The sequence below is a fragment of the Hyaena hyaena genome, unplaced genomic scaffold, assembly GCF_003009895.1.
Source record: "Hyaena hyaena isolate Hyena2069 unplaced genomic scaffold, ASM300989v1 scaffold_527, whole genome shotgun sequence".
Classification (NCBI taxonomy): domain Eukaryota; kingdom Metazoa; phylum Chordata; class Mammalia; order Carnivora; family Hyaenidae; genus Hyaena; species Hyaena hyaena.
The window spans coordinates 1,175,736-1,319,914 of NW_024081159.1; the positions used below are offsets into that span (position 1 = coordinate 1,175,736).

Below are 144,179 nucleotides of genomic sequence, written 5' to 3' on the forward strand. Positions count from 1 at the left end.
TTGCCTTTTGGACACCCAGCTCTCAAATTAAATTAATATCCATCTTCTGGAAAATTATATGCAAAGGTCATTTACTGAAGGAAAAGAATCAGAATTTCAATCTTGTTAGTGTTATCTGTTTTAAAGTTGCAACTTTTAACATACCTACTGTGATATTGTCCTACAACTTATGTTGGAAATAAAATCTCTCTTCATTGGTTGAAGACATAGGCATATAATCAAGCTAAGTCAAATAGCTTCTCTATCCCTATTATTCATGTCTTGAACAGAGAAGCTCAGAGTGGATGGTTGTTATTATGTCATTGGAATGAAGGAGCATTCAATAGAAAAGGTTCAGGAAGGAACAAATATTGGCTGCTATAATTTTTAGAGGTGTCTTGTTTTTCTTGCATGGGAGGCTTGCTGTTTAAGCAGTTTCTGATGCAATGAGTTACCTTAATTTTGTTTTTTAAAAAATCTCCTTTTATATATATAAATCAACTATGACTATTAGTTGAATGGATGATGGACCGAAAGTTAAGTCTGTGTCATAAGAAGAGTATATGTTGATAGAAATTATAAGCCTCAGTGTGTGTTGGGGTTTGTAACAGTTAGAGTTTGTATAACTAACCAACTCAAACTAAGCACCACCTAGTGGCTTAAAAGCATTTATTATTTCTCATCATTCTGTGAGTTGCAACTCACATTATGAGCATGTTACCATGATAATTGCCATGCATAAGACCACCAAAAAGCAATAAATGACAATTTAAAAAATGTATTATCTTATTATTCCCATTTCAGAAATGAAGAATCTAGGTGCAAAAAGCTTAAGTAACTTGCTCCAAATAAGCCAAGGCATCATCATTCAGACTCTGGTGGCCTGACTACAACTCAGGCTCTTGTTGGCCATACTACCTACCCACTGCCCCTAGTAGGGACAAACATAGGGTCAAAGGGAACAGGTCACTCTTAGGTTAAGTTAATCAGTTCATACAACTAATCCACAAGCACCCTCTATAGAAAAAAAAAAAAAGATAATTTCATTTTCAGAATGTGCAGTTAAGGGCTGATTAGCTGCTGTCACCACTTTTCCCTGAAGCTGTTAAGAATCTGAATGCCATAACCAAAATTGACACAGATTGTCACTTGTCCAGAATCTGCAAAGATCTTTCTGTGGTCACAGCTCCTGATGAGAGCACCTGTCATTAGTTAAATAAGCAAATCACTAGATTGTAACAAAAAGGTCAATACAAATATATCTGCTAACTGGTTGATGCACTCATGTTCCGACAAACCTGATTGAAGCTCCATCACCAAAGGGGAATCAGCATTTCAGTCCTTAGCTTTTTGGACTATCTCTTACTGTCCAGGGAGTAACACTGGCTGAGGATACTGTTTTAAACCAATGTATCCCAACGACGCATACAAACAGGGAAGGTCTGATGCAGAAAGGGGCAGGAATGGATGAAACTCTGCCAAGTCCCCTTCTCTTGGTCCCAGCACTGCCTTTTCTCTCTCAACTACTAGCTCTCCAGACATTTGACTGCCTGCTCTGTTTGGGATGTTCTGTTCTTCCACAAGCTAAAAGGTTTCAGACTCCTTGAGGTCACGTGGCAGAAAAGGCTCTGAAATTAGGCAAACTGGGTTGAAATTTTGGCTGTACTACCTTCCACTGTGCGACATGCCCAAATCCCTGGAGTCTTCTCTGCCTCGGTTTTCTCATCTCACAGTTGGGAAATGAATAGTATCTACCTTATTGGGATTGATGTGAAGAGTAAATAAATGCATATCAGCTCCCAGAACCCCATAAATAAAATCTCTTATTCAGATAGCCGGATTGATTGAAGATGATAACATATGTTTTCTTTAATTTACAAGGACATAGACATTCAAATGGGCCTTATGCTCTGCAAGGCAATTGCCTTAAGAATATCTCTAAGCAGTATTTTTCCCCTAAAAGTCTCTTTGCTTAACACATTCCTTGAACTTTTCTTTTGAAGTTGTCTCCAGCATGAATATCTTTATTGACAAACTTCCTTCCTTTGGGGATGCATGATGACCATAATGGTAGATCAGGGCCAAGTGCGGTATTAAGAGGGGTATTCTCTTAGTTAAGTGAGGGGGCAACTGTAAAGTCCTAATCTGGTCCCGATACATGTGTCCAGCTCTATCAGCTGCCACAACTCCTCACCCAAGGCACTCTGAATTCCTCAAACCTCACCATTTCCTGAACAAGCAAGGCCTTCCTGCTCCCAGGGCTCTGTACCAGCTATTCCTCCTGAATAAAATGGCACAACCTTCCCTCTCTGATCCATCCAGAAGTATCCTGCTTAAAAATGTCATGCTCCAGCCCACATTCAACCCTTTTGGGAAGCTTCTCCTCTACCAATGAGGCAGAACAGCACAGCGGTTAAGTAAAAAGATGTGAGAGCCCAAGAATAGGGCTCAACAGAAGCAGCAAAGTGGTGATGTGCATGGCCCATGGAGCCAAGTGGCCTGGGTCTGAATCCTACCTCTACAAAGTGGTCACAAGCTCTATGATCTTAGATGAGCTACTTTACTTCCCTATGAATCAGTTTCCTCCACAGTGAAATAGGATAAACAGTGGTAGCTACTTCAAAGGACTGTTTTGGAGATTAGCTAAGCACCTAGAATAGTTCCCAGCAAATATTTGTCTAATAAAGTCCTAGATCTATCATATCTGAGCTAGGTGACCCTGAATGGGCTATTTAACCATTTTGTATCTAAGTGTCTTGACTTTCAAATGAGGATAAGAAAAATAATTTCAATTTCATAGGAGTTTTGAGGATTAAATAAAATAATGTATGTAACTTGCCTAGTGCATTATCATATATAGAGCTTTGCATAGGGCAAGATTTCAACAAAATGGTAGGTTAAAAAAAAAGCTGGTTGTTTTTCTGAACTCCATAATGCTTTATTCGTATCTCTATTATATCAAGTTATATTACAATAGCCTAGACTGGGAACTCCTTTGGAGGACAGGAGCTCTGTCATTATTCTTTGGATAAAGGGAAAAACTAATTCAGCTGGCAATTAGGTTGCAAAAAGGGAACTGAAAGTTGAAACAGAAACCACAACTTGCAAAACCGTATTATCACTCATAAAATAGAAAAACTGTACAAACCCATGACATGCAACACAAACTATCTTCAGACCCTTAACACCAACTCATCAGACCCATGGTAATCTGAATAAGACCACTGGCAAACAAATTAACCTAACAACTCCACATAAAGTCATGTGTCCTAAAGATAAGACCACTGATTATTCTCAAAACTTTCTAGCTTGCAAATTCTGAACAATTCCTGACAAGACCATCCTGACTATTTTTGGTCCTACTAACTCTATAGGTATTCTTTCGTAACCGCCACCTGTTGAAATGTTGAACTCTTCATGGTATACGCCCTCCCTTACCAGCAGCCAACTAGTAAACTTGAGTTTGAAGAGAAAGAAAGGAAAGGAGAGGAAGAAAGGAAAGCAAAAAAGAAAGAAAAACACTGTCTATTGTATATAAGATACTTGGAATAAAACAGTGAATGGTAAAAAAGCTTTTGCCTTTAAGGAACATAATCTTTTAATGTGGTAGACAACCATTAACGATACAGGGTGATATAATTAAAATAGGAATAAACATTGTGAACATTCAGCCCAGTCAGAAAAGGTATCCCAGAAGCAGTGATTTTTAAGATAAATCCTAAAGTGTGATTAGGAGCTACATACAGAATAGGGTTGGGCATGGTAAATGTTCTAAGCAGCAGGGGCTCATTGTGCACAGGACAGAATAAGGGGCAGTGTGTTTTGGAATAGATGGACTAAACAACAGCTAGGAATAGATCAAGGATTTTATAGACCCAATGTGTCAAAAATATTATAATGTTTTGCCATTTGAAATGCAAAATAAAAATAATGCTAATGATAAATACATGCAGGAAATTCCTTCTGTCTGGTTTTTCTTATCATGTTCGGTTTAATACTTTAAAAGAAATCCCTTGGGGGCGCCTGGGTGGCTTAGTCGGTTAAGCGTCTGACTTTCACTTAGGTCATGATCTCGCGGTTCGTGGGTTCGAGCCCCGCGTCGGGCTCTGTGCTGACTGCCAGCTCAGAGCCTGGAGCCTATTTCAGAGTCTGTGTCTCCCTCTCTCTCTGACCCTCCCCTGCTCACGCTGTCGCTCTCTCTCTCTCTCTCCTAGAAATAAATAAAAATATTTAAAAAAAAAAAAAAAAAGAAATCCCTTGGATGCTGGGGTGGCTCAGTTGGTTGAGCATCTGACTCTTGATTTCAGCCCAAGTCATGATCATCGGTTCGTGGGTTGGAGCCCTGCATCAGGCTCTGTGCTGACAGTGCGGAGCCTGCTTGAGATTTTGTCTCTCCCTCTCTCTCTTTGCTCCTCTCCTGTGCTTGCTCACTTGTGCTCTCTCTCTCAAAATAAACATTAAAAGAAAGAAAAGAAATCCCAAATTCTCTAAAAAATATATTCATGTTCCTGTTTTGATGTTTTTTTTTCAGCATATACCAGTTCATTTATTGCAGAATGCAGTATTGTTTATGTTTATTTGGGGAACTACAAATACTTTGGTAAGGCAGCACTGTAGAGTGTGAAAGGTGAGTGAAAAGTGAGATGAAGCTGGAGATCTAGACAGAGACCAATTAATGAAAGATTTAGTAAAACGTGGTTAAAGATGTGGTCTTTGTTGTTTAGTGATCTGAGTTCAAGCTCTACCATGCTTGAGCACTAACTGAATATATTTAGGCAACTCAAGACTTTAATTTCATCAGTTATAAAATGGAAATGCTCAATTGTGAGGATTAACATTCTCTCTCCCTTTCCCTCTCTTTCTCTCCCTCTGATTCTCTCTCTCCCTCTCTCTCTATATATATACGTATAGCACTTAACGTAGTGTTTAATACCACAAAACACGCTAAATTCCAATTAGGTATTATTATGAATACATTTGTACTTCAGCCTGGTAAATGAGGAGTCAATAAAACATTTTAAATAGTGACATGAGTAGCATGGACCTTTATGGATTTCTTTGGCTGCAGTGTATAGCTTAGGTTGAATGCCAATGGGTAGATTCTAAGTGTACTTATGAGGAAGACTCAATAAACACTAATGATTGATTGGATGGAGGGTGAAGAGATATACACATACATGCATGTATAGGTACATTACATATTCATACACACATATGCACGCATTTACAAATTCCCTTGTACAAACTGCTATAGATGATGACAGGTATAAATCTCAGTATCCAGGAAGGAACAATGTGAACAAATACAGCCAACCGTCAAGGAAATAATATGATGTTTACACTGTCAAAATAATTTGAAATGGAGTAAAATGAGAGGATGGAGTATCAATGAAATAAGATTGATCATGAGTTGACTATTGTTGAAATTGGATGATAATAAAGATTATACTCTTTTCTGCTTCTGTATATGTTTAAATTTTTCCAAAATAAAAAGCATTAAAAAAATCTGTTGGGGCAGGGACCTTGCTTGTCTTGTTGATATCTATATTTCCAGGACCTAGAAAACTTCATAGAAGATAGTAGTCTCTCGATATTTATTTGTTGAATGAATGAACACTGGATAATAATTTCTATAACCTCAGTGAGAGTCTGACAGCTTGGGCTGAGAGCCAAGACTCCTGGGGTTCCCTTTATCTTTCATGCTACATATAACATTCCATTAGCTATTGTAAAGATGAATACCTCAAAAAAAAAAAAAAAACAATCCAAAGAGAAAGCAAAGCAGATTGACAGACTTCACTTTGGAATTCCATAAAGAAGTAGGTATTTTTAGATGCTTATATGCATATGATCCCCAGAAAGCTTCCGTGGGGACTCTACGATATCATTTCATTTCATTGCTTTTTGTCCAACAAATATTTACTATGGAGATGTGTCTGTCCAAGCCAAGAATCAGAAGAAAATTGTATATACTCTATTGCCCCTTCCCTTCTCATTCTCCACCTGAAATGAGGGGAGGAACAAAGTCTTTTGGAGAAAGTTCACCTAGACACTTAGTTCTTGTTTCCATAGTGGACCTAGGACAAAATGTTGTATTATAAAAGTAATGATGTAGAACCTTAATTAGGGCTTTTGAAATTCAAGCCCACTTTTATTGAAGGCCAGTACCTGAGTAGAGGAAAACGACCAATGATCCTGAAACAACAGACATCAGCCACAATTAAATACCCACATGGGACACTCTAAAGTTTTAAAGCAGCACTGTCCAACAGAGAGCCACTAGCAACGTGGCTATTGGGCACTTGTGATGTGGCTTGAAATATGTGGTAAGGGTAGAGTATACACGAGATAGCAAAGACTTAGTAAACAAAAGAAGTTAAATATCAATAAATTTTATATTAATCACATATTGAAGTGACAGTATTTGAGATACTATAGGTAAAATAATATATATTAAAATTAATTTCGCCATTCTTTTAACTTTAAAAAATATGGCAACAGGAAATGTAAAATTACAGGTGTAGCTCCTATTATTTTTTATTGGATAATGCTTTTCCAAGATGGAAGATCTTTTCCTCTTCATATTAAAAAGAATTTTTTTTAATGTTTATTCATTTTTGAGAGAGAGACAGACAAAGTGCAAGCAGGGAGAGGAGGAGAGAGAGGGAGACACAGAATCTGAAGCAGGCTTCAGGCTCTGAGATGTTAGCACATAGCCCAGGGCAGGGCTTGAACTCACAAGCTGTGAGCTCATGACCTGAGCTGAAGTCAGATGCTCAACCAACTGAGCCACTCAGGCATACCTGTTTTTTGTTTTTTTTTTTAAGTGGAGAGAGGAGGTAGAGAAAAAGAATTATAAACAGAGTAAAGAACCTGAGCAATGGTAAGAAGGTGAGAGGAAACAATATATGTTAAAACTCAAGGAATTTCGACGCGGGGCTCTAACCCACGAATCACAACATCATGACCTGAGCTGAAGTTGGACGCTTAACCAACTGAGCCACCCAGGGTTCCTCCTCTTCTTATAAAGAATTCAGTGTATTAATAGCACAACTTCTAGTCCTCTTACTCTGTACTGTTATGCTAGGCTTTAGATCCCTTCCATTAAAGTACTGCTATAGGAAGTCATTATAATCAATTATGGATATAAATGGAGTGGCCACTGAAGAATTGGTGATTGTCCTTCAAATTCTTTTATTGCAATCGGAAGTACCTTGATCTTATTAAGGGGGAAATGATAGTATGTCCTCTGATCACAGTTTACACTATTAGCAACTGCTGAAGGGTTTCCTCTTGAATTACCTAAAGACATATTTCACAACAGCAAAGCATTATTTCGATTTCCAAGTTATTGGCTTCTAGTCTCAGATGAGAAAACTATATTCCCTTTATTAACATGATCTTGATTCTACTTCTAAGGAAATAAAAATACTAGAATCATGTTAAAAGCGATTTGCCTCCTTTTTGTTTTTATTTAAAAACTCCGAAGTTTGAAAGGGCAACCCTCTTACGCTGTTGGTGGGAATGCAAACCATACATCCACTCTGGAAAACAGTGTGGAGGTTCCTCAAAAAATTAAAAATAGAACTACCCTATGACCTACCAATAGCACTACTGGGAATTTATCCATAGGATACAGGAGTGCTGATTTGTAGGGGCACATGTACCCCAGTGTTTATAGCAGCGCTTTCAACAATAGTCAAATTCTGTAAAGAGCCTAAATGTCCATCAACTGATGAGTGGATAAAGATGTGGTTTATATATACAATATAATACTACTTGGCAATGAGAAAGAATGAAATCCTGCCATTTGCAGCAATGTGGATGGAACTGAAGGGTATTATGCTAAGTGAAATAAGTCAGTCAAAGACAGATATCATATGTTTTCACTCATTATGTGGAACTTGAGAAACTTAACAGAAGACCATGGGGGAAGTGAAGGGAAAAAACTAGTTACAAACAGAGAGGGAGGCAAACCATAAGAAACTCTTAAATACAGGGAACAAACTGAAGGTTGATGGTGGGGGATGGGAGAGAGGGGAAAATGGGTGATGGGCATTGAGGAGGGCACTTGTTGGGATGAGCACTGAGTGTTGTATGTAAGCGATGAATCATGGAAATCCTTCCCCAAACCCAAAAGCACACTGTATACACTGTATGTTAGCCAATTTGGCAATAAATTATATAAAAAAAATAAGATAAATTTTAAAAAGCTCCAAAATTTAATTAAGCTTTCTTTTATAAGAGGTGTATGTGTATGTTCAATGTTTTCAATTCATGCTGCCACACTGAAAACTTCTCAATGGCTGCACATCATATTTTAAATGAAATCTTGTTCAAAAATCTTATTTACCTAATTTGGTAAATGGCCCTTATTTACCTAATTTGATTTACAGCTATGGTTCCTCCTCACTCAACATACTTTCACCTCTCTGGCCTTTAAGATCCTAGCCCTTCCTTACCTCGGGAACATACCACAAGCTAACATGTAGGCCTGGAATGTTCTTGTCTCTCTTTTGTTTCACATGGCTAACTTGTACTCATTATTCACTTTTCTTAACTATTTAAATAACATATCCTTAGAGAAGCAATGTTAGAGCATTTCCAGTCTAAATTGTTCAAATGGTTCATATTTCCCTCCTTATAAATACCTAATATAACTTGTAATTATAAATGTTTTCCCATATGATTATTTGTTAGAAGTCTGCCTTCTTTATTTTTTTTTTTATGTTTTATTTATTTCTAGGAGAGAGAGAGACAGCATGAGCAGGGGAGGGTCAGAGAGAGAGGGAGTCACAGACTCTGAAACAGGCTCCAGTCTCTGAGCTGGCAGTCAGCAAACGGCCCGACGCGGGGCTCGAACCCACGAACCGCGAGATCATGACCTAAGCGAAAGTCGGACGCTTAACCAACTAAGCCACCCAGGCACCCCCAAATCTCTTCTTAATTTTTTTTTAAAATGTTTTATTTATTTCTAGGAGAGAGAGAGAGAGGGACAGCGTGAGCAGGGGAGGGTCAGAGAGAGAGGGAGTCACAGACTGAAACAGGCTCCAGGCTCTGAGCTGGCAGTCAGCACAGGCCTGACACGGGGCCCGAACCCACGAACCACGAGATCATGACCTAAGCGAAAGTCGGACGCTTAGCCGACTAAGCCACCCAGGCGCCCCATATGCCTTCTTTTTTAACCTGTAAGCTCCTTAGGGCAGATACATTGTCTTTTTTATCCACCATGATATTCTCAGCAAGTAGAGGTGTGATATTGCCACTACTGTGGTACAGTGATAAGGTATTCTCAGCAAGTAGAGCAGACCTTCAGGAAATATTTGTTGAACATTGCCATTAGAAAGGCCCAGTAGAGTACAAGGGTTGAAACACAGGAGATAAGGAAGTAACTGATCAAAGTACTCTAGGAGGCCACAAGACATTACATTCAGAGCATTAGATGGAGGATAAAGTATATGTACACTAAAAAGTAAAATGACAATTACTAATTCACTGAGGGCCAGAGCAAGTCAAAGCTTGTTAGAATGTATGTTTTGGGAGAGACTGTATTAAATTGAATTGGATAGGGATGGTTTCAAAGAAGTAATTGGGCCAGAAAGTATGGTTAGATTTTGTTATTAACTATGACTTTTCTTAATTTCTGAAAACAGAATTAATCAGATGACTTCAGTTGTATCATAAGTTGGGCTCTCTGGGAAGATGTTGAGATGCAGTTAGAAGTACAAAAGGTTTACTGCAGAGAAGCACTTGTGAAAGAGAGAGGAAGCAGGGCTGGGCAGGGCAGCCATGTGACTGCCATGCAGGTCTGACAAAGCTGCTGTCTTCCTAACATTAAATAGGTCTTTTTTTTTTTTTAATTAAAAAAAATTTTTTTTAATGTTTTATTTATTTCTAGGAGAGAGAGAGAGACAGCGTGAGCAGGGGAGGGTCAGAGAGAGAGGGAGATACAGACTCTGAAACAGGCTCCAGGCTCTGAGCTGGCAGTCAGCAAACAGCCCAACACGGGGCTTGAACCCACAAACCGCGAGATCATGACCCAAGCGAAAGTCGGACGCTTAACCGACTAAGCCACCCAGGCGCCCCAAGTAGGTCTTTATACTAGGCTTAACTCAGTCTTTGGCTGACGATGGGCACGCGGGAAGGGGCTTCCCTGAGAATACTGTAACTTCAGCTTGAAATCTGAGGTGAACCCAGAGTTAACAGCCAGAGGCTATTAGCTAAGTACATGCCTTCAGTTGGGCAGTGAGTCCTTTCTCAAGGGAGAGCTGAAGTGTACCTAGGACTGCCATACATTCTAGGATGCCAATTCAACCCAAATTAATCTATAAATTCAATAAAGGATTTTTTGACAAACTCAATAATCTTGTTCTAGAAAGTATTTGGAAAAACAAAGGTTTGTGTTTAGCTAAGTAAAATTTGAGGGAAAAAAGAGAAAAAAGGAGGAATTTGCTCTGTTAAATATTAAGATAGCCTATAAGATGAAGGTAAATAAAAACAACATGGTACTGGTGTTGTCATAGACAAAGAGACCAATTGAGTTCAGAACCAGAGACGTATATAAATAGAAATATAATAAAAGTGGCATCAAAAATCAATGAGGAAGGGATAGACTATTGTGTATAATTAGAGAAAAATTGGCTTGCCATCTGGAGAAAAATAAGCTAGATCCCCACCTTACACCAAATAAAGGAATATATTCCAGAGAGAATAATGATCTAAATGTGACTCTCTGGAGAGTAATGAACTATAAAGGAAATAGAAAATGTACGATATTTTTGTGAAGTCAAAATGCAGGCTGAGTCTTTAAACAAGAGCCCAAAGGCTCCATTGAGAGTAGTATGATTATATCCATCAGCTGGGAGAGAGAACTGGAAGAATCTAAGGAAGAATTACATATACTATACAGAATATTCCTAGGATAAGGGCAGCTAAGTAAACCACAAGGAGATATAAGTCTGTTAGGAAACGTCATTATGATTGGCTGTCCAAAATATTTCTCTCCGCCTCTACCTCCTTCCTATTTAAAATTAAGCACATATCCTTTAATAGACATTTTTGAGTTCCAGACACTATGCTAAGTATAGGAAATACAAAGATGAATACGCTTGAGCTCTAGTCCTTAAAAAGTTCATGATCTAGTCAGGGAGACAGAGCAGAAAACTAAGTAAGATGTTTGAACTCCTATCCTACAGGTAGAAACCAAGAGGCATTTACCTTTGCCCTAGGACATCAGTGAGAAGACGGTTTTTGAACAATGAGGAAAGTCTTTCCAGGCAAAAGGAGCATCACTGACAAAGTCACAGGGCTTTGGAAGAGCATGGTTTATTGGAACATGTTAAGTAGGTAACCTAATAAGGAACATTCTGAAATGCTTGTTATTGAATTCAGAAAGTATTTTATGGAGATTCAGTCTTCTCTCAGCAGTACTGATAATCACAACAGCTCATGATCACTTTTGACTGGCAAAGCCAAAGATGAAGTACTGAAGTGATAAGGGGTGAGAAAGAGAAGCATGATGCAAAGCACTGATGGGGAAATGTGGAGTAGTACAACTGCATAATGGACTTAGAGGAGGAAGAGGTTGCTGTCAGCTTCACTGGTCAGCGAAGATTTCATGGAAGTGGCAGAGCTTCACTTAATCACTCAAAAAAGTGAGAACTGACTGTATATATCAGGGGCTGTGCTTGAAGCAGGAACTTCAAGACTATAGTTACTAAGGGACAGATAATCAGATACTTGCAAACAATAAAGCAATGAGTGCAATGACAGAGGCAAGCTGGAGCAGAGGGCCACTTATGGAACGGTTCGTAATGAAGTTGCAAACATTGTTCCGGTCAGCCTGTGACAAACCTATTACACAGGTTAAGCAGTTAGGATTTACTTTTCCCATAGCAATATTAAATTAAAAAATCAATTTTATTGTGGTAAAGTATGCATAAAATTTACCATTTTAATCCTTTTTAAATGTACAATTCAATCACATTCAGTACATTCACACTGTTGTGCAACAGTGAACTATCAACACTGTTCATCTCCAGAACTTTTTCCACATCCCAAACTGAATCCCTTCACTCATTCTAGAATAACTGCCTGTCCTCCCCTGCCCTCCTAGCATTGGCAGCTACCATTCTACTTTCAGTCTCTGGGAGTTTGGTTACTCTAAGTACCTCATGAGTGGAATCATACAATATTTGTTCTTTTGTTTCTGGCTTCTTTTTTTTTTTTTATTTCTAGGAGAGAGAGAGACAGCGTGAGCAGGGGAGGGTCAGAGAGAGGGAGTCACAGAGCGAAACAGGCTCCAGGCTCTGAGCTGGCTGTCAGCACAGAGCCCGACGCGGGGCTCGAACCCACAAACCGTGAGATCATGACCTAAGCGAAAGTCAGACGCTTAACCGACTAAGCCACCCAGGCGCCCCCGTTTCTGGCTTATTTCACTTAGCGAAGTCACTTTAATCAACACTCTGGTTATTCAGTGGCTGAATTCTAATTTCATTCTACTCTACATGCTATATTTTACAACAAATGTCTCCCTTTCTTGATAATCTTTCCCACTTGTTGCTCAAGGACACTTCAGTTTAGCAAATTATAAACTCAGAGTTCTTAAGGGCAATTTAGTCTACCACTGTCTGTCATTAAAGAGATTTTCATCTCTTACTCTGTGTCTTTATACTGCGAATTATTTTCATTTCACTATAGTTTTACAGGCACTAGACCTTCTGCAAAATCCCACCTAGTCTCTTTTTAAAAAAAAAAAAAAAATTATTTTGGGGCGCCTGGGTGGCTTAGTCGGTTAAGCGTCCGACTTTCGCTTGGGTCATGATCTCGCGGTTCGTGGGTTCGAGCCCCGCGTCGGGCTCTGTGCTGACTGCCAGCTCAGAGCCTGGAGCCTGTTTCAGTCTGTGACTCCCTCTCTCTCTGACCCTCCCCTGCTCACGCTGTCTCTCTCTCTCTCCTAGAAATAAATAAAACATTAAAAAAAATTATTTTGAGAGAGACAAAAAGTGCGCGCGAGCAGGGAAGGGGCAGACACACAGACACACCTACACAGACCCCACCCCCCACCCTCCCACACCTGAACTCAAACCTGGAGATCATGACCTAAGCCAAAATCGAAGGCTCAATAGACTGAGCCACCCAGGCGCACCACCCCCACCCTCGCCTTCACCTAGCACCTTAATGACAGTGAATAATAGCAAATAGAACAACTCAGGCAGCAAACTTCCTGGGAAGGGAAGTTAATTTAGGCTGCTGATATGGAGGCTCTCTCTTTTGATACTATTTATTTTCCTTATCTGTGGCTGAATCGGCTGTACGCGAAGGGAATTAAAAACACACTGTTCTTATCTTTAGCTGGGAAAGTCTGAAGTTACAGATGCTTGAAAACGGTTTGAGAACTGACAGGGTTATCTCACCTTTGTTTAGGGGCATCCCTAAATCATTACGGCTCTACCATCAAGTTGAGTATTTTTTTTTTTGATGTTTTATTTCTGAGAGAGAGAGAGAGAGAGAGAGAGAGAGAGAGAGGGAGACAGCGTAAGCAGGGGAGGGTCAGAGAGAGAGACACACACACAGAATCCGAAGACAGGCCCCAGGCTCTGAGATAGCTGTCAGCACAGAGCCCGACACGGGGCTCGAACCCACGAACCGAGAGATGATGACCTGAGACGAACTCGGACGCTTCACCGACTGGGCCACCCAGGCGCCCCCAAGTTGAGTACTTTTGGACAAGCCACTAAACCTCTGGAAGTTTCAGAGGGTTAGATTACACCAGCCTGTGCTTCCCAACCTTGTCCACACCACAGCACACACTATACGGTAATGCAGGACACTGAGATAAACGGCGGAGGCAGGACAGCACACCTGGAAACCACTGGCCGCCGTGCGATCTCGCACAGCGTGTAGACGCTCTCAAGGAGCGCTCCAGTCCGCAGGTTCGTTCCAGCTGATGCGCCACGGCCGTGTATACATAGGACGAAGTGGGGCTCCCGCTGTTTCTGAAGTCAGAGACCTCTCCCTCTGTGTATAAAAATAAAGTTTTTATTCGATAAGAGGACCAAAGCGTGAAAAGGAACAAAGGCCTCAAACGACGCAAATACGCAAAATACCGAAGTACCGCACTCGCCCAACGAGCTCTAAGACGAGCTTACGTCTCTTCCCAGCAGGCTCCGGGAACCACCGCGAGACTTCATCAATTCTCGCGAGATTTATCGGCAGCCATCTTCTTGGGGGTGCTGGGAGCCGGGAAGACCCCCCGAATCGTTCCCATTGAGCTGCCCTTCGTCTTCGCTTTCTTCACTTTTGCCTGTTCTGCATTGCCAACACCACCTGGTTGCGAGGCTGAGAGAAAGCCCGATCTAGGCGCGTGTCGACCTCCCGATCCAAGAAGATTTGCTTGGGTGGAGGGAAGGGGGAGGGCCCGGGCAAACCGTTGCTGCTTCAGCCCGGGCCGGGGTCCGGGGACGGGGAGCTCCTGGCGCCCCGTGGATTCGCGGCCTGCGACGGTACCCGCAGAGCTGTTCGCCGATCCGGGCTCGCGGGAACCTGCCACCGGCGCCTCCCACCGCGGCCCACGCGGGTGGCGCGCGGAGGAGGGGGCGGGGGCAGCGGCTGCTGTAGCGGCCGAGACCTGGGCGGGCGGAGGAGTGTGACGGGCCTCGGGGCCGCTGTGGATGGTGTCTAAAATGATCATTGAAAACTTCGAGGCACTCAAGTCCTGGCTCAGCAAGACTCTCGAGCCCATGTGAGTATCCGGGGGCTATCTCCTTGCAGGGATGGAAGTGGGAGATAGGCGGACACCTAGATCTGTGCAGTTTCCCCCAGGTGCTTACGATGGAGGAGGCCAAAGCGGTGAACGGAGGTCCTAGGGTTTTTTGTTTCTCCTTCTTTTCCGTCCTCGCTCCCACGTTTAGGAGAGCCTGAGCCGACCTTTATATTATCACTGAGTTGGTCCTTGAACTGGTATCTTCTTCGCTTGTTTTCCCGTTATATGTAGATCGACTCCAAGCTACACACACATTTGACGAGGGGCCCTCAAATCGGTTTCTTTTCCTTTAGTGAATCCAATCATAACGTCTTGCCCACAAACTAATATACCTTGTTTCTTTAAGTGAAGTGAATGGCCCTTATTAGGGATTAGAAGAGTTGTAGTGCTAGCCACTCACGTTTTAAATAAATGTAGTCCCTGAAAGAAAGGCCACGTTTCCCATGTGCTATCTGGCTCCTCCGCACCTCTTCTAACTGATTGAAGATGGAACAGGTGCTAAGGTACCCAATAAGATTCCCTTTTGTCACCTACACGTTTGTTAGCTTGGCGAGGAGGAACAAAATGTTATCTATCCATATGGAATATTTAGCAGTTTTAAGTGGGTTGCCGTAGATGGAGTGTGAGTGTGTGTGTGTGTTAAGAGTGCCGGAATGTTTTAGATTGGAAAAAATGAGTGTTTTAAGGATTTGTCTTTTAGTACATAGAAAGTACAGGTTGGGCCAGGTGCCTTATCAAAAGTGGTTGATTTACAGTAAACAACTTAAAATGAAATAGGGAAAACTACTCATTTAATAAGTTTATTAAGTGCCCACTGTGTACTGTGGGAGGCTTTGGTGATAGAGCTTTTAAATTCCAAAGTTGACAAGACAATAATAAAGGAATATTAAATAAAATAACTTCAGATAAAAATAGGAATGATGGTTGTAATAATAGGGGATCTTATAAAAGGGTGGTTAGAAGGCTTCTCACAGGAGGTAGCGTTTGAGCAGCATTTAGGAGAAGGAACCATCTGTGTCAGTCTGGAGAAAGACTTTTCCTTGCAGAAGGAACAGCAGGTGCAAAGACCCCATAGCAGATGTGATCACAGTGTGTTCCAGGAAGAGAAGGAAGGAAATGTGGCTGCAAGGAACCTTGTGATGGGGATGGGGAGAAAATGGAGAGACATGAAATTAGAGAAGTTGGCAGGGGCCAAATTATGTAGGATTTTCTAGGCCATGGTCAAGAGCTAGGATTTCATTTATGAGGAGAAGACTTTAGATAATTTAAAGCAGGCAGGGACTGTTTTGGTCTTTTTTGTTTATTTTTGAGAGAGAGAGAGAAAGAGTGTGCGCATGCAAGGAGGGACAGAGAGAGGGAAATGCAGAATATGAAGTAAGCTCCAGGCTCTGAACTGTCAGCACAGAGCCCAACTGGGGGCTTGAACCTACCAACCACCATGAAATCATGACCTGAGCCAAGGTCGGATGCTTAGCCAATTGAGCCACCCGTGCATCCCTGATTTGATGTTGTTTTAATTCTGCCTGCTTTGTGGAGGTTAAGGGGGGCAAGTGTCAAAGTAAGGAGGCTGTTCTGAAGGGCATTGTAGCAGAAATGTAAGTAGTTTGTTTTAGAATGGTAGCGGAAACAACAAAATATGTTTTATAAATGGATATGACAGAACTAGCTGATACGGATTGGATGTGGGAGACAAGGGAAAGGGAAATCAAGAATAATGACTAAGAAGTTAGCAACTGGATAGGTGATGATAGAGTAGGATGGGAGACCACATTGGGGGGAGGAGGAAAGATGATTGGTTTTGATCTCTAAGTATAAGGTGTTAGACATCTAAGTTGGATGTCAAATAGGTTGTTGGGTTATGAGTCTAGAACTCAGGTGAGGACTGGAGAAATTTGGGGTAGTCAGGTAGTATTTGAAAACTATGGAGTTGTGGGAGATTTCCTCATTAAGAATGTGTTGGTAGGGAAGAAAGGAGGGCCCAGGTTTGAGGTAGAAAGTTGAGGTTTATGTTACTAAAGAAGTGAATGACAGAAGAGGTGAGTTGTCAACTTGATGGAATGTTGCAGAATGGACGAAAAGATGAATTTAAAGGTAAGTGGCCCTTTAGTTTGGAAAGGTAGAAGTCATTGGTAACCTTAGCAAAATAGTTTCGTTGAAGTGGGGTGGTCTAGATAGAAGCCTGATTTCAGTAGATGAAGAAGAGACAGTGTGCAACAATGTCGTGTAGTGAGTTTGAGAGGACAAACTCTGGAACCAGAATGGCTGGCTTTGAATATTACGTCTGCCACTTTACCAGCTGTTTAAAATTGGGTAAGTTACTTAACTCAGTGCCTCCCGTTTCCTCATCTGTATGGGGGAAATAACGAGTATATATTAAGATCTTTCCTTGAACACTGCCTGGTTTGTAATTAGCGCTCAATAGGTAGTAGGTGGATAGAAAACTTAAAATGTTTTAAGTTGAAATAGCATTCCTTTTTTAAAAAAACTTTTTAAAAAATATAGTTACATACAATGTTACATTAGCTTTAGGTATACAACTTAGTGACTTAGTATCTCTATATTTTATGTTATAACCTAAAGGTTACTTATAGTTACTTAGTGTATATGCTTGTGATTTTCATTCAGTTTTAATAAAGCATGTGTCAGGTATTGTATAGCCTACTCAGATGCCTGTAGCACTGTAGTCATTACTGGTAGAATAAATAAGGCACTGCTAGCTAGTACAGCTTAAACAGTGGTAGGAATTGGAATTGGTCCTTTCATAACATACTTGCTGTGGTAAAATTGAGCCCTTATCCAAGCTCCTGTCCCTTTAATTGCATTTCAGATGAGTTCTTGGTAACTTTTAAAGCTAATTCCAATTATTTAAGACTTGTGGTTTCTAACCTTGGTTTTGTGAAACTTTTAGATGTTTGTTATCTGAAAGGATTTTTTTTTGTTTTACTTTAAAATTATGATTGTCAAATAGCACCTGTTTGAAGGAGAACATTTGAAGGACCAAGGGTAAGATGTAACTCAGAACTTGTATGGAACTTTCTAGGTACTTGTGCTAGCAAAGTATCTCATGGTTTTGGACTTCCTCTGCATTTTGAATGTTAATTCAGCAAACATTGGGTACTTAATCTACTTTGTGTACCCACCGGTGTGTTAGATATATTAGGGATAGTGGGAAATGAGCTGAAATGACCGTCTTCATATTGTTCACCACTTAGCAGGGAAGACATGTTGAACAAATAATTACACGACCAGCTAGTATTACGAAGTCCAGAGTGCTGTCAAAATATACGTCTGGGAGGTCAGGAAAGGCTTTGCTGATATGGGAACATTTGATCTTAGCTTGCAAGGATGAAGAGCAGTTTACGGGGGCAAAAACAGGGGAATGGAGAACTGTGAAAGCATTGCAGGTTTTGAAAAACAGATTGTATGAAAACGCAAAAATGGAAGAAAAAAAGGGTCCTGGGGGGGTTGAAAAAAACTGGGGGGTTGGGGGGAGCAAAGGGAAGAATAGCAGTGGATAGCTCAGAGAGAGGAGCCAGAACGTTCAGGACTTTGTTGAGTCATGTTAAGGAATTTGGATGTTAATTGAAGGATAGCGGGAATCCAGTAAGGGTTTTAGAATCCGGAGAGTTTTCAGATTGACATAAAACAAACACAAAACTCAGCCTGGTTGCACTGTTTTGGCATGAAATGAAAGTTGGCAAACCTACATTTAATATGATTGTAAGGTCTGTAGATATGTCAGAGTTTTGAGTTTTGTGGGGGTTTTTTTAACATAATTTATTGAAAATGTAGGTGTTAAAATTGGCACCTTAAAATACTTAAGATTGATATTTTTCTCTTAAACATTTGCTTAGTCATCTTGCTAATAATAAAATAAAATTTGATGTTAGTCTTTTCTCTAACATTCATTTCATTTTGCTAATGTGAAGTCCTGGGGGAAAAAAATGAAGGCTTTTTTTTTGTTTGTTTAATTTTTCTGTTTGTTTTCTAAACAGAAAAGATTTTCTGTATTTTAAGACTCTTTACGAGTTTACTCATCATCAAGTATGGTTATTTAATAAAATCATGGACTTTTTTAGCTGGAAGGAAGCCTTAAAATCAAGTCAAAATAAAAAACTGCTTAATTTAAAATTTTTTTTCCAAAAAGTGGAGAGGCAGATAGACTTAACGATGCACCCCAATTTTGTGAGGCTAACAGAATGCCTAGTTTTGTGCTCCTGCTGCTGTGTAGTGCCGTGGAGGTAATGCATAGTGGAAAGAAGCCAAGCTTTGATCCACGTGGACTAGTGTTCACGTCTCAGTCTGCCACTTACTGGGTAATTTAGCAAATGAACTTCCTCCTTTCTTACTGGAATAATGGGGAGAATTATACTTCTTTCCTTCTGTAGTGGAAAGCATTTGAGACACATTTTTACGAGTTTACCCTTTCCAACCTTCCTTACATACTGCTTGATTAAACACAAATAGGTTACATTACTTGCTACTGTTACTATTATCACTGCCACTACCCAACTGTGTTTGCACACATTGTTGAAAGGTTTCGTATTACTTCCAAGTTCTATGAGGTAAGCACTGCTGTTACCTCCATTTTGCAAGTGATGACACTGGGGCACTGAAACAGGAAGTTAAGGTACTTGTCCAGAGTCACACAGCTAGCTATACCATGTTACTGAACAGTAATTTAAACTCCGGCTTTTTTGACTGTAAAGCTATGTTCTTAATTTACTACCAGACAGTGTATTCTTTCCTGCTACTGTATGTACTTTTCACTGTTACATTTTCATAATACTGGCTGCAGTGATAAAGGAATAAAGTTCTAAAGCATCATGGTTACCAGTGCTTTTACAGTGTAAGAAAACTCTTTGGGAGTTTTTGTAGTCTTTCCCTTTCACTCACACTTGTTACTTATACCTTTCTCACCACATTGAAATTACTTTTGTTTCTTTTACAGGAAGAACTGAAAGGTGGTCTTTTCACCCCTGAACTTTATTCCTGTTTCCCTACTTTGATCTTTCTCTTTTTACAGACACTTCTGGACATAGAAAGTCCATATCCTAGACTTTAAGGAAGAATAACTCAGCAACAGTAGCAGCAAAAACAAAATAAAAAATAAAATCATGTTTCTAGTCACTTTCATGCTAGCTTGCTTTTCTTTTTACTAGTAAATCTAGAAATAGTAATCATTATTTTTTCATTCCTTTGCCCCAACTATTTACTTCTTAATACCTTGTCATATAGTTTCTATTTATATTCAGACAAAATTGCTTACCTCAGTGTTACCAATTTATGCTTATTAAATGTAGAGACTTTATATAAATTTTATATTCTTTGTCCTGTATGTGTGACATTAAACAATGTTGATGCTGCCTTTTTAATTTCACATATCTTGAATCTCCCTAATACTTTGCTTCTCTTTATTTACAAATAAACTCTATCCTTTTTAATTCTTTTTCTTGCCTTTTAATTGTATTTTTTCAGGTTCTGTTTCCATGCCTTTTTTCCCTCAACTATTTCAACTCCTATCATCTCATTCACATTCATTTCCATGGATATTTCTATTAAATTTGTGCCAGTGGTTCTTAAAACTGTGTGTGTGTGTGTGTGTGTGTGTGTGTGTGTGTAAGAGTCCAAACGTTTGATTAAAGACTTTCTTAGGATATTTCGTGTGCTGTATACACATTTGCATTGAATTTCAGAGTTTTTCCAAGAGAACTTCTAGTTTTTGCATTACTTTTTCACATATTTACATTTATTTTTAAAAATTTTTTTATATGTTTTATTTATTTCTGAGAGAGAGAGACACACACAGAATCCGAAACCGGCTCCAGGCTCTGAGCTAGCTTTCAGCACACAGCCTGATGTGGGGCTTGAACCCACGAACTGTGAGATCATGACCTGAGCCGAAGTCAGACGCTTAACCGACTGAACCACCCAGGCGCCCCACATATTTACATTTAGACATGAACACTCTTCAGACCTTAACCTCTTATTCCAGTTGCTAACTAAATATCCACCTGGTTCTCCCATCTGAACTTCAAACTACATTTCTGAAAATAAATGTTGTCTGAATTCACTAATTTCCATTTCATTTCCTCAGATTTTCCAGGGTTGGGATTTTATTTTTTGGCTTTTCCTTAATTCATTCCTTTCCCCCGTCAGTTAATTATTAGGCTCTCTCTTTTTTTATATATATATTTTTCAATGTTTATTCATTTAAAAAATTTTTTAATGTTTTATTTCTGAGAGAGAGACAGCATGAACAGGGGAGGGTCAGAGAGAGAGATACAGATCTAAAGCAGGCTCCAGGCTCTGAGCTAGCTGTCAGCACAGAGCCTGACACAGGGCTCTACCCACGAACCATGAGATCATGACCTGAGCTGAAATTGGATGCTTCACCAACTGAGCCACCCAGGTGCCCCCAGTGTTTATTCATTTTTGACAGACAGAGTGCAAGTGGGAGAGGGGCAGAGGAAAAGAGAGAGAGAGAGAGAGAGACAGAATCCGAAGTGGCTCCAGGCTCTGAGCTGTCAGCATTCAGCCCAACGCGGGGCTTGAACTCAGGGACCATGAAACTGTGAGATCATGATCTGAGCTAAAGTCAGCCACTCAGCTCAACTGACTGAACCACCTAGGCGCCCTTTCTCTTTTTTAAAATAATTCTTACTAATGACATTGCTCAGTAGGATGTCTCGCACTCTGTATCTAATCCTTTGGGTTTTTTCTCCCCTCTAGTTCCATCCTTTATGCCCAACCTTGTTTATATTCTTTTGTCTGATCAAAATCTTTAGCACTCCTAAGTAAATGGCATACATTTTGACTTGGCTTTCAAGCATATACAGTAATCTGCTTATCTTTCAAGTTTGTATCTTCCTATTTTTTTTTTGAGAGTCTTAATTTCAGCAAGGTAGAACTTTTCATTGTGATTCTGTATCACATTGTTTATATTGTCCCCTTTTCTGAACTTTTAGAATGTAACTTTCATTGAGTGCTTGTCATACGCTAATCATTGTGTATTCCTTGAGTGTGAGCTAGATTCTGTTACTCAGTTTTAAATATAAGGAAATCGAGTCTTAGGAAGATTAAGTAATATGCTTCATTCATAGCTAATAAATGATGGAGATAGGCTTCAAAACCAGATAGTCTGATTTCAGAGCCTTGTTGTAGATTATGATATACTGCCTTTCTCCATTTCACTTATATATGTTGAAATCAAAGGTCAGGGGTGATCCTAGTTGTTCCAGAAAGAGCTATTTATAGTTCTTAGAGTTATTATTTATATTATCCATTCATTTGGAAAGAGTGACATGACTCTCCTCCTAGCACTAGTTTGCATGAATTATGACAGTCGTCACTTACACACTTGTTTAGTAATTATTACTTATTTTAGCTTCATTATTGGAATCTCAGGTTCTTGAAAGTAAACTCCAAGTCTTACAATTTAAATGTCTTCCTGCTGTGTACTGCACCCAGTACAGTGCCTTGTGTGTGGTATGTTAAATGCACTGGTTGAGATTTGTAGTGTATATAATCATAACCTAAGCAGAAAGAAGTGTAAACTATAAAATCTGCCATACTTTAGGGGCGCCTGGGTTGCTCAATCTGTTAAGGTTTTGATTTAGGCTGATGTCGTGATCTCACAGTTTGTCAATTCAAGCCCTGTATCAGGCTCTGTGCTGACATTGTGGAGCCTCCTTGGGATTCTCTATCGCCCTCTCTCTCTGCCCCTCCCCCCACTTATTCTCATTCTCTCTGTCTCAAAATAATAAGCTTAAAAAAAGAGAATGTACTGTACTTTAACTAGAATTTTACTTCAGAGCAGCAGATATGTGAGCAGTTCGAAAAGTTACTAATCTCTGGGTCTATTTCTCTTTAGAGAAATAGAAGTTTTACTTCATAGCATCTTCAGATTATGTAAAGCTTAAGTGATTTTTTCTTTTGGGGGAAAGGATACTGTAGAGTATTAATGACATTTACTCAGTATTTTTGAATACTGTTATGTACAAGCTGCTGGCCTCCATGGAGCTGCTTGGAGAAGAATTAATAAATGGTAATTCTAGTCTAATGAATTTTACAGCTTGTATAAGAGTTTTTCTATAATTAATTATTGGCTAAAATATTTTTCATTGTCTTCATTCCTTTAACATTTGTTGAGTTGACTCTCATTACCACATTTCATTGCTGCAAAGCTACTTGGCTTTTCCATCTGAATGCTGATAGTTAAAATGGACGTAGCATTTTCTGTATGTTTTAGCACTTTCTTATCTTGGGCTTATAATTATTTTTCTCAAATAAAATTATTCTATATGCATAAATCAGGAGACTGGGATAGTATTATAAGCAAAACAGAAAATAAGATATTCCAGCGTTTGGTGTCTACATATCAATAATGACTAATTCAGGCGTAAGCTAAATGGTTTCTAGGAATTTTTTGACTTCTCCTGCTTCCTTAGCTTCAGAAACTAGAGAATGAGAGAAATGAGTAGATGGTATAAGGCCTCCCCTACCAGACTTACTCACTCACTTACTCCCACTACCTCATCTCCGTGGAAAAATCCTTTTCAGTTTACAAATAGTATCTTCTCAGACCAGTAAAAGTTTATTTTTAACTGGCGGTCATATTTAGTATTGTGTGTGTATATGAAATAATGGAATTCACTTGAGATCTGTTACTCAGTGATTCTTCTTGAGCTATTTTACCAACATACAAGCAAATATGTTTATTATTCTTTCTTCTTCTTTCATAATTGGTATCATACTTGAATGTCATTCTGTGTAATACATAATAGTGTTGTCTTGTTTTTATTTTTAAGGCTGCATAGTATTTCAGTGTAATGGATATCCCATAATTGAACCATCTGTATTGGTGAACTGGACAAATACTATTATAGTGTGTATATTTACCGCATGACACACCCACATATACCCATCAGTTACATTCTCCCGTTAACATTTTTTTTTTTTTTAATTTATTTCTAGGAGAGAGAGAGACAGCGTGAGCAGGGGAGGGTCAGAGAGAGAGGGAGTCACAGACTGAAACAGGCTCCAGGCTCTGAGCTGGCAGTCAGCACAGAGCCCGACACGGGGCTCGAACCCACGAACCGCGAGATCATGACCTAAGCGAAAGTCAGACGCTTAACCGACTAAGCCACCCAGGTGCCCCTCTCCCGTTAACATTTTAGTGTACTTGCCACTATCCTTTGATTTATTTCAAAGTAAATTGCAAATGTCAGTGAATTTACCCCTAAATACTTACCATGTATATCATAAGAGTTCAGTATTTGTAATTTTAAAAAACTTTGATATAAACTGTATACAGATCTTAAAGTGTACTGTTTTATAACTTTGACAATGCATACGTCTTTGTAACTCAATTCCCTGTCAGAATAAAGAACATTAGCCTCATTTGAAAAGTTTCCTCATTCACCTCCCCGTGCTCCCATCTACCCATAGAAACCATCACTGTTCTGATTTTTCCCCTACTATATATTAGTTTTGCCTGTTACGGAACTTCATATAAATGGAATTTTAGTATAGGTACTCTTGAACAAGACTTCTTTTTACTACTCAGTGTTGAAATTTATCCATATTGTTGCATATATCTGTAGTTTTTATTGCTGAGTAGTATTCCATTGTCAAATGCATGCTGTGTAGTTATAATAATGCCCATGCTATTTTTAGTCCTGACTAGTTAATTTAACACAATTTTTCTTTTTAATTAAAAATAATACATACTTGTAATAAAATTCAAACAGTATAGAAATATAAACTAAAAATGAGTCTTCCTATCCCCTTCTTGATCCCTATATGTATAAACACATAATTGTATATTTATAAAAATATACATGTATTATGTTTATGTAAGTATATACAGTTGACCCTTGAACAACCCTGGTTTACATTGCATGGTCCATTTATACATGGATGTTTTACAACATTGTGAATGTATTTTCCTAATAACTCTCTTCATAATTTCTTTTATCTAGCTTTATTGTAAGAATACAGTATATAATCATAGATAACATACAGCATATAATCATAGATAACAGATGTGCGTTAAATGACTGTTTCAGCTCAGGTCATGATCTCATGGTTTGTTGGATCCATGGGTGGCTCATTTACTTAAGTGTCCAACTCAGGTCAGGGCTTGAACTCAGTTGTCGTGAGTTCAAGCCCCACATTGGGCTTTTGCTGTGCATGGGGCCTACTTTAAGAAAAAAGAAGGAACAGAGATTGGTGGGAGTCAAAAGTTATACACAGATTTTCAACTATGTGGATGTTGGTACTCTTAACCCTTGTTGGTTCATGGGTCAACTGTAATTTTTTAATATAGGATAATTTTATTCATACATTACTATAACTGATATTACAGGTAACAGATACTGCATATCCTCCCATATGAGTATATTTTTAACTAGTTTCCTCATTTTTTCCCCAGTGGCTCCATAGTGTTACATTATGTGAATATACTATAATTTGCTTTTGAAAAAATTTTTAATGTTAGTTTTTGAGAGAGAGAGACAGAATGTAAGAGGGGAAGGGGCAGAGAGAGGGAGACAAAGAGTCTCAAGCAGGCTTCAGGTTCTGATCTGTCAGCACAGAGCCTGATGTGGGCCTTGAACTCACGAACCATGAGATCATGACCTGAGCTGAAGTCAGATGCTTAACTGACTGAGCCACCTAGGAGCCCATATGATTTGTTTTTATAGTGCTTTATGTAAGCAGGGCCATTACTTTTTAGGAAAAAAAAAAACTTTAATGAGGCACCCAGGTGACTCAGTTGGTTCAGTGTCCGACTTTGCCTCAGATCATGATCTCATGGTTTGTGAGTTTGAACCCCTGCTTGGGGTTCTTACTCTCCTCTCTCTCTCTCCCTTCCCCACTAGCACTTTCTCTCTCTCAAAATGAATAAATAAACTTAAAAAAATTAACTTATTTTCTTAAAGTATTAAATTCCTGTACATAGTTACAAGAAAGAAAACTTGCCTGAGGGCTTTGAAATGAAAAGTTTAAGCCCTCTTCATACTTCTTACCCTAGCACTTTTAATATTAATATGTAGTCTTTATACTTTTAAAACAACTGATTCCAGTTTTATTGAGTAGTTCTTCCATAGTTTACTTAACCATAATCTTGTTTGTCATTTAGTTCATTTCCTAGGGTTTTTTTTCTTTATAAATAACTCTGCAATGAACATTTTCCCGTATGTAGTTTCTTTTTCTCTCCCTTATTCTTTCCTTCCTTTCTCTCCCTCCCTCTCATTCTATCTCTCCTTCTTCCCTCCCTTCTCTTTTTTCTTTGTCCCCTCCCCCCTCCCATCCTCATTAGAGAAGAATTCTTTTCCAGATGTCACCTAATACTGCCGCTGGAGGCCTTTTTTTTTTTTTTTTTTTTAACATTAAGAGATGTGTATTTGAAAGCTTCACCAGGTGTGCTTTTGGTGGTACTGGTTTAAATCCAGTAGTTCAGATAAACTTGTTTTATGAAGTTGTGTACTACATTGTGGCAAGTAATTTCTCTAGTTTTCTTGCCTCAGCCGATTACAAAGTGACACAAGGACAGATGATAGTTCAGTATAAATTCTGGTCTGTTTTTGACTTTGTAGCTTACTGTGTCCTGCTATTCCTACACTCCCTGCTGCTGTGCCCACGTTCTCTAATTATTACTTTTCCATTGATTATGCAACTTCCATTGTTGGCAATTTAAAAGTTGTTATGAAAAAGCATTTATACAAATCTTTAAAAGTTACTATAAATGAAAAATAATTGAAGAGTTACAAATTCCGCATATAAGCATTAAAATATGCAATTCAGCAGGTCATTTTTTGCTCTTTGTAATACAGTTTCTTTTAATTGAATGAATTTGCTGAGTAACCTTGTGTAAGTTTAAGGTATAAAGTGAGTTATTTTGGTACATTTATGTATTTTAATATGTATGATTCCCAGTATAGTGGTATTTATCATGTAATTACAGTACAATATTGTTGTCAGTGTTCATTATGTTGTAAATTAGGTCTCCAGGGCCTGTTTACTATTCATTACGAGTTGTACCCTTAAACACCATCGCTTTTATTTCCCTCTCCCACCACCCTTAGTCCCTGGTAAACATCATTTTACTCTGTCTTTTATGGAGTTAACTTTTTTAGATTCCAGTGTAGTGTGCTGAAGGTCCATCCATATTGTCCTCAAAAAAAGGGAAGATATCTTCCTTTTTTTTGTGGCTGAATAATCCATTGTGTATATGTATCCATTTATTTGTTGATGGACATATGGGGCTCTATCCCGTGAACCATGAGATCATGACATGAGCTGTAATTGAGTTGATGCTTAACCAGCTGAGCCACCCAGGTACCCCTCCCAACACCATTTATTGAATGGTGTTCAGTAGACTATAGACTATCCTTACCCCATTGTGAATTCTTGGCTTCTTTATTATAAATTAATTGACTATACGTGCATGCGTTTATTTCTGGGTTCTATTCTGTTTATCTGTGTGTGTTTTTATGCCAATACCACACTGTTTTAGTTACTACAGCTCATAGTATAGTTTGAAATCAGGGAGTATGGTGTCTCTAGCTTTCTTCTTTTTTTTTACAAGATTGCTTTGACTATTCAGGGTCTTTTGTGGTTCCATACAAATTTTAGGCTTCTTTTTTCTATTTCTGTGAAAAATTGCCATTGGAATTTTTATCAGGATTGCACGAGCTATAGATTGCTTTGGGCAATAATGGACATTTTCACTATATTAATCCTTCTACCATGAACATGGGATGTCTTTCCATTTATTTCTTTGACTTCTTATAGTTTTTTTTTGTTGTACAAATATTTCACTTCCTGGGTTAAATATATTCCTATGTATTTTATTATTCTTGGTGCTGTTGTGAAAGGGATGGTTTTCTTTTTCAGATAATTCATCATTAGTATAAAGGAATGCCACTGTTTTCTGTATGTTGATTTTGTATTCTGCAACTTTACTGAAATCAGTGATTAGTTCCAGAAGTTTTTTGGTTGAGTCTTTGGAGTTTTGTTAAGTAGATAAAATCATGTTACCAGAAAATAGTAACAGTTTTACTTTTTACTTTCCAGTTTGGATGCTTTTTATTCTTTTGTCTAGCTAAATTACTTTAGCAAGGACGTTCAGTACTATACTGAATAGGAGTGGTGAGAGTGGGCATTCTTGTGTTATTTCTGATCTTGGTTGTCCTATATGATAGTATTTATTTATTGTGTTGAGTTCTGGCCCTTCTCTACTCATTCTGTTAAGATTTTTTATCATGAAGGGATGTTGTATTTTGTCAAATGCTTTTTCTACATCTATTGAGATGATCATGTAATTTTTATTTTTCATTTTATTGATGTATTACATTTGTCGATTTGGATATGTTGAACCATTCTTCCATCCCCCAGATAAATCCCATTTGATCATGATGTATGATCCCTTTAATATGTTCTTGAATTTGGTTTGCTAATATTTTGCTGAGTAATTTTGCATTTGTATTCATTAGGAATATTAGTCTGTAGTTTTTTTGTGTGTGTATGTGTGATATTGTTTTCAAGTTTGGGTATTGGTAATGCTAGCCTCATAAGATGAGTTTGGAAGTGTTTCCTCATTCTTGTTATTTTGGAAGAGTATGAGGAAGATTGGTGTTAATTCTTTAAATGCTTCGTAGAATTCTCCAGTGAAACTGCCTGGTCCTGGAGTTATCTGTGTTGGGAGTTTTTGATTACTGATTCAATCTCTTTACTGATTATTTGTTCAGATTTTCTGTTTTTTTCCTGTTCAGTTTTGGTAAGTTGTATGTTTCTAGGGAACATATACATTTCTTCTGGGTTCTGTAATTTGTTGACATATAATTGTTCACAGTAGTATTATAAGTTTTATGTATTTCTGTAATATGAATTGTAATGCCTACTTTTTCATTTCTAATTTTATTTTTGTGTTTTGAGCCTTCACTTCTTTTCCTCTTAGTCTAGCTAAAGGTTTCTCTGTTTTGTTTATCTTTTCAAAGAACCAGGTCTTAGTTTCATTGATGCTTTCTAATGTTTTTCTGGTCTCTCTTCCATTTATTTCTACTCTGATCCTTATCATTCTCTTCTTTCTGCTAACTTGGGCTTAGTTTATTCTTGTTCCTTGAGGTGTCAGTTTAGGTTGTTTATATGAGATATTTCTAATTTTTTAATATATGAATTTACTGCTATAAGTTTTCCTCTCAGAACTGCTTTTGCTGCATCCCACAATATTTGACATATTGTGTTTTTATTTCATTTACTTTGAGATACTTTTTTATTTCCTATTTGGTTTCTTCTGGTGGTTTGGAAGTGTGTTGCTTAGTTTCCACGTATTTGTACATCTTACTTTTCTCTTGTTGACTTCTAGTTTCATGCCATCATGGTCAGAAAAGATAGTTGGTATGATTTCATAAATTTGCCAGGATTTGTTTTCTGGCCTACCATATTCTCTGTGTTAGAGAATGTTCCGTGTGCACTTGAGAAGAATATTTGTTTTACTGCTGTTGGATGGAATGTTTTATATATCTGTTAAGTACACTTGGTTCTGAAATGTAGTTCATTCTAGTGTTTTCTTGTTGATGTTCTGCCTTGATAATCTATCCTTCACATAGAGGGATATTGAAGTTCATTATATTTACTTACTGTATTTTTGTCTTAAGATCTGTTTTAATTAATATATTTCAGTGCTTAGAACTTGGGAGTGTATATATTTATTACTATTGTTATATCTTCTTACTATATTGAGCCCTTTATCATTATATAATGACCTTCTTTGACTCTTGTTACCCTTTTTGGCTTGAAGTCTGTTTTGTTTAATGTATTATAGCTCTGCCGACCTTTGTTTTGTTTTGTTTTATTTTGTTTTCTTAGAATATCGTCTTCTGTACTTTCACTTTTCAGCCTGTATGTCATTGGAGTGGAATGAGTCTCTTATTGGCACCATGTAGTTGGGTCTTGTTTTTGTTTATATATCCAGCCACTTTGTGTTTTGTTTTGTTAAGTTTATTTGTTTATTTATGTTGAGAGAGAGTGAGACACCCATGCCAGGGGAGGGGCAGAGGGCGAGAATGGGAATTCCAGACAGGCTTTGTGTAGGTCTTGATTCCACAAACCATGAGATCATGACCTAATCATGAGTCCCTCAAATGACTTGAGCCCCCTGGGTGCCACCACTTTATGTTTTGATTGGTGAGTTAATGCATTTATTCTTAGGGTAATTATTGATATGGAGGGATTTACTACTGCCACTTCTGGTTATTTTGTTTCTCCCTTGATTGTTTTTCCTTTTGTTTCTGTCTGTAAGTTGGTTTTCATGGTGATTTGCTCTTTCTCCTGTTTTTTTATGTTTCGTGTCTCTTCTGTAGATTTTTGCTTTATGGTTACCATGAGGTTACACAAAACATTTCCAAGGTAGAAACTTGTTTCTTCTTCATAGCTCAAAGATAACTTTGCCAATGGAGTATTCTTGGGTGATTGTTTTTATCTTTCAGTGTTCTGAATGTGTCATTCCATTCTCTTCTGGCCTATGGAGTTTCTGCTGAGAAACCTGCTGATAGCCTTATGAGGGGTGTACCTTTGTTGGTTGCTGTCTTTTTTACCCTGGGCTGCCTTTATAATTCTTTATTGTTGACTTTTGACAGTTTTCATGTAATGTGTTTTAGAGAAGGTCTTTTTGTATTGGTAAAATAGTGTGTTTTGTCAGCATTGTGGACTTGTATCCAGTTCTTTCCCTGGGTTTAGAAAGTTCTCAACTATTATTTAAGTACACTCTGTGCTTCCTTCTCCCTCTCTTTTTTTGAGATACCCCATATTGTGGGTCTTGAACTCATGACCCTGAGATCAGGAGTCTACTGACTGAGTCAGCCAGGAACTCCAGGGTTTTTTTACCATTTAAAAATCGTAGTTCTGGGGCACCTGGATGGCTCAGTTGGTTGAGTGTCAGGCTTTGGCACCAGTATGATATCACGGTTCAGGAGTTCAAGTCCTGCATTGGGCTCTGTGCTGACAGTGCAGAGCTGGCCTCAGAGCCTCTCTCTGCCCCTCGCCCACTGTCTGTCTGTCTATGTCTCTCTTTCTAAAATGAACATTAAAAAAATTATTCTTTCTCCCCTTCTACCTGGATAATTTCTATATTTCTACTCTTGAGTGTGCTAATTCTCTCTTCCATATGATCTGCTCTATTTCCAATGCATTCTGATTCATTCTTCATATATTCAGTTCTTTACCCCAGAATTTTTTTTTTTTTTAGAATTTTAAACTTTCTGGCAAAATACCTTTGTTTGGTAATTTTGTTCCTGTGATCATTTATTGCCTTTCAGAGTTTTTTAGTGGTTTATTGAATTTCTTCAAAATGCCTATTTTATATTCTTTATCTGTTAGATTACGGTATTTCATGTCTTTGAGTTCAGAAAATTGTCATTTTCTTTTTGTGATATCATGTTACTGTGACAGGAAATGCCTCTGCTTCTCCATTTGAAGTAGTGAACACTTTTCTATTTTAGGCAAGGTTTTGTTTACTTTGATTCTTAAAATTCAACAGATTTGTAATTAGGAGACTTCATTTGTTTTCCAGAAGGTGGCACTATAGCACAGGTCTTTGGTTTCTCTTACCAGAACTGACTCACATTAGGATGGTAAACATTAAAAGGAAAAAGAAAAAGGAGCAAAGGTGGCTGCAGAGCTTGGGGAGAGATGTAGATTTAGCACTTGGGTTTCGGGTATGCCAGGGGCCTGCTGGGGAAATCCTCCAGGTGGGGGTGGGTACCAGAGGCCCATGGGTTATAGTCTTACTCCCCCCTCTCTCCTCCCCTGGGCAGATAGCAGGAGACACTTCAGTTCTCTTTGCCTAGTTCCCTTTCCTTCCCCTGTTCCCGGTCACTGTGCTCTCTCTCCAGAGCAGCTGGTTTCTGCAGCTACAGCCTGCATGGTCAGGCAGACCCCCATTCTCCTGCCTTTACCTTCCACCTCCTCTGCCAGAAAGGCTGTTCTGGCTTGCTGCTGGACCAGCTGCCACCACCTCTGCTGTTGTTGCAGCCTCTCTGGTTCAGTCCACTCACTTTCAGATGCGCAGATGGATAGGTCTCTCAGGTGTCCTGGTATCCTGTGCAGAGGCACTTTTTTTTCCTCCTTTGGTTATGGATGTCCAATTAGTTGTAAAGCGAAGAGGGGAGAAAAAGTGAATGACTCATGCCACTATAATGCTGATGTTTGTAATATAGTTTTAAATGTGAAAAGTACTTTGAGATATGGAATTTAGGACTTCTTTGGGGCATTGTATAAGAAGTTGTCAATGTGGCTGTTATATGTTTGTATTATTTTTTATAATGATATCTCCAATTCTTATTTTACTTTTTATAAAGTTTAATTCTTTATCACAGGAGACAGTGAAAGAGACAGATCCGATTTTGAAAACTGTTCATAAACTTGAAGTGACCGGTCTATGAAGTTTTTCATGCACCTTTTCAAATGGGATTGTGTTAAAGTTTTGACATTCTGGTGACATTAAATAGCCAAAACTGGAAAAACCGTTCTCTGAGGAATTAAGACTATTCATTTTGGTTAGGAAGAGTCTTTTGAATCTAGCTAGCCTTTGTTGGTTTCAGAGTAAGAATAGATTTTACTGCCATGCTGAAATGTTTGGACGTTTGGGGACTAGGTTATGGAATACTGGGGAAGAGAAAGCTGGGAAGTAACTTAATTAGATCTTTTTTTTAAAAGAATGATACTGTGGTGTGTAGAGATTTGATTAGATTGTAACATTTTGGAGACAAATATTAGTTAGTTTTTTTCTTACAGCTTACGAGTGAGTTGTGAAATGCCTGAATTTGGACTTTGGTAGGAGGTACAAAGAGATGGTGACATTCTTGGAATTTGTGTACTGAATGTATATGAGGGCCCTGCCAGCGGTGAGGGTGTAGGGGCCAAAGGCACGAGGAGGGACTTGGCAGGGTGTTAGAAGATGTTTTATTGACTTTTGTTTCTGTGACAGATCTTTGAACTTATTAGTACACCTTTATATGGGTCGTAATTGGTTTTGACTTAAACTGAGAGCTGTTTTTTGTTTGAGTTTTTGTTGGTAATGCTCTCGATTTAGTATACCCTTACATGATGTCGTAATTAGTAGATACTTCTTAACACATTGTGGTTGGGTCTGGGGAAAAGGTGGACATAGTTCTCTAGAATCCCTACAGGGAAAACAGTTAAGCATACCAAGAGTAACAATTTAATAGTCATAGAAATATGTATAGATCTTAAGTTATGGCAATTTAGGAGGAATTTATAAAATGTTTCTACCTGGCTGAATTTCATTATTATCTCTCTCTCCGAAGGGGTTAAAATTTGCTCATAAGTGTTCAGAAAAGAGGATTCTATAGCTATTGAAAAATAGGGAGAAAAATTTTTAATTTTCAGATTTACATATTGAATTACTTTAAAGTTCAGTTAACTAGGTTTTTCTGACTTCTAGTCTTAGTGCTATTCCTTTTGGATAATTCTGCCTCTCGGTCATGAGAGAAAATATTTCCTAGCTTCTTTTTTCTTAGTAACTGAAGGAATGAAGAACCTCACATTTGGGTTATAAGTAGGTAGAATGTGAACAAGTAATTGAAGGGGAGGCCTTTGGAGGCCAGAGTCCTTTTCCAGAAAACTCAATTCTTCCATGAGTTGGAATGTAAAACGTACTAAAATGTGGAATTTTGTTGTGGGCTGCTGTATCAGCATCTCAGCTCCAGTCCTACTTTTCTTTTAAGAAAGAATTCTGTGACAAGATGCAGTAACCATTCCTGTCTGTGCTCAGTTTGCCATTTGAGCTATTGCTCTTTGCACTGACATCATTTGGTGACATCATTTGAACTCCTGGCTCCAGCTATGCCTAAAGTTAGCTTTACCATTATACTTCCCATTTATTAAATTCCTCCTTTTGATTACCCCCCATAGGGCTGTTTATGTACAATTGTAGATTTGTTATTTTATTTTTTGATTTATATTTATATAAATGTATTTGTTACACTTATTTTTTTGATGTTTTAAATCTATAATATGTTTAACCCTTTTATTTTTTTAAGTTTTTTATTTATTTTGAGAGAGCGAGCACGTGAGTATGTGCACACAAGCAGGGAAGGAGGGGCAGAGAGGGAGGGAGAAAGAGCCAACGCAGGCTCATGCACTGTCAGCGCAGAGCCTGATGTGGGGGTTGAACCCACAACCATAAGATGTGAAATCAAGAGTTAGATACTCATCCAACTAAGCCACCTGGGTGCCCCAGATGGCTGTACCCCTTTTAAATAAAAGCTCTTTGGAGTTGTGTATAGTTTTTAACATGTAAAATAATCCTGAGACCAAAATGTTTGAAAACTACTGTTGTTAAGGTATTGCTGCTATTTCTTGGGGGTAATATAGGAAATGAAAGAGCTGACTGAATAGTTTTCAGTGTTGTAATTATATATAGTGTGATAAGTGATTTGTATGATCTCATGGATAGATCATGTTTAGATATGCTTATTTTGCGATTGTGATTTTATATTGTAGAATGAAGGTGTGATAATTCTTAACCTTTCTTTAAAGGTTTTTGCTGTAGCTAATTACTACATACACTCTATTTTTGCCTCCTTATTTGAATTGAATGAAGCTGTATAATAAACTATGGCAATTGAGTATTTCAGTGTATGTATTATATTTGTTGCAATGGGATTTGGATTTTTAAATGATAATCCTAGGTACAGAATTATAGAACTATGACTTTGATGCAAATTAGATATTTTTCTTGAATATAAAGTGAAAATTTGGTAGGAACAGACGTGGGTGTATATCCGTCTTCTGAAGTTACTGAGTTAACATATTTAAATTTAATTTTTAATTTCCACTGCCACCTCCAACTACACCTTCTCAAGATTACCGAAAATGGAAGCTTGGGTTCAGTTCTTTCAGTTATCTTCCTCTGAATTTCTAAAGCCTTGCTCAAGAAACTTGAGCAAACAAAACAAACTTCTTATTGATAGAATGTACTAGAAAGGTAGTTTTTTTAATTTTAATATGTCATTACTATTTTGAAACTCCTAAATTAAAAAGTAAAAACTAATATGAAAAGTGTGTTACGAGGATTAATTACAATCATTGTATCTGGGGCAATTTGATTCATGTTATTTAAACTATTACTTAATAAAAATCTGTTCCTCTGGGATATTTTATTATTATTTTTAATGTTTATTTTGAGAGAAAGAGAGTGGGCCTGCACTCGCAGGGGAGGGGCAGAGAGAGAGAGAGAGGGAGAGAGAGAGAATCTCAAGCAGTTCTCCACGCCCAGTGCACAGCCTGATGCGGGGCTCCATTCCACGAACCATGAGATCACCACCTGAGCCAAAGCGAAGAGTCTGGGCACTCAACCGAGCCACCCCTGGGAGATTTTATTTTAACATTTGGCTTTCTGTATTGCTTTAACTTCTCCAACTTATTTAGTGTATGTACTTCCCTCCCCAGATACTGTTGGAAGAGAATGACTTTCGATGGTTATTCATGCTAATGCTTTTCATTATTACTATATCCTTAACACAGATTCAAAGACTGTTAAAATTTTACTTTTATGTCTTTAAAATCTTTGGTTTAAATGACTTCATAGTGATCTGGACTTTTAATTTGTCAAAGCTCGCTGAAGCAGTTAATTTTTAATCTTTACAGAAGTGAGAGATTAGAAATCCAGTTGTTCATGAATGCTCTCTTTGCTCCATTCCACTGGCCTCCTGTGCCTCAAATGTCAAATAAGCATCCACTCCAGGCCTTTTCTCTTGGGTTCCCTCGGCCTCGGCTGTCTTTTTCCAGATGGCGCAAAGCTTGTTTGTACTGCATTTTGATCCCTGTTTAGATTCAGATCCTTGCTTAATGTTACTTTATCAGGGTCCTTTCCTGATGATCTTAATATGTATTCATTCATTCCGCTTTCTTTCCTGTTTCTTCCTCCTCCTTCCCTTCATTCCTTTTACTCTATATTTTATCCCCATGCTTTTACATTTTTTTCCTAAGAGCACTTGTCTACATGACAATATGTTGTGTATATCTGTGTATGTATTGTGTTTCCTCCCTGTACCCTCAGTGTAACTTCTGTGAGAACAGAAACTTAAGTTTTTTCAAAGTTGTATCCTCAGGACCTAGAATAGTGCCTTACATAGTAGGTGCTTAAATATTTTTGAAAGATGAATGTGATATTTGGAAGATAATCAGTAAATCATGTTATTCTCAGTACTTTATGAAGATGAAAAAGAAAGGATCCCTGATAGGAAGCAAGCTGTTGATTTAATGAGATATAGATTTGAACATATTCCCTTTCTCTGTCTATTTTGTCTTAGATGCTGTGTTAGGCCCAGAGGCTGTATATGTGAATAAGAAGTTCTATATATGGATTGTTGTATGTTTTTGATAAAATTCTCTTATATAATAGCATGTATTTTATCTGTAATGCCAGGTAACTTAGTTTTTCTTATTAACATTTATAAGTCCATAATTGAAAACAATACTGTATTGTCTTGTATTTCGTATATCTGCACAATATTCCATGAACAAAAACCTAATAATTAAACTCTTACAGTTTTGTGAGGGATTTACTGTCCATTCCACTGCTTATCTGGCAGGAGCTGTTCAGCCTGAGCTCAAAACCATTCTGATGATGGAAAACTCCCTTTCTTCTAAGCAGTTTATTCTGCCTTTGGGAGGCCTCTGGTTATTAAAAAAAAAAAAAAAAAAAAGTTTGTCTCTTTTTTAAGCCAAAATCTGTTGCTTCCACTTAACTGGTTCTAATTATATCCCATGGAGGATGTATTGAATAAGTGTAATCTTTCTTGTGATAGGCCTTCAATTTTTTGAAAACCCACCAGGTTCTCTCTGACATTTCAGTTTTCCAGGCTGAGAATCCCTAGTAAGCTATCTGATAATGATACCCATTTACCATTCTAGTCATTTCCCAAGAATCCATTTGAGTTTGCTTATGTATTTGTAAGAGGTGGTACCTAGAAATGAAAGCTGTGGCTCTCTTTACTGCATAGGAGAGCTGCACTGTCCTCTTTAGTACTTGATTTCTTATTTTATTGCATCTTTATGATTTTAAGTTTTTCCCTAACCACTTCACACTTTATCTCATTTGACTTAGTAACGAAAATACCTAGTTGCTCCTCTTCCATTCCACCGTCCACCATTCCACCTTCCACAAGTGGTATTGGCAAATCATATCTCATGCCTGCTTTATTTTGTAGTTTATGTTTTCTTGGTGTTTTGCCCACCCAATCCTCTTCAACCCCCAACACACACAGACACAAGGGTAATTGGAGTTGGGGCGCTCTGTGGTTAACTTGATGTTTTATTGGCAGATTATGTACTTGCTGGGTTGAGAAGTACTTATGGAACATAGAATCGGGGAATTTGACCTGTTTTCTAAGATGGGGATGAAGTCTGTCACTAACTCTTCTTTGTACTTAAACATTTTCAAAATCTGTTCTTTCTTTGTCTTGTGTTTCTGTTCTGAAAGGAGATTTCAGTCTCACTTTTCTTTCATTGTTGTTGGAATGCTAGTTACATAGCACAGGGTAAAGTCTAGCTCTGACAAGATACATTCATTCAGACTGCAAACCTGTCATCAGCAGTGGCAACTGGTGCAGTAAAGTACCGCATAGACAATCTTGCTTGCCATGGAGACTTTTTTTGTTTTTAAATAACTCCTTACTATGTTAATATGATTTTCTTTTGATTAGGCAATTTAAACATTTTTACTGCATTAATTTTGCATAGCAGGTTATTGCAAGGTGTTCTGGTGACGTAGCATTGGCACATTTAATTAAAACAGAAAAGAGAACACATATTTTGCCTTTTCTTCTTGATTTTCTCCTTGTGGCATATTACTAAACCTCTGTAGTTCAGCTATTTTTTTTTACTGAGCTGTAATTTACAAGTACATACCTTTTTTTATTTTTTTTTTATTTTTTATTTTATTTTTTTTACAAATAGTTTATTGTCAAATTAGTTTCTACATAACACTCAGTGCTCATCCCCAAAGTGCCCTCCTTCATGCCCATCCCCCCCTTCCCCCCACATCCATCAGTCCTCAGTTTTTGTCAGCATTCAAGAGTCTCTCATGGTTTGCCTCTCTCCCTTTCCCCCACCATTTCCGCCCTTCTTCTCCCCCTTGTTCCTCCGTCAAGTTCCTCCTAATCCTCCTATACGTGCACACATATGGTATTTGTCCTTCTCTGCCTGACTTATTTCGCTCAGCATAACACCCTCAAGGTCCATCCATGTTGCTACACATGGCCAGATTTCATTGTTTCTCATTGCCATGTAGTATTCCATGGTATAGATAAACCACATCTTCTTGATCCATTCATCTGTTGATGGACACTTAGGCTCTTTCCATGTTTTAGCTATTGTGGAGAGTGCTGCTATGAACATTGGGGTACATGTGCTCCTATGCCTCAGCATTTCTGTATCCCTTGGGTAAATTCCTAGCAGTGCTATTGCTGGGTCATAAGGGAGTTCTATTGTTAGTTTCCTGAGGAACCTCCACACTGTTTTCCAGAGGGGCTGTACCCGTTTACATTCCCACCAACAGTGTAGGAGGGTGCCCGTTTCTCCACATCCTCGCCAGCACCTAGAGTTCTCTGATTTGCTCATTTTAGCCACTCTGACTGGCGTGAGGTGGTATCTCAGTGTGGTTTTGATTTGTATTTCCCTGATGAGGAGGGATGCTGAGCATCGTTTCATGTGTCTGTTGGCCATCTGGATGTCCTCTTTGGAGAAGTGTCTGTTCATGTCTTCTGCCCATTTCTTCACTGGGTTGTTTGTTTTTCGGGCGTGGAGTTTGGTGAGTTCCTTATAGATTCTGGTTATTAACCCTTTATCTGATATGTCATTTGCAACTATCTTTTCCCATTCCGTTGGTTGCCTATTAATTTTCTGGGTTGTTTCCTTGGCTGTGCAGAAGCTTTTAATCTTGATGAGGTCCCAACAGTTTATTTTTGCTCTCGATTCCCTTGCTTTTGGGGATGTGTCAAGTAAGAAGTTGCTGCGGTGGAGGTCAAGGAGGTTGTTTCCTGCTTTCTCCTCTAGGGTGTTGATAGTTTCCTGTCTCACGTTCAGGTCCTTTATCCATTTTGAGTTTATTTTTGTGCATGGTGTGAGAAAATGATCTAGTTTCATTCTTCTGCATGTTGCTGTCCAGTTCTCCCAACACCATCTGTTAAAAAGGCTTTTTTCCATTGGACCTTTTTTTATTTTTAAAAATATTTAAATATGAAATGACTTAGAGGATTTAAGAAAAATTGCCTCTCAAGTATAAATTTACCCATTTTGCTGTTAAATGTGAAATTATAAACCTTGCTTCTACTGTAATGTACAACTTAACAGATTTTAGAAAGTAATTTGCCCTTTCAGACTATTTCAAACATTTAGAATTTTGTGTATGGTAGTTGATTTGCTGTGGTTGTTGTGATCTTTATTGACATTTGATTTGACTCACTTGCTTCCTATAGAAGATGTTGAGTAATGACTATTTAGAAATGATTCTGTCATGCTGTTTTATAAAATTATAGCCTGTAAACCATAATACAGAAATCCCAAGGGTCTTTTTCTAGATTTTTAGCTGCTAAAATTTTAATTGACTTAAAATGTCCTAGAAAAATAATTCAGTGACAATGAGATAGATTTGGTGTTTAGTTAAGAAAAATATAAAGTCACAGTTAAGTCATTAGAAAGGCCATTATTAAGTTGAACATTCACCACAATCTAACCAGTGTTGAATTAAATTATAGCATTTGGACTCAGTGTAGAGAGTCTGAATTGGTTTATTAACCAGAGTTGCAATAAAACAGTATAGCACAGTGGTAGTATTATGTATCACAGTGATTTCCAACAAATCAATGTTTGTTTAGCTTGATGTCTGGTTAAGTAAGTGTTTAGTTGACAGTACTTATTCAGGTTACTTAACATGAATAGGTATTGTTTCAGGGTCTCTCATGCAGTATTACCAGATTGCTGGATCTAAGTGTATCCATAGGTACATCATGAGATTATATTTGTCCTATTTCTTTGTGCTTATTTTATCACAGAGATAAATATTTCTATGTTTATTATGATAAAACATGAAAAAAAAACTGCCATAAGTCATTTTGTCTAATTTTTTAAAGAGTTTAAGTAGTCTAAGTAAATTTCAAAGGAAAAGTCTTTAAAAAATCATGTACCGTTGAAACTTTTTTATTCTTGTTTAGGTAATAGTCCATTTCAAGTCTTTGTAAATAAATGGCATTATAGATCTATGAGAAATGTTGACTTATAGTTACTAACAGATTGCCCTGAAACTTAATTTAGTAGCACAGCAGACATTTATCAGCTCATGACATTTATCATTCCCGTGTCAGGAAATTAGGAGCAGCTGAGTCGAGTATTTCTGCCTCAGAATCATGAGATTGCAGTTAAGCTGTAGATCAGTTCTATAGTCTTCTGAAGGTTCACCTGAGACTGTAGAATCAGCTCCCAAGCTCACTCGCATGTGGTTACTGGCAAGAGACCCAGTCCTCTGGCTGTTGACTGGAGCTCTTGTTTCATTGCCACATCATACTCTCCTTAAGGCTGCTTGAGTGTCCTTGGAACATGGCGGCTGATTTCTCCAGAGGTGAATCCAGAAAGAAAACAAGGAGGATGTCACAGTACCTTGTATGTCCTAGTCTCAGAAGGTATACGGTCACTTCTGCTGTTCTGTTTAGTGCTTAAATTTAGTTAAGCACCTAAATTGAGCCCACTCCCCAAAGGGTGGGGAATCAGGCTGTACCTTCTGAAGGGAAGAGTGAAGAATTTGAAGATGTACTTAATTATCACAGCAGTGTAGAACAGGAAGTCTTACAGCATATGGTAAAATGCTGTACTATTTTCTTAATAGAGTAGTTGTCAATTCTGACACTGTATTTAGACTTAACCTGTTCAGCCTTTATGAAACAATGAAGTAAAACATAGGTGGTTGAATTAGGCCTCCTGTTGATTGACCTGCATTCCGGTTTTTCCATAGGTGTTTCTGTTGTACAACCAGAGCTGTTCACTGTCAGTTTTTAAGATGTACTTTTTGATTCAGTGATATAGGTTATTGCTATACTTTTGCAGAACTGAACAGAATAGAGCTAAATACAGTATCTACAGTTCATAGCACAAACTAGGTTAGTAGATAATAGTGCTTGGCTATTGCTAGTATTTTATTGTTATTCACCCTAACTTGTAAAATGATCATTAGTTAAATAGGTAATAAGCTTAGTTGGAAAACAGTTATCTGGCTTTTTGTGAGAGTGGGCATGGCTCAGACATCAAAAACTTTCTCCCCTCACTCTATTCTTCCTTCACTTAATCCCCACTACCTCCTCCCCCAACTCCAAAAAAAAAAAAACCAATAATCATATTTGTTTATACTTCCACATGTTTATTATTCAAACATAAGCCAATCCAAATATATAATTTTTTCTCTTTTCCCCACACAAATGATAACGTGATACCCAGTTTTTTCTACCTTTTTAAACTTGCCTTATAAACTTAACAAATTGATAGGGAAAATTTCTCTGCTGTAGGAAAACGTCTTCATTCTCTTTTGCATCTTTTTGGTGTATCCCGTTTCCTTGTGTAGATTTAGTATACTGTAGTTTCTTTTTCTAGTCCTCCATAAATGGACATTTGCATTTTTATTTGCAGTCAGTGTGACAGTGAATGACTTGTCCATGTGTCATGTTGAATATGTAAGTATGTCTGTAAAGTACCTTCAGAGAAGGAGACTTGCTGTCATTTGCACTTGTGATTGTAAAGCTGCCACACCTGAGGGACTACCACTGTCTTCACAGCAGCCAGGGTTTGAAAAAACTGCTTGCATGCTCATATTCTTATCTCCAGACTATATTTTCATATTTTTAGATTTTGCCAACTTTATAACCAAAAATAGTATTTCAGTATAGCTTAAGTTTGAATTTCTCTTATGGATGAGGGTGTATTTTTACTCATATTTAGACTTACTTTTTTTTCTGTTTAGGATCTATTTGTATTCTTTGTATTGTCTTCTTTTATGGTTTGGTTTTACTAATAGAAACTCTGCATATTAGTAGAATTCACCGTTTGCAGTGAGTTAAACAATTTGAGCTTTTTAAATTTGTCTTTTGATTCTTTTCATTATGAAGTTTTTGCCCTTTTTCGTATAATTAAATTATTCTTGTTATGATAACTTGCCATAACTCAGAAAGTCTTCACTAGTCCAGAGTTATAAAATAACTGTCTTGTTTTTTACCTAATGCTTTAGTGCCCTTTATAAAATCTAAAGTCATATATTTCTAGACTTTTCTATTATTAAAGTAATATACTATGTAGTGTGTTTTCAGGTTTTACTTTTAGTGCCCTCTTTGTCTGGGTTTTCCTAGCTAATTTAGTTCTTGGGTTGGAGGGGAAGCCTTTTTGCATTTTTATTGGTGCCACATTAATGTTAGTTTTTGATGTTTCAATACTATTTTTACTTTGTTATAACTTCTCTTTTTAATGATAGTAAAACCTACTGAGTTTTTAATACATATGTTAGTGTATATGTGGAAGGATACTGAGTAATGGCTACATATATCATGAAAAATATATTACTGTAAGGGAGAACTTCTATTTCTTCATTGCCTTATGGGCTAGATGCTTTTTACATATATTAACTCACTTAACTATCATACTGACTGAAGTCAGTTTTATAACTGGAGTTTTTAGAGTGTCCAATTGTGTATGGCTAAATTTCCTTCAACATTGCTTTTTTTTTTGTTTCAGCTGTGATGCAGATCCATCAGCCCTAGCAAAATATGTTCTTGCTTTGGTAAAGAAAGACAAAAGTGAAAAAGAGTTAAAGGCATTATGTATTGATCAACTGGATGTATTTCTTCAAAAAGGTAAAATCTTCAGTTAAAAAATACTAATTTATTTTAATAAATCATTTAAAGCAAAATTTTCCACAATATTAAAGAAACTCAGTAAGAGAATAGGCTCTAATTGTCATAAACCATATCATTACTGATGATGGCTGTATATGGAAACTTTTTTTTCATTAACATCTTTATTCTCTTAAAGCATGCCGATAATTTTCCTTAAGAGATTAGATAAATGACTGAATGCTTGTTTATTTAAAAATAGCATTGCTTAAGAAACTGCTTTGAATGTTGTCTAGATAGTGTTTCTAACTTTTTTCACTTTGCCACCATTTAGGTAATGGTAATATTTATGTTTGGCACACAGGGCACGGGGTACATGGAGACTAGTCATGGCTGGAAGCAACTGGCCTAGAAGCTCTGGCTATCATGTCCCACTTCCTGAAATTGAATGGATTAGTATTACTATAGGATTTGTGCCATGGCACACTTGTTGGAAAGCTCTTGGTCTTAGTATTCTAGAGTTATAAAAGTCAGTGTATATTTCATCATATTGGACACTGATGTGTAGAGGGGGAAAATTGATATCTTAGCAAATCTCTTTAATCTGTGGTTTTTTGGTTTTATATTTAGAGACACAAATATTTGTGGAAAAACTTTTTGATGCTGTGAATACAAAGAGTTATCTACCTCCTCCAGAGCAGCCATCATCAGGAAGCTTAAAGGTAGAATTTTTTCAGCACCAAGAAAAAGATATAAAAAAAGAAGAGGTAAGGATTTGTGTTAAACCTTAGATGTTCTTTAAAAGCATGTTAGGAATGGGGCACATGGGTGGCTCCATTGATTAAATGTCTGACTTCGGCTCAGGTCATGATCTTGTAGTTCATGAACAAGTTCGAGCCTCACATCCAGTTCTGTGCTGACAGCTCAGAAGCCGGAGCCTGCTTTAGATTCTTCGTCTCCCTTTCTCTCTCTGCCCCTCTCCCACTCATGGTCTGTCTGTCTCTCTCCCTCTCTTAAAAATAAACATTAAAAAGTTTTTTGAAAAACGTATAAGGAATAATTAAGCTGAATTTTATTTTTTTGTACTTGTGTCAAGATTCCTCAAGAACATCCCTTGGAGCAGTCATAGGATTTAGCCTGTAGTCATACTCATGGCTGTGATTTCTTACAGCAAAATCAGCACAGGGAGAAAGTGGGTGTTGCAGAATCTGGGGGAAAACAGGCACAAGCTTCCATTAGCTTCTCCCAGTGGAGTCACTGAAGATCTTAACAAGTAGTTCAACACATATGAACCAGGAAGCTCTTAGCAACTCAGTGCCCAGGGTTTCTATTTAGGGCTGGTCACAAATGTGCCTTCTGCCTGCTGTGTACCAGCATTCCAAATTCCCAGAGGAAAGAGTGTGTTCAGCCTAAAACCATATTATTTCCACAAACAATCAGGCATTCAGTGAGCTGCTATTGTCAGGGAATGATGGGAACCCTCCAGAAATCAAAGTTCACAGATACCAGCCAAGAGCTTATCTTATAATAAGGAGGCCTTTCTGAGACTAATTGTCTCAGGCTTACTTTTAACTCTTTTATGCATAGTATCTTAAAGCTACGGACTTGCATAAAAGAAGGCTTTTGAACAGTGTTTCTCAAAGTTTGGCCTGTTGATAGGGTCTCCATTTGTCATCCAACGTAGGACACTTTTGACAGTGAGAGGCCCTTCCCCAGAGGAGTATTGGAACAACTGGCATAAACTGAGACACAGTTACATTATCCTGCAGACTGCCTGCATCAGAATGTCTTAGAGTGCTTGCTAAAAATGGAAAACCTTGAGCCCTGTTATATTTACAGAAGCCACATGTTCAATATTTCCTCTATTTGTTTATCCTCTAAATCTTTTTTTCTAGGAACACCTGTTAAGGTCTTATGTAACCTGTGTTGTAGACAGTACAGCATGGAAAATTCTGGCTTCAGAAGAATAGCATTGATAAAAGGAATATTTTCCAGTGGTGCTTTCTGTTAATAAAGTAATATGAATAGAGGTCCCTTGTAGGAAGAAGGAATATATAGCTGCCATACTGCTATGAGAAACTTGAAGAACGGTTTCACCTTATTTATTGTTTTCTCATATGTCTCTTTTTCTGACTTGGTTAGCTCTTTTTTTTTTTTTTTTTTTTTTAATTTTTAAAATGTTTATTTACTTTTGAGAGAAAGAGACAGAGCACAAGTGGGGGAAGAGACAGAAAGAGAGAGGCAGACACACAGAATCCGAAGTAGGCGCCAGCCTCTGTGCTGTCAGCACAGAGCCCGATGCAGGGCTTGAAATCACAGACACTGAGATCATGACCTGAGCCAGAGTTTGACGCTTAACCAACTGAGCCACCCAGGCGCCTCTTGACTTGGTTAGTTCTAATGCATTTTCCTATATTTCCTAATGTGTTTGGTGCCAGACCAAATTCATGAAACCGAAACATGAATGTATGTTGGAATTTTGAAAGAAGAATAAAAATGGCTTTAGACTAATAATGTTAAAATGAGGACACTTGTCTAAGTGTTTTTTCACAACTGTTATTATCTAAGATAAACATTTTTGAGTCTGTTTTGAATTTAGCCTTCAGCAAGCCTTTTTTCTTTCGTTAAATAAAATGGTAATACTTAGAAATTTATTTTAATGCTTTTAGAAGAAAACCGTTTCACTTTTGTGTTTTAATATCAGTTAAATTACTGAAATAGCAATATGGCAAGGAATAACTTGCTAAACTTATGCAAATTTCTCTTTGTATATCAGATCACAAAGGAGGAAGAGCGAGAGAAGAAGTTTTCCAGAAGGCTAAATCATAGTCCTCCCCAGTCAAGTTCCCGATACAGAGAAAATAGGTGATCAATTTATTGAACCATGTTCACTGTTTAGACATTGGATACCTTTTATATGAATGCTTAGACTGATTATCTTTTGCTTATCTTCTACTGGTCTAGGACAGTGCAGCTCAGTCCTTTCTTACCAAGAATATTTGTGTCAGATTTGTAGGTCCTGGAAGTGAGGTTTAGAAAAATGCTTGGCATACATTAATTATTGCTGTTGTTTTATTTCCAATTTCAAATTCCAGTGAAATCTTAATGTGAGAACTTTTTTTGCATGAAGTTTTCCTTTAGTGTGAATAAATTATTTTTCCCCACTAAGTCTTCAAAAACATCTAGAGGGCAATATATGTGATACATGCCTGTAAGTATGAGGTTAAAATGACAAGACAATATGTTCTATATGACATGATGTATAGATGCTAAATGTAAAAATGTCTTTGTGTATAAGACTAAGGACTGAGTTATTTGAGAAGGGTTTTTTTTTTTTTTCCCATTAAATAGGTTTTAGAGTTCTTGAGCAGATCATGTTCAGTTTTTCAGTTTGAGTTTCCTATATTTGTGGTGGGATAAAGAATCATAATGTAAGAGTTAAATATTGCTTTTTCTTTAATGATTTTTTTCCTGTATTCACTTAAAAATTATTTCCCTAAAAGTGATCATTTATTTCTTTAGAAGTCGTGATGAGAGGAAAAAAGATGATCGTTCTCGGAAAAGAGATTATGACCGAAACCCTCCTCGAAGAGACTCCTACAGAGACCGGTACAATCGAAGGCGAGGCCGAAGTCGCAGTTACAGCAGGAGTCGGAGTCGAAGTTGGAGTAAAGAGAGGCTTCGTGACAGGGACAGGGATAGAAGCAGGACCAGAAGCAGAAGCAGGACACGAAGCCGGGGTAAGTAACTCATAAATATGTATGTTCTGATCAGCATTCTTCTGTTGTGAAAAGCTGTATTTGAGTGGTTTAAAAATGGTTTTAATTTTTGTCAGTGTAGTCTTCATTTTTTCCATTTTGATGTATTTTGTGGTCCAAGTAAATGCTTTTTTAAAAATTTCTTCAAAAAATTTTACTTCCTGCAAACTATAACCATAGTGAATCACCATTGCGTGCCTATCAGAATGACTGAAAGTGAAAAGGCTGACTATCTAGTCTTAGTAAAGTAAGGGTAGAGATAAATTAAACTCTTTGGAAAATACTTTCATATTATCTTAAAAATTCAATTTACATGTACTGAATGACCCAGCCAGCCCCACTCCTGAGGATTTAAGTAAGAGAAACAAAAGTGTATTTCTACACAGAGACTACATGAGGACATCATGCACAGTACATGTGCATCATGGTACGTTCCTTTGTAATAGCCAAAAACTAGAAACAACTCAGATATCATGTGAATGGGCAAACATGTGATGTATCTGTACAGCAGATGAAAAGAACAGAACTTTGGATAATGTGTATGACACAGGATGGATCTCAAAATAATACTGCTGAGTGAAAGAAGCTAGACAAGAAAGAAAATATAAAATTTTAGAAAATGCAAATTAATCTATGGCGATAGGAAACAAATCTGTTATCACCTGTCATGGAGTAAAGGACAGATGACTTATTAAGGAGCACTTATTAAGATGACTTATTACGAGTATGTATTAGTGCATATATTATTTTGGTTACGGTGTTTGGTCTCACAGGTGTATATATAGATAAAGTTCATTAAATTGTATAAGTATATTGTTTATACCTTAAAATTAAGAAAATAGTTAAAATTCTCATTTCAGATGTATGTATTTGCAAGAATGTCATTTCCAACATAAATAGTTTTTCTTCCAGTGTGTATTGAAAGGAAGACACTGTAGGAGATAAAACAACTAAAACACCTTCAAATAAAATACCTTTACTCAAGCTTAGATTTTTTGCTACTGTTTCAGCCTCTATTGTACAGTCACCTTTAGTCATTGGGAGATAATATTTCTATTATACAAAGTCTGCATATAGTTTATACTTCTCTACTTTTTCTTAGTGTTTTCCCCTTCTGTGATCTAGGTGTACTAGGCCTTTCTGTATGTCGCTTTAGGTAACTAATCTCCTTAATCCTTTTCTCTCTCCTTGGGACCATAGACAGACAGCCCAGTTAATGTTTTTGTTCATGTTTAATATGAACTTTTATCCTTCCTCTTTGCTCATCCATTTCTATCTTCAAACCATAGCTTTCACTACTAATAGTATTAATAGTGTATATAGTATTTATTAAAAAGGCATGCTAGGAACTTTAGGTAGGTGACAATTAAATGTTCATCACAGAAAAAATAAGCATACTTTAGTTGTATGTTTTGCGGGCTGAAATTATGCATACTGAGATTGTAGTGAAGAAAATAAATCTCTTTTCTGTAAACAGAAAAAAATGCTCATTAAGTATAGCAACGTGATGTATATAGTTTCGGTCATATTGAAAAGAAACTGCTTATCTTGGAACATTGTGTATTCATTTAGTTGCTTTTAAAAGAAAGGAGGATTGTGTAAAATTTGAACTTTTTTTCTCTTTAGCAAAAATACCACTGTTTTGTAGATTTGGGACTTACTTTTAATAGAGTAGAGTTTTATAAGTCATTTCTATTTTGTTGCAGAACGGGATCTAGTAAAACCTAAATACGACCTGGATAGAACAGATCCACTAGAAAACAATTATACTCCAGTCTCTTCGGTACCCAGTATATCATCTGGTCACTACCCTGTACCTACTTTGAGCAGCACTATTACAGTAATTGCTCCTACTCATCATGGTAATAACACTACCGAAAGTTGGTCTGAATTTCATGAAGACCAAGTGGACCATAACTCGTATGTAAGACCACCAATGCCAAAGAAACGGTGTAGAGACTATGATGGTGAGTCTTTCTGCTGTTTCATGATGTATTGAATCAGTATTTCCAGTTGACTGAATTCTGTGAGTCTAGGTTTTATAGTTATTCAAAGATGGTTAACCTGTTGGAAATGGTGGTAAATTAGTCTGAGGCGCTTCTTGAATTCGTCAGTATTGTTTAAATAAATCTTCGCTAGTCACCACTGACTGTTGTATGTCAGTTTAAAGATATTGCTTATTTACACATAAATCAATACATTTTTGAAGTTTACCGAACAAAAATAATATCTACTGAGTTATTTGAGAATCTGCTACTGAAACATTCTTGACAGAACTTACTTCTTTAGAAGTAAATGCTCATTGGCATGTAAGCAGAACCTAAAAATGTGACTCTCACCTGCATAAGAATTTTATTAATGAAGACTTTTAAAGTTTTACTGTAAAAGTTTGTAATTTATATTAAAGCTGTAGTTGCAAAATTCTTAAAGTTTTAAGTAAGATTTAAATGAAATATTTCTAATGACAAAAAGTATGTAAAAGTTTCACATCGTGAAGGGTTTATATTATGTCTTGCTAGCTAAGTAGACTCATTTTAATTTGGTGATATATTTTTTAATGTGTGTGTTAGCTATATTATCTATTTTTTTTAAATGTTTGTTTATTTTTGAGAGAGAGAGCATGAGCAGGGGAGGGGCAGAGAGAGGAGGAGACACAGAATCAGAAGCAGGCTCCAAGCTGTCAGCACAGTCACAGGGCTCAAACTCACAAACTGCGAGATCATGACTTGAGCCAAAGTCAGATGCTTAACTGACTGAGCCACCCAGGTGCCCCTGTATTATCTACTTTATAATTATTTTATATCACTGGAAATTAGCTCGTGTTATATTGAGTTATACTGGCCCAGCATTAAATTTTTAAAATTTTTGAATATCTAACCTTTGTTAACTTATAGAAAATGTATATGTATATATCCACCACTTGCCATATTTCTAATTATTCTTCCTTACAGAAAAAGGTTTCTGTATGAGAGGAGACATGTGCCCTTTTGACCACGGAAGTGACCCTGTAGTTGTAGAAGATGTGAATCTTCCTGGCATGCTGCCTTTCCCAGCACAACCTCCAGTTGTTGAAGGACCACCTCCTCCTGGACTCCCCCCACCTCCACCAATTCTTACACCCCCACCTGTGAATCTGAGACCCCCAGTGCCACCACCAGGCCCATTACCACCCAGCCTTCCACCTGTCACAGGTAATTAAATATATTTGCTTGCTGGTGCCTAATATCTGTCTATTCATAATCTTTTTAAAACATTAATGGTTTGGTGATTACTTTTGTTAAAAATATCTAAAGTAATCCTATAGATGCTTGCTAAACACTGAGAGCAAGATACTCTTATTTAGAATATACTCCCACTTTACAGGCTTTGCCAGACCTATGGTTTACCATGGTTTGGAGTGGCCTTGACTTAATGCACATCCCTGATGAATCCCAGCTGCCAGTAGTCCTGTATAGCTTATAAGACAGACCCGTTTTGGAATTCATTAACAGGATATTTTACATTGGAAAATTAATATAGTTGTAAGACTCTGGAGTTTGTAGATATTATAATTTTGCTGATAAATGAGAATATCATGTTTGGATATACAGTAACTTATTTTATTTGTTTGCTTTCAGATGATATTTCTTATTCTTTGGTTTTGACAGGACCACCACCTCCACTTCCTCCTTTGCAGCCATCTGGCATGGATGCTCCCCCAAACTCCGCAACCAGTTCTGTTCCTACCGTAGTAACGACTGGCATCCATCACCAGCCTCCTCCTGCTCCACCCTCTCTTTTTACTGCAGGTGCAGTTTTGCCCCTCTTTGTATTCATAATGTAATGAAGTTTTAGAGCAGAGTTTTAGGGAGGAATTTAAAGATGTCCAGACTAGCTCTTTTTCTCACTAAAATCATATAGAACAAGATGTAGACATAGTGAATGTATGTTAAATGCAAGTCCTTATTTGTTATTTTTTTTTAAAAAAACTAAGTTATATTTTCTGTTTAATAATATTTTCATTAAAAAAAATTTTTTTTTAATGTTTTATTTCTGAGAGAGAGACAGTGTGAGCAAGGGAGGGTCAGAGAGAGAGGGAGACACAGAATCTGAAACAAGCTCCAAGCTCTGAGCTTGCTGTCAGCACAGAGCCCGCGGTGGGGCTTGAACCTTGAGATCATGACCTGAGCCAAAGTCGGACGCTTAAACGACTGCGCCACCCCGGCGCCCCACATTTTCATTTTTATAAAACTAAAATTTCTTTTTAATACATATAGCATGTTAGCTATAAATTAAAATAGAATATGTTGTGTAATGTACTTTTTTACATCAATGTGAAAAAAAAATTACCAAATGGCGTTTTATAATTGTTTTTTAATTACAGTTTTTGTATTACCAGATACATATGACACAGACGGCTACAATCCCGAAGCCCCAAGCATAACAAACACTTCCAGACCTATGTATAGACACAGAGTGCACGCACAGAGGCCTAACTTGATAGGACTGACGTCAGGGGATATGGATTTGCCACCCAGAGGTATTCTGGCTCATCTTCTCTTCTTATCCTTTTCATATCACAAGTGGCAAGACATTTGTAAAGAATATGGTCCTGCATTTACTGGGGTCGAGTAAGGGATGGTGTTTAAGCTCTTTCCTCTGATGCTTTGCCCTCTTTTAAGAGAAAAAGTAATGTGTGACTCTTTGTTTGTAATCCTGGTGACACTTTATTCTGCCACCAACAGGGAAAGGAATTTCCCAAAAGTACGTATTTTTTGAGGTAGTTTTCTGGGGTATTTTAAATCATTTGCAGTCTTAATTGCTTCATTTAAACTCTTGAAAATAATGCTTTAATTCCTGAAAATAGATTGTTTTCCGCAGATTGGGTAATGAAATTAGCTTTACAAACTTGTGCTTGCTAAGCATTTTATATGTAAGAATTTGAAATTAAGCAGAAGGAATTATTTTTTAGGAAGTGACTCATTTGCTTTTAAAATTCTCTTAGACTTTATGATAAAATTTCTAAATGAGAGAAGAAGATAAGAATTTTGATGATAAAGTCAGAAACCGGGGGCCCTATATACAGACTGCTGGGAGCAAAACTGCTGCTGAGGGTGCAGAGGAGGGAGAGCGCTCACATTAGTTTGAAAGAGGGAGTGTTTGCTCCAGTTAGTATTTGATACCAGGGGGTGAGGGATTGTCAGACATAATGGATAATATTATGTAGGCCAATAAAAAAGATCTTTTCCCCTAACTACTACTACAACTAACTTTTAAATCCCATTTTCTTTCTATTCTAGTCTTGCCTTCCTGTCTTTTTTTCCTAGTCAAACAAACAAACAAACAAAAAATGCCTCATTAATCACAAAATAACCCAACTTGTTAAATGACATTTAATACCTAATGTGGTTTCATAAACTTGTGATTACTATTCTTTGCATTTCTTGATTTGTTTGTTGAAACTATCAAATTCTGAGCATCTCACTTGAGTGTTCAAACGACTTTTTGTAATAGAGATGTGAGGAACATTATATCCGGTTTAATTTATATCATCTTTGACATTAGAGGAAAGCATTGCATGTGGATGCCACCTTTCCATCACACCTTTTAAATTCTCATGGAGGAATTCTAATAGCTATCATTAACAACAATAACTTTAGAAAAAAAGATTTTTTTTTTAACAGTTCTTTGTAAGGGACATAAGATTTCTCATAAATGAAAATTATAAGCCACTTAAGATTGTGGCTCTTTATCCCTGAAATCCCTTATTTGACTAGTTCAGAGATAACCCTCTCCTTTTGGTCACTAATTAGCACATATTTTCTTTTCATCATATCAGTACTCCTTGCTCTTTCTGTAATCTCCCACATGAAGTCATCTCTTATCTTGCTGCTTTAGAGTGGCATAAATATATGCTACTACAGATTAATCTTTATTAGACCCATTCCAATGCCAGGCAAACTTTCCTGTTGGTGATCACGAGAAGGAAGAGGGATCACACTCCCTGCATATAAATCTTACCGTGTACAAGTTGCACTTATGGTAATTTCACCTCCCCATGTGTGTAGTTACAAGTTTCAGGAAGTGGCCCTATTGAGAGAGAAATATCTAGTATATATGGTTAGAAATGTGAACACCTTTTCCTATACAATTATTGTATTTAGGGATTATTTTAGTGCTGTTCTTCAGATACATCCCTTACTATTTTTGTGACCTGGTTTAGGAATGTATTTTCCACTAATAACATTGTTTCTCTGTACCACAGAAGTGATTTAGCAGCCCATTTAAATTGGGTAGTGCTTCTACTTCTATTTTCTCAACATTTTTATTCTTTCTCCCCCCAGAATGTTTTCATCTTTTGCCCATTTGGTTTGAAATTTGTTTTCCTGGATGCATAATTAACAGCTTTTTAATATTGTTTATTATATAATACTCTACATTTCTTATAGTCTATAGATGACCTAAATTTAAATTTGCCTCGGACTATTATGTGATACTTATATCATTATGTTTCGTATTTTAAACTTGACGAGGAATTATCATTATTAAACAAATGAAAACCTATTGACCTATTGATGCCTTAGAACTCCTAGTATAAAAGTGACCAAGAGACTCTGAGAATTGTTCTTTTCAGATTTCTAAGGAAGTAGAGAATTTGATGGATGTTCTCTTGACTGGATATAGGTAGGAATAAGGGCTAAGTGGCTTTTCATTTGCTCTTAATAAAACCAGTGCTGAAAAAAATTTTTTTTTTACATTTATTTAATTTTGAGAGACAGAGTGAGACAGTGGGTGAGTAGGAGAAGGGGCAGAGAGAGAGGGAGACACAGAATCTGAAGCAGACTCCAGGCTCTGAGCAAGCTGTCAGCATAGAGCCCTACGTGGGCCTTGAACTCATGAACTGTGAGATCATGAGCTGAAGTCAGATGCTCAACTGACTGAGCCACATAGGCACCCGTCCCCTCCCCGTGCTGAAAATTTTAAGCAGGAAAACAATTCATTAAAAGGATATTGGGGGAAAAAGTGTCTATATAACTAATAGACATGTTTGCTAATTATATAAAAGAAGAACTTGCTTTTGTTTTTAACATTGTCTTAAATAAATAACCATGAAAGAGAATCTGATAGAGAACATAGATGAGTGGGAACGAACACATCACAGTGACTGGGGGATGGGAACTTGTCATGGTCTCATTTAGTGAACCTTCAAGTAAAGAACATATTCAAGTAAAAAAAGGATACTTGATAGCTCAGAGACTTCAAAAAAATCCAGTGACCCAGGCTTGGGAGACAGGAATAAGGTAAAAAACCCTGTTGCAGACCTGTTCTATGAAGATAACAGTGGGCAAAGAAACTGAAGGCTTGCACCTTGAGCATCACCAGTGTTAGATACTGTGTGTTTCCACCTGATCTGCTGTGGAGATGTAGGGTAAGTCAGAGTTAGCAAGGGAAAGGGGTTAGATAAAGCACATGCACCCCATAGTACTTTTGAGAAACTGAACAAACTTTGTGACTGGAACAGAGAGAGTAAGATATGTGGAAGGAGATAAGAGGCTGGTTAAAAGCATTTGAAGAATTTAGAAAAAGAGATATATATGTATAGTATATATATATGTATGTATGTGTGTGTGTGTGTGTATATATATATATATATGTATATATAGTAGCTGAGGTAGGCCACTGAGAGGGAAATGAAAGATTTAAACCAGTGACAAGAATTGACAACACTTAAAGTTATTGGACTGTGGTACTTAGAGTGGGGGAAATTGAGGGCATGAAATTAAAGACACCAGGTTTCTGCTTTGGATAACTGGGCAGCTTATAATATTTATTGAGAGGAAGAACAGATTTTGTAGGAAAATAAATTTAGTTTTGGAAATACTTAATTTGTGTTACTGGGGCACGTGAAGAGAAATGTCCAGTTGGAGATAGGATCTGGAAGTCTGAGATCTGTAAGAGACAGATGGCATAGAAAATAAAGATTTTTGATTTATGAGCATATGGTTCTTAATCTTTTCTTCTGTGCCGTTAGTACTTGCGAGAGGTAAAGGTATATGGAAATAAGCGTACCCAGATCTGCAAGCCTTGACTGATGTAGGTTCTGAAAACCCTTCTTATGTATTTCTGATATCACTAAAAATGATGAATGAAGCCATGGCAATGGATAGATAAGATGTCTTAGGGAGATTATGTAGAGTGAGATTGGAAACTCCAAATAAATAACCTGAAGAATGTTGGTATTTGAAGCAGTGGGCAGAGACAGGGGAGCTTTCTCTGGGGAGAGAAAATAGAGCCAGAAAGGCACAGACAAAAGTGAGGAGTGGGGAGTCCTGCATATCAAGAGAAGATGGGAGAAAAAGGTGATGGACAGCATTTAATGTTCTTGAGAGGTCAAGTAAGAGAAGGACTGGGATGTATCTATAAGCTTGAGCAACAAGTTAGGACATCAGGGAATTTAGGATGAGCATGTTAAGTGCTTTAATGAAAGCAGCAGCCAATTTCCAGAGGAAATTGGTGGTAGGGAAGCAAGTTAGCAAATGTAGACATCTCTTAGGAAATAGCTGTGAGTGTGGGGGGAAAGGGAGAGGGTTGTATCTGGAGGGGAAGTAGTTTTATGAGGTTTCTTTTAAAAATGGAATAATTTGAGCTTGCTTCAATGTTGATGAAAGTGCCAGCGTAGAAGAAGAGGCTGAAGATGGAGGAAAGCAGCAAAGCTGTGAGGCACTGATTTTGCCGGTTCTTTATATGGGATAAATTGCTGGAAGGAGAATCCAGAAGCCAAAATCCAGTTAGTACAGTAGACTAGGTGAAAAGTAATGCAGCTTTGTACCAAGATTGTCTCAGTGAGAAATGAGAGGAAATTATATGCAAGATGAAATTGAAGGGATATGGGCAGTTTCAGAAATCAGTATGACTGGGAGAATGGTAGTTTCATTGATAGAAATGTTTAAGAAAGATTTTTAAAAGTACATTTGATGTGAAGATAATTTGTATGTTGTATGTACTGTAGTGAGTTTTGAGAAACCTATAGATTTCCAGAAGAAGATGGCCAGAGAAAAGCAACAAATTAAAAATTTAGGACTTATTCTTAGAGCAGAGCTCACATGTGGTAGAAAGATTGCTGTGATCTCCTACGTGGAGATGATAGTTGTGGTCGTCCGTGAGAGCCGTTGTGCTGGGACTGTGTGTTCAGAAACACTAATAGGATAGATGCAGTCTGTGTATCCGTTGTGTTTTTCTGTGTGGATTAAGGTTTGCATGTTTTAAGCTGTAGAGTCATTTGCCAATAATAGGCAAAAGGTACTGTGTTTGTCAGATTCCAACAAACTGAATGTAAAGTGTTGAATATATGCTGTGTGTGTGTGTGTGTGTGTGTGTATCTTTTCCACTGCATTTCAATGTTAATGTTTACTTTTTAAAATCAAGTATACTTTAATTATGGTACTATGTTGATATTTAAATAGGCAACTTAGTTCAGTCACAACTTTGAGTTATCAGTTCTTAAAAAACAAGTTATTGGATTAATGTTAAATTTGGAATCTTTTAGGTTGTGTATTTGATTTCAAAACTATGGGCTCAAAGCCTCAAGATGATTTATTTGTTATTTATTTGTAAATTTATTTATTTATGGTGATGTTGGCAAATGGAAGTAGTGACAGATTTTACCTCCCACCCCCCAAAAAAGGGGCTTACAAAGTCATATTTTAATTTGATATGTAAGAATTACTGAGTCGTCTTTAGTTATGTATGAAATGAATTCAGAACAAGTTAAAATCTCTTTAATTACTATATGTGAATGTACATGTACTTCTATTTCTTCTTCTAAGAATGTATGTTTGGACAAAAGCCAGAACTTTGTTTTTACTGTGTATTTAAGGAAATAGCTATGATAAACCAAATACTAATCTGTACTCTCTTTCTTTTCTAATAGAAAAGCCTCCTAATAAAAGCAGCATGAGGATAGTAGTGGATTCAGAATCAAGGAAGAGAACCATTGGTTCCGGGGAGCCTGGAGCTCCTACAAAGAAGACCTGGTTTGATAAGTAAGCTGGCAGGGAACATTGAGAAATTTTACTGTGCAGTGATTTTTAGAATACTGGAGTATTATTATGACAGTATAGTATTCTATATAAAATGAACTCTATATAACTCGTCTGTAGGCACTCCCACACTAGAGTGTCATTGATTTCTAAAAATTTTTAAGTTATTTGACACTTGGGAAGCATTTTCATATAGAATTAATGTGGTAGTTGAGGACACAGTTTTTCCTCTGTCATCCCCCTCTCCCCAAAAAATACCCCTTAACTTAGAGATGCCACTGAAAACTACCTATATAAAGGATAGTCATGAGCCCATTATGTAGGGAAGAAGGTTAGGTCAGGTTTGGGAGGAGGCTTTAACATGTAGGCAGGTCCTGTTAAGAGCTAAAAAGTGATCTTTTGAGGAGCGGGGGAGGCTGGATAGACACAAATTGTCAGGGAAGAGCCTCAGAGAAAGATAAGGAATCTGAATTTTGGGGTGCATGTGATGATTCTCTTATAAATGTGCAAGTTACGAGAGAGGATCCCACTTTCAGAGTTCAACATCATTTAATAATCACTAATACCTAGTTCTGACTCTGCCCGTAATTCTGTGATTTAAGGCAAGCAGTTTAACTTGTCGAGGCCACAGTTTTGTCTTTTATTCAAGAGTCAAATGTATGGTTAATAGTTTTGACATTTTTTTCTGAGCTGGAAAGTGGTTGAGACAGTCATTCCTTGTTTTTAGTCAGTGTTTTAGGATAGAATACATTTCAGTAAGCTAACTTTGACAGAAGTGCAACAAAAATATATGCAAATTTACTGAAAGAGGGTGCTGGACCTTTCCTGCTAAGAATTTTAAGTAGGAGTGGATTTAAAGTCGAATGTAATAAATAAATGACAAGAACCCATCACATTTGGCTTCTATGAAAGATATGTACACTACTGATTTGGAAATTTAAGTTTTTGGAAGAAAATTTAAATTTTCTTTATCATCCAATAATTTCAATTTTGAAAGAAAAATTTAGCTTAAGTTGTAAAACTTCGTTAATTTGAACTTGATAGGGGTCAGGATTTACAAATGAATGTATTAATCAGCTTAATTTTTGTTACAGGCCAAATTTTAATAGAACAAACAGCCCAGGCTTCCAGAAAAAGGTTCAGTTTGGAAATGAAAATACCAAACTTGAACTTAGAAAAGTTCCTCCCGAATTAAATAATATCAGCAAACTTAATGAACATTTTAGTCGATTTGGAACCTTGGTTAACTTACAGGTAAGAGCTATGAAGTAATTTTGTTGTCTTTATTATTTTAGGAGGGAACTTAATGCAGTAGAAGAGTACTTTTATAAAGGAATATGAAAAATTTGGTTATATTCTAAATTTAGAAAATGGGAAATGGAATGAAACTATATTTTTGAAACAATTGTGATTTTGAGTAAGTGTTTTACTTTCAAAAAAGCAGGAGTTTGATCATATTTTATATACTGTTTACCTAATAGAAGTTATCATAGAATTATAACAAACTTTAAATCATCACAGTAGGAAAATCTAATCTTTTTAGTAGTGTTCATTTCCTCAGTTTCTCCAAATTATTACTGCAGAATGCTTCAGTCCAATTATTTTTTGCTCTCTGTATGTGTTGGGAAACACCTAACAGTGCTTTGGGGCCCAAATATTGTGTACTTCATAATTAGTTTACACATTTACTTTTTCCCCAGTCACTTTTGAACGTCCTTCAAGATTAAACATCAATGTAATTTGTATTTGACTTCATCCAAAATCAGACCTTGGCTGGAGTGTATATAACTTGTGAGGTTATTTAGATTTGAGTTTACATTATTGGGTATAAAGAATGTATTAAATAATGTAGGACCTTTTTTCCAGGATTTTCAGCTAAAATAATTCTTTCCATTAACCTGATAAAAATAAGAATACATTTTAGAGAGTACAGCTGAAGTTATTTGGAAAGTTTTGCTTTCATAACATTTACATTTTTCTTAATGTATATGCATTTTTGAGAGAGAGACCGAACATGAGTGGGGGAGGAGCAGAGAGAGGGAGACACAGAATCCGAAGCAGGCTCCAGGCTCTGAGTAGTCAGCACAAAGTCTGATGTGGGGCCTGAACCCACGAACCTTGAGATCATGACTTGAGTTGAAGTTGGACGCTTAACTAACTGAGCCACCTAGGCATGCCTCTTGACATTTAATAAATAATACAAAAGTAACATAAAAAAAATGCTTGCTTTCTTAGTATGAGGCAATAGAGATTTATATAGAATTTAAAGGAAGTGCTTCCCCTTCAATTCTATGTCCTTCTCAATTCCTCTCCCTATAGATCCTCATAATTACATTATTAACAATTTGTCATGTATTATTTTAGATTTTTTATATTTCTGTGTCTGTCTACTTTCAGTCAGTACACCAAAAACATATATATAGTAAAAAATACATGATCTCAGCTGGTGAGTTCAAGTCCCTTGTCAGTGCTCACAGCTCAGAGGAGCCTGCTTCGGATTCTGTGTCTCCCTTTCTCTGTGCCCTGCTCTCTCTGTGCTGTACTTTGTCTCTCCAATATAAATAAATGTTAAAAAAAAGTTTCTTTAATAAAAAAATACATGGGCCCATGGCATACATATTACCTTGTGATTACCTAATCTTGAATATCTCTGAATATCTTTTTAGAAGAATACAATTTTATCTCCCAGGTTTAGATCTAGATACAAAAAGTTTTCACGGTATTTTTTTTCTTGTGCAATTTAACTGTCCTGGTAAAATTAAATTTAAGAAATTTTTCAAACCCGAGGAACAAAACGTGGTAACTCATTGTTGTTTCAATTTGCATTTCCTCAAGTACTAGTGAGGTTAATATCTCATCTCTTTACTAGGCCTCTTGCTGTATCTGCATACAACCTATATTATTATTTATAAAACATATGTTTTTAGTAATCAGTTAAAAATTAACTTTATCCTGATTAAACCTATGGGTAAAATTGATGCTTTAAATTCCGGTAAATGTATGATTATTAACGTGCTACCTAAAATCACTCTTATAAGTATTTATTGAATATTTACTATATATTCTATGTTCTATACGAATTATTATTTAATTCTTAATACTACAGAGTGGGTATTGTTATCCCATTTTTGAAGATGAAAACAGAGTCACAGGTTAAATAACTTGTTCGTGGTCTCCCATGAACATAGCAGTCAAGGTTTGAGTCATGCCTTTTGACTCACAGTCTGTGCTTTTAGTCCCTATTTTGTATTAACTTCCCACCAATGACTTATATACCACACTTTAGAAAACATTGCTATTGAGCGAACAAGAAATTTGAAGTGAAAAGCCTTGGATCTGCTATCTATTATTGGTGTGGATGTGCAGACTCACATACCCTGAATCTCATTTTCTTTATGTGTAAAGTGTAATTGCTATTGTTATGTAAATCCTTTTTATCCTCCCCTTAAATTTTCTCACACTCTTGGAAATATTTCTTGACAACTATAAATTTGGAAAGTTTTACAAATGGATTTTTCTGTAGTTTTTAGAGGTCACCTCTTTCAAAGTAGTTTACTGGCTTTTCCTGACTCTGGGTCTTGACATTATCACTCATTGGTACAGGGATTATTTCTCAGTATTAATATTGGGGTAAAAAAGGAAATGTTTTGGATGCTTGTATATAACATTGTGCAATGAGCATTCTTTACACAGTGTTATATAGAGGAGGCTCTGGTTCTGGAGAGTACCCAGTGTACATTTCTTCTGGAGTGAAGTAAACCATGGTGAATAATCTTGATATAAGAAAGGGTAAACATAGAATATTACCTGGAAGGACCAGATTCTCCTCTCTTGAGGAATTTTATTGGATGAAGCAATGGATTCATTTTGAATTCACTGTACTTAATATTTTAAACCTTAGGTTGCTTATAATGGTGATCCTGAAGGTGCCCTTATCCAATTTGCAACATACGAAGAAGCAAAGAAAGCAATATCAAGTACTGAAGCAGTACTAAACAATCGCTTTATTAAGGTTTATTGGCACAGAGAAGGAAGTACCCAGCAGTTACAAACTGCTTCTCCAAAGGTAAGAGAGAGATTTGTGTGAAATTCAGTCCTTTCTTGGCTCTTAGCATAGTGTTTAAGAGCAGAGGTACTGCATTCAGGTAGACTTGAGTTCAGATTCTGGCTCTCCCACTGCTGGCTGTACACACTGAAAGAAGTTACACTTAATGCCTCCAACCTGTTCTCTTATTTTATTATGAAGTTAACTCCTAGTTTAGACAATTCTAGGATGCTAAGGTCTAGGAAGGCCCCTGTTAGGTAGACGACACTCAGTATACGGCCCCTATACATATTCCAGAAACTCAAACTGTGTGTTCATCTTGGAGATCCTTTCCTTCCTCTCTCCCTCCCTTCTTCCCCTTTCGGTTTTTCAGTCATTGAGCCAGTCAGTCCGTAACGTTAGATAAGTTGCTTATAGGAAGGTTTTATAGTGATTTGTTTCTCAATTTAACTTTCTCCTTTTCATTTAAAAGAGACAAAAGATATAGTGAAGTGTAGATTTTTAATTTTTTTCCTCTTCTTTATAAATAATTTATGCAAAGAAAAACATCTATAGGTATGTGTGAAGGAATTTGGGACAGGTTTTGATTATAAACTGTGCTTTTAAAACTGTATCCGCATGGGCAGTTTAATAACAAAATACCAAAGGTTACTTTCCAAGTTCATGAACTAATCCTCTTGTTTAACATTTTTTTCGTGTTCTGAGGTAATGCAGCCCTTAGTCCAGCAGCCCATTTTGCCTGTTGTGAAGCAGTCAGTCAAAGAGCGGTTGGGTCCAGTACCTTCAAATACTATTGAACCGGCAGAAGCCCAAAGTGCCAGTTCAGACCTTCCTCAGGTAAATGAAAAGTCTTAACATTGTGTCAGTCACATAACAGGTTCTCAGTAAATTAGTTACCCTTGTGATTTGAATTATAGTTAATTGTATATATTTCATACAGAAATATCATAGTCTATACATATTCGAACTCCACCTGTAAATTTTCTTTTTATCATTACCATAACATTTCATATTCTACTTTCTACTCTAGTATTTGAATTTTAAATTCTCTCTAGTTTGTGCTTCTTTTTCTTTCACTTTGTGGGGGAGGTATTTTTCAAGCAAAACTGGCTGAAAAATGAAGTTGAGTACACTAAATCTTATTTTTCCTGTCATCTTTTACTTAACTAGAATTTTATTCCAGAGAAAATTATATAGCAAACTGAACCGAAAGCTTCTGGGAAGGGAAAGAATAAACCCATCAAGGTTTAGCATGCTTGATACTATCCTGTTTCCGGTTACATATGCAGCAATCTCTGAACTTTGCATCACGTATTCCTGACTTTCAGATTCTCTTCCCCACATGTCATTTCCTTTCCCTCCCTTCCACACTTGAGTGGCAGTGTCTTGTTTCTATACCCTTAACCTCTGAAACTCAGCTTTCTTTTGTCTCTAGATGTTTTAAGCATTTGCTGTTTTAGAGTTAGGATGTTGTTAGGGTGCTACTTCATTAAAATAGTGTTCCTAGATAACTCCTGAAGAGTAAGATATTGAGATTCTATGAAAACATGCAGAATGGAAATTGATAAATTCTTAGTTACTAAAAAAAAAAAGCCCGGTTCTGTTATCTCTAATCATCACCAGATCCAGTTTATTTGTCTACAAAACAAGCATACTTTAGGAAAGAATGGCTTTAATTTTTAAGTTTGAGAAGTCATAGATTTCAATTATTGGCATCTAATTTTTACAGCGTTCAAACTTTCTACTTGTCAACATAGGATTCTAAGAATTTATGATTCTGTATCGATGGAGGGGACTTTTAGTAAATCCTGGTCCAGACCTTACTGCGTCGTTTTTTATGATTGAGTAAAACTGCATACTGTTTTTCCATACACATTTTCTGTCACTTTGAAAAAGGCCCAAGTTTTTGTCATTAACATCAAAATACTTAAAGAGTCAGTGTGTATTAGTAGAATCAGAATGTTCAAAATCCCAACAGACCTGTATGTTTGGGGAAACACTGAATATGTCCATTTTAATTTTTTTAGAATGTAACTAAATTATCTGTGAAGGACAGGTTGGGTTTTGTATCAAAGCCATCTGTTTCAGCAACTGAAAAGGTAAGAAGAATAGCATGATGTGTTTGTCTTGGCTTCATAAATGTTTTCAGGTGGCATCTTAATTTTTTAATTTTTTTCATAGTTCCAAACTCTTGCTTCTTAATAGTATCTGTACCTCTTACTCCTACCCTTTTGCTTTCCATTTGCTGAAAAAGAAAACTGTTTGCCCACCTTTGTTTACTTTTTGCGTCAGCATTTTAATACCTGCCTTTCACTATGTGTCCATGTGCTTCTTTCTTTTTGTTTTGTCTTTTTATTTACTATCTATTCTTTAGAGATAATTGTGCATTTTGATTTGAAAACTCTGGCAGCTTAATAGAAAAGGCCACAAAGTAGGAATTTTATCTGAGGTTGAGTTTCTGGCTCTTCACATACTAACAGCATGAGATTGGGCAGTGCTCCTAACCTTTCTGATTCTTTTTCCTCATTGGTAAAATGATTGTATTATTTGTCTTGCTAACAGGGTTTCATGAGGAGTAAATAAAAAGATTTATTTGAAAGTATTTTTTAACTGGAAAGGATGATGTAAATGCAAATTTTTTATTTGTTAACATATTATGCATAGCCTGACAATTTGTCATTTCTTTTTTTTCAATGAGGGTGTAAACACTGATTAAATTAAGACTATTTATGTACCTGTCTTATAGTTCTGTGTAGATGTGTTATTTTTTTTTTCTGTTTAGGTGTGAGTAAATGCTTTGTTCTTTAGCCTTACTTGAGGTATGTGGAATACAGAATAGAATTAGATAGTCTCTCTCATTTCTATGTCCTCACCTTAAAAGGAAGGTAAGACTCAAATAGATAACATTGGAATTTTGAGGCAGGACTGGAATGTGGGTCTCCTGTTTCACATCCATGGCTCTTTCCATTCGTAAGATTATGTAGGAAGTTGACTTCATGTGTACATAGACCAGCATCCCATGAGATGGCTGACTTTCTTCACTGGCTCCTGAGTATATTCTTTTCCTTATTTATCATGTTGAACTAAGGCAGTTGTAGAAATTTGAATCTGAATCTAATTCTATATATCTGATTTTCATCTTGGACACCTCAGCAATACTTCAGGCATGATGTACTTAAAATGACTGTTTCCCAAATGAATGAACTTCTACTACCCCAGTCTGTGGAAGTTACACCAGCATTGTCCAAGTTGTACAGTCTAAGAAGCTGTAGAGTCATTCCCTTATGTCTGTTACCACTTCTCTTTTTCTGCCACCTTCAGTTTCCAGCCTCTGGCTGTGATGTCCTAGCTGCATGTTTCTCCTGTAGTTTTACTACCACCATCCTGCTTTCAGACTCACTGCAGTGTTAACTCTTACAGAAACTTTCATTTCCTCAACTAAATACCTGCTCGATTCCTAGGTCATCATACCTCAGTTATTCTGGCGCATTTACCTCTGCTTTAGTCTTTCCTTTCTACCTTAATGCTCCCTTTTCCGCTCATTGTTCCTTAGTCTTGCCTGCCTTTTTTTTTCTTTTTTGGTGGTGATTTTCCTGGATTGCATTTTCCTTTTATGTGAATTTGAGTCATTCTTTTAAAGATTGAAAATCTCTTTACTGTATTCTATGAAATCTTCAATTTTTTTCCATATCATGCCTCCTTTTTTCTCTGAATTTGTTCATGTATTTATTGTACTGAATTTAGCTGTATCTAATTATTTCCTTTGATTAGGTTTATTTTCCCTGATAATAAGTAACTAAAGAATAAAGAAAATAAAGTCTGTTATACTTTGTGGAGTACTGAGCAGTTCTGGAGAGGTCTAAAAACCTTATGCTTAACATCTGTTTATGCTAAGATTTCAACTTTGAAATTGATATGTACTTATTATAGCTTTTACAGAATCTTTCTGCTATGTTTGCTTCTGTTTTTATTAAGGTTTTTAAATGTGTTTTGTATAGCTTTAGGATAAAAGGGATATAAACTTGGAGTCAGTAGTATGCACTTACTACTTTAGTTACCAATAACCAAATTTGTGAAAAATTACTAATGGGCTGTTTGTGAAAAAAATTACTTAGTAAATACTGTAAAGACTCTCTTAAGGAAAGATGTCACGTACAAATGTCTAACTTTTAGTCATCTTCAGTGGACCTGTTTACAGAATAGCATTTTGTTTTTGCTTATTCTTGGTTGTTCCTGTTCCCCAAGTCTGTAGGGGTTTTCGCTGAAGAATCCTGAGAGGTTAGTGATTCAGAGAAGTTTTAGGAAATTTAGAAGAATGTTTCCCATTATCAAATATTGTTTAAATTTTTTTTTTGTTCTTCTTAATTGAAGGCTGGGAAATATTCAGAGCTAATGTCTATACAGTATTTCTGTCGTTATTAAAGCAAAGAAGTACACAAATACACAGATTTCCCCCTTTCTGTGAACAACACTGAGTGAACTCCTGAGTGATTCTTTATTCTAAAATTCCATTTTTGTGAGATGTTGAAAGAGGAAACTTAAAACCTAATTGAAGACTGCTAAATCTTAAGATATTGTAGTAGCTACTAAATAGGTATTAGTTGGAAATAGTGATCAGTGAAATGATGTTTGAGTATTTCTCAAGAGATAGAGCAATTTATGAAGAGTAAGGTGGCATCTGTGTATATACCATCCTGCTTAGGCTAGAAAAAGACTTAGACTAACCGCATTATCTCCCAAAGCTCTTCTAAAGACTAAGAAGGTAAACTGATTAATCACTTGAATAATTAATGTATGTATGTCATATCAGTTGTAGGTGTATCAGACTTTTGTGATACAGGATGTTGTTCCCTAGCAATACATACATACATACATACATATATAGTGTGGCATATATGTATATACATATATATGTACAACATATATATACATGTATATATGTACTATATATATACACATACGTGTGTGTGTATATATATATATACTATATATATATAGTGTGGCATACTGAAGGAACATTGCCTGTCTTTTGGAGACTTAAGCTGTTTATTTAGCAGCTGATATTCAATATAATCCTGGATGAATCTTACTCTCTCAGTTTCCTTAACTATAAAATGCAATCATCTAAGGGATCCTTTGATTTTTTAATTTGTATTTGTTGTGTAATTTTGCTACTTTAAATATAAATGTTAAGGAAATGTATGATAGTTTCCTACTTTTGATTTTTTTTAATGCATTGACTGCTTTCAGGATTATTACCTAGATTATTTAGTTAGATTATTATGAGGATTATTTTTCTCATAGAAAAATAATGATTTCTATAAAATGCTAAGCTGGGTTTTTTGGGAATCAAGCTATTGTAGCAAAAATTGATTACTGAGTACACATATTTTCTTTGACATTAAAATATTATTTGTAAGACCTCTAATCCCTTTGTCTCTTAACCTACTTACTATTCTTGGAAAGAAAAACCTGTTAATCCCTGAAAATATTTTATAAGTGTAACTTTATTTTTTTAGTGTTTGTTTATTTTTGAGAGAGAGAGGCACAGAGTGTGAGTGGGGAAGGAGCAAGGAGAGAGGGAGACACAGAATCTGAACCAGGCTCCAGGCTCTGAGCTGTCAGTACAGACCTGATGCAGGGCTCGAATCCATGAACCATGAGATTGTGACCTCAGCTGAAGTCAGACGCTCAACAAACTGAGCCACCCAGGCGCCCCTTATAATGGAACTTTAAAGTAAAATCCTATTCTCATTAGAATTCCCAGTTAGGGTTGGTTTTTGCTATAGAAAAAAACATCTGTTTGCTGCTTTATGAGAATATCATATATTAATATTTAGATTTATTAAAAAAGATAATTTACTTAAATAAAAGTTAACTATATAATAATTGTATTAATAAGTTTCCTATGCATAACTTCTGCTATAAAAACCTGTTAGAGCTCTAGCATATTTTGAGTGTGACAGTGAAGCATAGTAAATGTTTCTTTTATATTTGATTCCAGCATGGGGATTGGTTATTAAAAAAATAATACTCTGATGACTTAATTTATAACACTCTTCTCTTTTAGTAATTTTTACAAAATACTTTTTTTCCGTTTCACCCTTATCCATGAGAAAAATCAGTTTTTCTTTACAAGTACTAATGATAGTTATGACTGGTAGTATTTCACATTAGAAATAAGATAAACAGGTATTAATGGATTTTAACTTCTTTCTTATTAGGGAATTGGTTTTTGTCTTGAAAAGTAAGAGATATGAGCGATGTACATTTTAATAATGAAGCATATGATACTTTTCAGCTCGCCTTTTGAATTCAACAAACCTTTGACACCAAATCTGACCAGCATATTACATGAAAGGAAAATTAACAAGCCAATAATAGCTCATGAATATAGACATAAAAATCCTAAGCTAAATATTAGTAAATGCTTAGTGATATGAAAAAAGATAATATATCCTGGCCAGGTAGGATTTATTCCAGAAATGCAAGTTTGAATTAACATTTGAAAATAGGTTTAATTCACCTAAGGGGGAGAAGGGTGGGAAGAACCTCTTCTGATTATTTCAGGAGAAAAAGCATATGATAAAATTTATTAGTCACAATAAACAATGTGCAAAGTAGAAATAGAAGGAAACTCCCTTAATTTTATCTTCTAATGTACTGAATGGTGAAATATTGGATATTTTTCCTCTTTGAGATCAGGAACAAGAAAGGATATCTATTCTCCACTTTATTCAGTAGTGTAGGGCCTAACCAGTTCAGTAAGGCAAGAAAATGAAATAAATGGTATAAAGATGGCAAAAGAAGAAACAAGATTATTTACTCACATATGACATAGTATATATGAAAAATCCAAAAAAATTCACAAATCTTTGGAATCAATAGGTGAACACAGTAAGTTCAGTATATAAAAATATAGCACATGCAGAAACCCATTTGGAAAATAGAGACAGTGTGGTTGTTTGAAAGGCCACTGCCTGTGCTTTGACTTCGTTCTTAGGAATTGCAGAATCTTCTTTTCTGTTGGATTTGTCATTTCATTCCACTGGTTTCATTTTTAACAGATTTTCTTCTCTTTTTATCACAACTCTTTTATGAAAATACACATGTTCCTTGCTATTATTCATTAGATTCGAACAGTGAGCTGTATTTTGATTCGTATAGTTCATTCTTTCTAAGACATTTTGTTTTCACCTTTCAACACCTGAAATTAGGCTATCATACAGTATTGGTGCTATGGTTATAAGTGGCACCCTTTTTGTCTTTCATAGGGGTTTATTATGATATCGTGTTCATAGTGATCTCTTGAGTTCAGTAAAGTATGTCAGCTGATATTCTGTTTGAACAGAAGGAAGTTCCTAGATAAAATAAGGAAGTGGGATGTTTTTAAAGGAGTATTGTCATACACTTTTATTCACTCTCAGTCACTGCTTCTTACTTAGCCTGATATCAGATGTTAATAAATATCCTTTGAAAAAGGAGTACACTGAAATTAAGGAATGCCAAGTTAAACAGATTACATTACATGGGTTTCTTTACTTCAGGCTTTCTCACAGCTTTTATGGTAATAGATATTTTGAAACTAGAAACTAGGGTTATGATATTTATCATTTCCAACTTACTGAGTATAGAAATCTTTTTGGTCACAACTTTTCAACTTGTCTTGGAACCCTCATGAAGAAAACAGTTTATGAGACACTCAAATTCTGTTTTTAGCATTTTATGTTGTATTTCTCTCTCTATAAAGCTACTGTCTCTTTCTTGTACAATCCTGCAGTTTAACATTGTTTGGTATGGTAAGGTAGCATGGAAGAAATTTGCTTCTAGTATTACAGAGAATGATGACTAAAGTTAGACTTCAGGTAACTAGATTTACTCTAATATTTTATAATTTATAATTGAATGCAACAATTTTGTTATTTGTTAGTGATGTTGGAATGTTACTTTTCATTATGTAAGAAAATTATCAGATTTGATATACATCAAGTATTATAAAGAATCTTTATTTCTAAACATCAGTTGCATTGCATACAATCAATATAATTAACAGTATTCTAGGCTTTTTTAAAAATAAAGTTTATTTTGAGGGAGGGAGAGAGAGAGAAAACAAGGTTGGAGGAGGGTAGAGAGACAGAAGGACAGAGAGTCCCAAGCAGACTCTGCACTGCCAGCAAGAGCCTGATGCAGCAAGATCTCACAAACCATGAGATCATGACCTGAGGCAAAATCAGGAGTTGGTTACTTAACCAACTGAGCCACGTAGGCACCCAACAGTATTCTAGATGTTTATTTCACTTGGAGGCTAAAACATTCTTGAACACTTAGAACAGTGATGAGTTGCCTATTCTTTGTGCTGTTCCCTAATCTAACTTTATGATAGATGATTAGAAAATGGTATCTGCTTGTTACTTCTCTGATAGACCCTGATGTTTACATTTTACTAGCTAAAAAGGTGGGCTTTTTTTCATTGATAATCTTCTGTTTGTGTAGTTCTTTTAACCTCTTTTTGGTCATGAACTCCCTTAACTCTTTGGAAACTTTTCCTCTGGAAACACTGTTCACACATATGGTTCCACCTTTAGTTTTTGTAACATTCATAGATTTCCCTTAAGGGATCTCTAAACTTTCTAAGAACCAGTAACTAACCACTCCGTTGAACCTACAGCCTTTTGCTTTTGAAGGATAAAAAAGGTAGCCACTTTATTTTCTTGAATTGACCCTTGTGTGGAAAAGATTATCCACCTTGATCTTTCATCATTTCAGTTTAATTTGGTGCAAAAGTGTTCATTGAGTATTTACTATGTGCCCTGGCACTGTTCTTGGCACTGAAGATAGAGTGATGAACCAAGCCAAAAATCCCTGTTTTTATGGAATGGATTTTTGAATTTGTAAGGACTTTAAATGCCATCCACTTAAAACATTCTCATTTTAGAGAGCAAACTGACACCAAAAAAGTGCCTGAAGTTAACTAGGGTCTCATAATTAGTTGGTAACAAGGTTTAGGTACTAGAAGAAGCACAAAGAGGAGAAAACATGGTTTTGTTGATCTTACTGTGTAGATAGGGAGAGAGACACATGAATTAACATATCATCACATCATTTTTATTAAATATTTGAATAACTGTGGAAATAAAATTTCATGGAAGGATCTGGTTAGAGGAAATAAATGATTAGGGCTTTGTGACTGTCACGTCAGTGTTTTTTTCTTGATTTGAAGTTTTTTATGTTCTTTTTTTTCTGTAGGTATATGCTGTTAATTTTTTTATTTTATAGTTTAAGCCTCATTCATACCCTTCCTTTCAAACCACTAAATGTGATTTAGTTATTATATGTATATAATACATTTATTTCAGTGAACAATTGAATTTTGACAAAAGTGTTTTAAAATTGAGTTTTATAGAAAACAAGATAGGTAGTCATGAGTGCTTGGTACATTTTTTAAGAAATTGAATTTGTGTTGGTAGGTGTTGTCTACATCTACTGGCCTAACTAAAACAGTGTATAATCCAGCTGCTTTGAAGGCTGCACAGAAAACCTTACTTGTTTCCACCGCTGCAGTTGACAATAATGAAGCACAGAAAAAAAAACAGGTAAATACAGTTAGTTGGGCACAAAATTTGCATGTAGGAATGCTTTTTTCTGCATGTATGTGTTTTTTTAAAGGCTTATCACAGAACAGAGCTAAAAGAAAGGTGTGTGTTGATTGCCACTGAACTTTTAGTTTCATTGTGTAACAGTAAATATTAATTTGGGAGGGGGAATGAAAAGCTCTCCTGATTGATCTTAGAAACTTACATATTTAACTTTTACATACCAAAACTTTGCATTTAGTTGTTTTTGCCAAGCTTCTGCATCCACAACCGTTTCTCTCCTCGGGAATACCTATTTATCAGACTAATGAACAGTAAATATTCTACAGATGTTTTTGATATCTTTCTCTAGGAGGCATTGAAACTTCAGCAGGATGTAAGGAAAAGGAAACAAGAAATTTTAGAAAAGCACATTGAAACACAGAAGGTAAAATAAAGCTAGATTTGGCAAAATATATTTATAGATGTTATAATATTGAGTAAATTTTATCTCACCCTATATAGCTACTTCTAAGAAACTTTTAATAAAGGTAACACTGAAATGTTTATGAACGATAATGTATGTATCAGTTGATTAATGTGTATTGGGGATGAAGAGCATACATTAAATGGTGAACTGGGGATTATATTGGTTTAAAGGAACTGTGGTGGCCAGTGAAGCAGAAATAAGGAATATTGATCCATATATGTTACTGCACAGTAGTTTGTCAACAGATAGTGAATTGGAAACTTTTTCTCAACGTTGAGATATGTATCTTTTAAAAATTTTCGTGGGATTCTCTACTTTTGTGTTGTCAGTAGGGCAGCTAATAGCTACATGCAACTTTTGAGAACTTGAAATGTGCCAAGTTCAAAATGATATGTGCTGTGGGGCGCCTGGGCGGCTTAGTCGGTTAAGCATTTGACTTCCACTCAGGTCATGATCTCACAGTCTGTGAGTTTGAGCCCCTCATCAGGCTCTGTGCTGACAGCTCAAAGCCTGTTTCCTGCTTCGGATTCTGTGTCTTCCTCTTTCTCTGCCCCTCCCTGGCTCACACTCTCTGTGTCTCTCTCTCACAAAATTATATAAACATTAAAAAAAATTGATATGTGCTATAAGTATATAAAGTGCACATCAGATTTCAAACACAGAATATGAAGAAAAAAAGTAAAACATCCCAATAATTTTTGTTGAAGTTTATAACATTTTAGATAAACTGAGTTAAATACAATATTAATTTACTGGTTTGGATTTTTCTTTTTAATCTTTTTAATGTGGCTGCTAGAAAATGTAAAATTACTTACGTGGCTTACAGTATTTCTTTTGTACACTGTTGCTCTAGGTTATGACATTTAATTAGTGCCAGTTCCTGATTACGTCTTGTAATAAAGGTTATGGTATCTCAAAATATTAAAAATACAGAAACTTTTTACATTTTGGGTTAAAATTACATCTTTTCTAATTTAAATTTGGATATACAGCACGTGATAAAGAGAAATCACAGTACTTGACACCCAAATCTGAAACCACCTTGACTCAGAAAACTTACATAATATGTGGTTTTTTCCACCCCATATTACTTTATCTTTTGTTTCCTGTCCATGTTGGGGATACCGTTCTTTTTTTTTTTTTAATGTTTTATTTATTTCTAGGAGAGAGAGAGAGAGAGTGTGAGCAGGGGAGGGTCAGAGAGAGAGGGAGCCACAGACTGAAACAGGCTCCAGGCTTCTGAGCTGGCAGTCAGCACAGAGCCCCGCGCGGGCCTCGAACCCACGAACCGTGAGATCATGACCCAAGAGAAAGTTGGACGCTTAACCGACTAAGCCACCCAGGCGCCCCTGGGGATACCATTCTTAATGTTAGCCAGTTAATGTTCCCTGTGACAAAGAAAGTAATTAATTGTTTTAAGATCTCGTTATATGAAAGGAACCATAAAACTTCTCTGTGTCTTTCTGGGTTGTAGGCTACATTTGGAGTGGGACTACTTTAGAGATTGTAATATCCACAAATATATTAGAAAGTAAAAGTATTACTTTTGAAGTATTGCTTCAAATTGACAACTTTCAGTTGCATTTCTTAAAGTTGTGTTCTTTGAACTTACATCCCGAGAGACCAGTGGCAATGTAATTCTTCACAGAATGTGCCAAGATTGAGAGTTGAGTTGAGATAGCATCACCAACTCTGTTCTGCTGTCTTAGTGGTTGCAGCCCTTGCCATGAATATGTAAATTAAAACTAGTAGTTACTTATTTTTAGATTTACTTTGATGTGTTTGTTTTGTATATCTTAGTTTTTCTCTTTTTAAAAATTTGGCAGATGTTGATTTCAAAACTGGAGAAAAACAAAGCAATGAAGTCTGAAGATAAAGCGGAAATAATGAAAACTTTAGAAGTTTTGACAAAAAATATTACCAAGTTGAAAGATGAGGTCAAAGCTGTTTCTCCTGGACGTTGTCTTCCAAAGAGTATAAAAACCAAGACTCAGGTATTTTAATTTGTGTTGTTACTCATATTACTACTTACTAAAAACATTAAAATGCTACATTACTTAAGATTATTTTCCTTTTAGGTAATCTCCTTAAAATATTAAAATCTTTAAAATTACATGCTAACATTTTAAAAATCTGACTATTACATGCTAACATTTTTCCTTCCTTCATTAATTAATAGGAAATATATACAAACAAAAGCTCTACTGGTCTTTTAAACCTTTTAGATTTCAGTTGGAAGTCAGTAATTAGAATATTTATGGGTAATAATAATTGAAAAGATACCTTGAGGACAAAGTGATACAGGTACCTGAATGCTTGATGAATCCTTGACTGAAGAGTTTGAGCTTTATTTTGTAAGTTCTTAGTGTAAAAAGTTAAAGAAAAGTAACATTTTGACAGCATTATATAGAATGGATTAAAAGGAGGGAAATTCAAATAGATCAGTCTATGAGATATAAATAAGGAAGATAATTTCACCTGATAATTGATTTTTTTTAAAAGCTGCAGAGTTATATAATATTTATACTTGGTGCTGTGTGTATGGACATACATGTATAGAATCATGAGTTCATATTGATGTTTCTGATTCTAATCCAACACCACAGGGTTCTCCCTTTCCCTCTCGTATTCCATATTTTATCTTTGTATTCCCATAATGACAGCTTGCTTCCCACTAACATGAATACAATACTCCTTTGCACAGTCATTTACTACCTTCCAAATAGTTCCAGAATTGCTACAACAAGACCACGTCCAACAACGAAGTAAAAGATTCAAAATTTATTTGTATTCTTTAAAAGTTCACTGTACATTCGACTAAGGATATAGAGTCAGAACTGCGGTCTAAGATTACTTTTTTTTTTGTGGTTATGATATCAATTTGGTAAAGTTAGATGTATTTCTACTTGAATCTTGTTTTGGAACCGCTTCTCTTCATTCTTGCTGATTTAATATTATTTTGAATAAATAAAACAACATGATTCAAAAGTTAAACTATATAAAAGGGTATATATAGAAGACATTTTTCCTTTAATTCCTGCCTCTCTGTTCCCGTTCTTCCCTCCCTCTTGGTGTATATGTATTCTTCCCTACATAAAAGCACATCATATATTGGTCATTAATACCTTGGTATTTTTTTGTTATTGTTTTTCTTTTCACAGTTGTTCCCTGAAAATTACTTCATATCAGTCCATAGAGATCTCACTTTCACTTCTGTACAGAAAATGAATTCTAGGGAAATCAGTGGTACAAGTTAGGGAGCTGTTATAATAGTGTAGACCTGACGTGATTGATGGCTTGGACTACGGCCAAGGGACTGGATGGAGATAGAGAGGGAATGTATGGATGAAATGGAAATGTGTAAAAGTTCTTTGTTTAAAAAAAAAGTTTTTATAACTGTGAATATTAATAATTATTGTTACTTAAATTATTAATTACCATTTCTAGATGCAGAAAGAATTGCTTGATACAGAACTGGATTTATATAAGAAGATGCAAGCTGGAGAAGAAGTCACTGAACTTAGGAGAAAGTATACAGAATTACAGCTGGAAGTACGTTTTACCACAACTTACCCAGTATGCTAAAGAGAAGCAAATGTAGCATGGTGGTCAGTTTGAAATATATCCCCTCATTCTCATCAGTAATTATTGGTAGTCTGTGACGAATATAGGAAAGAGAGAAGAAGTTAGCGAATTTTTCAGAACTGGTAGATAAAATCTTATATTTAATGAGGGGTGGCAGCATTTCTGCCTGTATACCCAGGTCCCTCTACTTCTAGTGAGTTTGGTTCCTTTTCTAGCTCTCCTCCCTGAGACCAAAATCCATTAAATCCTTTTCAGGTATTCTTACAAGAGATCTTCTGTGCATATACAGGCATATTATATTGAGTTGCTGTTAGGCCCAGACGGTTAGTGGAGAACTATATTGAAAGCATGCTTACTTAAGTTTTGCCTATAGATGGTGCTGTGGATATTTATAAAAGAAAATAAACTACTTTCTTCTCTAATTTAGCTATGTGATTATTTTTGTAAGAAAAATCTAGTGATATTATGAAATTATTATAAATAATGGGTATTTTATAACACTTAGCAAAAAGATATTTAAAATTAGATTTAAAAAGTGTTTACATTTTGAAGTACAGAGATATTAATGCCATCAGTGTAATTGGTACTTGCCTATATTTGTAATTGTTTGATGCCACAATTAAAATTTTTTATTTGCTTCATCTGAGAATTGTGGTTTTTTTTCCCAAATTTGTTAGCACCTTGGTGTTTTTGGTTTGGTTTTTTTTTTTTTTTTTGACCTAGGACATATCTGAATTTAGTACTGGCATCCAGGTATTAACATAGCAGACTTAACATTTAGCAGCCACTTTGCTTGTCTTAAGGCTCTGTCTTGTCTGTCATAGGATGGCCTCTAAACCTGCATGCATCTTATATTCTCTGCAAACTTGGTAGGGCTGCCTGTACGTTTTGGACAAGATAACAGGTTTTGAAAAAGATGGATTTCTTTTTTGTCAATATAGAAACTGTGTTCTTTATTATAGAGATTACTTTCCTGTGTTTGTGGGACTTAACAAACAAGTTATCACTTTTAAACTTTTGGCTCATAAAATTTTAGTAAATAAATAATAGTTTTATCAATATTCTTTATTAGTCCATGCTTTGGTTCTCTATCATGATCTAGCTAAACACTGAATGGCATTTTCTGGTTTTCTTTTATGATGGTTAAACTTTAGTTTGTAGTTACTATTAGTATATGCAGATATTATAATGCAGTGTGTCCCAGAGTGTGTCATTTACAACGCCAGTTACATTCTTTGTTAATAGATATTAGTGCAAAAAGCTTCTGAGGCCAAATAAATTTGGAAAAGGTTAGATTAAACATGCTTTTTTGCCATAGGATTTCTTAAAGGTTTTTAATTTGTGAATCCCTAAATATACATAATCAATATTCTGTATTGCTCAAATTTATTTGTCCTTGGGTCTCCTTTTTCAGGGAACATTTTGAAACAGTATTCTTTAAAGCATACTTTTATATATGCTACTCCCGTTATGAACATTAATCCTTGACCTATGAAGTTTATTATTTGGATTTTAGGTTATTTTAGCTAATGTTAAGATGAACTGTCTCGAGGTGAAGAAACAAATATTAATACTTGAAAAGATCTGTCATTGGTGCTTGCTTGACATTTCCACTTGGCTATCTCACATCCTCAGACTGTACCTGTTCAGAATTGAGCTTATCTGGCCCCTAAATTACTCCATCTACACAGTTACCCAAACCAGAAACCTGGGAATCTTCATTGATTCCTCCCTTTCCTTTATTATCTGTATCTAACTAGTTACTAAGTGTTAGTACATGTTACTCCCTAGTGTATCGTAAATATGTTTTCTTCTTTCTTTCTTGTACTGCCACCAGTGTAGACAGAGCTTCCATCCTCAGTTGTTGGGGCTCCTTTAGTAGCCTACTGCTTTCCAGCTTATTCTCCTCTTTCTTCTACTATGTTCTTAAAACTAGCCAGAATAATATTTTAAATACTTATTTTACTGCATCACTCTACTTCTGTACTTAAAATGTTTAACTGGTTTTCATGGCTCTTAGGATAAAAATAAAAATCCTTAATTTAGTGGTCCTTAAAATTTTTCATGATCTGGTTCTGCTTATCTCTTTAGCCTCATTTTCTTCATCCCATGTGGTCCAGCTACACTGGATTTCCTGTGATTTCCTTGATTCCTTTGTTCATGTTGTAGCCCCTACCCCTCATTCTTACCTTGCTTGTTCTTTGTTTCTTCTTTGATTCATTGAACACATACTAAATAGTCTGCCAGCTGCTGTTGTAAGTGCTGGGGATCAGGTGGAGAATAAAGCAAGGACAAAACATCCTCATGCATATCCTAGCATATTTATTGCAGATATTTAATGTTCTGTTCAAGTCTTTAAGTAAAGCATTTCCTTACTTTTTGAGTTACTTTTTATTAATATAATTAAATAACTTGGTTGCTAAATGTCTCTTTACCCCTCTAGGATTTGAGTTTCAGGAAGGTAAGGACTTGAGCATAGGAAGTGCTCCTTAAATATTTGTGAAATGAAGGAATGGTGTGCTTTTCACATGGAACAGTGTGGTGGAATAGACATTAAACGTCCTACATTGGTTGTATAATGATGTTAGTGTAAGTGACCAAAATGATGAATTTGAGATAATTATACTAACTGAAGTCCACAGGCACAAAAATAGACACACTGTATTTAAAAGTCCTAAGTGGAAAAATTAATTTATTGTATATTAGTTATGTATCTATGTATTAAGCTGCTAAAGTAACATTTTCACAGCGTGTATTATTTGGAAATCAAGAATTGCTGATCTTTTTATGATTCAGTCTGAGATCTTGGAAAATACGAACTTAGTAGAAAAAGGCACATTTAACAATTTTAAATATTGCTTCACTTAATGTTATTTTATTTTCTAAATGCATTAGCTACCTAAATTTACGATCACTTTAAAAACTAAAACCTTAATTTATATATGAGATCCTTTCTAAGCCAGTATTTGAATATGATATCAAATTGTATAAAAGTTTGACTAATCTGATAGAATATATATAACGTGTGGCTTGTGTTAGAAATTGTGGCATTTAACTTGTATGTCTATAATCTCTTCAAGGCTGCAAAACGAGGGATTCTTTCATCTGGTCGGGGTAGAGGAATTCACTCAAGAGGTCGAGGTGCAGCTCATGGCCGAGGCAGGGGTCGAGGTCGAGGTCGAAGTGTGCCTGGTCATGCTGTGGTGGATCATCGTCCAAGGGCATTGGAAATTTCTGCATTTACAGAGAGTGATAGAGAAGATCTTCTTCCTCATTTTGCGGTACTTTCTTACTGTCCACCAGAACAAGTACTGATAGTCATTGTTGGGAATAATGAATATTAAAGGGGAAATTATGAAAATGATGAGTAATTGAATCCCATTAATCTGACCAAAGGGTTTGATTAATCTATAAAAATCTTTTGTTCATTATTTAAAAAGCAGATACTTTTGTTTGTTATCTGGAAGAAACATTACTATTCTTAACACTTAGTAGGCCTTCAGATATTGTGAAATGAATGATTTAAATTTTGCCATTGCAGAGGGAGATGTTCAGTAGGATAGTGTCATTTGATACTTTTAAGGGAAAATTTAACATACAAGCCATCCAGAGCTCTTTAAATTAAGATGGAATTTTATTTGTTAATACTGTATTCTTGATTTAGATGACCTTAGAAATGAAGCAAGATGAAATTTTGATACATGATGTTGAAGTTGCCTTAGTGCCAGGGTATAGAGTCTGACCTATGAGAAAGGAGAATGAGATTCTAGTCCTGGCTAACCCATTATTTAACTTGTACTTCCTGGGATTCATTTGGCTCATGTGCAGAATGGAAATTATATTTGCTTAAAGGCCTTTACAACTTAAATGTTGTGATTCTTAGTGGTATTCCAAAGGTTAGTTACTAAGCATCAGTCGTGCCTTCAGGGATATAGTAATTGCTCTGGAGATAATGAAGGAAATACCAGTTCTTTACCTTCAAGGATTTTATATGTATTATTTTAACACAGACCAGTTAACATAAACTACAAACATAATTTATGGCATGATCAAGTTAAATTCATTAAAAACTAAGTAGTAACTTAGAGAAGTATCTTTTACACAGGCAGATGATAGAAAAAGCATAGTAGAAAATTTCATAAGGGAGTAACTGGAGCTTAGATCTTGACGGATCAATAAGCTTACAGATAGGTACACAAATGATTAAGTCTTTTGGAAATTCAGATTTACATGTTTGATAGTCACATTCGAAGCTGTTAACAGGAGTTACAAAGGTGAAACTATACTTTGTTGGGACAGAGAGAGTTACTGAAAAAAATGGTATATGTTTAAGAAATAAATGATTAATATTTAAGGAAGAGGAATCTGGAAAGTCCTATGCTTGATTGCTTCAAAGGGAGAAAGAAAGGAAGCAGAGAACTAAAAAGGATCTTGGAAATAATATAGCCCAATTCTTTCCTGCTATCCCTCTCATTCCCCCCTTTCACAAAGATAAGGAGATCCAGATAATGTTTCGCATACAGTTATTCAGCTAATCAGGAAATTAGCAAAGAATACATAATCTAAAATAATCTAAATAAACAAGGTGAGTTAGTTATGAATTTATTTTAGTGAGACTAGGATGGTTTTGGTTTTATAAATATTCAGAGCCTCTAAATGGGGATTCTTACCTGCATTTGGAGATTTGAACTCCATTCAAAATTAGTAGTGGTGATGCACATTTAAAAATGAGCAGTCTTTAAGAATGCAGGTTTAAAGTGTAGTTCTCTGTCTCAACCTGGGATTAGAACCTGTGGCAAGTAACTGAGAAAAAAACCTACATTATCATAGGACCATTGACTATTACAAAATGTGATTAACAAAATGCTTTCTTTAATTTATCCACTGGGACTGTTAGCAGTAGCAGTAGTAATAAAAATTATAGAGCATTTATTTTGTGGCAGGCATTATTCTGAGCACCTTATGTAATTCAATATATTATGAATTATTTCAACAACCCTCTGAGGTAGGTACCTTTATTATGCCCACTTTAGAGATGAAGATGAAGCTTGAAGAGATTATGTAACTTCTTCAAGTTCTCAAAGCTAGTAACTGACAGAACTGGGATCTGATTGATCTAAAGTCCATTATCTTCATAGAAATTTTTGATATAGAGTGTGTGTGTGTGTGTGTTTTTAATAAGACTATGGTTACAATTTTATTTTGGGTAAAAAAGGAGAAAGGTATTAGTGATGATATATAAAGGACTAGAATTTTATATGATAAAGGTTGTTGTTTATAGAAGAATCCTTCTACATAAAGAAAAAATAAAATCCCAACAAACCAGAAGCAAGCATCATTTAACATATTTAACTCTTTAAAATAGAGAATGGTGTACAGGAGTATGTATTAAGAGTGAAAGCAGGGTCAGTTTGAATGTTAAACTTAACTCAAAAGACCTTGACTCTCCTGGTATTTAAATTACTTTGGGAAAATTATTTAAAAAATTCTCTGAATCTTTTTTTTTTTTTTTTTTTGCACCATCTTTAAATTGAGAATGACACAAAAGAAACAGTTCTGAGGATTAAATATCCTGTTTTAGAAAGAATGTAGCAAGCACATTATGGGATTGGAATAATGAGTATAGAAGGAAGGGCAGTAAGGAAACCCAGTCTTTGACACTTTTTCATTGATTTAAAGCACAGTTTGAACAAGTGTAAGTGTCCCTAATTCTAAAAAATGTAGAATTATAAACAGGACCACTCTTTATCTTGTAACATCAAGTACTAAAATGAATTATTCATCATTTTTTTTTCTGTTAATCACCATGAATTGTTATATATTCTGGGTTACATATATTGGTATTTTAAAAACCATTAGGATTTTGGATGTTTCGAAATATTTATTTGGAGGAAATACTTCTTTTTAATTTAAAGCAATATGGTGAAATTGAAGATTGTCAGATTGATGACTCTTCACTTCATGCAGTAATTACATTCAAGACAAGAGCAGAAGCTGAAGCAGTAAGTATTAGAAATCTAATTTATTGAAAATTCAGATTTAAATGTTTTATAAATATTGCTTTTAAGTTTTAATATAAAGGAAAAAATTTTAACTTACTAAATAACTACATTTTGACAATAGAAGGTCATATGAATTGGAATTCATGGCTACAAAGAATGTCCTAAAGCAGTTTGGCAATTCTGTTTATAACATGATAGAATTAGAATATATAGTTAGTTATTACCAAGTTGAATGTTAAGTTGTATTGTCTTGAGACACCAGCATTTCTCCTTCCTTTCTCTTTCACGTGGGAGGGGGCCACCCCACTTTCCATTACCCTTTTTCTCAGCTGGCCCAGAACAAAGTCTGCTTTGCAGAATGAGTGATGAGAGAGAGATAAGAATCCAGATGGTGGTTCTTCTAAGCCATCTTACTAGTCTGCCACTTACTAGTCTCAGTAAACTGAACTCTAAAGAAGTGTCCCTAGCTCAGTATACCCCCAACTAGGCTTCTACAAGTTTTTTGCCCAAGGTATGATATATAGCTTTAGCTTTTAGGGTACTTATAGTATAGTTGTCTTAAACTGTGTATCTTGAATTGTCTTTACAAAAAATGATCAGGTATATGTAGCCTTGTCTTTCATCTGGGTTTAAAAGATTAAAAGGAAAATGGATATGAGGTATGGGAGATTCATAGGAAATGTTTTTAGCCTTGTGTGTTCTTTCTTCAGGATTGTAGAGAGTTAGATGTACTATTTTGTCCTTGGAAAAATGCAGTAAGAGTTCCAAACAGTTAACCTCAAGTGAATGGAAGAGTGGTATGCCTTTCAAAAGTTTTAACTTGATTGTGGTCTAAATTAAAGTTTTAAAAAAAACTCTCTAAGTTGATGTATCTTCTTTGTAGTGAATACTCCCTGCCAACACAATGATACCTTATTGGGGACCTAACCTGGTAGGAGTTGCACTTGGGACATTGTAACCAGTAACAGAGTGTGGGTCTGAAAAATCTCAGTTCAGCTGGGGCCCTGGAATGACTGTGGTGTAGTGGATCATTTTATACAATAAAAATGCATCTTAAGGTTTTTTAAAATCTGATTTGGGTAATCTCTTCATTTAAAGATCTTTTGTGAGACTATTATTGATGAGAGTTAAAAGTTTTTCTTATAAACTTGTATGTATTTATGTGATGTTAAAAAGTAGGCCCTTTTAAAAATACTTTGTAATATTTTTTTGAGAGAGAGAGAATCAGGAGTCAGATGCTTAACCAAAATTTGATCATATTTTTTCTAAAAGTACTATTGAGTATAAGTTAAGAATAAGCTTCCTTTAATTGATGGCTTTAGTGACAATTTTCAGTGTAATGTTAGGTAGCTTGAGTATGTCTATGTTCTGTTTTCTAGGCAGTAGTCATAAAACAGTGGTAGCTATCATTGTATAAATGTTTAAAAGTTTGTTAAAACTTTTCCTTGCCTATGTGACTGAGCACTGGAAGTTTTGCTCTTAAAAGATTTATTGACATATATACCCTGTTGCTTTTTCCACCTCACACGTGTGTGTGTGTGTGTGTGTGTGTGTGTGTGTGTTTAAAATAAACAATGCAGGTTTTCCAAATGAGTAGCAATCAGTTGAAAAGACGGGATTAATGTATAAGAAAGACTTTAACACTGAATTATATGGAGGTTGACAAGTTAGATATAATAAGAATTACCTTTTCAGAGTAAATACCATTTTAGTTGGAATTATTCAGTAGGCTGAAAGGACGAACTACCATTACTATGATAAACATTTGAAATAAAGTTATGGAAGTTGTTAAACCATAATCATTTTCTAAACCAAAAAATTCTTAAAATTTTGTAACCTTCTATAGTAGAAGAGAATAGAAAATTAAGGTGAAGCGGATCTTCTACAAGCAGGATATAGGCTAAAGCAATGGTTTTCAAACTTCTGGATTTCCGGAATCATTAATGTTTAGGAATTTAAAAATTAATGTTTTGACATAGAAATGTCAGTTTTTAATTTTGTCAAGGAAGAATGCGTTAAAACTACAACCAAATTTCATGTACCGTCATCATCATTTTATAAAATAAAGAAAATCTTAACACCAAAAATGTAAGAAGATATAAACTCAAGGTAAGTGATAAGTCCTCCCAAGGGAAAAAAAAAAATGTCAACCTTTTTCAGCATTTATTTCCAAATATTTCATTGTTCTTACTGAACCATTTTTCTAGATGAGTGAATAAATGTCTCTGTTATTTTCTAATCAGTAGATGCACAATATTTCAAAGTGAAAGTACAAAATAAGGTACTTGAGACATTCAAGTATGACTGAAAGGTCAAAAATTGTCCCCATATGGATGTACCAAACATAATCAACCGTGTTACGGACTTTAAATTGTTTTTATTCTTTTACAGTGTAACAGTGAATATTCTTGGTGCATATTTCCTCTATGTACATACATGAATATGACTATAAGATATATTCTTGATAACATTATTGCTGGATGACAGGATATATGCATTAAAATTTTTGATGAATAGCTCTAAAATTGCCCCCCACCTATGCCCCTATAGGTTTTACCACATTTGCTTGCCCATCAGAGATGTATGAGAGTGTCTTTTCCCCATACACTTGTCCTGTGTGTACTCTGAATAGTGGTTTGCTTATGTAAAATACATGGGCACATAAGCCAGAGTGAGATATCAGACAATTTTATTTTGTTAAAAATAGCAACTCATTTCAGTTTAAATACACTTTTATGATTGAAGTTGAACATTTTCATGTTTAAATGCTCTTTATTTCTGTTTCTGTCTACTGTTTGTGTTATTTGTGTATTATCTAGCCAAGTTGTCTATTCTGATTGTTTTTCTTTTCTGAATGAATTATGGGAACTCTTTATACACTAGAATATTAGCTCATTAGTTTTAAACATTTTTATGAAAATTCATAAGAATTTTATTTGATGTAAGAAATAAAATAGGAGTCTACTTGATTTCATTGAGTAAAGCTATTTTTCCCACATTTGAGTGAAATACCCATAGGATGTGGGTACTGTTACTTAGTACTGTTTTCTTCCATTGATTGGTTTTCTTTCCATGTGCCTCTTCCTCACTGTTTTAATTAAGCTAAACTTTTTAATATGTTTTAATAGTTTGTCAAGGCTGTTTGGATTCCCTCTTATTATGCCCAGCTATTACTACTCATTTTCAGAATCGTCCTAGTAGATTTTATGTCTTTATTTTTTATATAAGCTTTAGAAATTACTCACTTGGCTCTAAAAAAAATACATTATAGGAGAATTAACATCTTTATGATACTAAATACTCCTCTAGACTATCATTCTTTTATCCTTTTTTATCCCCTAATACCATTTAAAGGTTTACTTTATATGTATATAAATAAAATACACATATGTATTATATGATAGATATAGGTAATATCATATGTTACAGATTATAATATAAAGTATATATAAATAACATGTATAATTTATATAGGTAAATATATTAGTAGTTTTCCCCAATCATTTAACTTATAGTTACTTTAAATGAGGTATTTTTTTCCATTATATTTTCTCTTGGTGGTTTATATGTAGGAAAACTATTTGTTTTATTAAATATATAACTGCCATTTTGCCAGCTGTGTCTTCCTCTCTCTCTCTGCCCCTCCCCTGCTCATCCTCTGTCTCTCTTTCTCTCTCTTTCAAAAATAAACATTAAAAAAACTTAAAAAAATTAAAAAAGGGAAATGTCAAATAACAGGAGTAGTAATGTCTTCACTCATGAAGTGTCGTTCATTGTCTTGCTTGTGAAATGAATGAAAATGATAAATTAATGAAAACATTTTAAATATTTTTAGTGATATATGTGATGCTGGCTTTTTAGGTTAAGGTAGCATACAGTTGATTCCTGTTTTTGAATGCTGTAGAGATTTTTGGGTTTTGATGAGAAATAGATTTTATCATAAATTTTGTGTATTTGTAGAAATATTAAGGTTTTTGTTTTCTTCTGTCTATTTATATTGTTTCCTAAGATTGAACTAACTGTATAAATCCCCACAGTACTGTATTTGTTGGATAAATCCTGAAATCTGAAGTCTGTTTTTTTTTTTTTTTTACTTAAAAAAATATTGTTACTGAAGTATAGATGACATATATATTCCATATATACACATTCCAGGTGTACAGCATAGTGATTTGACAATTCTGTATATTATTTAGTGTTCACCACAATAAGTGTAGTCACCATCTGTCACCATATAACATTATTACAATTTTCATATTTCCTGTATTATACTGTTCATCTCTGTGACTTACTTATTTTTTAACCAGAAGTTTACCTTTTAATGCCCTTCATGTATTTCGCCATTCCCCCACCCTTTTCCAGGACTCTGGCAACCACCAGTTTGTTCTCTGAATTTAAGTGTTTGTTTTTGTTTTTTTAGATTCTGTATGTAAGTGAAGTCATGTGATATTTTTCTTTCTCTGACTTATTTGACTTAGCATAATAGTCTCCAGATTCATCCATGATTTTGCAAATGACAAGGTTTTATTCTTGTATTTATTTTTACTTTTAATTCCGTTTTCAAAAGTAAGATTGGTTTGTAGGTTGGGAGGGATATATTATTTTTATCAGTTACCAATATTACTATTTGGCTTTATAGAAGCTACTTGAAAAGCTTCCGTCTTTCTTTTGCTCTGAGTTCATTTTAATTAGCACTAGAGTTATATTTTCTCAAACATTTAATAGAATTTGTAAAATTATCAGGGTTTATTGATTTTATACCATGTAATCTTTTTTTTTTTTACATTTATCCATTTTAAAGAGACAGAGGAAGACAGCATGAGTAGGGGAGGGTTAGAGAGAGGGGGACACAGAATCTGAAGCAAGCTCCAGCGTGTGAGGTGTCAACACAGAGTCCGACATGAGGTTCAAACTCACACACTGCAAGATCATGATCTGAGCTGAAGTCGGATGCTTAACTGACTGAGCCACCCAGCACCCTTAGACCATGTATCTTTTTACAACCTTATTTTTAGAAAAGATTTGTTTATATGTATTTTTTTCTTTTTTGGCTTTACTTTGGTACTTTGGTAGTTTCTCATTTAGATTATCAACTATTTGCATTGAGATGAGCAGTTAATTTTATCTTCCTCTGAACTTAGTTTCCCCCCACTTTATCCTTTCTATTTGTATATTTTTAGGTTGAGTCCTACTTCCACGTTTATGACCACTGCCACCTTGCTCAGATAGACATCCCCTGTAATATATTTAAATATGTTTCTTATTAACATTTTATAAGTAGTTATGAAGTTCATTTTTTTTTTTTTTTTACAAATAGTTTATTGTCAAATTAGTTTCTACATAACACTCAGTGCTCATCCCCAAAGTGCCCTCCTTCATGCCCATCCCCCCCTCCCCCCCACATCCATCAGTCCTCAGTTTTTGTCAGCATTCAAGAGTCTCTCATGGTTTGCCTCTCTCCCTTTCCCCCACCATTTCCGCCCTTCTTCTCCCCCTTGTTCCTCCGTCAAGTTCCTCCTAATCCTCCTATACGTGCAAACATATGATATTTGTCCTTCTCTGCCTGACTTATTTCGCTCAGCATAACACCCTCAAGGTCCATCCATGTTGCTACACATGGCCAGATTTCATTGTTTCTCATTGCCATGTAGTATTCCATGGTATAGATAAACCACATCTTCTTGATCCATTCATCTGTTGATGGACACTTAGGCTCTTTCCATGTTTTAGCTATTGTGGAGAGTGCTGCTATGAACATTGGGGTACATGTGCTCCTATGCCTCAGCATTTCTGTATCCCTTGGGTAAATTCCTAGCAGTGCTATTGCTGGGTCATAAGGGAGTTCTATTGTTAGTTTCCTGAGGAACCTCCACACTGTTTTCCAGAGGGGCTGTACCAGTTTACATTCCCACCAACAGTGTAGGAGGGTGCCCGTTTCTCCACATCCTCGCCAGCATCTAGAGTTCTCTGATTTGCTCATTTTAGCCACTCTGACTGGCGTGAGGTGGTATCTCAGTGTGGTTTTGATTTGTATTTCCCTGATGAGGAGGGATGCTGAGCATCGTTTCATGTGTCTGTTGGCCATCTGGATGTCCTCTTTGGAGAAGTGTCTGTTCATGTCTTCTGCCCATTTCTTCACTGGGTTGTTTGTTTTTCGGGCGTGTAGTTTGGTGAGTTCCTTATAGATTCTGGATATTAACCCTTTATCTGATATGTCATTTGCAACTATCTTTTCCCATTCCGTTGGTTGCCTATTAATTTTCTGGGTTGTTTCCTTGGCTGTGCAGAAGCTTTTAATCTTGATGAGGTCCCAACAGTTTATTTTTGCTCTTGATTCCCTTGCTTTTGGGGATGTGTCAAGTAAGAAGTTGCTGCGGTGGAGGTCAAGGAGGTTGTTTCCTGCTTTCTCCTCTAGGGTGTTGATAGTTTCCTGTCTCACGTTCAGGTCCTTTATCCATTTTGAGTTGATTTTTGTGCATGGTGTGAGAAAATGATCTAGTTTCATTCTTCTGCATGTTGCTGTCCAGTTCTCCCAACACCATCTGTTAAAAAGGCTGTCTTTTTTCCATTGGATATTCTTTCCTGCTTTGTCAAAGATCAGTTGGCTGTATACTTTTGGGTCCACTTCTGAGTTCTCAATTCTGTTCCATTGGTCTATGTGTCTGTTTTTGTGCCAATACCATACTGTCTTGAGGATGACAGCTTTGTAGTAGAGGCTGAAGTCTGGGATGGTGATACCTCCCGTTTTGGTTTTATTTTTCAGTATTACTTTGGCTATTCGGGGTCTTTTGTGGTTCCATACAAATTTTTGGATAGTTTGTTCTAGTTTTGAGAAGTATGCTGGTGCAATTTTGATTGGAATTGCATTGAATGTGTAGAGTGCTTTAGGTAGTAATGACATCTTAACTATATTTATTCTTCCTATCCATGAGCATGGAATGTTTTTCCATTTCTTTGTGTCTTCTTCAATTTCCTTCATAAGTTTTCTATAGTTTTCATCATACAGATCTCTTGTATCCTTGGTTAGGTTTATTCCGAGGTATTTTATGGTTTTTTGTGCAATTGTGAATGGGATCAGTTTCTTGATTTCTCTTTCTGTTGCTTCATCATTGGTGTATAAAAATGCAACCGATTTCTGTACGTTGATTTTGTACCCTGCAACTTGGCTGAATTCTTGGATCAGTTCTAGTAGGCTTCTGGTGGAGTCTGTCGGGTTTTCGATGTAGAGTATCATGTCATCTGCGAAGAGTGAAAGTTTGACTTCCTCTTTGCCAATTCTGATGCCTTTGATTTCCTTTTGTTGTCTGATGGCTGATGCTAGGACTTATGAAGTTCATTTTTTAATGTACATTTTAATGAAATGGTTGCAGAACTCTGGAAGCACCTACCACAGTAATTTCTGAAAAGCACTGAGCTAATTGATATTATATTATTAAGCAACAGTAACACAGTATGATACTGGACTTGACTAAAAGATTCCAGAGGTCATAACACAAAATAATATCAGAATAACCAAAAATATTCTGAAAAGGATACCAAATTCATTGTGAAATAGAGAACATAGTAATGGTATGGATAGAGAATAGAACAAAACTGAGTCCAGAAAAAGACTAAGGTATATATGAAATTTATAGAGGATTACAAGAAAATGTTTATTTAAATCAGGGAGTTTAAATTTACTGAATGATCTGCAAATAGTGTTAGGAAATTGTTAGGAAAAAATAATACGTTATTATCTCTTTTTTTGGTATCAAACAAATTCAAGATGAATAAAGTTTTTTTTTTTTTTTAAATACATATGACTAGTAAAAAGCTAGGGGATTTCTAAAAATAATCAGTGTGGAGAGAGCTTTTTAAAGGACTGGCACAATCTGAAAGCCATAAAGGTAAACATAGATAAATTACGGAATGTGAATATTTAAGTTTCTTTATGACAAAAACAAAAGAACTACTGCTGTTTTCCCTTTTCCTTCAGTAAAAACATGCATTATAAACAAAACTAAGATCTATTTGAGAAAAGAATATTTTGCCAAATATGACAAAATTCCATTCAAGAAATTAGTTTAAATATTATGTAAACTGTTTCCATGTATATATATCATACATGTGTATATACACAAACCCTTTTAGTATGTACACAGGACTTCTGTTAGTGTATTGTAGAACTTTTTCCCCCAAATTATTCATGGGATAGTGGTTATCTTTTCGAGAAGGGATAATCATGGATTATAATTTTTTAATATTATGTGACCTGAGATTTTTGAATTTTTAAAATAATATAATATGAGTGCAGAACTTTTTTTTAACTTTAAGGATTTTATGTTGCAGATTACCTAAAATAAATTTGCATCTTCAAAAAGCAAGAACTCCGTTATCTCAAAAATTTATACAGCCAGTAGTCAAAAGTTTCTAATGGAGAACGTTGATAAAATGTTAAGTATATCTAGCTTTGAAAACCATCCTGTAAAATGTTAAAATTAAAACTTTAAAGAGTTGTAGACTCAGCTTATAAATTTGAAGATGTGTGTGCTAAATACAGAGATTTACAATATTAATATTAGATCATCAGAAATGTTTGTCAAGAACTTATAGAAATGTCAGTGAAATTTTTGGCCTTTTTTAACTAGATGAAAAGACGGGCATTATGAGTAGACATCTTGCATGAGACTATGAAAATATTACGTATATTGTTATGTAATAGTTACAGCTTTAAAAATTTACAAGTTGTTTGTTAAATTGAATATCATATATAAGTTCTTAAAAATTTTTTCGGTTATATAACACTATGATGAAGCCATGGACTAAAAACTCCTCCTCAGCTGCATTTTAGTAGGCATGAAATCTTTTAAATTTATCATAGATTTTTATGTGCAGATTTGTAATTTATACCTAGACTTTAATATTATACAACTCATGATCAGTTATCATTGAACATGTAATTGTTTCTAGATTTTGCATTTTGCTATACTTTGAGGTGTACTATAAATCTTTTGTGACTGAGTTATTTCAATATGTTAACATTGATTTATATAAGTTCATGTTACTTTAATTTGAATGCATGATTTTTAATCAACCACTTAATTGTAGCATATTCATTAATTTAAATTTAACTTACATGTAGTTTTGAAAGCTTTGTAGGAAGTACTTTAGTTTCAATAGAAATATTCAGGGTTTTTTCCCTCATGGAGATAACTTATATTTTGAAACAGTGACGTGTCAAACATTGTATCTTTAAAAATAATATACTTTAACCTACTGATATAATTTAAAATAATACGATACTTTACACATGCAAAATTATTCTTATATTTGTTAGAGGTTTCCAGTTTGTAGTTACTACATATGTCATTTGTAAATTAACAAAAATTAAAATGCACTACGATATGTTTAGTCTGTTGATCCTAACTTGGACTTCAGTTCAGAACCTACAGCCAGGATCTTGAAATACTTTGAGATTGTTGCCTTGAATAGCAACTATCATTGTATTGTAAACATGTAGACTAGTTCTAGTCAGATACAGGACAGTCGTAAAGTAGTTCTATTCAAGTATGAGAAAGTGTTCTTGTTTCCTGTTTAAATGTATTTTCAATCACAAGGCTGATTTTAGAAGCAAATAACCATAAAAAGTAAATTATAATAATAAGTAGTAAATGGAGAGATAACCACAAAGTAAACAGATAGCTGTCTTCACTTTTGTTTTACTAATTTAAATATTAAGTACTATAACATTTCATTGTTCTCTTCATAAATTATTAATGTTCTACATTCTAATGTTCTTAATTGTTTTAGGCTGCAGTTCATGGAGCTCGTTTCAAAGGGCAGGATCTAAAACTGGCATGGAATAAACCAATAACTAATATGTCAGCTGTTGAAACAGAAGAAGTTGAACCTGATGAAGAGGAAGTATGTTTTTTTTTTATTTGTCTTTGTCCTCAAATGTTTACATTATTTATGAATTGTGATTTTATGGCTGTGATTTTAACATAAAACTTTTATTCCTGAGCCATATTCCAGGCAGGGGATGTCAGATAAATGCAGACAACTTTAAATTTTCCGGATTAATGAGAACTGTGGATTGCTAATCCAAAAAAAGAAAAAAAAAAGAAAAAAAATTATATATATATTCAGTTTTCATTTACTCTTAGAAAACAATAATTATTCATTAGATTTTTTATCCACAGGAAATCTTGTAATATTTTTAAGTTTTAGTATATATCCTACTCATTTGCTTTATTAACGTTTCAGGTTTCCTTTATTTTAATTCATATCATTTTAGTTCATTAGAGTGAATGCCTACTAAATGGTAGATACTGTGATAGGCACAAAAATGAATAAGACACGGTCCCTATCCTCAAGGAGCTTATAATCTGGAAAGCGGGGTGGTGACAGACACATAAAAAATTAATCATAATGAAAAGCAGAGTGATCTGCTCAATAAAGATTTGAACAATATGCTGTGGGAACCCGTGGGAAAGAGTGATTATTTCTGTTCAGAAGAATTTTAAAGGTGATGACAGTGTGGAGGTGAACCCTGAGTGATAAGAAAGCTTTCCATAACCAAGAGCTGGGACTGCGAATATAGTTGAGAGAGGCATTTTAGGTGTGGAAGAGGAATAGGTGTGGTACAGTCTATTTTTCTTGGATACAGCAATTAGTATGATGGCTGAGAGGTGTAAGCATAAAGAAAAATGAAATGGGAGAGCGCTTTGAAACCATACACTTAAAAATAAACAACTCTATTTTAATCACGAAATAAGCTGTAGGAAAAAGTTGAGGAAGTTAATAAATAAAGGTAAGGTGGGGAACTGATTCCATGTTTTACCTTTGTTAGATTCTTGTAATGGCACTTCATTTTGTTTGAAGAGCATTCAAGGCTGTTATACATATCCATAGTCAAATGCAAGAATAAAATGTGTATTTTGAAACTCATATACATGATTTGTCATTTTATATTTTAGATTATACCTTTGTCCTTCCATGAGTTTGAATTGAATGGGGAGAAAAGCAGGAGAGCTCCTGGTATTAGGTATTTTGAAAAGTTTGAAAAGCAGTCTGAGAAGCTTTTATGAAGGGAATGGGGGAAAGCAGGAATTCTATAAAAGAAATGTTTGTTACGTATAGCAGAAAAGAAATAGAAATCTTGATAGACTTTTCTACAAGTTATTGGTTGATTTAGTGTCCAGGGTTAGGGTAAGTCAGAAGATTTATTGATGTTTTCTTTCTTTTTTTTTCTTTTTCTTTTCTTTCTTTTTTTTTTTTTTTAAACAAAAGGTAATGAGTAATGTTTTGTAGGTGTAGAAGATGGCATAATTTGATCGAGTGAGGCAGGAGAAATGGCATGTACAAAAGCTTACTTAGATATTTTTTTAGTGCCTATTTGATAGAAGCAATAGAATAGAAACTGTAGAGAAACCATTAAGTGGATAAAGGTTGCTTTTCTTTGTTTCTTGAATATTGTAGCTGTAGAAATACCGTTTGTATTCGACTCTGTTGAGAGAAATCAGTATTTAAAAGTGTCACCTTTTTTCTTTTCTTTTTTTTTTGGGTAAATTCCTAAATGCATTTTAACCTAAAGTTTCAGGAAGAGTCTTTGGTGGATGACTCATTACTTCAAGATGATGATGAAGAAGAAGAGGACAATGAATCTCGTTCTTGGAGAAGATGATTTGACTGATCATTGATCTGCATATGCTAGAACTCTACCTGTGTTTCATTAGTATTATCTAATGTACTTTTACATATTTGTAAAAACAATTTTTTGGTAAAATGTGATGAAGATGGATTTCACAAATAGACAAAAGAGAAGAAAACTACCTTCTGATCCTGTATTTTGAAAGATTGATGTTTGCATTTTATTTCAGTAAACAATTGCTAAAGACATCACACTAGAAACATATGCAATGTTTTTATTACATACTTCTACTGAACATTACAGAATTCTTTGGGTTCTTTGTAATTTAATGAATAGGTCTAAAAAGTTACGACCAATACTTGTTATAACTTAGAGGATTTTGTGTTACTCCAAATAAGGAATGAATTTGCATTTAAAATCTTAATGAATGTTTTCAAAAATGAATAGATAACATAGTACTCTAACTAAAGTCTCCAAGTTATGTATTCATAATATTACATAGTAGTATGCTTAGGCTTTACTATGTATTAGCCTTTTGTTGGACTTGTGTATGTATTTTACCATATGGGTTTTAATGATAACGGTGTATGACTGCTTTGCATATGAGTCCTTATACATTCAGATGTTAAAAATAAAGTGGAATGGTCTTTTGAAAAGAAAAGAAAAGAAAAAAAAAAAAACAATGACAAAAAACCCACAAAGGCCAAGACAATGTTCCTTGATTTTAAAAAAGAAAAAAAAAGGAAAGAAAAGAAAAAAATGAAAATAAATAGACCATTCCAGATGGCGATCTACCCTTCCCCCCAATTATCACAAAAGGAGCTATAATCACTAACTTATTAATAATGATTACTGGTACCTTTACAAATAATGTACAATCCAATGTTAAAAAATTATACCACTTCAGTTTGGTTTGATCCTATAAATTTTCAACAGCTGTCTTAAAATTTAAAAGCAGGCTGATTAGTTTGGAACCAGACTTCAAGTAGAGCTAACATTTGGTGAATAAGAAAACATCACATTACATTTTGGATGTATGAAAGAAAACTTGACCATTTGAAGATATATGAATAAAGAAATGTACTATAGATACTACTTTAGGAAAACACTGTTTGGTAAGTGTTCCAGTCTGATATTTTAAGTGTGCATTTCCTATACTTTGTATAAAAATCTTTGACATTTACAACAGTATTGTGATTTTTAAGTGGATTTCTGTGGCAAATGAACATAATCATTGAAAGTTGATAAAACAGCAGTTTCAGGAAATAAATGCATTCTTTGTAGAATGAGGGGGTGGGAGATTACCTATTTATCTTTTAAAATACATCATTTCAGTTCCAAGTGTTTCTGCCCCTCCTGAGATTATAGTGATGATATTAAATGTCACATTAAAAAAAAAACACTTTCTTCCCATACTGGGATCCTCACAGTCACAAACTTAATTCCAACACCATAATCTTCTGTCAGTGGGGTAACTAATGGATGCTGTTCCTCTTTTCTTTTTCCTCCCACACTTAGGGTTCAATTTGTGTATATTCTTGATGGTAATGCTATTTCATAGGAATATTTGGGCTTAAAGTTGGTACACAAGTTAATATTTAAAATGTCAAAATCAGTTTCTTTTGTGAAAATAGTGACTTTACTCAAAACTTCTTTACTTAGATCTGTGATATATTTTTATGTAGTCTCTTGTATGTTGACTATGTGCTATTCTGATTCATTAGGTAAGTTTGTTTTCTTTTCTTTTTAGTAGTCGTGAAAGGTGCCAAATTGGCAGAGGCTCACGTTTCTTCTATTTACACCAAACAGGTATTATAAAGAAAGAAAATCTTTCAAAGGCCAGTTAAATCTCCATGCTGATTTTTGGCTTTATAATTTGATTAGTAGATTTTAGCCTGATATTTTAAATTATTGTAAAATTCCCTTAAAATGTAACCAAAATTACCTCCTACTTCTCTAAAACCATAAATAGCTTATCAGTTTCCCTAGTCTTAAATTCTCTATTAACCCAAAGTTAAAATGTTTTAAGCCATGTTGCTTTGAATGAATCAGAAAACAAGTGTTTCAGTTTGGTCCCAAAGTATGGGGATTAAATATTATACTCATTCATTAGGGTCACAACTACATTATTATTCTCATTAATAAGATTTTACTGTAAATATTGCTTAGCATTTAATTAATCTATTGGATTTTTAAAATTACTATGTTTATAAATACTAGTACTCTGCATGTACTATCATGTGTTCCGATTTAAAATTTAAGATACCCTTTGAAGTAGCTGCTGATTCCCATTTTACAGATAAGGAAACTTAGGCTAATAGAGATGGAGTGACTTGCCCAGAGTCACAGCTAATGAGTGAAAGGACGAGATTTAAATGCAGACATTCTGATTTCAGTGCCAACTTTTTTTCTTTTTTTTACTTCTACATTGTTATTCCTTCCTAATTACTGATTGAGCATGAGATTGTGTTTGCAGTAAATGTGGTAGTTCTTGCACAAAATTAGTAGACTTCCTGGTCATTAGCTAGTTCATACCTTTACCCTCCCTTCTAATACAGCACTTTGTTCATATCTCTGTTATAGTACTTATGTTGTAATATAATTTATCTGGTTTATATGTCTGTCTTCCCCACTAAATTACAAGCTCCTCTAGGAAGGGGACCATGTCTTATTCATCTTTTATCTCTAGTGATTATCACAAAGCCTGGCTCATAGTGGGCACTCAGATGTTTGGTGGATGAATTAATGAATGAATGCATATTTAAATCTCCAATAACGGAGTGACAATTACCTCCCTTGTTAATTCTTATCAATTTTTCAAGTCTCTCCTGAAGGTCTTCTCTGTTATTGAGACTGTTTTGCTAAACAGGTGATACAGTTAAGTGTTGCAACAGTGGGGTTACAAATACTGATGGAGGAATATACATGTAGTCTAAGTGGAAATTTCCACAGCACTTTAGTAAGATAATAATTTAGAGTATTACAAGTTGTCACTTTCAGGAGTAAAACAGCTTTTGGTTTCTGTCGGTATGCAAGAATAGAAATGCCAAGAGCCACCAATCTAGTCCATCCCACTAATATTCTTTATATCCAGAGATGACCTCACATAAAGTACCAGATAAGAGTTAGGAGATTTAGCTTATGGTCCCAGCTTTGCAACTAACTCTCTGGCTTTAAACAAGTCTCAATCAGGGGTGTTTCCTTGTCTGTAAAATGAAAGGGCTTGGACTAGATGACCCGTAAGGTCCCTTGCACATTAGTCGTTTACTTGGTGGTATATTAGTATTTGGTCTAAAACAGTTTAATGTATCTGTACCAGTTCTCCCTGCCTGTTGTTGCCATTATTTCTGTCATCAATGGAAACAACTTGGGTTTGGTTATGATAATCTGTATAACATGTCTTGGTACAGTTTTGTAGATAAGTGTTCCCAAATGCTTGCTGTTGGCTGGCACAAAATTCTTTTAACCTTTAAAGTTCAGATAAACTTCCAAATTCACTTGACTTTCCCTACCTATAACTTTTCCTTTTGCTTCTAAACTCAGAGCCTAAAACACTTTCCTGTTACCATATGCTACCTAAATCTTGAAACACATTTTAAATTCTACATTTCTCCCAACAAGTTCTTTGTTTTAGTATATAGATCTGGACTGAGTTTGAAGTGAAAAAGGATTGAGGACAATGTAGGTACTCACTTGTTACAGGAAAAAACTGAGAGAAATTATATACTATTGGTTAAAAGATTGATTAGGATTACTTCAAGGGATGGTTGAGTTGTCATTTTACATATTTCACTCAGTATTTTATGTCTACTTAAGCAGTGTTGTTTAAATGTTATTGGATAATTGTAAGATTAAAAAAATTAACTTTAGCATTTTACTGATGCCCAACCATTTAATGAAATCATGTTGCAGGAATGGGAGAGTATTCCATAGCTCTTGTTTTACTGTAATACGATCAAGTATATCAACCAGTAGTTTACTATAAAGATGAGACTTTAGTGTTTAGCTGATTACCTGTAGAGAGTATGGCTGAGCTTATATGCAGGAAATTTCCTGTGACTAGAACGGTTTATGGGGACTGTGTTTCCAATCTTACTTGGAACACTAATCATTGACTCGAAGGGTTACTTAAGAAAGCAAAACACCTGCTTGTTTGGTATGTTGAAATATCAATGGTTACTTTAGAGTGCTATATAAACTTTATCAATCAATATATTCTTTTTTTTCTTCCCCTTACACATAATGTGAACTAGTTGTAGAAAATTAGATTTAGTTCTTCTAGAATTTGTATAAATATTTGTAAGCTTTTTTCCTTCCCTTCCCTTTTAGCCTTTTAAAACAAAAATGTCCTACAAGAAATTCTAGCTAATTAAATTAGTTCACTCTTTGGTCTTTAATCTCAGGGCTTCTCTCACTCTTCTAAAGCCCTATAAATAAACATGAAAATTCAATCTAGGATTAAACCATCAGGGAATGATGTTTGTAAGGCACAAAGAGAAAATTTCCTTTTCCCAGATCTCAGGAACTACCTTGTTCTTATTAACTTCCTGAACTGGCTAGTTACTCTAAGGTATGTATATAGGCTTTTAGAGAAGAGCAGTTTTTTCTCTCTGTCTGATCATTATACATCTATCAGATGACAGCAGATTATCTTCCATATTAACTACCTAAAAGTTCTAAGAAATAAATCTTGGTGAAATGACTGCCATTCTCAGTAATTTCTAATTGAAAACATCATACTTGGTTAGTAGAAAAAGTCTTAATTTGGTAAATAACTTTCTTGCAGTTTATCAGTAATATGTACTCATTACTTAGTGTAATTGAAAGCATTTTTTGTGGGTTTTTTTTGGTAGTGATTTATGATTGCTTCTAATTCCTCCTCCCTATGATCTTTATATCATCCATCCACTTATCTTCCCGTCATCCAGTTAGTCTTCCTTTGTATACCAAGCACTGTCTCATTCTGATGTGTTCCTTTTTATTTTAGTTGTTAATCATTGTACTTAGTATAGAATTTTATGTCCTATATTAATTAAAGAATGAAGTGGTTATCAAATGGAGCTTAAGGAAATTAGATCCAGCTCACAATTTGAAATCTTTGGGAAATTTTAGAAGATTGTTCTTGCTTTTATTTTTATCGACAGTATCTTGGAGTTTGTTCATAATTTCTTAAAACTACTTTGCCTACCCATACTTCTACAACAGTTTACTATCTTGTCAGTTACTGCATTTCCTGAGCAGAAATTGTAGACCACAGCCTTGCTGTAGCACCGTGATCTTTGTGGCTTAATGTTTTAAGGAAGCATGATGCAGAGAGTTTTGTTAAAATTATTTAACCCAAAGCTGATTCTTTGTGGAATTCGTCTCAACTTTGATTTTGATTCCTTTCCCAAAGAGATTTTTTTTAATGTTTAGAAAACTTGGCGATCAATTTATGGTGTGATTCAGTTTTTAGATTTACTTACTATTTTCAAAGTTTTTTTTAATAGTCTTCTCTTTTTCCAGCAGAGCGAGATCATCATTGCCTGAATTTAGCTTTGTGACTACAACAGCAAGACCTGTTCCTGTCTGGAGACGACTGTTATAATATCATCCTATCATTTTATGTTTGCTCTTTATCAATTTGAATAGATGTTTACATGTACGATAATTCGCATTTTGTCTTTTCGCAGTTCTCTAATTGGTACATCTGAGTCCAGAAGTATGTCTGAGTGTGTGCTTTGTCTGACCTTATTCTTAAACGTCTTCTCCCCTTACTTTATATCCATTTATTTTTTAAACACTAAGGAAAAAGACCTCTTGGTTTCCTAATATGAGATAAGTTCAGTCTCAGCCAAGTTGAAAATTGTGTCTAGGAAATCTATAAAGCCATGATATTGTGTTCATTAGCATGAACAGTTTAGAATGAAGAAAATGATTAAAAAGTTAAGCATGGGTTTGGTTTTAATATCTCTGGGTTTTAGGATACATTTCTGGGATTAGTAGAGTCACTTAAATAGTTTTGAACAGATGCGAAAATACTTTTTTATACACTATAATAACTTGCCTATTTCTTCTAAATATACTTACTGAAGTTGTTGCCAAGGCCACTTACCCAAGTAATATTTTTAAAAAATTTCTTAGCTCTTCAAAACCAACAAAGAGAATAATTTTCTTTCCTTTCAAGTAATACAGGATGATCTGTGGATTATAAATATTGAGAAATATCTATTAAATGTCTGATTTACACAGTTTTTCCATATTTTCATAACTTGCAATCAAGACATCAGAGACAATCTTAAAAGCAAGGGGAAATTGTGTTGTATGTTTAACATTGTTAAAGATTATAGTTTTCCTGTCTTAAAAGATGTATGTCCATATTTATTTATAAGCAGTGTGGCTCAGAATTATTTATAAAGAGTATGATTAAATCTTATCCTAAATATTCACCCAAAATACCTTTTTTGTAATGGGCACCATATAAAGAAGTTTTCAGAAAATTAATTTATGAATATTTCTTCACAGATTCTCATGAGGCATTTGAGAAGTTTGGAAGTTGTACTTAGTAGCAACTCTTTATTAGAAAAGTCAAAATTACACTTGATTTCTGTTTGCCCTTGGTTTTTTTTTTTTTTTTAGTTTCATTCAGCTGTGCTCATATTTTCATATTTTTTGTGCCAAGTTGACTATTCTGCAAACACTTCTTTTTGAGTATGCAATGCATTTGTCTTCATGAAAAATAAAAAGAATGAACATATCAGTCATAATGTAAATGATCTGTTTTGATCCACATTAGTTGACAACAGCTTCCTGAATATTAGGCTTGGTTTAAGGGAAGAGTACATATTTCAGAAAGTCTTCTAATATAATTATGACTTGATAGTCTGCAGGGCATTTTTAAAATTAGACTTTTGTTTTAGTTCACATTTGCAAACTAACATATGGCCACAAGGAGTTCAGAGACATTTTCCCAGATTAGTTCAGTATTTTTTTTTCCTTTTTAAGAAAGAAGATTCTTTTTCCCTGTGCTAGTGATTTGCTTGCTAGGTTAGAAGCCCAAAGTACGTAGTCTAAAGAGACCATGCTTGTTAACAGTTTCAGTTGGTTCTTGGATGTGGACCACATACCAGCCCCCTCAACTTTACTTTGCCATCTTTCTTTTTTCTTTCCCTTGCTTTTAAATTAAAAACAAAATAAAGCAGAACAAAATTAAATATGCCATTGGAAATCAGAAGTCGAGATGATTTGATTCTCATTAAGATCATTGTGCTTTTTGAAAATTTCTGTGCAAGCCAATAGGTTGGTTACACATTTAAATTCCTCTATGTTGATTAATTAAAGATGAGGATTTTCATTATTTCATTTTCCTAAATAGGATTCTCATGGAGCTGTGTGTAGATAACTGTACAGAATCACTTTTGTCTAATTGATTGAAGCGGTTTACCTCTGCATGATTGCATTATGGAAGCCTTTTATATATCTTTATATTTTTCAATATTCTTAGATTTTACACTATTAGTGGCTCTAGTCATGCTATATTTGTTTTTTTTAAATAGAGTTTATAAATATTTATGCTCAAAATACAGATCAACTGAATATTTTTGATCTTGTTTACAAGATAATACTTTAAAGTGATGCAGCCCCTCAAGTGTCTTAGGAAAAAGTTATTGGTGCTACAAAACCTTTCAATATCATTTTTGAACCTGTTATTTAGACTTGGCTAGGCTTTAATATATGATCACTTGTGACTTATTCAAATCTAGCAGCATAATTATAAAAGTGGTCTGTGGTAAGTCAGGTAAAGAGCCCAGCCCATTAGAAAAACCCCGTAATTTAAAGATACGATACAGAATGACAGTATACTCATTTGTGCCCAGCTTCCAAAAAAGGAAATAGCCTTTTCAGTTTGTAATTAGCTCTTTTGATAAGAGAATTTAATCTGGCTAGAATAAAAACAATGATACATTCAGCATGGCTCAGTTTTCCCGTATTTCACATGGAAAACTTTTCTAGTCCTAAACATGGTGTAATCCTGCTCTGCTTCAAATTCCTATCTGTCTTTTGCTGAACAGGAGGCAGGGTAGTTATAATTCTTAAATATTTATAGAACATTTGATGAGTTGAAAAGAGATGTATTATTTACATTGAACAAGTTTTGCGTTGGTTGTGTAGATTGTTTTCCACATCTATAAGACTCATTCCAGCACCTTAGTGAATGTTCTACAGATACAATTTTTAAGTATCAGCAAAGCATTCATAGATGCTTACTTTTGATCCTCAGAATCCTGAACCTGTTTTGGGTGTGTTATTACTTCAGAACATGTTATCTGGCACAAGATTTCCTTTAATAAGTGGTTTAGTTGTACTCAATTTCTGTGGATTGTTGAACCTAAAAACACCAAAGGAGTCTTTTCTTGTCTGGAGACTGGATTGTTCCAGTTTTTAATACCTGTGCCCATAAGTATCCCATTTCACGAATGTGTGTTGGCATGGGGAAAAAATTCCCTGCTCTTTGAGTGGAGCGAAAGTAATTGGTTAAGCTGTAGCAGCTTTTTTGTTTGTTTGTTTATTTTTCAAAATGATAATAAAACTTGAACTGAAAAAGGTAAAACTTGAACTAGAAAACTACTCTTGTATGCTTAGAATGTTTATAGTGTTATGTGTTTATGTGGGGTTGTCAACATTTTTATTATTTATAGTTGAATTATGTTGTTTTGTTTGTTAAATATCCATAATGTTTATTATTTTTATATTTTGAAAATTTTTTAAATAAAATAGTCTTACTAAAAACAGTTGTTAACTTTTTAAAATTGTCCTGCATCTTGTATCAGTTATATGAAGTGGAAAGAAAAATTTGCAGCCCTCAGGCACTGTACAGTTGAGAATTCTGAAAATGCTTATATATCTATACAGCTGACTCCAGGTTGCCTCTTCCCCTCTCTACCCTCCATTCCCACTTTAAATTGTTCTAAGTCACCTTTGTTACCAGTGTGTTGTTGGCCTGATGACTCCTTTTCTTACACATACACACATCCTTCATACCCTTTTCCCCAATTCCTGCCTCTTTTCCGCTAGAATTTCTCTCTTTACTCTCTTTGGAGGGCAAAATGCTTGTCCTTATCATGGGTCATATACTATTTGTGATGTCAAAGATAGACTGCCACATATTCTGAAGTGAAACTAGATGCAGAGTGCTTATGTGGTCAGCCTCCAAAGCCATTGAAACTTAATCGGAACTTTCCTCCATAACTTTCAGTTTTCATCTCAACGTTTTTTCTCCTGATCTGATTTGACCTGCTTTTCCAGTATTCAGCATGTTCATTTCATATTTAATTTCATTGAATGATAAATATTGCCATATTCTTTTGTTTTCATTGCAGATATGCCTTCTATCATCTATAACATGGGTTAAATAAGTTTGGTAATAACCTGTCTTCCACTTGTAATACTGCTTCTACAAGAAAATACATTATCATCTTAAAGTGCATAAGTCTTGATAAAAATCGAGTTAAAGAAATCCAGTAGAGGAATAGTAGAGGACTTTGGTTAATAAATAATGATGTACTTAATTAAATTGTTCCTAAAACATACTAAATATAATATATACATATCTGGCCCTTGTGGAATATTTGCAGATCGAGTGTGTTGTTAGCCGTACACTTAACCTGAAAAAATATTTCTGCATGAAATATGAATTTGGTCTTAATTTTTTTAAAGTCACATGTAATATCTGTTATTGTAGAAAAGCTAGAAATTAAAAAGGATGATAGAAAGCCTGTATTTTATAAGTGGTCACAGAACATTTAAAAATGGGGTTATATAATGTATGCTGTATTGTAGTCTTTTCATTTATGATAATAGGTTTATACCATTTTTACAGCCCCTCTGTAGATAAATCCTAATGTATCAAGTCAATCCTCATTTTAGGCAGGTAGGGCCGGCCTTTCCATTTTTTTATTTTAATATAAATGATGCTGTATCCTTGAACATCTTTGATTATTCCTTCAAGATGAATTCTCAGAACTTCTGGGCCCAAGTATACTTGTTAAAATTCGTGATACTTTTTTCAGTTTGATCATTTACAAAGGAGATAATGTATAAACACCTAGATACTTAAATATTTTTGCTTTGAAGAACACTGTAAGTTCAGTTTTTTGCACATGTTAAAATTTATTGAATTCATTTTTTGAATTCAAATTCAAATTTATAGAATTTTAACAGGAACAAAATTATTCCTGATATAGTAGTTCAGCTCGGATGCTTTAGTTGGCACTATTATTAGTATTTTCCACAACATATCATTGCCAAGATTTTGTACCATAGCAATTTTTTTCCTTGGAACTACAGATTTTTATAATTTTGTTATGGCATTTTATAAATTTTCAAGAACTTTTATAGTCTTGTAACCAGTCTTTTGAAAGGTGGGATGATAATCTTTACCTTTATTAAATAAGATTTTTTAAAATGGCAGAATCAGGACTTGAATTTCCATTTCTCAATACCGCATCCACTAGAAGAATACCCAAAAACCATATAATTTATAGCAACAACAAACTCCCCATATTTTTTTTATCTCAACTCTCCAAACTGCTTTTTCCAGAAAAACATAATTTTCCCCATGAAATTCATGAACATTTATTTCTGAAACATAAAGCATGACATAGGCTGAAAGAAAATTTTATAAAAATGGGAAGAAGAGGTCCATATGTATTTTTCTTCTATGTCCTAAGCAAAACAAAACAAAAAAATGCTTTTTGAGAAGATAGTCCATTTTCTTGGGAAGAATAAAATTCCTTGCAAACTATGAACATTTTCCTGAGCTATTCATGTAATGATGTTTTATCAATACTTAATATGCTATAGCGTATTACATTAATTCTAACATTTGAGGGTTTGCAGTGTTGTGGCAGAGGTTGCCAGTTTGCCAGTGTTTGATCCATTTTTTAAGCCTAAAAACTGTTATTGAAGTATGCAAGAATGCACATTTTATTCAGTACTAAAGAGGATCATGATTCTGATGATCTAAATTACAGTATGCAGTGTATTTTGAGGACTTTGAATTTAGGACATGGAGTTAATGAAGACTTCTGACATCAAGGAGGGTAGAGTGCAAGTTACAAAGTAAGCTCTTAAAGTCTTCCACATTTTTGAAACATTTTTCATGTTGAAATGTTATTCTAAAGATCTCATTTAAATAAAAAATGTTAGGGACATGACCATCTTTTTTTTTTTTTAAGTATTGTTTATGAGTTAAGACTTAATGGTTATCACTTTTTTTTTTTTTTTTAGAAGTTGGTGTTAGGAATAAATAGAAATTGTAGAGGCTGAGATTTTGGAGTAGAAATGGTTAGCAGTCAAATTGGTACTAAATTTAATGCAGTACTATTTTTATGTGATGAGGTGATCCATCAATTTCACATTTTATCTTTTTTTTATCAAGTTAATATTCAGAGTTAACAGAAATTAAAGAAATGATAGAAAAGAAGATCTCTGGCACTTAGCAATTGTCCTGTCTGAATGAGGTAAGCATTTAAACACCAAACAGGTAACTCTTAACAAAAATATTTTTTGAGTACTGTTTAGCTATGACAACCCTCACATATGTCATATTTGTAGTACTAAATGAATGAAAACTACATATATTAAAAACGAAATAGAATTCTAACCAACCATTCTTTGATTAACCTAGAGTAGGTTTTTAAATTTTGTTCTATCAAGATTTCCAATGAAAAAGAGAGAACCCTCAAAATTGGGAGTACTCATAAAAGAATAGAGCCTTCTAAGGCGCTGAAGATGGGAAGACCAGATTTAGTCCTGCATTTGTGAAAATTCTAATGGAAGGAAAGCATTCTATAAGCAAGTAATACATTTTTTGTCCACCCCCTACAATTGATAAGCCTCATTTTTTTTAATTTTTAAATTCTAATGTTTTATTTATTTCTGAGAGACCGCGTGAGCAGGGGAGGGTCAGAGAGAGAGGGAGACACAGAATCTGAAACAGGCTCCAGGCTCTGAGCTGGCTGTCAGCACAGAGCCCAACGTGGGGCTCGAACCCACAAACCACGAGATCATGACCTGAGCCAAAGTCGGACGCTTAACCGACTGAGCCACCCAGGCGCCCCTGATAAGCTTTATTGAGCATCAAATATATTAAAAACGTCATTAACAACACACTTCCAAGAACACATTATTCAGGGTCCCTCTTCTGTTGCTTATGGGGAAGCACTCAATATAGGTCTGATGACAGCAACCTGAATGAGTTTCATGGTATCCCTCCTAACACCACCATCACCAAAAAAAGACTCACCCTTTTAATCTGCCACAAGAGAACCTCAGCACAATTTATGTTACCACATAAAGTCATAAGCCACACCATTCAGATCTAATGTGCAGCCAACTTCAATTTCCTCAGATTTCCACTGTGTTATATTCTGTAACCTACCTGTGACTCCTCTTGCCTGGGAATTTTCCAAAATATGAACACTTCAGGACTTCCTGTGTGCAGTTCTAACTATGGCTTACCACTTGGGAGACTGGAATTAGATATACAATGCTAGTTACACCCATACATGAAAAAAGAATGGTATACCTAAATGTAAATCTAAATCTAACAAACCATGTACAGGGAGGGCTTGTGTGCTGAAAACTACACAATGCTGGTAAAGACCTAAATAAATGGAGAGATGCTTCATGAGTTGGAAAATCCAACCTCATAAGTGTGTCAATTCTCCAAAATCATATGTAGGGTTAATATAATGAAGCTTGTGAGTGAGCGTGTAGGTAACAGGATTCTTCTAAAATTTACATGGAAAGGCAAAAGAACTAGAATACAATAATTTTGAAAAAGATAATGTGGAAAGAGTAGGAATCTTGATGGGAAGGATAAACACATGGATCAAGGAGAATAGAGATTTCATAAAGATGCACATGAATATGCCCAACTGATTTTTGGCAAGGTAAAAAAATTGGAGAAAATAAATCTTTTCAAATGATCCTGGAACAATCACCATTGGCAAAAACAAAAGAAATGCCCTGTTTCCCGACCTAAGACTCAGTGGATTCAACAATTAACTCTAAATAGATGAACGACTTAAACCTAAAACTATAGAACTTGAAGGAAAAAGATAAAGGAAAAAAATCTTTGAGATGTGGGACTAGGCAAAAGTTTAGACTTGACACCAAAAGTATGATCCATAACAGCATGATAAATTGGACTTAATCAAAATTTAGAACTTGCTTTGTGAAAGAATCTGTTAAGAGGATAGGCTACAAAGTAGAAGAGATTATTTGCAATTCACCCCTAGTATGTGTCAGTACTGGATACAGAATATATAATTCTTTTTTTAAATATATGTTTATTTTGAGAGAGTAAGCAGAGGAGAGGCAAAGAGAGAGGGAGAGAGAATCCCAAGCATGCTCTACACTGTCAGCAGCACATAGCCTGGTGCAGGGCTCAAACTCATGACCGTAACCTGAGCTGAAACCAAGAGCCAGACACTCAACAGACTGCACCACACAGGCGCCCCCCAGAATATATAATTCTTAATATTTAACACTAAGCAAATGATCCAACTAGAACATAGGCAAAAGACAAACATTTTGCTGAAGGTAATGTTGAGGTGGCAAATAAGCACATGAAAAGATACTCCCCATCTGCCATTAGGGAAGTGGAAATTAAAACCACAATGATATCCTTATATACTATCAGAATGGCCAAAAAAAAAAAGTAATGACAAAAACAAATGCTGGCAAGGATGCAGAGAAACCAGATCACTCATAGATTGCTTGTGAGAATGTTAAAATGTACAGCTGGTCTGGAAAACAATGTGGCAGTTTCTTACATAGCTAAACATGCAGCCATCATGTCAACCAATCATACAAATACCTGTACATAACTGTTCATAATAATAAAAAACTGGAAGCAACCCAGATGACTTCCAATGAGTGAGTGATCAATCTGATACATTCATTCCATGAAATACTACTCAGCAGCTAAAAAGAAACATTACTAATACATGCCACACCTGGATGAATTTCCAAAGACTATGTTAAATGAAAAAAAAAAAAAGCCAATCTCTAAAGGCTACTTACTGTGTGATTCCATTTATATAACATTCTTGAAATGACCTCATTGTAAAGATGGGAACATATTACTAATTGCCAGGGGTTTATGGAGGTGATGGGTGTGACTTAACCTGAGGGATCCTTAAGGTAGTGGAAATGTTCTGTGTCTTGATTACCAATGCCAGTAAGCTAGTTGTGATATTGTACTATAGTTTTGCAAGATATTACCATGAAAGGAAATTTGGTAAAGGATACATGAGATCTTTATTTCTTACAACATGTAAATTTAAATTATCTCAAAAAGCTTAATTTGAGAAAAACATAAAGGCAGAGTAACATCCAATTCCATTTTAGGGCACCATCTGGGGAAATGTCTTGGAACGATGTCTGCTCCTCATAAAGAATATTTTGTAAAAGGAATCAATTGAGTTTGCATGCTTGAGAGGAGATTTACCTCTCCCATTGGTTACACTGCAACCAGTGCCGGTAAATGAAGTAGTTCTACATACATGTTGACTCTTTTATTCTTCCGATTAGCACTGCTGCCTGAAAGAGACTTCATACTGAGAAATGGCAGAGCTCACCTATGGAAAGGTGGGTGAAGATTAAAACAACTGATACTTACCTTGCTTTCCCTGCCCTTTACTATGGTTCAGGGGTGGGGGTGAGGTGCATTGAAATCATTCAAAAGAGAAAGGAAACATAGAACAAAAGCAAAATTATAAATTAAATGCTCTTAAGGAAAGAAATGGAGTTTTATGGAAGTATAAAGCAAATGAACTCGACCTATGATGTCAGGAAAGTTTTCTGACAAAAAAGTGGATCTCTTAGTTGAGATCTGAAAGCTGAGAAGGAGCTTACTAGAGGGGGAGCATATTCTTGAGGAATGAACAGTTTTGTGCAAAAATCCTATACCAGAACCAAGTATGGTATATTTGAAGAACGGAAAGAAACCCAGTGTGACTGCAATGCAGCGATAACATAATTTGAGAATTATTTAGCATAGAAATCTTAATCTATAAGTAAGATTGAGATTCCTAGAGATCACATTTAGAATGAGGAACTCTACTTTTAATCTAGATAATATAGGCAGGTTCTGCCAAGAAGAATTAGAGAGGACAGCTGAAGAGGTGGGAAGAAAACCAGGGATGGTAATTACAAATAGAGGCCGAAACAACAAAAATTTGTTTTAGGGAAGATAAAAGTGTCACATGTTACAGGTGTCAAAGTAAGATGGAATATGAAAAATGTCCATTGGATTTTTGGATAAGGAAGACATTGATGACTCTGGAATGTAGTTTTGTTTGGTTTTGCATATTTTTTTAATGTTTATTTGAGAGACAGAGCACGAGTTGGGGAGGGGCAGAGAGAGAGGGAGACACAGAATCCGGAGCTGGTCCCAGGCTCTGAGTTGTCAGCACAGCCCAATGCGGGGCTCCATCTCACACGTTGGGATATCATGACTTGAGCTGAAGTCAGATATTTAACTGATTGAGCCACCCAGCCACCCCAAACATTTACAGATATTTTAATATCTGTAAAATCTATATTGATTTAATCTGTGTACATCATGGAACTGATAATTCATGTTTTTTCTCTTTGCTTATTTGCTTTTTAATGACAGATATGGAAGCCAAAATGGATAGGCTAAAGAGTAAAAAGAAAGCTAAGGATAGAGAAACAGTACAGGCAGGTTTTTGAGAAGATTTTTGAAGGTAGACTATAGATAGATTAGTAGTTTGCATGGCAGGTAGGATAACGGTAGGATCAGGTTTAAATCTTTACAGAGGGGCCCCTGGGTGCCTCAGTAGGTTAAGCATCTGACTCTTGGTTTTGGCTCAGGTCATGATCTCAGGATTCATGAGTTCGAGCCAATGCGGAGCCTGCTTCGGATCCCCTATCTCTCCTCTCTGCCTTTCTTGTGCTCGTGCTTTCTCTGTCTCAAAAAAGAAAAACCCAAAACAAAACAAGACAAAAAAATGCTTTAAAATCTTTATAGAAAGGAGTTCTAATAAAAAGATAGAATGAACAATAATGGTAGTTTAAGGTGCCCAAAAACATGAGATAAGAAAATATCCAGAACACATTCAGAAAGAGTGACTTAGATAGTAATGGCCACAAGTCCTCCATTTTAACTGGAGGCAAGGAGCAGAAGAAAATTTCACGTTTTTAGAAAGTTTGGTAGTAGAATTCAGAGTTTCCTTTAGATGACTTCAGTTTTCTTTGCAGCCAGTAGGAATAACATTTGTTGCATGGTCTCCATCCGTACAGTGGCTGAATAGCGATCCCTCTGCTTTACCATCTTTCCCAGCTACACGTGAGCATCCCCTAAATATCTAGCTTTAATTAGTCCCCTCATATTCTTTCCTACCAGATTCAACTAGACCCTTTACCACAGCCTCTACTGCCAATCACAGTGGTCTCTGTTAAAATATTGCTTTACTGGGTGCACCCAGACCTCACAGTGCCTCTCCCCTGCCCACACACACCTTCAGGGTGGCAGTGCTGTACTGCAGTCTGAGAAATTCAGTGACCCTTCTCCAGCTCCATCAGCCTTTCTTCCTGGGACCCAATGGATAGCATCTGTTCTTTTCTGAACATAGCTCCTTTTATTTCTTGCCCTAAACCTCTCAAGCCAGTGAGTAAACCATTATCTTGCCATCCCTTTTATAATCCTTTTCTGCTCTATCTACTCTCTTTCCTGATATGTAGGGGGGAAATTCCCATAAATATCAATTTATGAAAATAAGTACTGTTGGGGTCCCTGAGTGGCTCAGTCGGTTAAGCATCCGACTTCAACTCAGGTCATGGTCTTGCAGTTAGTGGGTTCGAGCCCTGCATTGGGTTCTGTGCTGACAGGTTGGAGCCTGGAACCTGCTTCAGATTCTGTGTCTCTGCCCCTACCCTGCTTGTGCGTGCTCTCTCTCTCTATCTAAAAAATAAACATTAAATATTAAAAAAATGAAAAGTATTGAGAGAAGTGGCCGGGAGCATAAAGCAGTTGGAACATAAAGAATTTTAAAAGAAATGGAAGCTAAGATAGAAGGAGTCTGGAAAGAAACATGGTTCAGAGCACGGTAAGAACTTTGAATTTCATCCTGAGGTGTTGGAGAGGCATGGAAAGGTTTGAAAGTTTAGAAGAAAGGAGGGGGTGGAGTGGAAGGAAGATAGAGATGAGGGCAGGGAAATGTGAAATGATTATATTTGCAGTCCATTTTTTGCAGTGATGAGAATATACTGGAAGAAGGGAAGACATTGGGCATAATAGGGACAGAGAGCCCCAGTTTCTAGGCTGAGCAACAAAGTTTGGCTTTTTCATACCCTGAGTTGGGCCTGTGGGATTGGGAGAAAGTTTATAGGCAAGAAAAGGAGTTGAATTCATGTCTGACATGTTGAGCTTCAGGGCCTCATGGGATATAAAAACAGAAATAACCTGTAGACAGATGTCTGCTATTTGAAGTATAGGAGAGAAGTCTGGGATACAGATACAAGTCTAAGACCCATGGACACTATATGAATGAGATTCCCCAGTGAGGACATGTAGCACGCAAAGTGGGAAAACTAAGGATAGTAAACTCCAATATTTCCAACGGCTAGAGGAGGAGGTCCCCCTGAAGTAGATGAAAAAGAGTTGCTAGGAAAAAAAGAAGACCTAATTTAAAGGATATCACAAAAGCCACTGAAGGCAAAAACATTACAAATGGGGGCTTGATAAAATAAGTAGTAAGATCAGGACAGCAAGGACCTGTGTGTTTGCCAATTCAAAAGTCCATAGGCAGTTTCATGGAAGAAGTCAGACTGATGTTTGGTAGAGACTGAATTTAGGAAATTCAAAGTGGAAGGCAAAATTTAGTATGGTAGCTTGAAGACTTTGCTGGGTGAAGGAAAGGAAAGGTCTATATGTCACAGACTGAATGAAGAGAGTCAATGGGAAGGAGGAGATTAAGAATGAAAGAGAAATTGTTTATAAATGATAGACATTTTAGGGTGCACAGTGGAAAGGATGGCAGAACAAGTTGTGAGAAGGGTGACAGAGCATATGAGAACATGGTCATTACAGCCCAGTCATTTGAGGACTGCCCAAGTGTGATATGGCAGAAAGATGCATGGAAGTAATGGAATTCTGTTTCAAGTCAGTTTGATAGTTCTTTTGCTCAGAATTGGGGCAGGTGTGAGGTGTTGGGGTATGCGGATTGCTGTTTTCACCCAATCCCTAGAAATTTTTAACACAACTAGAATATTGCCATTGTCCGTTACAAAATGTACATAACTTGCTCATAATAAGCACCCAAATGTTTGTAAAATAAGTGGAATAGGCTACCCTGGATTTTTCTGGGGACAGGGAGAAGGGAAATTATATTTTATTTATTTTAGAGAGAGAGAGAGAACACAGATAGGGGAAGGGGTAAGGGGAGAGGAAAAGATAATCTTAAGCAGGCTCCACACTCAGCATGGAACCCAAAGCGAGGACGATCATGCCCTGAACCAAAATCAAGATTCAGATGCTCAACCAACTGAGCATTCAGGTGGTTCAAGAAAAGGGAAACTATAAAATAAAAGTGATGTAGGAAGGGCTATCGAGGAGAGGGAGAATCCCAGGGAAGGAAGATATAATAAAGCCTAGTACCAGAATAAAAACATAGTGTAAGGAAAAAATGTGTTTGTTTATGCTTGCTGTGAGTAAAAGAAAAAGATTTCCCCCATCCCTGAACAAGGACTATATCTTGATAATTAGGGTAATGACAGTCTTTCCAGGGCAAGAGTTGGTATTTTGGTTCCTGCCACTACTTCCTAAAAACAGCCAGCATAAGATGGCTGGAGAAGGGAGGTGGAGCACCTAGGGTCAGTCACTATGTGACCTCAAGCAAATAATTTACAGTGTCCATCTCAGCCTCCTCATATGTAAAATGGACCTAAAAATAGCACCTTTTCACTGAACTATTGAGAAAATCAGATGAAATTATGTGGATTAAGGATTTTCTTGGAATATGGTAATGGATTAATGGACATTTAATTATCTAAAAGGCTCAGAGAATGGAAAATGCTTCCTATGGGCTCCATGTCTTAGGGAAATGGAAAGGCTGAGATAGTTATAAGGAAAATAGATGCAGTGTAGTTCCACCATCTAATCCCGGTGCCTCATTCAGAAAGATGAATTGGATTTATCCTTCCAATAAAGGATTATTGGTCTACCTTAGAAATGGAGAGAATGCCATGGAAAGTCTCATCATTTTCTTTTCTCCCCTCCATCTGCTTCCAATATACTCTTAAGCCCTGATCTAAAGAGGCATGGAGGCTGTGGAATAGTGAGAGTTGAACTCTCTGTTGCAGAAAACTCAGGCTGCTTCAAGTACCTCCTGTGGGCTCAATGACTTGGAGAAAACTGGCTTCGGAGGTATAGATGGCCTGGAATTCCAAAATTAGTCAAGGTTGGTAACATTACTCTGTGCCTCTTTTTCCATAATATCTCAGTCTTCTCTGTGTCTCTACTCCATTCTGATCTTTCTACTAGCTAGAAACTCTTTTCTATACTTTCCAATATAGATTTTTGGGGGGATTTTTCTAACTGGCTAAATGCACTCTGTTATCCTGTATCAACCAACTGTTGCAAAAACAACAGCAACAATGACAACAAACAAAAAACTACAGAATTGTAGGAAAACATCCAAAAAACCCAGTGGCTTACAATAAAGCTTTATTCTTCTGCATTTCTATAGATTGACGGTGATTCAGCTGATCTAGAACTGAGATCAACTGGGAAGCTTTGCTTGAGGCTATGGGTTGGCTTCCACTCTGTTTCATGTATGTTCATTCTGGGGCATTCTCTTCTCATGGTAGATAATCGAAGAAGTTATCTACTGAGAAATCAGTCTGGTACATTGTTATATCTACCCATATTGCATCAGCTCAAGGAAGGCACACCCAAAGCCACCAATATAGTAGTAAATATACTCTTCTTACTCTAATAAAGCAGTATCTCATGGGAAAAAGCATGGGTGTAAAATACTAAAAGGAAGTTATGAAGAATTGTAAACAGTGACTCAAACTTTGTCCCAGACAACTATAATCTGTGTGTGCCTCAGGTCCCCACTCTCATTTAATCTTTGGCTGTGCTTAACAAAAGTCTGCTGAATAGAGCAGCCCACAGTGAAAATAGGCCAATGGGCATGAGCCACCATGACTCCTGTCTAGTATGTGAACTCTATGAAAGGTGTCAATAGAATGAGGGAATAGAGAATAGAAGGAAATAGATAGCCCTCATTTGTAAAATCTTACCATGAATTTGCTTCAAAAGTAAAGGTTAGTTAAGTCTGTTCGGAGGTACATTTTTTGAAATGTGTAAGTTACGATGCAAAAGAAATTAAGTTATGAACCCTCAAATAGTTAAGTCTTTCTAAAAAAAGTTTTTAAATGTTTATTTATTTTTGAAAGAGAGAGACAGAGTGTGAATAGGGGAAAGGCAGAGAGAGAGGGAGATTCAGAATCTGAAGCAAGCTCCAGGCTCTGAGCTGTCAGGATACAGCCCGGTGCAGGCCTCAAACTCAAAGAACCACGACATCATGACATGAGCTGATGCTGGACATTTAACCAACTGAGCCATCCAGGAGCCCCCCAAATAGTTGTCTTAATACAAATAACTACAGGCAGTCTTTGCTCTAGACTACTCCAATGTACACGAATTTTACTTACCACAGTTTACTTAAATAATACCAGTCCCACAACACTGTGATTCAGAATCAATCACCACAGTGTATTAACTGAGTGTTTGAAGTACTAACTTCATCGCTAGCTCTCAAGTCCACAGATCACTGTGTAAATAAGAGATGTGCTCATGATCACTAAATAATCACATTGCTTCTTTCAAAGTCTGTCTGTGATTGGTCACTGTACACCTTCTGTTCAGTTCATGCACGTATAGCATGTGGCCTTCTTGTCTCCCAGTGATAAATTCATGTAACATTTACGAGAATGGGTAATGGGGTGTTAGTTACAACAGCTTAAATGTAATGGAGGCAGTCATTGTTCTTTCAACAGCAAAGAATAGAAGGGAATGGGTAGCTGTCATGGAAGAGGACCAACTCACAGCTGGTGCTTGGACTTCTAAGGGGATCACACAGCTGATAAAGATGCTGGAAAGATGCACATAAGACCTGAAGTGGGAGCATCTCTTCTCCCCTTCTTCTCCCTGTAAGTCTCCCAGCAGTGCCTCCTATTGGCAGTTAGTCTGGGAAATGCAGTTTGGAGACACATAAAGTCAAATATAGAAGGGTTGGACTGGGTCTGAGAAGCAGTAGGTAAATAACTGCAATAATTGCCATCACCATTTCTCCTAGGGGTTGTTGCAAAAATAGGATTGCTAATGCTTTTCTTTGATACCTCAGATATCTGCAGAGGCATGTCTATAGGGCCACTGTCATAAGTCTGCTACACCTGTAAGTCATGCATTGAAATAAATGGACACATGTTGCCCAAATATCAACCAGAGGTCAGTTATAAGCACTTTTTCTTGGTCCATAAAAGTCAGACATTTCCCCCCCACAAAAAGCTATCATTGTTATTTGCTAACAGTTTATTTCATTTCTCCTCAAATGGCTAACCTTTGTGTGATTCCACATCTAAGAACTTAGCTTGTCTTCTTTCATCTATTCTCAGGCTGTGGGGTTGCTTTTTCTTTACTCTCTTTCTTATTTGCCTCTCTACTTCTGGTAATGAGGTATCCTGGGTGTTGATTCTTTGAGAGTATTTTTCACTTTCCTACTCAAAGAAAAAGAGGCTAAGGAATCCAAGATTTTAATTTATTTCAACTTTCTCAGTTTCTTTCTTATACCCCTGCTGGCCCACTGGGAAGAAACAAATCTACCCCTTTGGAGAATCTGAAGCTTATGCTCTGGAAAAGAAAACAATGGCTTACACTTACTTCTTAATATATTTTTTGTTTCCTTTTACATGCACTCTTTTACACATAATAAGCATTTATGTATGATAAAGATAGACAACTACAACATTTGAGCAGTTTAAAAAATACTAATATGAAGTTCTGGGCTCCTACCTGACACCTGCTTGTATTGGTGGCAGTGACACTGGAATGGAAGAGGATAATGTGAAGAGAAAGTTCAAAATTACTAATTGAACAACCAATTGAAAAACTAATATAGATGATAACTTTTGCTTATATTCTAATTTTGAATATGTCTTTGATATGATAAGAAGCTGTAAGAAGGAGGGGCGCCTGGGTAACTCAGTCGGTTAAGCATTGGATTCTTGTTTTCAACTCAGGTAATGATCTCACTGTTTGTGGATTCGAGCCCCACATCAGGCTCTGTGCTGACAGCATGGAGCCTGCTTGGGATTCTCTCTCTCCTTCTCCCTCTGCACCTCCCCTGCTAGCTCACTCTCTCTTAAAATAAATAAATAAACATTTAAAAAAGAAGCTCTAAGAAAGATACGAAACAGTTAAGCTGACCAGTGCTTCTTTTTCACTGCATTCTTTTGCGTTTTACAACTTTTTATGGCAAACTTTTAGAGACACTTCACTTTTGATTTAAAAAACAATTAGTGTGTTTATTCCAGAGAGCTGGACTACGCTGTTGCTAGTTTTTAAAAAGTTATACCTCCATGGCTTTAAGGGAAGATTGGATTGGTATGACATACCAATGAGGTCTTTATGATATATTGGTCTCCTGACACAACTGGTTGAGAAATAGCAAGTGAAGGTTCTAAACCATTATCTATAATAGATAATCTAGTGTATAACACACAAGTACATATAATAAAACTAACATTTTCTATGAAGTATTCTTATTAATCAGGTGTAGAAATAAAAAGTGTATTCTAGTGGAAAGAGTCTTAGGTGACGAAGTTTGGTTCAGCCTCTACTACTAATTAGCTCTGTGACCTAGGCAAACCCGTTTGACCTCTCTGGACTCACTTTGCTTATCTGTAAGAAGAGAGAATAGACCAAGAGTGACAAGCAGGATTCGTCGTGACCACTAACTCCAGAGAGCAGCCTTGTTAAGTGCTGAGTTGAGAATTCCAAGGCTGAGTCTGGGCTTAATGAGAAGGAATGCCATGATCGATTAGTGCTGTCTGCTATGGGTGCAGGAGGTGAAGAGCGGCACTGAGTGTCATATATTAGCTGTCTCCCTAGACTAGATTACCTCCAAGGCCATGTGTGCTATGCCATATAATTCAAGTTATTCATCATGTAAATTTACATTTAAAAACATAAACTGGCAAAACAAACCTTGAGTTTCCCTGATCTAAATATGGATTTTGGAAAAACACACTTTTTCCTTTTGGATGCAAGAATGAAAAAGGTAGGTACTGCCAGAACTTTTTTGAAAGAGTTTTAAAAGAATGTAAATTTATCTCCCTTCACTCTTCCATTCTCTCATGAAATATTTATTAAGTACCAACTTTGAAATTGACACAGGGCTACATGCTGAATATTTGCTGAACTGAATTGAAATGGAGGATAGAAAGATGAATTGACATGGCCCTTCTCTTGTGGAGTTCATGGGCCAGTGGTGAAGGTGTATATCTAGCAGGCAATTCCAGTACAATGTGTTAAATGCTATAATGGTCTTATGAATCTCAAAAAAAGAAATGACTAACTTTGTCTCAAGGAGTTGCTGCAGGTTCTACAGAGATGACCTGACATTTGAGCTGGATGTTAACAGATGAATAAAAATTTGTCTGGTGAAGAAGGGTAGTTTAGGTATGTTGGCACTTTTCAAAAAGATTCTTCCCAGAGATTATTTATATTTTTCATATTGTTTTGGTTGAGGTAGAGTGTAAAAAATTGAAATATAATAGTTAATAATAATTCTGATGTTTGTTTAAGAAACTTTAGTCAAATGGAGGAAATGTAATTTGAACTGCCTGGGAGAGAAAGGATGTTGCATTTCAGATAGAAGTTTAAGTATTTATAGATGATAACACCTTTGGAGGCAGAGGTGACATAACTATACTAATCAAAACTGGGTATTCAGAGAGACTGGGAGAGAGTGTACTGGGTGGGAAGGGGGTTGAGGATTAGAGGGGTTCATGAAGGCATTTGTGTGCGGATTTGGAAAGGCATGGCCTGAAATCAAGGACCTCCCAGGAAAGGGCCTAGCTTCTCTAGGAAAACAGGGACAGAAGTATCTTGTACTGGAGAATGGCAATGAGGTTAAGTGTGAGGTTATGAGAATGACCATCAAGATCGCTTTGTCAGGTGACCAAGAGGAGTCAGCTGCCAGAAGAAATGTTATGTAGAGCCCAGGGAAAGATAAGCTGACTGTGTACTAGTGGGTGAAGATTTCATTTTCAATATGTGTAAACTACTCTCCACTCTAATAGAAAAAAATACTCCATAGACCATGATTGCTTCTGGGGAAAAGTGGGGCAAAGTCTCAGGCAAAGGGCCTTCTTGGAGGGAACAGATCCAGATCTCAGTTCCTTCTCCTTGTGAGCTATTGAAAACTTGGGAAGGAGTGAGTGTGACCCAGACTGTAAGTTTCCTGATATAAACTTGAATGTTGTTTAGAGGTTGCTGATGTTTTGAGTTGTGACTATGTGTTGGCATGCCTAGTAGATAGCATTAGGAGTTGGATTTGCTTCTTCAGCTGTGTGGTCCCATTTCAGCAGCTGATGAGCCTCATTAGTATTGTGATTGGCTTATGATGTTGTCCAGGCCCTCACCTGTATGAGACTGGCTATGAGGCTGAACAGCGAAGGCTCTGTCCATTTACCCACTGAAAAAGCACATTTATAGATCAAACAACAGGCCTTTTGTTGTTCTAAAAGGATAAACTCAGATATGTTAGATGAATAAAAATGTGGCCCATGTTCTGAATAACACAGAGTGGGTCATGTGTCTGCCACAACAGTTGGGATTTGTGGGAATATACCTAGCTTTAGTCACACGGCACGCTTTGGGGGAAGCCACTCAATGAACTGATCATTTGCTAGTTCATTCAATAAGCTCATTAAGCAGCCTGCATCAGAGTTGCCAGCCATGACTACCACTCTTTTCTTCTCACAGTGAGGCATAACTACTATCAGCAGAGCTAGGAGATATCAATCCAGGTTTCAATTTAGGCACATTATTTTCTGGCTGAGAATTGTGTCTGTGGCATGTGTATTTAATTTTGGTTAATTTTTTTCTTGCTAACTTTTTTTGTAACCTAAAAGAAAATTTCACAGGGCATAGTGAGATTTCCTTACTATATAAAAAGTGCTTTGTTCTCCTTCAAAAAGCTATTAGGCCAGGTCTGCTAAAGCTGTGTATTCAAATTGAAGTATACATGCAGAGGCAATGAGCCAGCAATCCCACTCCTAAATATATACTCCATGGAAATGAAAATATATATGCACCAAAGTAAATGTACAGGAATGCTCATAGCAACAAAACAAGTGTTTGTCAATAGTAGAATATTCTGTACATCCAATGGGATGTTATGCAATGAAAAAGTATAACTCCTCTTCCACAACAACATGGACAAATGTCCCAGACATAATATTGAGTAAGGAAGTCAGACATTCCCACCCTCACAAAAAAAAGGTCAGACCAGAAGAGTAGATTTTGTATGATTTGATCTGTATGAATTTCAAAAACAAGAAAATAAATTTGTGCTGACAGAATTCGAAAGAGTGGTTACACATGAAGGGTTAATGACTAAGGGGCACTTCAAGTGTTTCTGCAGTGCTTGTAATGCTCCATTTCTTGATCTTGATGATGGCTACACAGGTGTGTGTTTACCTTGTAAAATGTCATCAATGACTTGAACACTTTCTGCTTATATATTTTTACATCCATAAAAGATATTAAGAGGTTTGTTTAGTAACAAGTGTTTTATTCATATTATTCTAGTCTTGCAAAGATAGGCTTAATTATTTCCTATTAGCATATTAAGGTCAAGTCTTTTGTACAAGAATTGATATTTTTATTCTGTCATTTTTGTTAAATACGTATGTGTAGCAATGAATATTTCCTGAATTTTATGACATTCTCTACAGTTGTTAATTTTGTGGTAAACAATGATGAACTTTAAGAGGTAGACCAAGATAACAAAATATGTCAAAGTTCCTTACAGAGTAAAAAATTTCTATGAGCTAATAGCATCAGTTTATTGGGACAAATTATGTTTTAAATTTATGTATTTATTTTCTTCAGTATGAGTATTACATAGCTCATTTAAACATGATTGCCTTTGTTACCATCTTTACTTTCTGTGTCTCTTCCTATTGTATTGCTTGGCAGTCTTCTGTTTGATGAAGAGAATTTAAGATTATATTTTCCCTTCATGTATATATTTATCCATAAAGTACATAAGTATGAGTTTTTTTTCTGTCTTTTTGTTTTGTCATTGATGTCTTCCCAGAAAGGTGTGTGTGTGTGTGTGGTGAAGTGATAATAGAGAAATTGTAGTCAGATGTTGAAAGGAACTGAGGATGATAGTTCATATCCCTGTTTTCAGATAGGAGACTCTACCTTCTGAGAAATTTAGTGTTCTAGAACATTCTATTAAGAACTTGTAGAGACAATAAAATTACAAGACCTTGACAATAAAATTACAAGCAAATGACACAATGAGCTCCAGTGTTTTTCAACCCTTTTGGCTTGATAGAATCATGGACTGTTGTTAGTGTTGGTTGGGCAGAATGCAGCTAGCCTACAACCTCATGGAAATGTCACTCAGAGTCACCTAGGTGTGGGTGATTGTGCTTCGAGGCTATGGGCATGAAGAGGGCACCACCCTGAAACTCCACATCTTTGAAGAGAGACAGTGGAAGGTGAACTGACTATACTACCTTTGCAGAGAGGGCCTCCACCATGCTGGAGATGGAAGCCCTTTACGGAGAGAGCACGACATCTTGGATTCCCTTCCATTGTGCTCTGCTTTTAAATTTTTAAAACTTTGCTTCAGTCCTAAGGCCTGTGGTAGAAGAACACAGCTTTCCAATCTTATCTATTTTCCAGGGTAGGATAAACATGTTGGGTTTAGTTAAATTATGAATGCTGATAATATTCATTTGGTACAATTTATATTCTTCTTTTATCTTTTTATTTTTGACAGTTTAGGCTGGGGCATAAAGCATAATTATATTCTTGGCATCCTCCCTTAGAAGTTTTAAATCAGTTCATGAGGCTTTCAGCTCAGCTCCTGTCATTTATCCATCAGCATTCAGTCCATTTAATCCCGGCCCCTCAGCTGAGCAGCCCCTCGCCCCTGTTGTGAGTGATTGGCCTGCTCCACTGCTCCCAGCTTCTCCTGTCACATCGCATTTGCATAAAAGAGGACAGATAACCAAATTTGAGCACACAAATGAAAATGCTAAGCGCTAAACCTGTCACAGTTGTTGTTCAACTAATTGTGAAAAATTTGATTTGCTCGCCTTTCACTGTTTGTCATGTGGACCCCCTTCTCAAATGTGCCTTGGCTTCTGCCTCTGTATATGTAGCTTTTAAACTCTTGAGCACAAGCAGCCCACCCTGGGGATTACTTACCTCTCCTACCAGCTTTTAATGTTGGCTCATCTTCTTGACTAAATTAGGCCACCATGGCAAACAAACACATAATTAAAAACCCAGGAAAGACAACTGCAGCTGTACTTCTTAAATTGATTTTTACAATGCTGCTGTATGCCTCAGTATGCTCTTCCATTTGATAATTTTGTTTCTTTATATAACTTCTGGTAGGAGAAAATTGAGAGTGGGTGTTGCGGCAGGCTTTGCTATTTTGAAACCTATGTGTTATTTTGTTTCTTACTTTCTGTTCCTCCCATAACAAAAAAATTGTATCATGGGTCTTAAAAAGCACATTTCTATTCCCTAATACTTTACCTGACATGCCAGTATACATTTTTAACCAAGGTTTCAAATGATTCCATTCGAAACAGTATTAGAAACAATGGATAAAATTCCTTGGCTTACAATACTCAATCACATGAACTCTTCTTAAATGGTATGTGATATGAGTGCTTTGAAAATTTGTATGTGTATTATGTATGGTTTGCTTCACTGTTCATTATGCAGAGGCTTTAACTGTTCTCTTTTTACAGGCGTTAAGTTGATGATTTCTTGATGCCTATGAAAACAATACATATGGTGTGTCTATAAAGTGAAAAAAACTTGTTTTCCAGGAGTCACACAAGAGAAATGTCTCTTTTGTGGTAACAATGCCTCTGACTGCTTTGCTGCATTAATTTGTCCCTAATATTTTAGGTATGTAATGTCCAGGCAACAATGAAGATGGCATTAACTAAAGTTGAAACCTTTAAAAGTCGAATACAATTTAAATTACCTTTGAGAATTGGAGGTTTATGAAGTGAAATATGACATTTACAGTGACAGTTTGTGGTTTGTAAAAGTTAGATGTAACATCCTTTATTGCAGTAGTTCTTTGAGATTTATTTTTAGTAGGTCAAACGACATGGATTAATTGAAGAAATATTTGATTATATATAATTTTATACAGTCCTATCCTAAAGAAAACAATGTGGTTCTTTTTACCATAATCCCCCTAAAATAATCCCCCTATAATCTAACTTGAAAATTTGAATGTGCACTAATCTCTTTACAATGTTTAATCACATTTTAGTTCAAGGAAATGAGGTTATGGTATGAAATGCTCCCTCCTTTAAGACATACATGATAAATTTAAGAGTTTAACTTTTTTTTGACGGAGCCGGGGGAATAATTTTATTCCTATGACTTGTTGTTTATACTTCACTATTTTTATGTCATTATGATTTCTTGTTTTGTGGATGAAAGTTTCTGTGAGCCTGTATGTATAAATTTCAACTAGATGTGGCTAGTAACATAGGATCAATATTAACTATGAGATTTTAATGTCTCTAAGCCAAAACTCTGGAAAGGACCGCAAGATTAATTAAACACTCCAGGAAGGACTGAATGAAAAACCATTACCAGAGAGCTCTCTTATTATGACAGTAGAGGCCCTTACACAGATTAGGAACAAAATAAATGAATAAATCTACTCCATTGCCTACTTTCATTCTACTTCCAAGTTGTGCTAATTCCTCTTCAGTAACATTTCTTAATATTTATCTATGTATTTCATTTTTGCATTCATTAAATTGCAGATTTTGTAATTATGGAGGCAGCATTAACACTGAAGTTGTTAATTGTTTGGGCTTTAGAACCAGACCCACATGGGTTGGAAACCTGTCCCATACTTTCAGTAGCTGTGTGACCTGGGGCACAACCTGTTGTTTGTTACCTTCAGGTTTCCCTTCTACATAATGGAGATGATAATAGCACTTTCCTCATACAAAAGAGTAACTATTAGGTTTAAACGAGTTAATCCTTGTGATACTTTTAGATCAGAATTTGGCACATAGTAAGTGCTCAAAAATAGTAGCTATTATTATAGTTGCAAAATGGTTAATGCTTTTCTTTTTGCCTTTAACCTATATTGAGTACTTTTCTAAGATTTCTAAGCAATCACATTTGCACTTTAATGACTTATATAATATCCCATAGTTTCCCCAGTATTTCCCCCAACTACTGGATATGCATATTTTTTTTGTTTTTATGCAGTTTTTTGTTTTGTTTTTTGTACATAAACATAGCTATGTGTATCTCATCTCTCTTCATTCAGGCTCCTCTCTTCCCAGCACCCTGTATTTTGTATTATTCTTCTGAGTTAAGTTTCCAGAGGTTGAGATTTCTGTTTCACATAAAGCATGTGAATTTTAATGGATATTGAACTATATTGCAAAATCCTCATCCAAAATATATGAGCCACTTTGCAACATCAGCTTTAATTTTGGCCCTCACTAATGTGGTCTCGCTAGAATTTCCTGCCTTTGTGTGTTCGACATCTCCAAGTCCTGTCCCAGGTCAAGGACTCTCCAAACTGTGGGTGTGGTCTTGCAGTTCCTATGACTGACACCCACTCCTTATTCATTTCAAATTAGAATAATTCTTCTTAATCATAATTTTTCTTACGATAGTGTTAGAAATTTTCTTCTATGACTTCTTCTTTTTGAATAAAGTTGAAAGCTTTTATTAATTAATATAAACTGTTGGACCAGTTGTCATCTACTAAGCCTACCTATTTCTATTTTATTTTACTAGGAGGTTGTGTAGCCTCCTTCCAAGAATGCAGGCTTCAAGTAAGACAGATCCAGGTTTGAGCCATGATGCTATTATTTACTGAGTTGTGTAAATTCTGCACAGGATTCTTACTGGGGATAAGAACCATCACATCAACCTTGTATGGTCACTATGATAGAAGGCATGTGAAATCTTGGCGGGCATTAGATCCTCAATAAATATTAGTTAATTTGCTCTTTCAATTACTACTATAGTCCTACTTTTGCTCTTTTTGCAAAATATTTCCTGCAACTATTTTTCCTCTTTTATTTCCAAGTATTTGTAAACACTGAGATTATTTTTCCCCTCTCTGCTGAATTTCTATATTTTTTCCTTTGAAATGATTTTTGCTCATTTCTTTATATTTGATCTACTTGCTCTAACACCTCCTTCTCTTATATGGGATTTGAAGAGCTCCCAAATGGGTGATTTTACATATAGAATTTTTTGCTTGAATATTAAACTTAAATTAGGATCAAGGGCTGAAGAAATCTATGAATTAATACAATATTAAAAGCTATAGTTGGATGGGGAAAGGAGAAGAGAAGAAAAAAGAGATTTATGGAACCATTTTTCTTCCCCAGTAATACAACCACGTTGGTTTCTGAATGGCTCAACCACATGTCCTGGTGCTGGTGCTGGCAGAACTTGGGGTAAAAGAAAGAACAGCCAACAACTCTTTGGCTAATTATGTTTACAAAGTACTTTCTCATCTTACCCTACTTAAAGTTTTAATTGTATACAAACATTTCTCAGACCTTAGGAAACTTAGAAGTTGGAAAAATAAGCAAAGCATATTTTTAAAAATCACTGACAAAAATTATGAAATGATGCCACCACCAGGACACAGCATAGACCAGGGTTCTGAGAGAGAGAGAGAGAGACAGACAGAGACAGAGAGAGAGAGAGACTGAGCAGGGGAGGGTCGGAGAGAGAGACACACACAGAACCGGAAGCAGGCTCCAGGCTCTGAGCTGTCAGCACAGAGCCCGATGCGGGGCTCGAACCCGCAAACCATGAGATCATGATCTGAGCTGAAGTCAGACACTTAACAGACTGAGCCACCCAGATGCCCCAAGAGTATTAAAAATTATATAGTAGCAACAACACCACCATGTTGACTAAACAAAACATCTGAGTATCATGCTGAGGGATGTTGCTTTGTGACCACGGAGTTGTATGCAAATTATGTTCTATTTACAGAATCAACCATGGTTCAGGAAGAGTTTATGGATGCATTGGTTCTAGGTTTTAAACGACAAGTGGGATTTGAAGATGGGAGGTTTTAAATGACAAGTGGGATTTGAAGATGGGAGGTAATATGCAAAGTAGGGACAATGGATGGGGAAAGGCAGAGAAAGAGAAGTTAGATGATCTTTGCTAAAATCAATGAGTGCTTTGGTTTTATTTGGGAGGGGGCCATGCCCCATGACAGACCTCCAGTGATGAAAAGGAGATGGTTGTTTACACTGTGTGCTGTGGCAAGTTATAGGAAAGTCTTCTCCTTTCCTGGAGATTAACCTAATAAAAGTAAGGTTTGGGGATGATTGTGCAGGTGGCATGAGAAATCAGGAGATAGAAAAGCCTTGAGAAAGGGAGATCAGTTAGAACATGATTTCAGTGGTCCAGGTATGAGTTACTAGCTATAATGGTGATAAAGACTGGGAAGGGAGGAGCATGCAAAGCAAAGATTTCATAAAAAGAATCAAGTAGGCCTGGAACCGGAAAAAATTTAGAGCCAGGAAAGATGAAGACATTGATAATTCAAACTGGGGTAGAATATTAACTAAAATAATGAAACAGAGCTGTCTTTGGGGGAAATTCGGAGTGGGATTCTAGATTTGTGGAGTACAGATTTGGAGATCAAATTCAAAAAGTTACATGGTAAGGAGAAATAGAGAATAATGAACAACAGTCAGGGGATATAACTTGCTTTAGTAGTTTGACAGTGAAAGAAAAAAGGAAACAGGAAGATATCTTGAGCAAGTAGAATTATAAGAAAGTTATTATTTTTCAAGAAAGGGGAGGGAAACTGGAAGGAGCAAGTAAAATAGGGGCACCTCTTTTCATGTGTGAAGGTGATTATTGTTGGTTTTTCCCCTGCCCAATCCAAATCACACGATTATTGACTAAAATCCATATCCCATATTTCTTTGGATCTGAGAATTAGGTTCCTTTCTGGCTATTCTATGGGTAAAATAGAGAGGGAACCCCCCTTTTTTCTTGCATGAAGTAAGATCAGAGTTTAGGGTAGGAAAAGAAGCTACCATAAATCCACAAAATTGTTTTAGCAGAGTTCTTCTTTTGTGCCCATTAGCATCTGCTCCGGAATTTTGTTAAGTGTTCTATTGAGTTTGTAATGTAGTGATAGCTTTCTATTAAGAGTTTCCAGAGATGATAACTTCCAAGACCTGGTCACCACACAAGTGACTATCATACTCACTCACAATTTTGACAGGCATTAGGACTCCTCCTCTGTGTCTGGTTCTCTTTTGCCTTCTGACAGTTGGGTGGGTGGATTTTCTCCATCTGCTGTCCTGAGGATAGGTATGGTATGCAGTTTGCTTTGGCCAAGGCAAGTGATAGCACTGTGCGTCAGTTACAGTGTGGCTACCCAGCCTGCTCATTCCTCCTGCCACCATTGACCATGGGTGTGCATGTTGAGGTGGAGATACCTCACGGCTCAGGCAGGTGAGAACAAAGGCCACATATAGAGATGAGCTACACTGGAGTGCTCTATCATCTGTCATCTGAAAGAGTGAGAGAAACTTTTGTTGGACTTTTCTCTCTCTTTTTTTTAACCACAGCATAATCTAGTTTATCATTGTTAATAGAATGACTGAATTGAAAATAAAATATTTAAAAAAGCAGTTGTAGGATATGTAAAGGTCTCTCCGTTCAGTTACCTGAAATTTTTATCATGATTCAAAGTATGACTCTTTATACTTTGTCAGATGTATAGTTTTATAATCACAATAATCATGTATACAAAGGACAGTAATAGCAACTAAGGCTTAACGAGCTCTTGCTGTGTGCCTTGGCCTGTTCTAAACCCTTGTAAGCTCTGTGCATTTCTGCTTAGCCCTTTTGACAATTCTAAGATGAGAGTCCTATTAATAGGGCCATTTTCAGATGAGGAAACTAAGGACAGAGAGGGTTTATATCTTGTCTATGGTGGGTTCAAGGTTCAAACCTAGGTCTCTGATTTTAGATCAGATATATCAGATATACATATCAGATATATAGATAGATGCCATGTACTTAGCCACCGCAAAATGGCCTCTGGCCGTCTGCAGGAAGGGTGAATGGTAATTTATACTCTGAATGTTTGAATGTCTTGGATCCTGTGGTTTCTCAGTGTAAAACCTGGCTTTGCCTTTTATTATAATTACATGCATCAAACTTTCAAACTCAAGATCCTTTTGCTACTAATTAGTAAATCACTGAACTAAAAGACAAGATCCAGGTTATTTTGAAGAGTGAGAGCAGTTTGTGAAGATGAGTAGCCTTGATTAGCATATAGGTAGGAATCAAGTACAGCTTAGTTAAAGCGGTATACAGTTGAACCATGAGAAGTAATTTAATCGATTGGTTGATTCTATATGTACAGGGTTGGAAAACAAAGGACAAATACTAGGTATATTGTCCCTCCCCTCAAAAAGGATGATACTAGGTATAAGGATTCAGAGATGAGTAAGCATAATACCTCAAGTGATTATATACCACTAATCACTCTAGTGATTATGTGACATCTAATATTTTTGATAATTAAAAATGAGCCAGTGTACTAAAAACTATCAAACTGTGCACTTAAAAATATGTGCTGGGAATTTCACATACATTTCTCACTTAATCTTCAAATTAATCTTATGTAATCACTTTCCATATTATAAAATAGACAAAATATCTGGGCTTCGGAAAGGTCAGTTAATTTACCTGAGGATACACTGTAGGTGGTGGAGATGATGTCCAGTTTTGTTAGACATCCTTTCTTTTCTTTCCTAATATTTCTAAAAGTGTATTGGATCCATGTCAGTGGTACATTACCGATTTTAATGTAGTACATAAATAAATACCTTATTTTAAGAATTAATGTTTTTATAGCTTCTACTTACTGGAAATGATACTGATTTTCCACTAACAATAGTAATACAGCAAAACCTTGGATTGTGAGTAACTTGTTCTGTGAGTATTCCACAAGACGAGCAAACATTTCTAATAAATTTTAACTTGATAAATGAGCAATGTCTTGCAATACCAGTAGTAGGTGATGCTGAATGTCACACGATCACGATTGAGCCAACTGTTCTTGAAAGTCACTTTGATATACGAGTGTTTTGGAGTGCAACCATGTTTCGGGAATGAATTATGCCCCCAAATCAAGGTTTTACTACATGTAGTTTTATTTTAAACTACATATTTTTAGATGGAAAAAATTAAATTGATTTCAATAAAAATAGTATTCAGGGATGTAAAAAATTGTCAACGTGGAAGTCGAGTGCTTAAGTGTGGAAAGCAGTGCTCCAGGCCACACTGTACCATAGCCACCCAAGGGCTGACGGCTGAGGCTAGGCTATACTATTGTAACAAACAACTCCTAAATCCAAGAGTTTAAAAAAAGTGGTTTGTTTACTTATGGCTCACATTATACATCTAACATGACTGGAAGAGACAGTGGTGGGGTGGAGGTGTTTCAGTTCCATTCAGTCACTCAGGAAGCTAGACTGACAGAGGTCCCACTATTTTGTGTTAGTCAACTGGAGGCTGGAGGGTTAAGGGGAACCAGATCCATGAAAGGTTAAAGAGTTTGGACCTTGTCCTGAGGGCAAGAGGGATTAGTGCTTTTAATGCCTTTTGTTCTATTCATTGCAAACAAGGCAGTGTCATGGCCCAAGAAGATAATACAATATGTGGCCTGGGGACCTATCACTAAGATTTTTGCGATTCAAACCTAATATATGAAAATCCAGGCTTATATTGCAAATAAACATGGGGATTGTTCAAATTGCAAAAGAGTTCTTTGCTTAAAGGATTAATTGCAAGATGCTCTTTAAGTTTAAATATCCCTTAGTATGTACTCTTTGAAATATTGAAATGAACACTTACTTACTTCTGTGTAAACCCAATTTTTTAGAAGCTCTTCTGTGGTGGGGAGTTTCGCCTGTTTAATGAGGAGGGTAACAGTGTAGTATTAAAATGTGAATGTTGTTTCTGTTAACATTAACAGCAAAATGAATTTTCTTTTCTCCATGTGAACACAATGAAAGCAAGTGTAATTTAGATTCAAAGCATTGTAACACATACAAATTTGATAAGCAGGGATATTTCTTTAGGGAATATTTGAGCTCCCAAACCCTTGGTTTATGTTTCTGTAATTGCCCTTAACATGTTTTATTACCTGCTTACATGGTTGTCTTCTTCACTAGCACCTTGATGGCAGGAATCATTAACTTTGTCTTTCTCGAACCTCATACAGATCCTGGCTCTTAGTAGGTGCTCAGTAAGTATTTGCTGAGGGACTAAATAAACACCTTGCATTTTTCAAACAAAGTTCTAACGCAGAACACTTTCCCAGTGGGTATCACATTTGCCAACGATAATTTCTTTTTAATTCATCAGTCCTTACCTCTCTTGGGATTTCACCTTTGCTGGAGAGAACAGGTAATTTTTAAGTAATCCAAGACAAATAAGAAATACACTTCAAGAGAGCCAGTGCATCCTTAAATTGTTGATTCCTGTGACTGAGTGAGAAAAATGAGTGTATCTGTGTAGTCAAGAAATAAATTCTAGGCAACCTTAGCATAGTTGTCTGGTTTTGAAACATTAGGGCCAATTTATCAGCCATTACACTCTAGTTAAGTACTAATCAAGTTTATGTTTCCCCTCCAAGCTAAGTAATAGAGAAGAACTATGATTGCAGGAACAGTAAGACCATCTATTACACAGTCTTGAAATGCTGGTGACTTTAATTTCTACAAAGAGCATATGCTTATTGTGCTTAAATGTCAGTTTCACAAAAGCCATACATCTCAAGTGGGACAATCAAGTAATAGGAAAATAATTAGCGAAAAATTGAGTTCTTGCTTTATCAACTCCGACTTATGCAAGGATTTTTTTTCCTTCTAGGTAAATTTCTGTTTATGTCTCTTTATGTCCAGAAGTGCATGCATTGATGCAGATTCCAAAGTCCCTACCGCTTGTGCCATTGAGAGCTCTGGTTCCCAGATGATCTCCATTCCCTCTATTCAAGCTTCAGCATCATTTGTTATCCTTGAAATTTATGTGACAAGCCAGAATTGTGGCTGTGTATGCATTTGCTTTGAGAGTGCAAAACTTTTAAAGCAAAGAGGTGGAAAGCAGATGCACTCAGGGCTCAGATTAGCACTTGAGCTCAGTAATAAGGGACCTACCAGTAATTAAACCACCTCAGAATAATGAAATGGTTGCACACTGTACGGAGGGAGCCCCATCATCAGATTGCCCACCATAGCTACAGGAAAGGAGGCCCTGTGCTTTGAGAGAAACATTGACCTGCAGATGTTTTCTTTTGATACTTCTGATAAATGGTATCATTCAGAGGCATTTAAATCTGTGCATCTTTGTTTAGCTGAGCTCCAACGCTGGGGTCACAATATATTTATATATTATGTTTTAGAGCATCTAGGTCTAGGGACCAATTTTTTGGAGTTCTTTGTTAATCAGAGAGGTGCTATGTAAACCAGAAGGAATTTCCTCTGGTGGAGGTTGGGATGAGGACCAGGCATTGTCTGAGCCACAGCTCATGTGATTATAGTTCCAGTTCAGAAAGCAACACTTAAAAGCTATTTAGATGGAGGGGAGTGAATAGGGATGAAGAGACCAATTAACCAATTTTTCTTGGCCTTTCCTCACACATAGACACATTCTGTACAACACCCCAGTTTTGATGTATTATTTTAATTAATCCCAGTCTTTTGATTCCTGCAGAAAGAGGGTTAGCAAATGTAACAATGCTCGGGAGTTTCTTTATCGTAAAAGACACATAATTTCAAGCATTTAATAAGGTAGATTTATTCTGGGTAGTTTAGCTTGCACATTCACTCAAACAGCCCTCCCCAAAGACAACATTAAAAATGTGATTAGTTAGCTGCCATCAATAACACAAAATAGGAAAATGCTCTCTGAAGGGACAGCTTTGCGGAGGGCACTGCACAGTGTGTAGTAAAAATATATGGCCTAATAAGTTTACATTTGCAGGCTCATTTGTTAAAACTCTTGAATTTCTAATTTGTGTCGGAAAGATAAATGGATGGAGCCACAGTAAAGTGTGAGATTAATACTGATGGATGGGGATTCAGTTTTTTGCTGGCCTCTTAGTTCCACACAACCTAGTAGGCAGTTTATAGGAAAGCCAAATGTAAATAAAAAGAAGGGCATTATTTACTCTGGTTGAGACCAATTGCCAGTAATTTTGTTCCTTTCAACCCTAACATTAAGGAAATTTCTATGTGATTTAATTATTATACTTCAGTAATCAACAGACCTACAATTTACACAATTTGATGTTTCCAAGATTGGTCCTTAAAAGTGCTATTACGTAAAGGACAGTTAGGGATTGTCTTTCTTATTGTATTCCAATAAAATATTTCTCAAGTCAGATGGTCCCTAAAAAAAAATTTCTGAGTACAACATCAGAAGAAGTCATAGGTTCTGAGGAAAGAGAGAAAAATAGTGGCTTTTTCACAGCCAAAGATTTAGGGGGAAAAAATGAGATTCTGTAGTGAAGGAAATTGGTAGGAGAAGGTAACTTTAATGCTTCTCTTTGCCATCTTAACCCTCCCCCTCCCCCTACCCCCAATCAGGACACAACTCTCAAGGCCTTCAGCAGCCTTCTGGCATGGAGTTTCCTAACGCCTCAGGAATTTCCTGTCTCTGTGTCATTGATGACCATCAGATCACATATGGCAGCAATGGTCAATGGCAGAGAGAAGGGGGATCAATACCCCAAACACTTAGTTTGACAAAAATCTGTCTAAAATCAAGAGATAACTCCTCAACACATTTGTCAACACAGCTCCTTTGACTGAAGCTAGACATATTTCTAATTATGAAACATACATTTTGTGTCAATGTATTTAAAGGTCTACTTGGACGCGTAGAAATCAACAAGTTAAGTCTGCCCCATTCCCTCCAATCCTCTTCTCTTTCTTTCCCTCCCTCCTTTTCTTCTCTGTCTCTCTCACTCTTCCTCCCTCCTGCCTATCAAGACATAATTACACACCAGAGTCTCCAGGAGAAAATCTCTAATCCTCTCTAATTTTCTCACTGATTACACTTGTCTTAGTAAGCCCCAAGAGTTAGTGTGGTACAGGGAAAAGAGCTTTGGCCAAGGGAACAGAAAAATCTGGGATGTGGCTCTGGCTCTACTGATTAAAAGCTGTGTGATGGGCAAGTCACTTACCTTCTCAAAGACTCATTTTCCTCATCTCTAGAATGGTGACAATCTTTATATAAGAGCTATGTATGTTGTATGTATGGGATAAACATATAACAGTGCTTCAGAAAGTAGTTTAATTCTCTATATTTAATTAAGCTGAAAAATAACCTTAAATATTAATAATTATAAAGGAAAATTAAAAAACCAATATTTTGATTGAGTGATTATGTGGCCATGTCTGGAGGTGTTAAAGGTACCCAAAGAGCACCTCCATCAATGTAACGCCTGGGGTCATTGTTAACAGGTATTGATTGACTCAGAGGGGATGTATGGGGGGTTCCAGTGTGGGGCAGGTGGTAGGCCCATCGCTCCCATTGCTTCTTCTGCAAGGTAAGAAGCCCAACCTATAACTGTGACATGCACTGGCCTCAGGCCAGTGGCTTCCAGGCTTGGACTAGCCTCTCCTGAGCCCCAGTAACAATTTTTAGCCAGGGACTCTCTGGAGAGATTTCTGAATAAACTACATCTGTCCATCTGGCACTGTGCAGCTAGGTTCTTCAAAGAACCATCCCTCACTGCAGTTCAGCTAGGGCTAATTCTAGTGCTGATTGTTTTTTGTGTTCTCTGGTTAGGTCAGTCCTGAGGATGTGGCCTTGTGTGGAGATCTGCTGCTCCTCTAATCCGCTTAGAAATTAGCAGGTGATGCTTACAAGCGCAGAAGTCAGCATATATTGAGCACTTACTATGCTTTTTAGAAGGATCTCTTTCCATAGGAATGCAAGAAAATGATCCTTACTTAAGTTGAAGACCCAGAGTTAGGTGTTTGGCTTCTGAGGTGGAATGCAAAGGAATGGAGGCACTGTCAGGACACTAACCACACACTCATTTTGGTGAAGGAGCAAGAAAAAAAATCAAATATATTGAAATTTTTTATAGGGAGACATTGATTTAAAAAAATGAAGCAATATGTAGAATGAAAATGAGAAACTTCTGAAACTTTTCTTTGGTGAATATTATTTGTAGAAGACTCGAAGCTGCAGATTACTTTGGGGAATTCTAGGAGTAGATTTAGCATGCACTTAAGGCTTGCTAAAGGGCTAAGCAGAATTAGAAGGGGTATAAGACACAGAGGAGATGTATTCTCCCCTTTAATAGGCACTTGATCTATGGCACTATGTGAATCTGTGCTGGTGAATGAATCCTCTTTTCAACTCCAAAATGGAGATAAGAACATTTTCAGGGTCTTCTTAGGTGAGTTTGTGTTACAACATGAAGAAGCAGATTAATTTTGAAGCTTGTAGGACTATATTCTCTTACCTAAAAATTCCAAATGGTTCCTTACTGCCTATAAGAGAAAAATTCAAGCATCTTAGCATACTAGACACCTTGTAATTTATTCCTAAAATGAGTCTTTTAGCCTCATCTCTTGTATTCTGCATACCAGTGCATTCTGGTCTCAGTTACATGGAACCCATTTATAGTTCCTGAAAACACTGTGTTTTCAGGGAATGCCTTTGTTTTCAGACACTGTTCCTTGGACTGGAATGTTACTCTTAGCTTCTGCTGATGCCATTCCTCCCCTAACCTTCAAGGCCAAGCTTAAATGCTACCTCAAATGGAGCCAGTGAACATCTTCCTTCTCTCTGCTCTTCCCTCATGCTTTCTTCTCTTCTATCACTCAACCATTATCTGAAATGGTCTGTTTGGCCATTGTTTTTGCACATAAACTGTGACCCCTTCAAAGAGGGAAACCTGTGCTGTTGTCCCCAGACAGAGCAAAGGGACAAAGGCACAAGAAGTCTGGAGGAGAGCCAGTATTCCCAATTAGTGCCTTGGAGTTTTGTGATTGGGATCAAGACAAGATGGTGGTTGCCAGAGTCAATACTCGAGTATCATGGCTAAACACATTTATAGATACTTTTTAAAGTGTGTGTGTTTGGGGTAGTATAGGTAGGAGGTTGGCTAAGCCAGAAATTAAAGACAAGTTTAGATGCTTGAGATAAGTTGATTGCCATAGAAGTCTGGTGTAAGATTTCCCATCATTATTCTGAAAGGCCTATATATTTTTGAAAAACTTTCAGGCTCACTAATAAGCATGTTTGTGGCCTTTTGCTCTTTAATGTGATAAAAAGGAATACAGCTCTTCAGGTGACAGTTCTCAGTCTGTTAATAGATTGTAAGAGACTATATAATGTTAATTTCCATAAAGCACAGCCTAGGTGAATGTCCTTTACTTAGAGGCCATAAGACTTTCAAATATGAAATTCCACTCAGTGAGACAATAAGGAGCCCTACTTCCTATGTGAGTAATCAATAACTCGAATCCCCCAGAATCGAGCAACCTGTCAGTCCCTTATTTAATCAGAATTTTAGGAGGGATTAGTTCTATAATGAATCCTTGTAAATTTGCTTTCAATCTTCTCCATGTTGATGACATCCTTGCATATGGATATCCACATTTGCCTCTCAGTGGGAAGGCATATTTCACATTTCAAAGACTACAAAATATGATCTAGAAAATAAACACTGCTGTAGTAATTTTGATGGTTGATCATCTGTTTAATGTAATGTCAGTTAACTTTGAGACTGTATATTAGGCTGGCTTGATTTATTATCAATTTTCAATGCTCTTTAGCCATCCAAAACAAAAAACAAAACAAAAACCCCATAAGATCTTGGGAGGATGAAGGGTAAAGATGGATGTTTTTTCTTTGTGGGAAGATTTGGCAAGTCTTTTCTAACATCTGAATGTAGGTTATTTTGATTAATGGTATAAAGCAAAAGGCATTTTATATTTTAAAATTTAAGGAAATGATATTCCAGACAATGGACCTACTGCTTTATTCTTTATTTCATGACATTGGTGAGCTCTCCTCTTCCTGCCCCCGACGAAGAGAACAAAGACCTCTCTTTTTGGTCGTATTCATTCATAACCTTCCGTGGAATCCTGTAAGTAGGTGTCAGTGAATTTTGTGTTTATGACATTATTGCTTTTGTGAAAATATTCAGGATTTTTGTGTGTGTTTTTTGTTCTTTGTTTTTTTAAGTGAATGATTAAATGTGATGCAGTCCTAGTTTTAGAATCGATGTTATTATATTTCAGATACTGATTATGTGAAAACCTTACTTGGAATGTAGAAACTTTCATGTCTACCTAATTCCATCTCTTGAAAATAAAGATATGAATTTAAGTATCTCATATATGACATCAATCTAAAAAGAGCAGGTAATTCCCATTCCAGCTCAACGAACATTTGGCGTATGGTACTGAAATCAGCAATCTGATGGCTGCCTCCCTGCCCTGCGTTGTCCATTATAATGGTCTGTGTTTATGGGCATTTAGAACTTAAGAAAAAGAAAGGAGAAAGGAATGGAATGGTTGGAAAGGAAGATTAATTCCAAAGAAGTATTTTCTATTTTTATCAAAATAACACACATAAAATTTAAAATGTCAAGGATTTTAGTGAAGGCTTACAATAGATACTATAGCCCTCTATCATGTTCTTTCCTCCCCCTTAGACCTGCTCCCCAGAGACCACTGCTGTGAAGCCTTTTAATTATTTTTTATGGTTTTTACCTCTGTATTTCTAGATAATATGCTTATATTGCTATTTATTCAAATTGAGTTAATCAACTTTAAATTGATTTAACAATTTTGGAAACATCTATTGACTTGCTAGTGTAGTAGATGAAGATATATTTCTCTTCATCCTCCCTCTCCCCATACCAGTATAGTTATGTTCCCCTCCTTCAATAGAGTTAAATCATAATTTTTCATTTAAAAACTTTAGTGTTTACCTTGTTCTGGCAGTATAAATATTTTTTTACTGGTGGGCAAAGTAGTGTACTATGGACACATTTCTTTTCCAATTAAAGTTATTTTCCTGGTATTCATAATTGCCAATTTTTCTCTTGCTGATTTTTCTGTGTTACTTTCATGAATCTTCCTAATCCTACGAACACCCTTGAAAGTGATTGTACTTATTCGATAGTCTAGCAAGTCCTTCTCCCCCTTGCCTCACCTGTATCATCCCTCCTGCAGCCCTTCATCTACCTACTTTAAGCTGGGAATTCACTCACCTGATGTAATGTCATCACTTCATGGGTCCTCCTTTTATTGTCTGCTGGAAATTATTTTTTATTTCTCCTGTGTTAGATCCTCTGATTCCTGGACCCCATGTCTTCTTTCCTGATTTATTCTCTCTCATTTAGTGGAGAGTATATCACTAATCTGAGGGAAAGGGTCCATGGGAAATAAATGATTTGGGAAGTTGTATGGCTGAAAATATTTTTCTCCTACTCTCATTCTTGCTGGATAACTTGAGTGGATATAACATATGAGGTTGGAATTAATTATGCCTTAGAATTTTAAATCTATTCCTCCATTTCTTTTGGTTTCTAACTTTGCTATTGAGAAGTCCAATACATTTTGATGCTTGTTTATTCATATATAAATGGTCTTCTTTCTGGAAACTTCTAGAATCTTCTCATTTCTCAGGTGTTCTGGAATTTAATGACGTGAGGGTCTTTTTCATTTATTGTGCTAGATTCTTGTTGACCCCTCCCATCTGAAGGTCCCTGTTTTTTCAGCTCTGAGAAGTGCCCTTTAATTATTCCTTTGAGAATTTCCTTCTCTTCATTGTCATTGTGTTTTATCTTCAAAACTTCATTGTTTGGTTGTGGGGTCTCCTAGCCTAATCTCTCAACTTTTAAAAAATTTTATTTCTAGGGGCACCTGGATGGTTCAGTCTGTCAAGTGTCCAAATTTGGCTCAGGTCATGATCTCACAGTACGTGGGTTCAAGCCCCGCGTCAGGCTCTGCGCTGACAGCTAGCTTAGAGCCTGGAGCCTGTTTCAGATTCTGTGTCTCCCTCTCTCTCTGACCCTCCCCGGCTCACACTGTCTCTCTTTCTCTCAGAAATTAAAAAAAAATTTTTATTTCTTTTGTCCCATTATCTGCCACCTTGATTTTTGTCTTAGGTTTTGGAGTGTTACTTCAACTTTGTCTTCTAATCCTTTTCTGAGGTTTTTTAAAGACACAGTTTTATTATTGCTATTACTATTATTATTTGTATTTTATTGAAATACAGTTGTACCAAGCTATCGGTGTACCAAGGACTGCCCCTTGCCAAACCCACTAGATGATTCTCAGTGCTCGTTTACTAGATGAGCAGAATTTCCCTCTATTGGTTTCCGCCTTCTCCTGGAGACACTGTCTGCATTTGGCTGAACCCTCATAGATTGTTTTTTTTCCCTTTTTTTGTAAGCTATCCATTGTAGATTCCATTCCCAGATCATTCTCCTCTTCCTGATGTCCACAAACTGGACTGCTCCAGAGCTCAGTCCCTGGCCTTCTTTTCCATTTTTTGAATTTTTATTTTCTAGATGATACGTCCACTCCTGAGGCTTTAGTATCATCTATGTACTGATGATGCCAACATTTGTTTCTCCACCTTGAACTTTTCTCTGAACCTCAGACTTGCATTTTTAACTACTTGCTCAATAGCTTGACCCTGTTGTTTTGCAGGCTTCTGAAATTTAACATGGCCAATAAAATGCTTGATTTTTCCCCTTCACACCCATTCTTCCATCAGTGTCCCTCTTTTTTTTATTTTAATTTTTAACTTTTTTTGTTTTTTTTAAAGTAAATTTTTTTTTAAAGTAAATTTAATTTTTTCACTTTGTGTTCCTCATTTCTGTAAATGGTTTCTCTTGCACCCAGTACTCCTCAGTCTCCAAATCTTGAAATCATCTGTGAGGCATCTTTTTCTCACACTGCACATCCAATCCATTAGCAAATCCTGTTGCCTATACCTTCAAATTAGATTCCACATATGACCCCTGCTTATTCATCACCAGCACTCAAATTCACATTGTCCGTATTTCTTACCTTGTCCTAACTAGTCACCCTGCTTCCATAATTGTCTTAGTGCAGTTTATTCTTTCCGTGGTAGCCAGAATGATATTTTAAAGAAGGTAAATGAGATAATGATGTACTCCAATTAAAAGTAGCCTATCCCTCTGTTCTCTTTTCTTCATAGCACTCAGCCTGTAGGGCATTATATATATTTGGTAATTTGATTATTTACTTTCTTTCCTGCCAAAAGTCAACTTTAATGCCAAATGTAAGGAACATTGTTGGTCTTGTTCACCTCTGCCTTAGTCCACTTGGGCTTCTGAAACAAAAATACCACAGATTGGGTAGTTTTAAACAAGAGAAATGTATTTCTCACAGCTCTGGAGCCTGGGAAGTCCAAGACTAAGATGCTAGTAGATTGAGTGTCTGGTGAGGATTTGTTTCCTGGTTCATGGATGGCCATTTTCTTGCTGTGTCCTCACATGACAGAAGGGGTGAGGGAGCTTTCTGCGGTCTTGTTTATAAGGATGTAAATCCAGTCATCAGGGCTTTGCCCCCATGACCTAGTCACTTCCCAAAGGCCCCACCTCCTAATGGCAACATACTGGTGATTAGGTTTCAATATATGAATTTTGAGGGGACACAAGCATTCCTTCTATAGCAACCTCCTTACTGCCAATGTCTAGAAGAGTTCCAGGTATTTAGAGGAAGTGCTAGTCAACATTTAATGAATGAATGAATAAATGATCTTAGAAGCAGCCCACTCCTGGGATCCTGTAATTGTTTCTTCAAATACCATTGCTTACTTCATCCTCCTGCCTAATCCTAAATAGCCACTCTCCCATGGACCTCTTCAATATATAAAAATTTAATGTTATGCAATTTGTTCTATTACCCTATGCAATTTATTTAAATATTAGTTTAGAGTGCTGGGTAATGGCATAAAGTATATAATAAATAGATGATTAAATGTGACTTAAAATATGACTCTCATGGATTTTTCTATAAAATAGTCTTTGTTTATGAACAAAACTTTATTAGGACAGTTTTGGGGGGGGATAAATTTGAGTTAAATTATTTCATCATACAGAAAATTTTCTTTAACCCTCAGCTGTCTGTTTTGTATCTTAACTCTGAGTGTATGGGTGCCTGTATGTTTTAGAAGCTGGGACAGTTGTATGGTGGAAGACAATCTGCCCAACCCATTTAGCACATTTAATCTCTAAGTGTTAATGATAAAGAATAATATTTCTTTCCTAATGACCTTTATTTAAAACAGAGAACATGGTCATTGTTAGAAAATAATTAAAGACAAGCACAAAATATTTTTCATGACCCAGTTGGGTTAGGCACAAAGTTCGTTTGCTACTTTTATGTGACACTTTTTTTTCCTTTTTCTTGGAATTGTTTGTGCAATGCATTTTTACACATATTTACAACAAAATGATGAGTTTTTTACAGACAAGATTCTATCAGTTTAACTTAAGAGCATATGGCAATTTACATATAAACTGCTTTATGTTTGGAATAATAAAAATGTCAGGACAAATAGGAAACGTTAAACATGGTGATATTTTTATACCATGTAAATTTATTGCCCCATTTAAAAATTAGATTTATAAAGGAATATGATTGATACTGTGCAATGTAGTTGCCAAAGAGACGATGCAGCACCACTGGAGGTGTGCATTCACTTTCAGGCCAAGCGCTGTTTTATTGGTAAATAATTTGCTGCAATGCTTTCTTTCATTTTGTAATCCCTTATTAAGCCTACCTAGAAAGCATAAAGAATATCTGGATCTACTGACTTATGTGTAAACAAGTTTCCTTGGCAGTCTTCCTCATAGAAATGGGAGTAAAATATTGGTCTGTTTCCTCATTCTAGTTGCCTCTCTCTGTGGAGTTTATTATGGTTTGGTGCTTCTCAGGTCCTGAAAGAATGCTGGTTTTTCAGATCACTTTCCCAGGTTATACAGATGTACAAGGTCCTTAGTGAGCAGAAACTGAACAGACTTACACTGGCCTGTTCAAATGGAATAAAAATTGACCAGGTAAGAAAGAAACATGGGAAGGAGACATGTCTGAACAAAGAATGTGCTAGACAGGCAGTAGATCTTGTATGATTTACTCAAGGCTCGTGTTTTTATTCCTTCTAAATTTTGAAGGAAATGAAAGATATGTGCGAACACCTGTGAGTATATATAAAAACAAATGTGTGCATAAAATTTTGTATCTAAACTGTCTAAAATAACTCAGGCCTGTCAGCTCGATTCCCTTGAAAAAAGAATTGGTGGAGAGAAATTCTTTAAAGTAGTTATAGACTCTTTTGGGATCAGAGAATGAATTTTGACTTGTGTTTAGAGACTACATTAATATGAGCAGTACAAAGATCTAGATAACATATCCTAGCCATAAAAAAAACAGATAAAACTAGAAAAATGGAAATTTTGCATCAACTCAAAACTTGGACAGGGGTCAACAGGGAGTTGTTCTGCAGTGGTTTTTAAACACAGAGGTGTCTGCTGCTCTTTCTTGATGAAATGCTGGGATGGGAGGTAAATCATGTGCATTTCATGCCTTTGGAGCAGACAGATAGGTGTCTAGTCCTACTGGCACTAATTATAAATAATACTCTCCCACAGTGGCACAATACTTAAGTCTCAGTAACTACTCACGTGTGTGCTGTTCCTCATAGCCCAACTATGGGGATTTCAGAGTCTGTACCTCACTGCTGGGAGTTCCTTTAGGAGGAATTCAGTAGTGAATTTCTTCTAGCAGTCCTTACACTTGTTTATGGCCTTTTTGCCCAAGTGGGGTAAAAGAGGTAGCCAGGGGGGCAGGCCAATCCAAACCCAGAGCCCTTTCTGGTTATGATTCAAGTGTTTTCTAAAACCTTCTTTAAGGAAGTATTCGAGGCTGATCTGAACATGCCTTCACTCAATAGTCTTTATTGTCATACAGCACGTTGTATGTAGCATTAGCAGTAAAAGCAGCTAGGTCTTCATTTCCCCAACAGTCATACAAGGTAGGTGTTGTTACCATTTGAAAGTGGACAAAAGAAAACTGAGGCTGATGGGGCGCCTGGGTGGCTTAGTCGGTTAAGCGTCCGACTTTCGCTTGGGTCATGATCTCGCGGTTCGTGGGTTCGAGCCCCGCATCGGGCTCTGTGCTGGCTGCCAGCTCAGAGCCTGGAGCCTGTTTCAGTCTGTGACTCCCTCTCTCTCTGATCCTCCCCTGCTCACGCTGTCTCTCTCTCTCTCTCTCCTAGAAATAAATAAAAAAATATTTAAAAAAAAAAAAAAAGAAAAAGAAAACTGAGGCTGAGAGATATTGAGTAATCTGTCCAACTCACACATTACACTGTAGAAATAAATTGAGAAGTAAATGGAATAATTACAATGGCAAGTCCACTGTTAGCATATAAGAAATATTTTGCTCTTGCCCAGCATTAGGATCATCTTCAGAAATCATAGAAATTACTTATCTTCCTAAGCATTATGCCAGTGCTAAATAATGCTCTTTCAGAATAAAACAGCACTTAAGATTAGAGATACACTTTAAAGAGAGGTTTATCTGTATTACATATTTAATTCTTACGAGAGTCTTGTGAGATAAATATTATTATCCTCATTTTATTTTATTTTTTAAAAATTTATTTATTTTAAGAGAGAGAGAGAGAGAGCCATGTGCCAGTGGTTACAGGCAAAGAGAGTGAAGAGAGAGGGAATCGCAAGCAAGCTCCTCGTGCCGGGGGAGAGCCTGATATGGGGCTCAATCTCATGAATTGTGAGATCATGACCTCCACTGAATTCAAGAGTAGAATGCTTGGGGCGTCTGGGTGGCTCAGTCAGTTAAGCATCTGACTTCGGCTCAGGTCATGGTCACACGGTTTGGGGGTTCAAGCCCCACATTGGGCTCTGTGATGACAGCTAGCTCAGAGCCTGGAGCCTGCCTCAGATTCTGTATCTCCCTCCCTCTCTGACCCTCCTCTGCTCATTCTCTCTCTCTCTCTCTCTCTCTCAGAAATAAATAAAAAACATTAAAAAATTTTTAAAAATGTAGAATGCTTAATGAACTGAACCACCCAGGTGCCCCTATGGTTCCTATTTTATAAAGCTATAGAGGCTCATGACTTGCTAACATCTTCCCACTACCAGGAGCTTTTGAATGGTAAGAAGTCAGAATCTTCTAATATAAATTTCTTCCTCCTTTCTTCTTTTTCACTGGTCTAGTCAATTGATTGCTTAATCTCACATTAGGTTTACAGCTGAGAGGTTGTAAGAAGTGCATTTTCTGGCTGTCCTTCAAAACAAACAAACAAGCAAAGAAACAAATGGTTTGTTTATCCATTGGTTTATCCATTTATCCATTGGTATCTCTTCCTTGTTCTCCCTAAAATGTCTAGATTATGCCTGCATGTGTGGCTTCCCCAGAAGCTATAAAGCAGGAGGTGAGAAGCATATGGCACAGGGCTGAGGCAACGTGCTTTTTTGGGTTATACCTATGTGAAGCTCTTGGAATCCACATAGAAATGGCACTGCAGCAGGAGCTGAGATAAGAGACATGTAGTACAAGAGACTTGGAAACAATACATAAGATAGGTTCAATACAAAAAAACAAACAACAATGAACAAATTAAATAAGTGTACCCCAGAGTCAAGAAGCATTAAGGGAGGGACAAATAGAAATAAAAAAGACAGCAAACCCAACTATATCAATAATACAATAAAGAAAAATAGTTTAAACATACTAGTTAAAGGCAAGGAAGATCAGCTTAAGTTAAAAATATTCCAGTTTACATCTCAAGTATAAAAGTATAGAATGGCTTTAAGGATAGAAAAAAATATACCAACAAAATGTTAACCTAAACAAATATGACACAGACATATTATAAGACAAAATAGGTTTTAAGTTAGAAAGCATTATATATAGAGAGTCACTAAATAATGATAAAATACTGACATTACCAGGAAGATTAGCAACTCTAAACTCATATGCCTCTAACAAAACATCTTAAACATATAAAGCAACAATTGATAGAACCAGGGGAAGTCAGACTTCTGGGAATAGTGAAAAATTTATTGCACTGTCTCAATTATTGTCATATTCAACAAAAAATTTAATAAAGACATAAAAATTTGAACAACACAGTAAACAAGTTTGATCTAATAGAAACCTGTACTAATGCTTAAAGAACACACATTCTTCTTTAAAAAAATTTTTTTTTAATGTTTATTCATTTTTTGAGAGAGAGGGAGACAGAGAATGAGCAGGGGAAGGACAGAGAGAGAGAGAGAGAGAGAGAGAGAGAATCTGAAGCAGGCTCCAGGCTCTGAGCTGTCAGCACAGAGCCTGATGTGGTGCTCAGTCTCATGAATCATGAGATCATGACCTGAGCCAAAGTCAGACACTTAACCAACTGAGCCACCCAGGTGCTCCAAATACATGTTTTTCTTAAGCACACATGGGACACTTGCTTGCAAAAAATTATCATGAACTGGATTAAAAAGCGTCTCCACAAATTTCAAAGCACCAGTGTTATATACACTGACTTATAACCTATATCTCCCAGATCTTCAGAAATGCTGAAGCCTTCTGGTAAACTCTTGAGCAACAACAACTATGTGGGTTATCTCCACATGGGGAGACCCTGGTAGTGGCCAGATGGATCTACAACCTTGGGTTGGTGGTGTTGGGAAAGGGGATGAATAGGCTTTGTAGCCAAGTTGAATTATGAGGTGGCACACTACTTCCAATGATGCCTAGATATAAAGATATACACTTGTTTTCCAGAAAATTCAAAGAAGTCAGGTATCTGGGCAGGGGCTGAAAAGAAGTCAGCAGCTTCTAGCAAGGGTAGTTATTGGACATCTAGCTGAACCAAGGTGAAGAGATGTTTAGTTTATTAGAGAGGAATGAAAAATTTTTAGGAGTTGAACTATGTCAAAGGAGGTCAGATAATATGAGCTAATGTGAAACTAACCTACTCTGCAATGGCTGTTTCATGCTGTGTCTACAATTTAAGGCCATTTCTTCCATGTGGTATATGCTATATGAATAGCCACATACAATTTTAATTTTCTGGATAATATTCTCATTTTGGTTCTTTTCCTACATTTTTCTCATTGCCTAATCTATATAGTTGATGGTAGGCCTTTGATTCCTGCTCCTTTACATCTGAGTTATTAACCTAGAGGATATGAATTTAGATGTACATGCACATACACACACATGTGCGCGTGCAAACACACACACACACACACACACACACACACACACACACCAAACCTCTTTTGATTGTTCTTCCTTTAAGGAGGGTGGGTAATTCTGGAGACATGGAATATTAAGTGCTGGTTGGGCACTAAACTTTACTACTGGCATTACCTATTAAGTATCTCTAAAGGAAATAATAAAATGGCAGCTTTTTAGAGCCCATTTGTGACTCATAAAATATGGGTTAAAACCTCCCATTTTATTACACTTTTACTTCTGTAATTATTACTGTAAGTGATAGAACAGTTCAGGGTAATCAAGAAATCAACTCTCTTAACTCCTACAAAAGTCCACACAGGCTTTCTGAAAATGACACAGATCCTATAATTGAAGACTATATAAGTCTAAAGAACACACTGATGAAATAAAAATAAACAAATTAAATGAAAAGGAGACAAAAAGCAAAAGCCAAACTCCAATAAAGTAAAGCAATCAAAATAATGCTAAACTCACAGATCTGTAGACCCCTTGAGTCCATACAAACCTGCTCATTCCCTGCTTCAACACTTAGGATGAGCCTAGATAATTTGCTCAATGTCTACACACCTTAATTTGCTCATTCAGTAAATGAGGAATAATAATAGTTGTACATAATGAATTTTGTGTGGTGGGGACTAAGTGAGCTGAAGTATATAAAAACATTAGTACCTGTTCTGACATATAGCAAATCTTAGTTAATACTAATATCATTATTATATTATAATTAATAGTGACAATTGTTTTCTTGTATATGGCCCATTAGATTGTCTTGTGGTATGTCTGACGTGATCTTTATGAAGCTATGTGACTGGTAGCCTGTCATTTTTTTTCCCTGCCCTGATATGTGCTTGACCTAGTAATCAAAATTGACTTGTTGTAGTAAAAGTCTACATCCTGGGAGGGGGAGAAAGACAGTAAATCTAGCTATTAGTTTTGAATAATGCTGTGTGAATGCTCAGTGTCTTCAAAGCATTGCTTTTTTAGTCATAGGAATAAGCCATGGTCTCTGATTTCAAGAATTTATAGTAAAATATAGTACCCAGACACACATACAAATGCTGTCATACAAGACAGAGAATTAGAAAGGGGTTGCATGTGGGAGAGGAATTGTCATGTATGGACTAAGGTTCACATTTAAATTAACCTAATATTTAATCGATAAGCTACTAGATTTCACACACTTGTTTCAGTATTGAACCAATCACCACTGGAACATTGGCTCTAAATTGGAACATTAGTTATTGTGATGTGCAATAATCACTTTCAAATCCCATTGTAATTGCAGTAGTGTTACTTAAGGTGTTACTCTTTGTATCGGAAGCCAGGGGAAAAGATAAAAGTTTTTTTTTTTTTTAAATGCTTGCATTGCTTCTTAGTAGAGTTTCCTATTTCATTTCCTCCTAGGTCTTTTATCATAATGCATTCATTCATTCACTTTATTAACTCATTGGACAAAAATTTATTAAGATTCTATTATGTGCACATAAAATGCACATCAGGAATGTTGGGGAGTTGAGAAAATGAGCAAGAAAACATTTAGCACAGAAGTGTTGTACATTGCACGTTTGCTCTTTCTTGTTTTATTTTTCTCACATTTGATGCCCTGCTGAAATTTGTCCATGTTGTATGTCACTACCCTGAAGGTCTTTGATTTATTGGAAAGCCCCATGGAATTTCTGGAGTTCTGTGGTGACATTCTCAAGTGTGGGGAAGTGGTCTAGGAGGCTACATGTGTTCTATGCTGCTTCTCCTCATGAGCTG

At 36.0% G+C, this 144,179-nt stretch overlaps 1 protein-coding gene across 9 annotated transcripts; it reads left to right on the forward strand.

Moving 5' to 3' along the window:
• Nucleotides 1-14,199: 14,199 nt before the first annotated feature.
• Nucleotides 14,200-100,450, forward strand: RBM26 (RNA binding motif protein 26). 9 transcript variants are annotated; one of them, XM_039255461.1, is made up of 22 exons: nt 14,200-14,722; nt 42,545-42,663; nt 43,273-43,409; nt 45,419-45,507; nt 46,165-46,382; nt 48,107-48,367; nt 49,352-49,591; nt 50,018-50,188; nt 50,764-50,919; nt 56,311-56,422; nt 57,514-57,673; nt 60,321-60,485; nt 61,170-61,301; nt 62,492-62,563; nt 69,932-70,057; nt 70,410-70,484; nt 72,353-72,520; nt 73,974-74,078; nt 77,192-77,392; nt 80,027-80,113; nt 89,903-90,016; nt 97,251-100,450. In XM_039255461.1, the coding sequence occupies exons 1-22, from the start codon at nt 14,652-14,654 to the stop codon at nt 97,272-97,274; spliced, it is 3,003 nt and encodes a 1,000-aa protein (XP_039111392.1). In that variant the 5' UTR covers nt 14,200-14,651; the 3' UTR covers nt 97,275-100,450. The 9 variants fall into 9 exon arrangements, with proteins under 9 accessions (XP_039111392.1, XP_039111393.1, XP_039111394.1 ...); XM_039255462.1 differs by having other exon boundaries at nt 97,254-100,450; XM_039255456.1 differs by lacking the exon at nt 97,251-100,450 and adding an exon at nt 91,689-92,441 and having other exon boundaries at nt 14,431-14,722.
• Nucleotides 100,451-144,179: the final 43,729 nt, after the last annotated feature.

Bases quoted from the DNA above. Each gene is read 5' to 3' on its own strand.
- RBM26 (XM_039255456.1), top strand. From the start codon at position 14,652: ATGGTGTCTAAAATGATCATTGAAAACTTCGAGGCACTCAAGTCCTGG. The intron at 61,302-62,491 runs GTAAATGAAAAG...TAATTTTTTTAG, and splicing joins CCAGTTCAGACCTTCCTCAG to AATGTAACTAAATTATCTGT. The intron at 70,485-72,352 runs GTAAAATAAAGC...AAAATTTGGCAG, and splicing joins AGCACATTGAAACACAGAAG to ATGTTGATTTCAAAACTGGA.